Here is a 144,179-nt window from a genome sequence, read left to right on the forward strand (position 1 = left end):
TGTGGTCTGGGTCGGCATGTGCTCTCCAAATCAGTACACAAACAATCCGCTGTGGTGAGTAAGCTACAAGTCGTCGATTTTATTTAACTTTAAAGTTTAAATTCGAATAAACAACGTTAACAACTTTTGTATAAAATAGTTTGACATGTTAAGCGATAGAAGTAAGTTTGAAAACGTAACATAAACAGCCATTTTGCAAACATTTTCAATCTGTTTTTGACTCTAATCGAGGGGATATGAATGGAGCTGAATGTCTGACGGGTGGGTGCTCTCCAGGGAGAATTGTCACAAACAATTATTTTCCTAATTCTCTAACGTTGTGCAGAATAACTGACCAAAAGGATATGTCCTCTCCATCTATCTAGACCTGCTGAACGCTCTGGGGAAGATGTGGACATCATCCTGGCCAGGCTGAAATGTGTGAAGGCCTTTGAGCGGTTCCACCCTAGCCTTCTACAGCAGATATGCCTGTGTGGATTCTACGAATGTCTAGAGAAGGGTATCACATGTAAGTCTTGGCTTCATGTTCAAAAGACCTGTATGCTAAAACAAGGCTCTAGAATATGAGAATCTGTTCTCACCTCATGTATTTTCTTTTACAGTATACCGTCAAGGAGATATTGGTACCAGCTGGTATGCTGTCATCTCTGGCTCACTTGATGTCAAAGTGTCAGAGACAGCAAATCATCAGGTATATTGGGAGGGGGTTATGGTGGAGTTCAAACCAGATGGTGCATTACCTCCACCTGCTGGATTGGGGTATGGTGGAGACTGGAACTAGGTTCTTGTTGTTTATATTCTAGACTTTAAACCACAGGTGGTTAGGAATAATATTAAAGATGCACTACGCAGAAATCCCTGTGCCATTTCCTTGCAAAAAAATTGAATAGTTCACCCCATTTCTGTTTATTTGACAAAACAAGCATGTATAGCGTAGATAATCACTGTATCTAAACCGCCGTGACAAACAATATATTTTACATAACCCCAAATATGATATTTTCAGCTGTTTTAAGCTGGTGTACAAAACCAAAAATTAAAGACTCAAAAACAAAACTTATGAACGGGACCCATAGAAATAGTGCACATAGAACAGATCCAACGCACCTTAGACTTTCTTTCAATGAGAATGACAGATCTAGAACTCACATTTGTATGTGCATTTGGTCGGGTCGCCCAAAAAGTTACATATTACTGCTTTAAAGGTTTGAGGATATCCTCGTCAGACTGTTGGGAGGAGGGGTTGATAGAGTAGCACAGTATTAGTCATAACACCCTAGCGGTCAAACAGGGAAACTGTTCCAATCGTTTTTCCACCATACATTTTTCCCATTTTCCTCCCAAAATGAAATGCTAATTGGCTATCATAAAGAACTACAAATACCATGATTTTCTGGATAAGACTGCCGAATCAAGGCAAAGGCTTGAATCTTGGATTAACTGTCTAATGTAAGCTAAATGTAGTAACAAATAAATTGCCTACATTTATTTGTGAACTGTCTTGTGCAAGTTTTAAATTGACACAATACCGTTTAGCAAAGGGGTTAGCTAGCGATGACGTGCAAGAGCTTGCAGGGATTTGTAGTCTTGTATGATGTCTAAATTCATGCTAATTAGCATTTTCGAATCGGAGAGTAAATAGAGCCAAATATATTGATAAAAGTCAACTTGTTTGAGAGAGATTTACATGGTTATCAAATCTTTACCCCAGGGTTAGCCTACACGAAACACAGCCCTTATTGTTTGACCTGTATGTTTTATGGGTATTTTGACACTTCCAATATGGGGCTCTATTGCTCTTTGCCGAGGGGGTGACCACCGGGAGATTTTTTTTGTAGAACTACTGAGGTCACTTCTGGTCACTTTAAAAAAAAAAGATATTCTCCTCCAAAATGCATGAAACTGTAATTATGTTGACACCATCGGAAATATAACTGATGTGCGCCACAGCACTACAGCACTATCACTAATAGGTGGCTGTGCACTTGTGTCTCTCATTCGTGCCACTGCTCGCTCTGTTTGCTACAAATATAAGTTGTGATTTTCACTCTGATCTTAAAGGGACAGTGGGAGCAAATGAACAAGATTGCAAAATGAAACAGCAGATTGAAATGACCTCCCTTACTGTGAATTACTTTTCTGTGTAATATAAATCACTACCCTGTATTGTATTCAATCCATTCCTTGGTTCCAAAATAAATTGTACTATAGCAACAGTTAATATTTATGCATACAATCATTAAATACCAAATGAGATATATCAGAGGTGTGTCCACTTTCCTACAATAAATACATGATTAATATTCCTTATGGTTTGCCTGTAGTGTTGCAAAATTCCTTGAAGTTTCAATAAATTCTCAGGTTTTCCCTAATTCCCGGTTGGAGGATTCCCGGAATCAGAAGTTAAAAACCAGGAAATACGGAATCCTCCAACCAGGATTTCTGGGAAACCAGGGAATTTATTGAAAGTACCCAGAATTTTGCAACCCTAATTGCCTGACATGGGAGAAAATATTTTCAATACCTTCGATTCTATTAGTTAGTTGGTCTCCTCTCACGTCAAAGGATGAGCTGCACTGTAACATGTGCATGAGGAGATCAAGATGTACATTAACCCTGGAGCTCATCTGAAGAGCCAACTAGAAAGGGCACTCTACTTCACAGTGATTTGTATCTTCTGAGATTGGTAACCTTGGGGACACCAGGAGTCTTTTCCTATAATTACCAGCGCCCCATGTGCTCTAGTCTGCCTGGCGGCCCTCTGTTGATTGGAGTGATTTTAGAAGCCCTCTGTCTAATGCAAGTGTTCAGATCTGCTAGACTGCGTCCCACCTTTGGGAGTGATCTGATCACTGCCAAAGCCAGCATTTTGAGTCCCATTTCTTAAGGCAAGGCCCATTTTTAAGGGGATTAAAAACATTTGATTAGCATAGTCCCCCTACCTCCTCCCTGTCTCTTCCTCTTTTGAAAACAACGAGGAACCATCCAAGCAGAGATAATTTTCAGTGTATCTTGTAGGATGCTGTCACAATCTGCACTCTGGGTATTGGGACAGCATTTGGGGAGTCGATCCTGGATAACACCCCTCGGCACGCCACCATTGTCACCCGGGAATTCAGTGAACTCCTCCGCATCGACCAGAGGGAGTTCAAGTCTCTGTGGGAGGTAAGCACCTCAGCATTACGCCTTACCTTTGTGGATTCAGCTTTCAATACACTATCCAGTATGACTCACCTCAGATAGTGGCTGTAGCAAAGGAGGCTGCTGAGGGGAGGACAGCTCATAATAATGGCCGCAACGGAGCGAATGGAATGCCATCAAACACATGGTACCATTCCACTTATTCCACTACAGCCATTACCACGAGCCTGTCCTCCCCAATTACGGTGCCACCAACCTCCTGTGGGCTGTAACTATCTGGTAACTAACTATCTGTATCAGTGGACTGATGATACCCACACTGGAAATAATGAGGCTTTGTGGGAGTTCTTGGATTTTCTTTGATATCTGCAAAATGAACGTGCAGGCCTGGTGATTTAAGGCCATTTCCATTCTTTGAGGTGTGTCACTGAGGCAGTGGATTTTAAGTTGTGTTTATACAATGTGTTTACATCACGTGAGGAGGACATGAAAGTGCAAAGCAGGTTATTTACACCACAAGAAATATCCTTTTTGTAATATGTTAATTGGGATGGTATTTCTCTTCTCGAAACATCTGTTTGAAGTTCCAATGTGAGGCAGTATCATTTAGATATTTTGACCACTAGGGGGAAGTGCAGTGTTATAGACAATCGGTGCACTTCCTGTTGTGTGTGGGCTCACCGATCTCCATGATATGTTTTACAATTGTGGTTCGACCGCTGGCGTCATCACCATCATTTAAGCGGTCATCTAGAGCCATTCTTCCCTTGAATAATTAGTGTAGGAATAATAGTTTACCGCTGGGTAGATTTTTCTCCCCATATCTATGACAGATGGATCCTTGTGCTCAGGTCACAAGTATTTCCATGGGGATTTGTTTTGGAAGAGCAGTGTTGATGTTTGTATGTCTGTCAGTGTCACCCATGTTGGTTTAAGACTAAAGGAGTAGAGCTTGTCATTAGCAGGTTAGAAAATGATATCCCTTGCCAAATTGTCCCTTCCTGCTGCCCTGAGGAGCTCCCCTCTCCCCTATCCCTCCACCCCCTCAGCCGTACAGGAAGGCACGAGTGAGCGAGTTGGCCAGGATAGGAGGTGCCACGCTGTCCAAAGGCCCCTGTCTGTCCTGGTGGAGCCACTACACTGGCTTCCTTTCCTCTGAGAGCAGAGGGCAGGCAGGGGGGTTGTTAGTTTTAAAGCTATGGACTCTACGTCACTCACTGGTCCTTCACACTGGAACTGGAATCTGAGCCCAGTTTGAATGTATGCTATGCTGTGGACAACCACGTGGAAATACTACACATCTCTAGTCAGAGGATGAGCTCTTCTGAGAGGTCGGTCTGAGGTGAGCCGCTCTTGAGGGGGTGGGGGGGGGGGGGGGGGGGGGGGGGGTTGGGGTGAAAGGCTTTTAGCTGCCAGACAGGAGCACCATGACTGTACACTCATGCTTCATTGATGGAACATGTGTTTGGCCTGTCTTAAGATAATACTTTCTGCCCACGGTCGTGGTTAGCTTTTTAGAGCGGGGATAAGAGGAGTACTGAGTGATATAATGGCCTTCTATATTGGGGCTTTCCGTTGGATTTGTTGATGGGTTTCAGCTCAGAACCTTGGATGATTGTGTAGTTATGTCCAGCGACTCCTTTTCGAACGATGCAACAGCAACGATTCAACAATAACATACATTAGTGTCGAGAGAAGCGTCTGCATTTCCCTCACTATGAGGTAAATGTTTAGTGCCTCATTGACGTGCTCCTATTTCATTACTAACACAGCCAAATCATTGGAGAGACTGTAGCAACTCACAGCCCATTGCTTAATTGCTGTCAATAGTGCTCAGTGAAAGCAATCTCTCTTGCCCCTGCCACTCTAGCCAATGCCCATGACGGCCATTTGGTTCCGCGAAACATCACTCCATCGTGGCATTGTTGCTTGCCGTGCTGCGTTAGCTATGTCACACAAGCTGTGGGTGACTCAACTGCTATCAAAAGTGAACCCTGTGAACGTGCCCGTCGACAAGCTTTAAATGAATGATGGCGTTAGCGTGTCTCGATTGTGACTTTGGGTTGTATACTGGGCATGCCCGTCACTCAGTGTTTTGCTCATGATCACAGGATTACGTTGATCCCTTTCAATTATTTTGAGAATCTCCTCTTTGCTCAGCGTCAAGGTGCTAGACATGACCTGCGATAGGAATATTTAGCCATGCTGGTGCTCACCTGTGGAGCCTTGGTTTGAGACGGTCCAGGGGTGCCCATTTATTTCTGTCAGACATGCCGCAATGCAGAAAGTGCTCCTGATATCCTGTTACTAGCAGCAGAGGGCTTTCGAAATTCTTCATTTTCTCAAATGTTTATTCCCTGCCTGTTTACGATACATCACTTGTACTGTGCCGTAATTGATTGTAAATGCAGCCTAACTCCCTGCAGCATAGACAACTTCACCTTGTGTGTTTTTCTGATTGAGTCAAACACAAAGCTAATTAAAGGCAAATGATCTCCCTCAGGCCATGACTACAGTAGTATTCAACCATGTATGAGTTGTATATCATTATTTGTCTGAAGAATCAAAGAGTAGTAGTTGCCTTAGGAGCTCCTTTGGGAGTTGATTGAGCACAGACCGATCTGTGAGCGAGAGGTCACGTTGAGGTGATGCTGAACGGAGTCGTCCGAGCCCCAGGTACATCCCCTGAGGAAGAAGATTTTTAGGTTGAGGGAGACCTTGATACACGCGAGCGTGCGCACACACACGCTCACACACCACACACCACAGACCTCCACCCACACAGATCTGAGAAGTGAGCAGAAAGCCTTTGGCTCAACACTCCTACAGAGTGGTGGCAGACTGAGAACAGCTCAACACTCCTACAGAGTGGTGGCAGACTGAGAACAGCTCAACACTACTTCAGAGTGGTGGCAGACTGAGAACAGCTCAACACTCCTTCAGAGTGGTGGTAGACTGAGAACAGCTCAACATTCCTTCAGAGTGGTGGCAGACTGAGAACAGCTCAACACTCCTACAGAGTGGTGGCAGACTGAGAACAGCTCAACACTCCTACAGAGTGGTGGCAGACTGAGAACAGCTCAACACTCCTGCAGAGTGAGAACAGCTCAACACTCCTTCAGAGTGGTGGCAGATTGAGAACAGCTCAACATTCCTTCAGAGTGGTGGCAGACTGAGAACAGCTCAACACTCCTGCAGAGTGGTGGCAGACTGAGAACAGCTCAACACCTACAGAGTGGTGGCAGACTGAGAACAGCTCAACACTTCTGCAGAGTGGTGGCAGACTGAGCACAGCTCAACACCTACAGAGTGGTGGCAGACTGAGAACAGCTCAACACTCCTTCAGAGTGGTGGCAGATTGAGAACAGCTCAACATTCCTTCAGAGTGGTGGCAGACTGAGAACAGCTCAACACTCCTGCAGAGTGGTGGCAGACTGAGAACAGCTCAACACCTACAGAGTGGTGGCAGACTGAGAACAGCCCAACACTCCTTCAGAGTGGTGGCAGACTGAGAACAGCTCAACACTCCTTCAGAGTGGTGGCAGACTGAGAACAGCTCAACACCTACAGAGTGGTAGCAGACTGAGAACAGCTCAACACCTATAGAGTGGTGGCAGACTGAGAACAGCACTGCCTGTGTGAACTGGGAATTATTCTTTAGTCATGGCTGCCATGTTAAGTGTTCAGAACATATTCTTCATCCAGTCTCAGCCTTCTCACTACAAAGCATCATGAAAAAAACTAATGTCCAGACAGTACGTGTATATTCACTGATGGCCTTTGCTCCACGTTTGCTCCCAGTTTTGTGGCTTGCTGAAGTGAATGGGACACAAACTGTTTGTGATTATGGTGTGATATACTGTCGCACTCAGCTTGACATTGACTGTGGCGGAGTCACAGAAATATCTCTGGAACATGCCATGTTCATTGCTCTCTATTCCCCTGACCCCGCCTTCAACAACAATATCAACTGTCACGTCTACACTCTTAGAAAAATGTGTTCCAAAAGGGTTCTTCGGCTGTCCCAATAGGAGAACCCATTTTGGTTCTAGATGGAATGCTTTTTTGGTTCCAGGTAGAACTCTTTTTGGGTTCCATGTAGAATCCTCTGTGTAAAAGGTTCTACATGGAACTAAAAAGGGTTCCACTTGGAACCAAAAATGGTTCTTCAAAGGGTTCTCCTATGGAGACAGGTTGTAGATAGCACATTTTTTTCTAAGAGTGTATCAGGCATGGCTCCCGCTCTTCACATATCAGAGTCTGACTTATGTTATTGAGGCAGGCGTGTGCTTGTTTGTTTAACAGAGAAGACATGGGCTGGGCTCTTCACACACAGGAAAACTGGCTGTGGCTCCAATGACCTGATCATCAGTTTCCCATACACTTTTCTTGCTTCCACCGGCCATTGAGATTGGAACAACACAATTGTGATTTGTGCTTTGCTTTTCCCCACTCTTCTTCTTTTCTTGCACGACAGCACAATCTGCATCGGTAGCTTATAGCCAGTCTATCGCTGTCTGTTCCATGTCCTTGATGCACATAGGAATGATTTTCATACCCAGGATTTTATTTGTTGCCCAATTTTCTGTTATCTAACGTGTCCGTTAGACTGAGGCCTATACCTGGAAGTGGGGCTAACCGTGACCCCGAGCTTCTCCATGAAGGCCCTCCAGGGATATGAATTGGGAGCCACAGTCCGAGACGATGTCCTCCGGGAGGCCATAATACCAGAAGACCTGTTGGAACAGTGCCTCAGCGATCTGGAGAGCAGTGGGAAGACAGGAAGGCAGGAAGAGGGATTTATCGACATGTCTTGGATAATCTATCCATGATGAATGGTCAAACCATCAGAAGGGGGAAGATCAGTAACAATGTCAATGGATAGATGGGACCGAGGTCGCTGAGGTACGGGAAGCGGCAGGAGCTTCCCTGCTGGAGCATTCCCTGTGGGACTTGGTTTGAGTACACACAGAACAGGACTTGACATACCATGTAACATCCTGCACCAAGGTGGGCCACCAGTATTTCTCAGTGATGGAATGAATGGTGTGAGAAATACCTGGATGTCCTGCGACGACAGCTGTGTGTGCCCAGGTCAGCAGCCGATCACCTTATCCCTGTGGGAACGTAGATGTGCGCGGGAGGACAATTCCAGGGTGCAGGCTCCCTCTCTAGAGCTTGGAGGATGTCCACATCTACGTCCCAAACCCCTGGACCCATGACTCGGGAGTATGGGATTACGGGTGCCCTCTGGACAGGAGCCTCTCCCAAATTGTAGATATGGGACAGGGCATTGGCCTTGATGTTCTTAGAACCTGGGCGATAGTTGAACCTGGTGAAAAATAAAAAAGAACCTGGCTTGGAGCGGATTCAGTCTCCTCGCTGTCCGTGTGTATCATGGTTTCGATGGTCGGTGAGGATGATGAATGGTTCCTTGACACCCTCCAGCCAGTGTCTCCACTCCTCTAATGCCAACTTCACCGCCAAGAGCTCCCGATTGCCGACGTCGTAATTTCTCTCTGCGGTGGATATTTTTTTTGGACAAGAAAGCACAAGGATACAATTTTAGGGTGTCCCCCTGTCTTTGTGACAAAACTGCCCCCACATCCACCTCCGATGCGTCTACCTCAACCACAAAAGGTAGCGTGGAATCAGGGTGTTTTAGCGAGGGGGCTGGGGGGGGAAACGCCCCTTGAGAAGACAAAAGGCCTCGTCGGCTACTGGAGACCAAAACAACCTACGAGGCCCACCGTTGAGGAGGGAGGTGAGAGGGGTGGTGACGGCGCTTAAGTTCCTGATGAAGCGGCGGGGTAAAATTTGGCAAATCCCCAAAAACGTTGTAATCTCTTGATGGTGGTTGGGACTGGCCATGACCTTACCGCATCTACCTGTCCTCCATCCTCACTCCCCGATTTGGTAGTCCAAGAAGGAGACAGCCCTGTGGTGGAATTGGCACTTCTCCGCCTTGACGAACAGGTGGTTAGCCAAGAGGCGTTCCAGGACTGCTCGAACGTGAGTGATGTGATCTTCCAGGTTGGTCGAGAAGATCAGGATGTCATCGATGTACACAATCACCTGACGTCCGAGCATGTCCCTAAACACCTTGTTGACAAATGCCTGGAACCCTGACGGAGCATTGGCTAAGCCAAAGGGCATAACCAAATACTCATATTGACCAGACATCGTGCATAGTCACTTTAACTATACATTCATGAACATACTACCTCAATTGGGCCGACCAACCAGTGCTCCCGCGCATTGGCTAACCGGGCTATCTGCATTGTGTCCCACCACCCGCCAACCCCTCTTTTTATGCTACTGCTACTCTCTGTTCATCATATATGCATAGTCACTTTAACCATATCTACATGTACATACTACCTCAATCAGCCTGACTAACCGGTGTCTATATGTAGCCTCGCTACTTCTATAGCCTCACTACTGTATATAGCCTGTCTTTATACTGTTGTTTTATTTCTTTACCTACCTGTTGTTCACCTAATACCTTTTTTGCACTATTGGTTAGAGCCTGTAAGTAAGCATTTCACTGTAAGGTCTACACCTGTTGTATTCAGCGCACGCGACAAATAAACTTTGATTTGATTTGAACACCGCCTTCCCCTCATCCCCCTCCCAGAAGCAAATGAGATTGTAGGCACTCCGGGGGCGATGAGGAGGGAGCGCGGGTCTTGGAGAATACCTCCCTTAGATCCTGATATTCCTCCGGGATGTTGGGCTGGAGGGCAACCACAGGACTCTCAACCGACGTGGAACGACAGGGGACAGTAAAGAAGGTCTTCCGGAATTCAGGTGACCAGTCGGTGATTCTCATCCTCGACCATGAGATGGTAGGGTTATGGCGCTGAAGCCAAGGTAGGCCGAGGATGATCTTGTGAACTGGTGCACTGGTGATGAAGGCGATGTTTTCCTGGTGATTGGGCTCCACAGTGAGGATGGGTGGTTAGGTGATGTGTGTGATGGTTCCGGATCCTAGAGGCCAACAGTCGCGACCTTGAACCGTAAATGGAGAGGAGAACAGATAGGTAGTAATATTGAGAGAGGAGGCAAGGGTCTGATCCATAAAGTTCCCCGCGGCGCCAGAATCCACTAAAGCTGTAAACACAGGGCATGAGGGACAGTCAGCCAGAGTGATGGGTACTGAAAAGAGTCAGTAGATGGAATACTCACTCCTGGTCCAGGGGATGTAACATCACGCGACTGTCCCTCTGCTCTAGTGGATCACAGATTCTGAAGTAACAGACACCACTGGCGCTTGTGCCCTCCCTGGCCACAGTACAAACAGAGCCTCAGCTGTATCCGTCTGCGTCATTCCGCCGCAGGAAGGCGTGTGACCCCTACCTCCATGGGTTCAGGCTCTGATCCCGAACACTCACCGAAGGAGGGAGAGAAGCGATGGGGATGCCGACGGACCCAGAGGAGGTTATCCAGACGGATGGCCATAGCAATGAGGGAGGTTGTCATCTCGGCAGGCCAGTTCCGTCTGGACCTCCTCGCGCAGACCTCTTCTAAATAACGTGCTCAGTGCCGGCTCATTCCAGCCACTGGAAGCTGATATTGTCCAGAAGGTAAGCACATACTCAGCAGCCGTCTGATACCCCTGCTGGAGCTGAAGCAGACGCTTACCTCCCTCTCTGCCCTCTGCGGGAGGATTGAAAATACATTTAAACAGAGCCATGAACCCCTCATAAGACTCAAGCTCCTCCTCTCCTCTCTCCCAGACGGCCCATTCTAAGGCCCGCCCAGTCAGCAGAGAAATAACCTTGGCAACCTTAGTCCTCTCGGTGGTGGGGGCCTCCCATCTGACGTGTGAAATAGAGGGAGCACTGAAGGAGGAAGCTACGGCATTTGGATGGTGTCCTGTCATATTTCTCCGGGAGGGATAGACGGGCATCGCTGATCTGAGCGGGTTGCTGGATGGGCTGGTGTGCTGACTCGTTGGGTAGACTGGCTTTAGAATGTCCTCCGCTGTTGAGACGTTGTAGACTGCGGAGAACATCTTCCATAGCCGTCCCCAGTTGAGCCAGCTGATCATGGTGTTGACGAAGGTCACCTTGTTCATTGATCGTCTGGGAGATGTCCAGTTGTCCTGCTGCTTCCATATTTTGAGTTGGTATTCTGTAATGATGTGGCGGTGAGTCAGAAGCAGGTGAAACGTTTTAATAAAACAACAAAACCCAGAACACGACACTAACATAAGGCAGTACGCCGATAAACAAGAACAATACCAACCTGGTGAGTGAACATGTGAGAGGGACATATAAAGGGGAGGCATTTAGGAAGGTAATGGAGTCCAGGTGTGAATCATGATGATTCACAGGTGCACGTAATGGTGAGTGCCAGGTGTGCGTAATGATGAATCCCAGGACCCGTGGTTAGTATATTGGCGACGTCGTACGCTGGAGGGGAGGAGCAGGAGCAGACGTGACAGATTGTAAATATGTTACTACCTAACAATATTGTCAAAAACACTTATTGGATGCCGTGTGGCTGTTGGTTACAAGGCCAGAACAGAGATAAAAGCTGCATACCTGTGTGGCTGTAATCAGTAGGAAGGTCAAAGATAAGATTCCATCTGCCCACTGTCCTTGATGTAATGCAGAGAGGCTAAGTAATAGAACCAGGGGTACTGAATGTACGGAACGTTTCGGGGTCAGTTTAGTTTCAACTGGAGGTTTGAACATGCAATTTGGAATAATTAGTCAATTTCACGAATGCCCTGCGTGCGAAATGGCAAGTTGGGTGCTGTAAATGTAATATGCCTTCATTAACCATTGGTACGTTGGAATTTAGACGTGATGTGACGAGATGTACAGTTGTTGCATACAAAGTGGATGAACCACAGCATATACAACAACAATTCCAATGTCAATATGAAATAATGAAATCTTCAAGTTGAGCAGGTGTCAAATTGAAGGATAACTGCATGAAAAGGTACTATGATCAGTGTTCCAGTCTTATGTGTTCACATTTCAAGGTTAGATGGCACTTAGGGTACACATCTGTATTTTCTGTGTAAGTACGACTTTAATCGGTTAAATAATCGAGTAAAGCTCCCGTTTGTCCCTGCCTTTTGGGACCACGTGAGCAAGTTACAGTAGAACTGTGTCTGCGCTGCGTGTGCGTAGTGTACTGTAGCTGTGTGGCGCTGCGATGGACCAAGCGTCCACTCATGAGCGCATGATGATTGGAGGAGTAGAGTAATCGCCTAGCAACTGCTGCGTGGGGGAAGTAAGCTGGCAGGCAGGGAAGCAGGGAGGGAGGGAGGCACTCTGCTGGGCAAAGGGAGGCTGGGCTCAACTCACTCTGCTCTGCTTTGAGAGAGGGATGGAGGCTGGAGCACCAGGACTGGACCACACTAACAACCAGGGGATGTTGGGGGGGGTTTAGACCAGTTACTGACACAGGGACATTGAAAGGTGGAGTCTATTACTGGGACTGTGGAAGAAGTGTCTTATTAAGATAACTATACAGTAACAGTTGTCTGCACATGGGACAGTGTGAACACTTTTAGGTGAGTCTTGCTTTATCAAGCGTTTGTGTAATGCTAATGTGGGGCTTAAAAATGGGATGATCTTCTATACGTTAACACATTGTAATACATAATCTGACATTTTAATTATGTCTTATCATTTGTACAGAAACGTATCACAAGGATAATGTGCATAACTATAATGTTTTGGATACTTGAAATGTCTCTGTTTGGTGAGAACCTAAAGCTGAAGAACTGAACTGAAACTCTTGGGAGGGGCTTCCCCGAATTCTTTTCCAAGCAGCCTGAAGTCTGCCAGTCAGTAGAAGGTATGTACTAGTTTATAAAACGTCTTGAGAGCAGGCAGCAGTTTGTATTATGCATGTTATGTAATCTGACGTGAATTATTCAACATACAAGTGTGCATCCATGCATAATGATGCGCAGAGTGCCAAATGTACTCATGACCTGTGAATTTAGTAATGTGACATGTTATATTTTTGTGTTTCTGGACTTTGATTTTAAGATCCACTATTGGATCCCATAGCGTTCATTTAGAAATTATTCTGTATAATTTGAACAAATGCATAGTCATTTTTGAAGCATTATAGTATTTTAACGCATGTATTTATAGAAAAATGAACATAGACAAGCCATAAGGGTTGGAGAGGTGAAGTGGATCATGTGTGTGTGTTTGTGAACAACAGTGCGCATCAGTTTGCCAGAGTGGATGTGGCAGATCAGATAGTAGTTGCCCAGACCTCCCACTTCTCCCCCCAGAGGGAAAGCACATGAGAATGGGCACATCTGTCATTGCAGACTCCATTGATAAAGCCTTTGTTTGTATGGAGGGTTAAGTGATGGTTATGGCGAGTCACAGAGTTATAGTTTCACTCCTCTTATGAGTGTATTATCACATAGATATGGAGCTTTTTGGGTCTGTGTTTATACTTGACATGTCACTATTTAATTGCGTATAATAGTTTTTGCACATATGATACGATAGTCTGGGTTTGTGGGTTGGATTCACTCCTCCACAGTAATTTGCGTTCCCTTCTCCCGGACTCAAATCCCAGGTAACTAACTAACTTGATCTAGTTCGATCATGTCCTCCTATTCAGAGAACAGCTGTGTTGTTTCCTGTGTATTCCTTTAATTCCTTTCATTAACTCAAAGTAAATCCACTCGAACAATGTTTCTAATCATAACCGCCTAAGCCTACTGCTCTGATGGGATCACAAACGGTTTCATTATTTGGAGGAAGACTAAGATTAGTTTTTCTGAGTTAAATCAGGCAAAGAGCATTTTGACGATTAAACCTTGGTTTTGGCTGTTGCCTTGTCGTAAAACGGTCTTTAAGGATTTCTGGACAGGGATTGCCCCCAAAGACTGCATTTACTTTGAATGGTGACCGCTAATCCTGTTGACTGCTTTGTTGGAGGTTAAACTGGATTCTGGATCAGTGACTGACCCTTCTATAGTTCGACTACAGGATTATCTGAACGAACAGCGGAGACGGAAAGCAATATGGAGTTTTATTAAATAGTTTGGGGTATGGCCTCGTTTCCAATGAATGCTCCTCGGAGCCAGATGCTGATGACAGGTAGCCCTTTGCTGGGCAGCTGGCATCAAAACCCCCCGCTGGGGGAAAGGAGTTCCAATGACGGGGCTTAAGGTTGTTATAGCCGGTGGTGGAGGGGAGGAAGATGGTCGTCAACAACTGTTGCTAAAAAAACAGCAAGAGAGAGAACAAGGGTATGTTGACATATAAATATACCCCAAGATATATGCCCATTGGTTGAGAGGAAGGTGATAATTGCAAGAGTGAGCCCATGCAGTAGATTGAACAGCAATGATCGTGCCGTGCTTAGAGGTCTATTGGGAAAATAGGTGAATGACCTTCCACAAATGGCTAATAGGAAAGAAGAGAAGAAACAAGATGCTATGCTGATGTATTCATTCCCACTATGCCCATATAATAGGAAAATAAGTGATTGAGGTTGTGCTTACTTGATGAAGTTAAACGAGCGTTCAGAGCAGCCTTCCTGATTGAGCTTTCGTAAACGACATTACTCCAACATGACAGTCCTATTTGCATCTGACGAAAGTCATATTTAACGTGAAAACCATTTAGCATCTTGAAATTCTTATCATCTTCTGAACGATCATCTGCTGAACCTTGCACCTCGTGTCTGACACTGTGGGAGGTGGGATGGATAAGTTTTTGCATGTGATTCATGCAAACCTTTGACCCCTATCTCCTCAATCTGATCTAGCCTAAATACAGTAGTGCTCCTAATGTACAGCAGAAAGCCTCTTTCAGTGAAGTGATACAGTAGGGCTGGCTAGGTAATCTGACACAGTGATTAGGACACTTCCTTTGATGCCGTGGTAGGTGTGTCAGCCAGGCTGTCAATGAAGCTCTGTTGGCCTGTCATGTCCTGTTGCATCAAATCTTTGATGGTTGGCTTGTTGTGTAGTGGCACACACTTTCATATGGATAATGTGGTTTATCTATCTGGTGTGAACAAGGCTTGCGGTTTTGACCGGCATGATGTAATGTTGAAAGGTGCACAACTTTACCAGTAGTTCAGTTGTTTTGAACTGGAATGGTCTCGTTTAAATGGACCAACCATTTGTTGAAACCCTTACCCGCAACAGACAGAGCTGATCATAGTGTCTTTCCAACCCTGATCATTCTGCAGTAGTTGGTATGTGAAAAATGAATTGATACTGTCCATGTAATCCTCTGTGAGTTGAAGTAATGGAGGCTAATTTGAGAGATCATTCTAATGGATATTGCAGTTGTGAAGAGCTCTTTGTAATTACAGAGCTGGATCTCTGTTGATGGAATTTGGGCTATCTAATAAAATGAAGGGGTTAGAGTGACAAGAAAATAGGGAAATGAGCGAGAGTCAATTGCATTGTCGGGAACAGTCTATTTTTCAGTTGGTCCACAACTCCTACTGTGTTACTTACTGTAAGATGAGCTGGAGATAGTGTCTAAAGGCTTCCTTCCATACGCGTCGGTTCGGCTGGCGCCTAGCCAAACTCGGCTATGGCAACAGATAGAGCGTGCTCGCAGACTCCCTTAAAAGACATTCGCTTGAAAAATGAGAACAAAAACAGCAACAATAGTTTTGCTTATCCACGATAGCCACTTCCTCACAATAGTCAGAACCAATCTAAGATAACTCAAGAAAGTTATCATTACTTTTTAGCCGCAAAAGTGTACACCTAAGTATTTGGATGCAGTATTTCTCAAGTGAATAAATGTGCATGAAAATGAGTCGCTGAATGACAACAAACACTTTATTGAAGAATCACTACTGTTGACCAATGACCGATGTAGGGGTGTAGACTTCGGCTACCGAAATTCGGCCTGCCTCGAAAACAATGTGTGTGCACGTACAGCTGGAAAAAAACCTTGCCGAAGACTAAAACGATCAAAATGTTGTCATTATACAGTATATGCTGAAACTGTAACGAACTGTTTCGGATGGGAAGCATGCTTTAGTGAGCTGATGAATACACTTTCTACCCACTGTTTTCACAGATGAAGAACAATCAAATATACCGTACATTATATTTGATGTTGTATCTATATTCCTTTTGTCAGGAGAGCATATTTTAAGGCTAACTTGGCAAAATAAATCATTGATCATGTATTTGATTGTTCCTCATCAGCATTGCTAAAAGCTTTCTATAGAAGCAAGTGCAGTAGGTCACATTGGGAGAGTGTCGCTTTGTGTAAATGTAGTGTTTTCTGACACGCCTCCCACATAACAAAATACTACAGTTTACTATAGAATACTACAGTTCTTCCATTCCCCTCCTCCATATCCCAATTTGTGCCACCCGTAAGTGAGAAACCTATGTGTGGAGTATAGACCATATATTGTGTTCCCTATGGTTATAGAAAATAGCAGAAGCTCTGAACTCTCCGTCAGAACCCAGTCCTACCTACAGTAGCTACAGGTTATGGAACATTTGCTCTTTTAGTATTTCTCCAGTAGGTTTCCTCACAGAGAAAGCCCCCCACTTCTATGTCAAAGACAATAAAACAAAAAACACTTGAATAAATACTACAGTAATGTCCTCAAAAACACTACAGTAAATACTACATTGTAAATTGGGTGGTTCGAGCCCAGAATGCTGGTTGGCTGAAAGCCGTGGTATATCAAGGGTAAGTAATACAAACTTATTTATTTTTACTGCTCTAATAAAGTTGGTAACCAGTTTATAATAGCAATAAGGTACTTCTCTGGTTTGGGGTATATGGTCAATATACCATGGCTAAGGGCTGCATCTGTCGCGCATAAGAACAGCCCTTAGCCATGGTATATTGACCATATACCACATGCCCTCGTGCCTTATAAGTATACCGCACTACAGTTGGCAAGAACACTATAGTAAATACTACAGTATAATACAGTCCGCAAAAACACTGCAGTAATTAAGATAGTATATACTATTTTTTTTACTACAGTATTTATACTAGAGTAAACTGTAAATACTACAGTATACTAAAGTATATTATAGTAAATTATTCAGTATTCACTGTAATGTTTTTTGAGAAATACCTACCATAGTATACACTATAGTATTTTTTAAATGTGGGCACTAATCCCCATCTAAAATAACACCCTCACCCACCCTCCAACACCCCGCACTTTCTCCATCAGCCAGTACCTCTGGGGAGAGACTTATTGGTCCAGTAGGGTCATTTAAGTGTTGAAGGCATCTCATGTGCACTGAATGCTTATTTGTTGCTCAGTTTAAGTGCTCCTCTCAAGCCCAAGCCCTTTCATTTTCAACAAAGAAAGATGGGCATGTTTACAGTAACTGATCCTGGAGGCTTTTTTTCTATTTACATTGAATAATTGATCAAAAAAGCATGCTGTTATATGCTTTTGCAGACAAATGTGATGATTAGGTTAGTTCTAAGATTGAATACATGCTGACATACAATGTAAGTCTCATAGTTTATGATACAATTTTTGCTCATATCTTGGTAACTCTCAAAGAGCATAGAGTTTTGGATTACAGTAAGGGAAATGCTTTTAAAATCGGAAGTCATTGAGACATTTTCAAAAGGCTTCTTAATTGGGGGCAAAAGCTGTTTGCATCTGAGGGGGTCTTGAAGTGATTAGCTCTGGGTAGAATTGAATTTAGAATTGGACCTCTGGGAGCAAACTGACATCTGGTAACAAATGACTCTGTCGGTTTGGCTTTCATTTGGTCTGTAATGACCAAAAATACAAAGGATGGCAGGCAGCATTAATATGTTGCTAAATGCTCCTTAACCAGCTTCTACGGAGCCCCACCGTTCATTTAGGCGCTTAGCCCTTTGTATTATGCTAATGTCCATTGACCTGTTGTTGAAAGCCATTTGCTACATGTTGTTATAGGGTATTGATTTAACAGTGATCCATTCCAGGAATGCTAATGCCCCCACAATAGTATATGCATTGGTTGAAGCTCAATGTAAAATTCAAAATCTCCCTACTATCATACTGTATCTAAGCCAATATGACACCAATGATGATGATCATTTGCAAATCAATTTGATTGGAGGTACATAACACACTCCCCTCCTCTCGACATGAGCTGCCCGGGCGTTACTGAGAACCACATACCAAATTTTTAACAGGGTCATTAGCATTAGTAAAAAAAAAAAGAAGCAATTTCTTGCCCGACCTAGCTCGATATATTCGGTTAAGAACAAGACTATAGCGTATATAAAGTGACCATTAGACTTGCCACCTTTCGGAATCAATAAGTTTGTAGGGGCAACAGGTTTGTTTACATTTTTAATTTGTCACTCCCATGTGCTCATTTCTGTCCATTAAGAACCAGAGATGTGCTACCCTTTTGTAGCATTTCTGACAATGCTAACGTCTTTTCAGCCAAATCTCAGAGTTCTAAAACCGGACCAAAACAATTGGGTTGCACAGCAACAGTGCTAGTAGCTACTTAACACCAGTCGGATGAGGCAAGCTACAAGCAAAGGAAGCTAGCTATATTTTGCTTTGGAAGGTTTTCACATGGCTGAAGTCACCTGTGTAAACTGTTGGCCTTGACAGTTGTGTATAATCAGAGCACAAACAAATAAGATAGCAAACATCCTTGGCTGCTAGCCAGTAACGTTAGCTAGCTAGCTACAAGCCAACAAGGCTGTAACATTAGCCGTATGGACAGATCGCAATGCACCAGCACAACTTAATCTTAAAAATAAAATAAAAAGTATTTAGTTAACCTTTATTTAACTAGGCAAGTCAGTTAAATAAACTTTCTTCCACAAAGCACAGCTAGTAAGTAAAGTTATTCAACACCATACTTTGGGAAATTGCCATGCTGCTAATGTATAATAGAAGCAATGGGCATTGCTCATCTAACGCTAACGTTACTCCATACACTAGTCAATCTGGCTTGCCTAGCAATGTAGCGAGCTAACATTACAGCCCTTACTTTATGCATTTATTCAGTACTCTCACTCCTCTGTCAGTGCAATTGTCTTATTGTTATTATAATCCAGATTTGCGCTGACTGATTGACACAGTGTCAAGTTGATTTTCAATGTATTCCTGAAAACCTGAAGTCGCCATCCAAGTAAAAATAGCCAAGGGGGTGCGGGTGCACCCAGGTTAAACAACACAAACATAATTGTTTGCTTGCGTTACCTTTGCACAATCAAAAGAAAAAGCCATTTTGCTTACTTTGTTAGCTATGTGACTGTTTTCAACACATCAACTTTTTTAGGATAGGGGGCAGCATTCGGAATTTTGGATGAAAAGCATTCCCAAAGTAAACTGCCTGCTACTCAGGCCCAGAAGCTAGGATATGCATGTAATTGGTAGATTTGGATAGAAAACACTCTAAAGTTTCCAAAACTGTTAAAACTGTTAATGTCGGTGAGTATAACAGATCTGAAATGGCAGGCGAAAACCTGAGGAAAATCCATCCAGGAAGTGCTATTATTTTGAAATGGGTGTTTTTCTATTGAAAGTCTATCCACCATATAAATGGTTATGACCCAGATTGCGTTCCCTATGGCTTCCACTAGCTGTGAACAGTCTTTAGACATTGTTTCAGGCCTTTCTTCTGAAAAATGAGGGCGAATGAGCAGTTTCTTTGAGAGGCCAGTGGAAAGTCCCCAACCTGTTTGGTGCGCAATCCCGAGAGCGCGCCTTTCGTTGTTTTTCTTTTATAATGACGACGCTATTGTCCGGTTGAAATATTATCGATTACTTAGGCTAAAAACAACCTGAGAATTGATTATAAACATCGTTTGACATGTTTCTATGAACTTTACGGATACTATTTGGAATTTTCGTCTGCCTCTTGTGACCGCATTTGAGCCATTGGATTACTGAACAAAACGCGCCAACAAAATGGAGGTTTTTGGATATAAAGAGGGACTTTATCGAACAAAACAAACATTTATTGTGTAACTGGGAGTCTTCTGAGGGCAACCATACGAAGATCATCAAAGGTAAGTGATTCATTTTATTGCTATTTCTGACTTTCGTGACTAGTCTACTTGGCTGGTAACTGTATGTAATGTTTTGTCTGCTGAGCGCTGTCCTCAGATAATCGCATGGTTTGCTTTCGCCGTAAAGCATTTGTGAAATCTGACACAGCGACTGGATTAACAACAAGTTAAGCTTTATTTTGATGTATTGCACTTGTGATTTCATGTAAGTTAAATATTTATAGTAATTTAATTTGAATTTGGCGCTCTGTAATTTCACCAGAAGTTGTAGAGGTGGGACGCTAGCGTCCTGATACATAAGAAGTTTTAACCAAGCAAGAAAACATTTAATTAGTACTGAGTGAATGAACAACATCAAACGCTTCCTGTCATCACCAGACTGTCCATTTAAATAGTGTCAAGATAATGCGTTCATGGCAGGGTTTGTAGCGTAAGCGTTAACGTCTTAAGGTCTTGGGTTCGCCTCTGCAAGGAGACATTTTGACCATTTTCTTTCATGTATAGTTTTGGCACCCCCCTCTCCCGATACACACACACTAGCCCGCACGTTGTGTGCTTATTTTCAATTATTAGGTGGCTCTTAAAAGAGCATAGTTGAGTGGCAATGGACAAGGACTGTGGTGTGCGTACTACTGCGCGTTTCTTGCCAATAGTGTGGGACTGCGGCCCGCAATTTGGGGTGTTTCTGATGCCCCCCCACCATCGTCAGCATAACTCCGGGAAAGCAGTGGCCGACAGGCGGGGGCAAAGAACACTGTCTATTGATTTCTTGCTATCGTTAGCTAGCTAGCTAGCTACTTATCCCACCTTCTGTGTACTGGAGTACTAGTTAGCTAGCTAACTAGCTAGCACCCAGTGTCTTTCACTGATGCCTGCCGAACACCTGCCCTTGCCGTCGTTAACTTCTTGAGAATACTTGACACGCAGACGTCCCAAGTATGCCCCTGGAAATGCAAATGCGCTACGCTAAATGCTAAATGTACTCGTTACAACTCAATCTTTGATCAAAATTCACAAGCAGGGTATTGAATTAAAGCTACACTCGTTGTGAACCTAGCCAGCAAGTCAGATTTTTAAAATGCTTTTCGGCGAAAGCATCAGAAGCTATTATCTGATAGCATGCACCCCCCAAAATGCCAGCACGACACGTAAACAACAGATTTTGCGGTAGCCGGCGCTACCCAAAACGCAGAAATAAAATATAAAACATTCATTACCTTTGACGAGCTTCTTTCTTGGCACTCCTATATGCCCCATAAACATCACTATTGGGTCTTTTTTTCGTTTAAATCGGTCCATATATACCCAAAATAGCTTTGTATGGGATCTGTGTCATTCAGAAAAAATCATCGTTTTTAAACGCTGCGTAATTTTTTTAAATTAAAAAAGTCGACGATAAACTTTCACAAAACACTTCGAAATCCTTTTGTAATCCAACTTTAGGTATTAGTAAACGTTTATAATCTATCAAAATGATTACAGGGCGATGTCTTTTCAATAGGTCTTCACTTGCAAAAACAATGCCATCTGATATCTCCCTCAACTGCGTCCGGGTGAAGACTGGGAAAATGGAGGTCAGACAGAAGGATTTTCCAACAATAAATTCAATTGAAAATTAGGACAATGGCGCCATCGTGCGGAATTTGTATGAATTGCAGGCAGATTGCCATTAAATTCTGTTCTCTTTTAATAACTGGTGGAAGTGACTTATGGAAATTATTTTTAGCTTTCAGAGAGCAGTTTTTCTTGCGTTTTTCAATGAAACACACGATCTGTTATAGTCACAGCCGTGATTTAACCAGTTTTATAAACTTCAGAGTGTTTTCTATCCACACATACTAATCATATGCATATACTATATTCCTGGCATGAGTAGCAGGACGCTGAAAAGTTGCGCGATTTTTAACAGAATTTTCAAAAAAGGAGGGGGTAGAAGTAAGAGGTTTTAACAGAACTACGGGAAAAGTGCTCTACAGGCGGGGGCCAAGGACACTGTCTACCATTGTCCCTAGCTAGCTACCAGGTTTGTCCCCCCCGCCTCTTCTTCTCTTGGGTCTGTCTGCGGTTCGAATATTAAGCAACCTGCATACACATTGTTTGAAGTACAATAGACCAACATACAGTACCTTCAGGAAGTATTCATACCCCTTTACTTTTTCCACATTTATTAGGTTACAGCCTTATTGGAAAATGTATTACATTTTCCCCCTCATCAATCTACACACAATACAGGGTTTTAGACATTTTTGCTAACTTATTAAATTTTTTTTTTTTTAAATATCAAATTTACATAAGTATTCAGACCCTTTACTCAGTACTTTGTTGTTCTTCTCTGCAGATCCTCTCAAGCTCTGCCAGGTTGGATGGGGAGCATTGCTGCACAGCTATTTTCAGGTCTCTCCAGAGATGTTCTTTCGGGTTCAAGTCTGGGCTCTGGCTGGACCACTCAAGGACATTCAGAGACATGTCCTGAAGCCACACCTGTGTTGTCTTGGCTGGGTGCTTAGGGTCGTTGTCCTGTTGGAAGGTGAACCTTCACCCCAGTCTGAGGTCCTGAGCGCTCTGGAGCAGGTTTTCATAAATTATCTCTCTGCACTTTGCTCCGTTCATCTTTGTCTCGATCTGGACTAGTCTCCCCGTCCCTTTCGTTTAAAAACACCCCCACAGCATGATGCTTCCACCACCATGCTTTACCATAGGAATGGTGCCAAATTTCCTCCAGATGTGATGCTTGTCATTTAGGCCAAAGAGTTGAATCTTGGTTTTATCAGACCACATAATCTTGTTTCTCATGGTCTGAGAGTCTTTAGGTGCCTTTTGGCAAACTCCAAGTGGACTGTCATGTGCCTTTTACTGAGGAGTGGCTTCCATCTGGCCACTCTACCATAAAGGCCTGATTGGTGGAGTGCTGCAGAGATGGTTGTCTTTCTGGAAGGTTCTCCCATCTCCACAGAGGAACTATAGAGCCCTTCAGAGTGACCATCGGGTTCTTGGTCACCTCCCTGACCAAGGCCCTTCTCCCCCGATTGCTCATTTTGGCCGGGCGGCCAGCTCTAGGAAGAATCTTGGTGGTTCCAAACTTCTTCCATTTAAGAATGATGGGGTCCTCTGTGTTCTTTAGGGACCCTTCCCCAGATCTGTGCCTCGACACAATCCTGTCTCGGAGCTCTACAGACAATTCATTCGACCTCATGGCATTGTTTTTGCTCTGACATGCACTGTCAACTGTGGAACCTTATATAGACAGGTGTGTGCCTTTCCAAATCATGTCCAGTCAATTGAATTGACCACAGGTTGACTCTAATCAAGTTGTAGAAACATCTCAAGTATGATCAATGGAAACAGGATGCACCTGAGCTCAATTTCGAGTCTCATAGCGAAGGGTCTGAATAGTTATGTATATAAGCTATTTCTGTTATTTACTTTGAATAAATGTACACAACTTTCTTCAAAACTGTTTTTGCTTTGTCACTCTGGGCTATTGTATGTAGATTGCTGAGGATATTTTTGTATTTAATCCATTTTAGAATAAGGCTGTAATGTAACCAAGTGTGGAAAAAGTCAAGGGGTCTGAATACTTTCCGAAGTCACTGCAGCTACTGTAGTAGGTAAAAGCTGTGTGCTGGAAAACCTTGGTAGAGCATGGGTGGGGTAGGCATTGTGGTGTTCATGTGAATTCTCTTTCTTTTTAGGCTTCAGACCAATGCCTAGTTTTCACTTAAAACATTGTTTTTTTTGTTTTTAATTTAGATTATGGTTGTTTGATGATTAATGTTCTAGTTTCTTATTGTGTCAATAATTCAAGACAATTGATTCGGAGACAAAGTACTGCTCTAAATGACCCTTAATTTCGTGAATTGTATTTTGTATCTGAGGGTCTAGTAGTAGGGAGACAGTGTTAGCCTATAAAAGCTTAGCAGAAAATTCATATTCTGACAGAGAAGCAGAGCTCTACTACACTGTCCTTGATATGGAAGCTCTTCACATATAATTAAACATGCAAATGGTTTCATGCATTTTTTAAAATTATTTAAGTGATATACACTGAGTGTACAAAACATTAGCTATGATCCCTTATTGATGTCACTTGTTAAATCCACTTCAATCAGTGTAAATGAAGGGAAGGAGATAGGTTGAAGAAGCATTTTTAAGCCTTGAGACAATTGAGACATGGGTTGTTGTACAGTATGTGTGCCATTCAGAGGATGCAACTCAATATTAGGCCTATACTGCATTGTTTGTTACATAATAGTCATGCTGCATGGCACAGCTACACTATAAGCCACTTATAGCCTTATAGTCATACGCTGATTCCTCCGAGCAGGTATTCCCAAACTGGCGTATGAGTACCCCCAGGGATACGCGCAATGCAGTTGGGGGTACCCCAAATAAAAATGTAATTCACATTTTTAAACAGTCCATTTATATTTTCCAACGGGGCTATACATTTGGGTAAGGTCAAGGTTTTTTCTCGCCTGAGTAGCCTCGTTTCACTGCCAAAAATAAAATGAAACCATCTAGTTTTCAGTGAAATAACAACACAATGTCAAATACAGGTAGCCAAAAATAGCTGCTGCTCATTCTGTTTGCTCGGAAATTGATAAATGGTAAAAAAATGTAAGTCCATAGAGACACATACCAGCTCTACTGGTAGTACTGCTACTACCAGCAGTACGACACCTGCACCTGTCGACAACACAAGTTGTTCTGCTTCCACGAGCACATCCAATGCTAGCATCAGTAATTCTACATTTGTTGTTAGCCCAGCTAGCATGGACACTGACAGTTGTGAATCTGATGCAGCCAAAGAGCTACTGCCGCCTTTACCTGGGAACACACCGAACAACAGACAGGGAGGGACATTGGACCATCGAAGAGGTGCAAATATGATGAGAACTATATTGATTTGTGGTTCACTTATATTGGAAGTAGTGCCTTTCCTCAGCCACGGTGTGTTATATGTGCAAAAATATTATCTCACAAGTCTATGAAACCTTCACTCTTTTACAGACATTTAGAAACAAACGATGCCAATTTGGAAAATAAGCCACAGGAGTTTTTTGAGCGAGAATTAAGACAACTTTTGAGTAGTAAGACATGTATAAAAGCAACAGATACCATTAAGAAGAATGGGCTAGAAGCGTCTTATATGGTGAGCTACCAAGTGGCTAGGACAGGCAAGTCCCATATTATTGTGGAGGACTTAATTCTTCCTGCTACTGCGGATATGGCTGGGACAATGCTGGGGGTAAAGGCCAAAAAAACTATACAGACAATGCCTTCATCAAACAACACTGTTTCACAATACATCAATCACTTGGCAGGAGATGCTTTGAAACAATTACTGCTTCGTATACAAGCCAGTGAATTATATGCGTTACAGCCCTCTTTACGGCGGCGTGGCGGGACGGAGACTCCGCTCCACCTCCGGCTTGGCCCACTTAGGTGGTGCCTCTGGAGAGGGGACCCTCGCAGCGGGCCCCGGACAGGAGGGCGACTCTGGCAGCTCCGGACAGGAGGGCGACTCTGGCAGCTCCGGACAGGAGGGCGACTCTGGCAGCTCCGGACAGGAGGGCGACTCTGGCAGCTCCGGACAGGAGGGCGACTCTGGCAGCTCCGGACAGGAGGGCGACTCTGGCAGCTCCGGACAGGAGGGCGACTCTGGCAGCTCCGGACAGGAGGGCGACTCTGGCAGCTCCGGACAGGAGGGCGACTCTGGCAGCTCCGGACAGGAGGGCGACTCTGGCAGCTCCGGACAGGAGGGCGACTCTGGCAGCTCCGGACAGGAGGGCGACTCTGGCAGCTCCGGACAGGAGGGCGACTCGGGCAGCTCCGGACAGGAGGGCGACTCTGGCAGCTCCGGACAGGAGGGCGACTCTGGCAGCTCCGGACAGGAGGGCGACTCTGGCAGCTCCGGACAGGACACAGGCACAGGACTCACCAGGCTGGGGAGACCTACTGGAGGCCTGGTCCGTGGAGGAGGCACAGGATAGACCGGGCTGTGGGGGAGCACTGGAGATCTGGTGCGTAGCCTTGACATCACTCTTCCAGGCTGAATGCCCACTCTAGCCTGGCACGTGCGCGGAGCTGGAACAGGCCGCACTGGGATCTCCTGGCGAACTGGGGAAACCGTGCCTAGAGCCGGAGCGGGATATCCTGGCCTGAGGAGACGCACTGGAGGTCTGGAAAGCAGGGCTGGCACCATCCGTCCTGGCTGGATCCTCACCCTAGCCCGGCAGATGCGGGGAGCTGGAATGTAGCGCACCGGGCTAAGAACGCGTACTGGAGATCTGTAGCGCCAAGCTGGCACAAGACGTGCAGGGCTGGGGAGGCGCACAGGAGGCCTGGTGCGTGGGGCTGGCACAGTCTTCACCAGACGGCTAACATGCACCTCAGGACGAGTATGGAGAGCTGACTCAGGTGACATCAAATCGAGGACACGCTCCGTCGGGCGGATGTCGTGCCTCATGCACCAACACAGCAACTCTCTCATTACTCTCTCCTCCAATCTCCCCATCAACTCCTTCACTGTCTCTGCTTTGCTTCCTTCGCTCACCTCCAATTTCACCCCGACTGGCTCTGGTTCCACCCTCGGCTCCGCCAACCATCCCGTGTGCCCCCCCCAAAATGTTTTTTATGGGGGCTGCCTCTTCTGGCCACGTAGCTTGGTCTTTTGGTGGTGGGTAGTTCTGTAACGATCCTCTTCCTGTGAATGACTGGACCAAGGCGCAGCGTGAGATGTGTTCATGATATTTATTTAAAACCAGAACACTAGAACAAAAAACAACAAAGAGGAAAACGAATAATAAAACGAAACTAATAATACAGAAAACAACTACCCACAAAACCCATGTGGGTAGTTAGACAGCCGGTAGACAGCCGGTCCCTGATTGAGAACCATACCCGGCCAAAAACAAAGAAATACAAAAACATAGAAAAAAGAACATAGAATGCCCACCCTAGTCACACCTTGGCCTAACCAAAATAGAGAATAAAAGCCTCTCTATGGCCAGGGCGTGACACACGACTGGTCTATCTGGGTGATGTTTTTTCTTTCCTGAATGATCTGAATCTAGGATTACTATATTCAATGTGCGGGACAAAATTGAGGCTATGATTAAGAAGTTGGAGCTCTTCTCTGTCTGCATTAACAAGGACAACACACAGGTCTTTCCATCATTGCATGATTTTTTAGTGTGATAATGAACTCAAGCTTATGGACAATGTCAAATGTGATATAGCGAAGCACCTAAATGAGTTGGGTTCGCAATTACGCAGGTGCTTTCCCAAAACGGATGACACAAACAACTGGATTCGTTATCCCTTTCATGCCCTGCCTCCAGTCCACTTACCTATATTTGAACAAGAGAGCCTCATTGAAATTGCAACAAGCGGTTCTGTGAAAATCGAATTTAATCAGAAGCCACTGCCAGATTTCTGGATTAGGCTGCGCTCAGAGTATCCTGCCTTGGCAAATCGTGCTGCTAAGACACTGATGCCCTTTGCAACCACATACCTATGTGAGAGTGGATTCTCGGCCCTCACTAGCTAAATAAAGGCACAGAGTGTGGAAAATGATTTAAGACTGAGACTCTCTCCAATACAACCCAATTGCAGAGTTTTGTGCATCCTTTCAAGCACACCCTTCTAATTAACCTGTGGTGAGTTATCAACAATTTTCGATAAACAAATAAGGTTTTATATGAATAATGGTTAAATAAAGAGCAACATTATGGATTATTATTATATTATTATTTGTGGCCTGTGCCATTAAAGGTCTTTGTCACTTCCCACACCCCGGGTTGTGACAGAAACTCACACTCATTCTTATGTTTAATAAATGTATCGTATAGTGTGTGTGTGGCAGGCTTACAATGATGTAAAAAAAAATCTACATTTGCGAGTGTGCTGACCTTGGCGCTAGAGGATTACAGCAGCTGGAGGTTGAGTGTTTGAAGGGGTGCGGGACTATAAAAAGTTTGGGACCACTGAGGATCTCTCCACAGGTAGGATGAATGCGCTAATGCTTACAGACAGATATGGGTTGAGGCTAAAGCCAAGTAGTAGGAGTCTGTGGAGCGTACATAGATAGGCCTAATCTACAGTACAGACAGAAACCACTTGATCCTAGCTGTGTGTGCCTGTGCTCTGGTGGGAGGGACTACACACTAGAATATCAATGCAGTGTAAAGAGACTTATTTTCAGAGCTTAGGACGCTTCCCTCTTGTGTGTGTGCATGTGTGAGTGTCTGTGTATGCGTTTTGTGTGTGGCGTGTTAAATCTTGGTGTAATCTGTTTGTAATGCCTTCTTATCTGTAAAGACCACAGATTGAGGCGATTTGATCAACTCGTAAGTCAACTACTCTCTACCACAATCTGCTCATCCCCCAGTAATGCCATCATTAGTCAAATATGGCATGGGAAAGCAAGCGTAGATAGTTGAACATTTGCCCATGTCTCACCATTGATTCCTTACTGTGGTTTTGTAGCCTGTTGTCCTGTATACACGTTAGGCTATTGTGGCCTACAGCGATAGGCTTTTACTTCAAATGAAGCGACATGAAACGTGTATTTTGCTCTGTCCTTTGAAATGCAGTGGGACACTGTGGAGCTTTTTGTGAGATGAAGGCTCATTTAAATGAGGCTGCAGCAGTTGTAAAGCTTCTGAATGCTCATAACTGCCAGCTGGAGGTCTCAGCTGTGTATTTACATAGTCCTCAATGGCCCATGTTGATACAGAGAGTACAGGGCCGAGCAGGAGCGGTGCGTGGGTAAAATCACCGGGGAAGCCAAGACAGAAAAAAAAGATGGCGCTGTTTGCGCTGTAACCTGTTAGTTCATTATGCCTTGCCACCGTGATATATACGCCTAAGGCAGAGGCAATAAGAAGACAGTGGCAGAATAAATTCAACCACACTTTTGTTTCATCACAGCAACCTCTGTCCGGTGAAGTCCACTAAGCATATTGCATGTAACAAACAGCACTGCCAAGCAAGTTAATGTTTCCGACATTTTCGGACTACTAAACAACTATTGATTTAGAACCACGGAGACTTACCGCAAGTCGAAAGAACAGGAGCTGCCTCCGCTATTCCAGCACCATTTCAACTTCAACATTTCAACATCATCTAATCACCTCTGCTTAGTCTAATACAGTGGCAACTAAAATATACCAAAAACGATTTAGTCCAGTCAACGTCAGCTAAATATTATGTGGCTGTCCATGGTTCTGATTTCTCTGTGTGTTTGTGTATGTGCGTGCAGTGCAAGTAGAAAAAACACGTTGATTCATCCTACATGCAGAGAAACGCCAATGTCATCCACCTATTTTTCAAGTTTACGAAACGGTCTTTGACTCTGTCATACAGTACACACTTTTAGTTTTTGTTAGGCCTTTTTGTTTTCCTAGGTTACCTGGCTAAAATGCTTGCTCGCTAGCCTAAATACCTTTCGTCTGCAACGATTAGCCAGCTGGTAAACATTAGCCTACGATATCTAGCTACATATTGAACTTCCATCAGGGGCACAATATATGAATTCATAGTTGGATCAGAATCTCAGTTTATAATCATTGGCTAGTACAGAGAGTTAAGTACAACCACAAGTCCAAATACCTATCTCCATCCATGGCTAATTTAGGAAAGGGATAATTTTAGCTAGCTAGCCACCAGAGGACAACAACACAACGAGATGCAAAAATTCAAGTTTTGTCTGACAATTATGTTTCGTCTTTGATGTGCTGTGATTTGGTGTGAAGCCAAATCCAGCCTGGCATCGCTTGACACTTTTTTTTGGTCACAGATAAGCTCAGTTTCACTCAGGCCAAATGCTCGATGGCTTTCCTTGCAACAATGTCATGCTCTTTTTGACCAGACAGCGTCAGATCAATGGGCTAGACATACAGAGACAGAGGGACGTTGTTTCGTTCATTCGGATGCTTTTTCCGGTGAAACACATTCAGCCTCTTGCGAATTGAAGGAAAATTATGAAACACAGAGAGAGGAAAGATAGATTATTTTATGTTTTTTGTTTTTTTCTTGGTAAATTATTTGGGGAAGACTGGCTTCCTTTGGCAGCCATGAATTCACACCAAGAGGGGGAGAGGGTCAAACACAGACACATAACACTACAATCCAAATTATTCTATTGACATCAACAGGTGACAGTAGTTGACAATGAACTGCATCTTGAATTGAATTGCATCGACACACTAAAATGAACCTTGAAGTGTTTAGGATTTGGCTTTTGTAGCTGGTTTCACCATGTCTAGTTATAAGACCGTTCTTCTGTCTTCTGTGTCTCTGTAGAAATATCGTCAGTGCATGGCTGGACTGCTTGCCCCACCCTATGGAGTTATGGAAAGTGGTGGACGTAGCACTGACAGTGAGTACAAGAACTACAGTGACATCCGTAATGTTCACCTACCGTACAATGCTCCGTACTGGCCTACCTCTCGCCTTTAATATGAAATAAGCAAAATCAGCAGTCTTAAAGTCAAGTCTAAGAACAGCCAGGTATCTTCCCCTCAGATAAGGTTTTGAAGTGAAATGACTAATGATGTTTTTCCTGAAGGCTAAAACACACACACACACACTTCTGACTGCACAAATCTCCCTTGGGGACTGTCCGATGATATTATGTAACTCACTCCTCAAGGAGATTCTAGTCGACACATACTGTATCTACATTCAACGTAGCATCGAGGTTATGTATTGACATCTGTCTAAGTATATTTGTGAACATGCACCAATTGTTGCAGATGAACAAGAGCTGATGTAGAGTATGTGAATGACAACAAGTGTCATTTTTCTATTTTCTTGTTCAGGAATGTCTGACAAAGAGAACATAAGCAACAACTCTTTTGGATCCATCTCTAAACATCTGAATAAGGTACGGTCGTCTCTCCTGAACACAAAACGGAGACTTCATCATCATATATCATAATGATTTAGTTTCACCATCAAACATTGTCCACTATCATCATCATCCAAAAGGCACTGTATGATGTGGCAATAAGCATGTAATCTTGGCAGCCCAGAGACAATATCTAGCGTAAACAACCAGCTACTCATCCGTGTATGAGAGATTAGTGACCACTTTATGTCAAGTGAGTATCATCCAGATTGAACACTGTTGTGAATGGCAGAGTGACAGTAGGTGGTAAAGTGTTGGTGGTTTACTCATATGTGCTTGCTGCTGACGTGGATCCTGATCGAACAACATCCTCTGCAGTTGCCAGAAGCTCGAAATAAGTCTGGAATGTGGAGTTTGTTTTAAACTGACTAAATATAAACAGGGCTGCTGCTAAGACCTCGCTTCCGTTGGTGTGCATCACGTCCTTCATAGTTCCCGTTCCACCTTCTTAACCCCGTTGGGACTTCCTTATCTCCATGCATATAACATGGTGCTACTCTGGAGGGGATTTCACTATTTATTGCGGCTTGGACTTTGTTCTTTTCAGACCAGCCAAAACATGTGCACTATAAATAACTACAAGGACAGTATAATTGAGTGTCTTTTTATTATTTTTTTGCAAACTCCCCTTGGGTTGTATTGTCTGCAAATTGTTGGCAAAACTTGAAGGCTCTACATATTCCAGTCACAGAAGAAAAAATAAATGCGGCGACGCTGTTTTTGTTGTGTAATTCATACCTTCAGTTAAAGCTGAGTGCATCCATCTACAGTAATCGTAGACCAGTGAACCCAAACCCTACAGGCACAGAATGCACACATTCCCACAGTAATACATGATTTAAGGGAACCCAGAGTCCTCACTGACGTGTACGGTACGTGCTTATGCATTCTTCACGAGTCCAAATGATCAGTGATGCATATTAGAAAGATCTTGAAACGTCACCTACAGTATATGGACTTCCTTTGAACGGCATCCTTGTGTTCGTCCTCGCTGGTGTCATTTCATGGCCGCCATAAGACGCTGCGGCGAGAAAAGAGCAGCGCTCAGCAACATTTGAATCAAGATGTTAAAGCGGGCTGTGGCGTTAGTGCATTTCACCCTCATTGTAGGGTGAAAGAGTTGATGATGAATTTGTAGGGTGGTTAAGCATCTATGTAACTGTTGGTCATGGCTGTGAGAGTAATGATGTTCGAAAAGAGGTTATGTAGAGGTTGAATAGCAGTCATTATGTCCGCTCTGTGGTGGGTGCATGGTGTGCTGGTTTAGTGCCTAGTCTCTGTTTGATCATTCTCTGCTCTTGATATTTTTACCTCATGAATACTACATCCCATACAGGACTAGTTCAAGGTGGTTTCTGTGCTGTGGATCCAAGGGTTCGGGATGTAAGCACCAACACCTGCTTGTGAATCTCGTAAATAACTGCCCATTTAAACTTCTTCAGGATTGGTGGGTCCCCTGCGGGACGTTGAGCTAACGTAGGCTAATGCGATTAGCATGAGGTTGTAAGTAACACGAACATTTCCCAGGACATAGACATATCTGAAATTGGCAGAAAGCTTCAATTCTTGTTAATCTAACTACAATGTCCAATTTACAGTAACTATTACAGTGAAAGAATACCATGCTATTGTTTGAGGAGAGTGCACAGTTTTGAACATGAAAAGTTATTAATAAACTATTTAAGCACATTTGGGCAAACTTTTGAACAGAAATATTATGGTTCATTGGATCAGTCTAAAACTTTGCACATACACTGCTGCCATCTGGTGGCCAGAATCTAAATTGCAGCTGGGCTGAAATAATACATGATGGCCTTTCTCTTGCATTTCAAAGATGATGGTACAAAACAAATACAAAAGAACGGGTGTTTTTTTCTTTGTATTATCTTTTACTACACTCCTTTCACATTTCCATAAACTTCAAAGTGTTTCCTTTCAAATGGTACCAAGAATATGTATATCCTTGCTTCAGGGTCTGAGTTACAGGCAGTTAGATTTGGGTATGTCATTTTAGGCGAAAATTGAAAAAAAGGGTCCAATCCTGAGGTTGTTAGGGGTAAAGGATACCTCTACAAAACACCTAATATCTGTCATCATTGAAACACATATGAAGGGAACTTTGACCATTCACTACAGTCTGTATCATGTCATAACATAACTCATTTCCATATCATGCCTGTACTTTATTTTGTGCTTTTGTTTTCCAATCCATGATGTTCCCTTGTGTGTTTTTTTCAGTCATTGTCATGTCATTTATTTTTCAGAAGTCATTAATTGAAAGCCCAGCCAAACTCCGTCCTAAACCCATTTCTCAGGTAGTAAAGACCATCACATCAGTAAAGGCCAACTCCTCTGTTTCTATTGTAAAGCTCTGCCTCTACTCCATCCTTCTATTCTCTCCCAACAGGTCCCATCTGAGAAGATCTTGCGAGCAGGGAAGGTTCTCCGTGATGCCATCCTCTCCAGAGCTCCCCACATGATCCGAGACAGGAAGTACCACCTGAAGACATACAGGTGGGTTGTAGTATCTCATGTACAGTACCATGTACATGCTACTCTCATGTCAAAGAATTTGTACATCTGTGTGTGCGTGTATTTTTTATGTCTGATTTTTTGCTGTATCAAAACAAATGTTATTTGCCGAATACAACAGGTGTAGTAGACCTTACAGTGAAATGCTTACTTACAAGCCCTTCACCAACAATGCAGTTTTAAGAAAAATATGTGTTAAAGTATTTACTCAAATAAACTGAAGTAAAAAAACATTTTTTTAAACACAAGAAAATAGAAAAATAGCAAATAATTAAATAGCAACAATAAAATAACAGTAATGAGGCTATATACTGGGGTACCGGTACAGAGTCAATGTGTGGGGGCACAGGTTAGTCGAGGTAATTGCAAACAGTCCGGGTAGCCATTTGATTGGCTGTTCAGGAGTTTTATGGCTTCGGGGTAGAAGCTGTTAAGAAGCCTTTTGGACATAGACTTGGCGCTCTGGTACTGCTTGCCGTGCGGTAGCAGAGATAACAGTTTATGACTAGGGTGGCTGGAGTCTTTGTCAATTTTCAGGGCCTTCCGCTGACACCGCCTGGTATAGAGGTCCTGGATGGCAGGAAGCTTGGCCCCAGTGATGTACTGGGCCGTACGCACTACCCTCTGTAGTGCCTTGCGGTCGGAGGCCGAGCAGTTGCCATACCAGGCGGTGATGCAACCAGTGATGCTCTCGATGGTGTAGATGTCGAACTTTTTGAGGGTCTGAGGACCCATTCCAAATCTTTTCAGTCTACCGAGGTGGAATAGGCATTGTCGCGCCCTCTTCAACTACTGTCTTGGTGTGTTTGGACCATGATAGTTCGATGGTGATGTGGACACCAAGGAACTTGAAGCTCTCAACTGGCTCCCATACAGCCCCATCAATGAGAATGGGGGCGTGCTCGGCCCTCCTTTTCCTGTAGTCCACGATCATCTTCGTGGTCTTGATCACGTTGAGGGAGAGGTTGTTATCCTGGCACCACACTGCCAGGTCTCTGACCTCCTCCCTATAGGCTGCCTCATCGTTGTCGGTGATCAGGCCTACCACTGTTGTGTTGTCGGCAAACTTAATGATGGTGTTGGAGTCATGCTTGGCCATGCAGTCATGAGTGAACAGGGAGTACAGGAGGGGACTGACCACGCACCCCTGAGGGGCCCCCTGTGTTGAGGATCAGTGTGGCAGATGGGTTGTTTCCTACCCTAACAACTGGGGGCGGCCTGTCAGGAAGTCCAAGATCCAGTTGCAGAGGGAGGAGTTTGTCCCAGGGTCCTTAGCTTGGTGATGAGCTTAGAGGGCACTATTGTATTGAACGCTGAGCTGTTGTCAATGAATAGCATTCTCACGTAGGTGTTCCTTTTGTCCAGGTGGGAGAGGGCAGTGTGGACTGCAATAAAGATTGCATCATCTGTGGATCTGCTGGGGCGATATGCGAATTGGAGTGAGTCTAGGGTTTCTGGGATAATGGTGTTGATGTGAGCCATGACCAGCCTTTCAAAGCACTTAATGGCTACGGATGTGAGTGCTACGGTAGTCATTTAGGCAGGTTACTTTGATGTTCTTGGGCACAGGGACTATGGTGGTCTGCTTGAAAAAGGGACAGGTTGAAAATGTCAGTGAAGACACTTGCCAGTTGGACAGTGCATGCTTGGAGTACACATCCTGGTAATCTGTCTGGCACTACGGCCTTATGAATGTTGACCTGTTTAAAGGTCACACTCACATCGGCTACGGAGAGCATGATCACACAGTCGTCCGGAACAGCTGGTGCTCTCATGCATGCTTCAGGGTTGCTTGCCTCAAAGCGCACATAGAACTAATTTAGTTCATCTGGTGTCACTGAGCAGCTCGCAGCTGTGCTTCCCTTTGTAATCCGTAATAGTTTGCAAGCCCTGCCACATCCGACGAGCATCGCAGACAGTGTAGTAGGATTCATGTATTTATTTCCTGATGTGTATCTCCTACAGGCAATGCTGTGTGGGAACAGAGCTGGTTGACTGGCAGATGCAGCAGAGCTCCTCTGTTTACTCTCGCATTCAAGCAGTGGGCATGTGGCAGGTGCTGTTAGAGGAAGGTGTTCTCAACCACGGTGAGCCACAACAGTACAATAGACAGTAGCTAAGGATACCCTCTGTGTGTGTGTGTGTGTGTGTGTGTGTGTGTGTGTGTGTGTGTGTGTGTGTGTGTGTGTGTGTGTGTGTGTGTGTGTGTGTGTGTGTGTGTGTGTGTGTGTGTGTGTGTGTGTGTGTGTGTGTGTGTGTGTGTGTGTGTGTGTGTGTGTGGGGGGGGGGCCTTTAGTGCCTTTTGCGACATTTCTCCAAGTTTCACCATCATTGTTAAGCCCTAGATATCTTGTTGCTTTGACAAAGTCTTCTCTGATCATTGATATCATGTGATGAGTGATTCATTTATGTCTTTCCCCCATTTTAAGGTCAACAATTAAACATGTTTTGTGAAGCTTGCATTCAATTGCCACTCTCTGTTGCACGCAACAAGCTTCCATTCCCTCTGTCTCAAGGGGATTTATGGCTGATTTAAGAAGAAATCGTCAAACCTGTTTATGGTCAACTCTGATACTTTATTTGGCACTTAAAATTTCACCTCTTGAGAAAACAACATGTTTTTTATGAAGTTGACAGAATGTTAAAATTAGATGAAAACAAACGTTTTTTCCCCCCCACCACCAAGTTCTACTTCTCAAAAGGCACCGAATTGGTGGAATGACCTGTGTGTGTGCCTGTGTGTGAGTGCATGTAAAAGAGGCTCCATTTCTAAACGTCTAAACCTGTGGGATCTGTGTTGGTATTGTGCTGCAGTGGACCAGGAGCTGACCTTCCAGGACAAGTATCTTTTCTACCGTTTCCTGGAGGATGAACAGGAAGACGCTCCCCTGCCCACCGAGGAGGAGACCAGGGAGAGCGATGAGGAGCTGCAGGACACCCTCCTCCTCCTCTCCCAGGTCGGCCCTGATGCCCACATGCGCATGGTCCTGAGGAAACAGTAAGGACCAATCACAGAGATCGACACCTGCTGGTATGATAGATATACAGTACCTGCAGGTTTGGCAGGGTTAGCAAAGCTGATGCTAGCAAAGCTGATGCTAAAATCCTGTTCAAAGTGAATCGATTAGATTGTAGTCGAGGTCAAATAATTTTTTAATTGGTGCATATTTCCCCTTCCCCAGTCCAGGACAGAGGGCAGCGGATGATTTGGAGATCATTTATGAGGAGCTGCTTCATATAAAGGCCTTATCGCACCTCTCCACCACTGTGAGTGCAGATTTGGTTACAATAATAACCAATTGTAGGCCTATATCAGGTGTCGGCAATAGGTTTTGGATGTTTTTTTTGTTGTTTTTTTTGGTCATCAATGATTTTAGTTTAAAAAATTGTGGGGGTAAAAAAAAACAAAAAAATCACCAGGAATTCAGCAAAAATAAAAATGTATTCAGTAAATCTGTTCCCAAGGATTCCTACAAGTAAAAAGAGAGAAGTATGTGATCGTGTCTCAATCTAATGAGGTGTGAAATTATTGATATTTTCAAATACAATCAAAAATTGTGATTTACTTGTGGTCAATTTGCAGTGTACAGATGGTTATAATTATGCTCCGAAACCCCTGACCCTCCGCTTGGGCAAAAATCGGACCACGGCTGAATCTAGTTGCCTACCCGTGGCCTATATGACGTCACCTCTAACCTTTTCCTCTGCTTCTACAGGTAAAGAAAGAACTAGCCGGCGTCCTGATCTTTGAGTCCCATGCCAAAGCAGGAACAGTCTGTAAGTAGTACAACACTGTCTCCATGACCGGAACTCAATCGATTTAACTTAATCAACGTTGCACGCAAGACGTCATTTTATAAATGCATTATCTACATGGAGGCAGAAAGAAAATCCCATATTATATACTAAATCCTTTGTTTTGTCTATTTCAGTGGAATTCTTTGAAATGTTTTGGTGGAAAACCTTTTTTTGACCTCTTTACATATCATTTTTGTTGTTGTAATCTTTCACCTTGTTCAGTGTTCAATCAAGGGGAGGAAGGCACATCGTGGTACATCATTCTAAAGGGCTCTGTAAACGTTGTCATTTATGGAAAGGTAAAATTATATTATTTGAATTTTTCATCTCATACAATTGATCCCCATTTGATCAGTACAGCTCATCACCATAGCTTATTATAGAATATATGAGTGTGTAAGAGTTATATCGTTTAAAAGATGCTGCACATGCTCTCACTCATCTCATTTGCCCTGCTTCACACATACATTCTTTGTTTGCTTGTTTCACCAAGGGGGTTGTTTGCACGCTGCATGAGGGAGACGACTTTGGGAAGCTTGCTCTGGTCAACGATGCCCCCCGTGCCGCCTCCATTGTTCTACGAGAGGATAACTGCCACTTCCTACGTGTGGACAAGGAGGACTTCAACCGGATCCTCAGAGTGAGTTATCTGGGGAAGTTAACATAGCCCTCCTCCACCTCTGCTCAGTGAAGTCCCACTATCCTTTTTCAATGGTATAGTCTCCCTCTATTGGTTGAGGTTCAGCATTGCACAATGATGCCAACATTAAAGGGTATTCTACTATCAACTTTGTGGTTCAATGTCGACAGATGTCTGTAGAAAAGGTACAGTATAAACCCAAAGGCCAAGCTATCAGCTGCTAGTCTCTTGTCTCTCTACGTTCTCCCTCCACTGCCTATTGTTAGCCTGGCCCACGTGCAGCCTGCATCAGACTTTGATAGGGCATCAGGGTCTTGATTGTGTCTATTGAAAAGCGGATGGATGGATGATGGTTATCTGTGTGATCCACAGAGGCAGGCTCTCTGTAATAGGCTCACTCAATCCTCTGTAAATCTCCCGTTGGCTCTGGCCTGATGGGCTGCTAGGCCAGACACGGGCTGTGTCCCAAATGGCACCCTATTCCCTATATAGTGCCCTACTTTTGAATGGAGCCCTATGGGCCCTGGTCAAAAGTAGCGCACTACATAGGAAATAGGGTGCCATTTGGGATGATACCTCAGTCAAACTGCTGACCTCCCAGTCTCTCTGTCAGTACTAGCATACTAATCCACCAGGCATGCAGTACCATAGTCCTGATGGGATGATGTAGTCTGGCCTCAGACCAGGGGTCATATTTAAGTCAGGTAAATATATCAACTACCCCCCCCCCCCTCCCCCATATTATTTTGGCTGCATGATGTGTGTACTGTAGGCCTATTCTACAGGATTTCCTTGTACTATATTACTGATATATATATTATTATAATATAGAGTATATATAAACACTGTATATACACACCAGTTTATTAGGTACACCCATTTAGGTCCAGGTCGGACCCCTTTTTTGCCTCCAGAACAGCGTTCCGAGATGCCGTTCTGATCACCACTGTTGTAGTCCACAGTTATTTGCCTGTTTGTGGCCCGCCTGTTACCTTGACATTCTCCTTCGACCACTCAACAATGGGCTGTTTTCTCCGCCGTCTGGATTTATTTAGTTTGTCACACCATTCTCGGGAAACCCTGTAGTGCGTGAACAGCCCAGGAGGCTGGCCGTTTCTGAGATACTATAACCGGCGCTCATGGCACTGACGATCACACCGCGAAGTCGCTTAGGTCACTCGTTTTGCCCATTATAACGTTTAATCGAACAATAACTGAATGCCTCGATGACTGTCTGGGTGGTGTCCCTAATAAACAGAATGGTGTACCTAATAAACTTTCCAATGTGTGTGCATATGTATATATACTGTATATATATATATATACATACATACATACATACATACATCTACAAAAGTATATGGACGCCACTTCAAATTAGTGGATTCAGCTTTTTCAGCCACACCTGTTGCTGACAGGTGTTAAAAATCAAGCACAAAGCCATGCAATCCCCATAGACAAACATTGGCAGTAGAATGGCCTTACTGAAGAACTCAGTGACTTTCAACATAGCACCGTCCTAGGATGCCACCTTTCCATCAAGTCAGCTTGTCAAATTTCTGCCCTGCTAGAGCTTCCCCGGTAAGTGCTGTTATTGTGAAGTGGAAACGTCTAGGAGCAACAAGCTTCTTGAAACGGATCACATTTCTGATGATATAATGATGAATTTGTGCCTGTGTGTGTGTGTGTGTGTGTCCAGGATGTGGAGGCCAACACGGTGCGTCTGAAGGAACATGATCAGGATGTTCTGGTCCTGGAGAAGAGCCCCAGCAGCATCCAGACCTCTACCCACGGCACCACCACCACCCCCTCCCACTACAAGTAGCCTACTGAGCTAACTCTGTCTGAATCACCTTTTCATCTAAACCACTTACTCTAGCAGCCCTGTTCAATAGAGTTAGATTTATATAGGAAGTTAAAGGGGGCTGTAGGTGTGTAAGATACACTAACCTCACTCCCTTCAGAAAAGAGGAGGAGAAACTCTCCTGCAGGCACAGTTAGGGGGGTGTGGATTGTGAATTATATACTCTCTTGAAGAGATTTGTGAGTGGAAGAAGTGGGTGAGTTTGTGAGTTACTCTCTGCTAAAGGGCGTGGACCTAGAGACTGGGCATCAGTTCTAGGGTAAGCCAAGGCTGTGTCTGCGAGGCTGCAGACGTGTGTTATCTAGTAGACTAGACTTAATGGAGGTTGCTGCCAGTGACCGCGGCTGCAGTAATGGAGAGAGACACATTAATGGTAATGACTGAGAGATGTGCTCCCGGGGAGAAGGCAGGCCGCGCGGGTTACAATCACTCTGCCAGGGTTGGCCTCTAATCAACTACAGCGCCAGTCACATATGAAGAGTGTGAGGGTGTCAAGCACCTCTCCTTCCCCCATGGAGTGCCTGCCACACATTCTGTCCCAAATTCCACCCTATTCCCTATATAGTGCACTATTTTGTTTTCTACCAGGGCCCTATGGAAGAATAGGGTGCTATTTGGGGAACACACACCTTGTTATCTGTCTCCCCTTAACTAACCAATCACAACAGGCCTGGCTGTGCACTGTGTTGATTCTTAAGGTCAAGTGGTGGTCTCTCCTTCTGTTTACCTATGGAGAGGCTTCCACACCCTCTCTCCCCCAGCCAGCCCCTTATAATCTTAAGCAGGGGTCAGGACCTCTTTTGACTGTAGTTTGGATTATTATCTAATGTAGTAATCACAGGCAGGTATTCAGATCACACAGCTCAGTGAAGTGTGGATGGAATAGGAACAGTAGTGAGAACTAGCAAGAACCTGTCTTGTTTAATTTATTAGGTGATTGATTGACACTGCCATTCCAGATACACTGTGATGTCAGGGGCACCAGAGAAGATTCTGGAGCACTTCCTGGAAATGATGCGACTGGACTCTCACCTCAACGAATCAGGTACGGTAGTGCACTCTGTCCCTCCAATAACATCTCTGGTCACTGTGTACCGTTGTATTTCAGTGTAGGGACCGAATTAACATTATTTCAACCCTATGTGATATTGACTAATGTACTGTAGATGGATGTGTTGTGTTCGTCATGGCTGTCGTGTTTAGATTGTCTCCTCTGTACCCTCAGAGAGAGAGCATCCATCCTCCGTGCTGCTGCTGACCTGTTTGTTCATGTCTATAATTAGCAGCGCACAACAGTGCTTATCTAATTACGCTTGGTTGTGTGGACTCTCCTGGCTGCTTTCATGCCTCAGCCGTCCACGGTGACAGAGCCATGTGTGATCAGGCCTATAATACTGTCAGCATGCTGGCCTGGCGTCGTTTCATCTGACATCACAGGTGCCTCATTCTCTCTCGCTCTCTCGCTCTGGCTCTTTCTCGCACTCTCGCTCTGCACAGACCCAGCTCTGGACGACTTTGTGCTCATGCACTGCGTCTTCATCCCTAACAGCCAGTTGTGCCCGGTGCTCATGGCCCAATATCCTTTCAGTCACTGAAAATAGCATATGAGCGTATATGTTTTTGTGTGGATTTCTACTAATGTGTATCAGTATCCCTTATGTATCTTGTATGTATTAGGCATCCAAGAGTAGGATCCGAATCAGGATCTAGGATCAGGTCCCCCATGTCCAAATAATCATATTAGTTGTGACTTAAATGGCTAAACTGATCCTGAATCAACCCTGGAGTAAATGGGAGTCAAGCTGTAGCTCCTATGTGTTTCTGTCCTTAACGTCACTGCACCTACCACGCTGGGGCGTCCCAGGGCTCAGAACAGGAGCGTCTGGACTACACTTTGAACAACAAGAGGAGGGTGATCAGGCTGGTGCTCCAGTGGGCCTCAGTACATGGAGATCACCTTCAGGAGGAGGATGCCTCACTAGCCTTCCTAGAGGTTAGTGTATGCGTCCCAAATGGCACTCTATTCCCTATGTCGTGAACTACTTTTGACCAGAGCCCTAGCCCAAAGGGAATAGGGCGCCATTTTGGCCCTGTCTTCCTCACCCTTTTTTCTTGCGTACTGAATTCAGCTTGTTGTTTAAAAAGATACGGCTTGCTGTGAATTGTAGAGTATTAGTGATCGTCATCTGATAATCCAAATGAGTTTGGGCACATTCTGAACCTCTCCTCATTCTGAGTGTGTCATGTGTTACAGGAGTTCTTTGTGTCTGTATCTGAGGATGCCAGTGTGATTCCTGCTCTGAAAGATCAACTCCCAGAGTTAGAGAAGCTAGTTAAAAACAGGTAAGTGTGTGTAAATGTATTGTTACTGCGTGCACTTGTCTTTAGTGTCCCGGGCTTAAGAATGGTGTAATCTCACTTTCTTTACCCTTTCAGCTCTGACGGTGCCAGATCCTCTCCACAAAAGGTATGTAACCCAGCTGTGACCCCGAGCACTGTAGTCGTATTCTGTGCTTTTGTTTTCATTGTCAACCCGTGCTATACATACATTTCTGTCTGTCCTGTTTCAGCACAAAGTCCTGTTGCGGCAGTTCAGCATGGGGGATGAGAAGCTGCAGAAACGACAGGCCATCAAGAGTAATGATGAGAGTAAGTGGGGCGTAGTGTATGTGTGAAATCATGCAGGATATGAGGTAGAAGAGAGCTATACATCTATAGAAAAGCACAGTGTAGTAGTATGAGCCTTTTGGCCTTGCAGCCAGCAGTCACACACAGTGTTTTGAACATCTACAATGGCCTGGACTCTAGTTTGTCTTCCCATCCCCCATTCCTTAATGTTAATGACCCTGAGTTGTGCTCTGTCCCCATGCAGTCCTGTTCAAAGTGTACTGCAGCGACCACACCTACACCACCATCCGGGTCACCGTGGCCGCCTCAGTCAGAGAGGTCATCAGCGCAGTGGCCGACAAGCTGGGGTCAGCGGAGGACCTCCTCCTGGTCAACCTCAGTTCGGCCGGAGGTGAGAAGGGCCACAGCCACATGCTAATCAAACGACGGTGGACGCCACACAGTCTTTCCACGCATAGATATTTGCAGATGCTATGATGCTCATTAATCAAGGGCTGATTTACTGGGAAATGATTGGCTTTTGGTGCTGGATTATTCTGTTTCAATTACCCAGTATATGCTCAAGATAGTACAGCAGTACCTGCAGGAGAGCTGCATGGAGAAAAGCTTGGGGCAATATTGCTGTTCTTGCTTCAACTCATAAGATTCTACACCCGCTTGTTACTGCCATTGTCTGGTACTTGCTGGATGGATGTTCCAGTGTCTCTGCCAGGGCGTACTTATCCACCTCTCTCTCTGGCCCATGTTTGATCTGCTCTTTCCCCGTACCAAGTAAGGCCAGAGGCACAGCTGCTCCATGGTCTCTGAGACCCTAATCATATTGCCCATTAATCTAGTTATTTACTGGCATTTGTTTTCGCTGCTAAGAATCTGGGCACAATTCTCTGCTGAGGATTCAGAGGAGTAAGGATGCCCCGTTCTGTCATATTCAATGCATGATTGCCAGTTCTAATGCAAACATAATGCAACCTCTTCAGAGTCTTCTTGACCACTTTCTTTCAAGAAAGTGAAAGTTCAAGGATGACTGAACTCCATGGCAACAGTAGCAAGTTAAACCCTGTAGCAGTGTAACCGTATCTACTCCTGGGATTAGGGATAAGTCAAATACCGGGGGGCAATACCGGGGGGCATCTTTAGCACCTTGCCCTTGTTGTGTGACTTTTGAACATAGCATAATAATATGTTTATGTTTTGATATGATAATAATAATAATTTATTGAACTTCTATAGCGCTTTTCATAACAGAAAGAAATCTGAAAGCGCTTCAAAAGTAAAAAAACAAACAAACAAGCAATACATCATCCTGAGTAGCCTATAAAAAATCTAGCTAGGTCAACCAATAGAGGCCATAGATGGAGTGGGACAGTTCATGGTGTGATCAGAGGAAGTTGGTCAGAGAGATGGTTGATGAAGAAGTCTGGTGACGATCTTATAGAGGGCTACTCTGGGAACAAGCTTGAGTTGTGACGCCACTGGAACTTTTCCTCCTTCAGTCTGCGTAGCCTCAGGAGCTCTGGGCACCAGGAAGCTCAACACACACAGTTCAGAGTAGTAGCCGGCCGTCCTCCTTACGAACCCGCAGCACTGCATTCCTCTACTGCATCTCCCGTTCTCCTCAAATTATGTTTTCAAAAGATCAGGAACCAGCAGCCAGGTGAAACAAAAGAAGCTGGTAGCTGTGTCCAGATGAATAAACAAAACAAAAAATGAATCATCAAAAACATTAGCCAACTAACTTGCTAGCTACAGTAGCAAAGCCAAAAAGAGTTGACCTGCCTGTCAATCTGCAAATTTGTGGGTGAAAACTGCCAGATATATGTGACAAAGACTCAATGTTATCAAAAACATTGAGTAATAATTAAATATGTACACATTTACAGGAGCTCTTGGTCTCATGCCGTCTCTTGTTTGTTGTTTTCCTTCAGATAAAGTGGTGCTGAAGCCCAACGATATTTCAGTCTTCTCTACACTCAGCATCAACGGCCGTCTGTTTGTCTGCCCCAGGGATCAACTGGATTCATTGGTGTGTAAATGCCTCTCAGGAAAAAAAACGCATTCAGACTGACCCGACTGATTCCCAGAGGTTCCCCTACAAGCTGTACATCTCTTGCAGCTGTTACTTCTCATGTATTTCGCTCACGTAATATTTTGTTTTAAATCAACAGACATATGTTCATTGGCCCGAGGCTACTGTTGAATTTCGACTTGTTATAGTTGTAGAACTGCCATTGTATCCATCAAAACGGTCCTGTATTTCACATGAGTGTTAAATGTATGATGATATACAGACACATGTAAATTATACTGTATATTAAGTGTGAGCTATATTTCAGACACCCTTGCCAGAGCAGGAAGGGCCCTCCACTGGCTCCATGGGCAGCTTTGAGTTAATGAGCTCAAAAGACCTGGCCTACCAGATGACTGTCTACGACTGGGAACTCTTCCACTGTGTACACGAGGTGTGTCAGACCACTGAGGGAATGAGGAATTACTTGATTCTACGGTTGCGTCCTAAATGGCACCCTATTCCCGATATAGTGCACTACTTTCAGCCAGAGCCCTATGGGGAATATGGAGCAATTTGGGGCTCCTAGCGATGAACTCTTCGACCAGGGACACGGTTAATGACCTCCTCTCTTGCCCTGTTCTACAGCATGAGCTGATCTACCATACGTTTGGGAGGCAGAACTTCAAGAAGACCACAGCCAACATGGACCTGTTCCTCAGGAGGTTCAATGAGATCCAGCTGTGGGTGATCACAGAGATCTGTCTGTGTGCTCAGCTCAGCAAGCGCGTTCAGATGCTCAAGAAGTTCATCAAGATCGCTGCCCAGTAAGTGGCCCTTGCCTTGTCCCAGTGGTCCTGTCGCCCTCTCTCTCTCTCTCATGCAAGCACACATGCACGAATGCACGTTGGTGCACACATACATACACACACGTGGCCCTGCTATTCTACAGCCATTGGGGGCGTCAGCCATTGAGGAAATGATTCCTCTGAAAAGAAATGAAAGCTGCTCTACTGCCCTTGTTGTGCTTGCGTTGCGTCACGTCCAATGGCAGCGTCCAAGCTCAAGAAGGGCTGAGTTTCAATTCTTGATGGCTGACGCGCACGTTCATTATATCTTGTGAATTGAAATCATGAGAAATAGTCAGTTAAATAGTCAGTTAAATATAATATTTTGATTTAAACGTTCACATGCTTTGCAAGAAGAACGATGTCCCTAATAATCCTGTTTACACGGACACATCTGAAAACAGGCTACCTGATGGGACTTTGATAAATGCAGAAAATTGCAAATCAAAATAAATGTTCTATTACGAGTTCTACCACAGCCACCGTGTTATTTTTGGGATTTCGGACATATAAAAGTTGTACAGGAAAACTATTTTTGAGATGCATACTTTTCATTTTTCCCGAAATCACTTCACTCGCGCAGAAGAAGGAAACACCCGCTGCTAGTGTTACGACAGTCGCAGATCTAATACACCGCTGTAACTCGGATTAAGGCCTTCATATGTCCTAATAATTCAAACGATTTCTCAGGAAACCAGTTGTTTTAATCGGCGCATGCAGAGTAAGGTGTTTACATGACTAATGCCATACTCGCCATATTGCCATAATCAGTTATAATCGACTCATTATTGTGCATGTAAATGTACTCACTGACTATGTTCACAATGTAAACAAAAAGCAACTAGTGCAATTAGAGGGTAATTTAGTCCAACCACTAGCGACAATTTAAGGAGTACTTGCGAAAAACTGGACCAAAGCGATTCTACTTCCGCATAATGGATGAATGTGGTACAATACAGTACAGTTGGGGAACAAAAAATACAGATGCTCTTCCCTCTGCCCCTCTCCACTCTCAAAACAACACGCTTTGTGTAGCAGGTAGAATTTCACATTGACCCGACAGCAACCCAACGTGTACAGTGGAGCTGAAATAACACACACACACACACACACACACACACACACACACACACACACACACACACACACACACACACACACACACACACACACACACATACACACACACACACTTAGCTGTAGGGTACAGTCCGGCAACCCTCCCAATCCATCCCTAAGGGGAAGGTCTATATGTCAAGACGAACAAATGTGTAAATGGCTGAACGTACGTGTACCATGTGTTTCCTCTCCAGACCGCTATGGTGACTTACATTAGTCACATGTAACATGATCCTGATTAATCATTGGACTATTTTCTCTCTGTGACAGCTGTAAGGAGTATAAGAACCTCAACTCCTTCTTCGCTATCATCATGGGCATGAGTAACCCAGCCGTGAGCAGACTGAGTCAGACCTGGGAGGTGGGTCTCTGTCTGTCTGTCTGTCTGTCTGTCTGTCTGTCTGTCTGTCTGTCTGTCTGTCTGTCTGTCTGTCTGTCTGTCTGTCTGTCTGTCGGTCGGTCGGTCGGTCGGTCGGTCGGTCGGTCGGTCGGTCGGTCTGTCCCTCACTGTCTGTCTGTCCAACAACACTCACCTGTGTTTAGCCCCTGCCCAAGAATATGGAGATTTCAACTGTCTGTTAACCTTCCCTGTTATTTGTGTTGACAGAAACTACCCAGCAAATTCAATAAATTTTACAGTGAATTTGAAAGCTTAATGGTGAGTAGCATGAACCATTTTAGCCCTTTCTTGCATGGTCATTTGTCATCGAGCAATGTATGGATTGAGCAGCACCACCTTTGGCTGTGACTGTGCTGTGCCCACTTAACATGGTTATGGCAGATCTCAGAACAGTGTGAGTGTTTCCACAGGACCCGTCCAGGAACCATCGGGCGTACCGGCTCACTGTGGCCAAGCTGGACCCACCCATCATTCCCTTCATGCCGCTGCTGATCAAAGGTCGGTGCAACACAACACAGCTCTCTCTCCACTGCCTTCATGACCCTCCATGTTGTTTACACATTATCTCACCTATTGAGAGGCTTATCTTCACTGCCTCTTTGTGTGAAGAAGTTATGATCGGCGACTTTTGACCTCTTGTTTTGGAGTGTCGACCTGCGACACAGTGTAACTACAGTAGCTTCTATATTGTTTGCTCTGTTCAATTCCACTCCTAGGAATTGGGAAAGGGGGGTACCTAGTCAGTTGTACAACTGAATACATTCAACTGAAATACGTCTTCTACATTTAATCCCTCTGAATCAGAGAGTTGCGGAGGGCTGCCTTAATCGACATCCACGGCGCCCGGGGAACAGGGGGTTAACGGCCTTGTCCAGGGGCGGAACATCAGATTTTTACCTTGTCAGCTCTGGGATTCGATCCAGCAACCTTTCGGTTACTGGCCCAATGCTCCTACCTGCCAGGCTAAATATGCTCTCTCTATGTGTGTAATCATATTGCAATTATCTTTTCAGACATGACATTCACTCATGATGGAAACAAGACGTTCATTGACAGTTTGGTCAATTTTGAGAAAATGGTAAGGCCCTCCAAGATGATATATATTTGTACATGATATTATTTTACATTGGGAGTCTACAGTCTTAATGGTACCCTGAAGAAGGCACAGTGATGCCGAAACGTTGGTGTTTCACCCAATCAATTACTGGGTGCTTACATATAGTGTGTGACTCTCTATTTGTGTAAATTCACAATGATAACAGTTTTTTTTCTTCCAGCGAATGATCGCTAATACAGTAAGGATTGTGAGATACTGCAGAAGTCTACCATTCGGTAAGTCAACATACGGTTCTTCTGTGTAGTCTTCACTTGACTGGCTTCCAACAGGACGGTGTTTTAATAAAAGTGGGTTTTCCTCGTCCTCTCTCAGGTGCAGAGCCGTCGCAGACCAGTAAGAACCACCCGGACGTGCGGAGCTACGTTCGCCAGCTGACTGTTATTGACAACCAGAGAACACTGTCTCAGCTCTCCCATAGACTGGAGCCTCGCAGAACCTGAATCCTCCCTGGACACTGGACAGACACATGTCACATGCGGCTGCTCTACTGCCAAAAAGAAGCTTGCTTTATACAGTATGTTATACCAGTACACACACATACCCACTCTGCTACATGGAACGTCACATTATTACATGTATAGTCAAGTATCATTTTAGATGCTACAGAGTTCATCAGCTCCACCTTCAACTGTATTTCAAATGTCAGTATCATCTATGCTTCTTTGTTCCCTTAAGTGTATTGTTTACATTTTTTTGTAAACAACGGGCAGGCAGCCTGGTTTAAATTTCACAGCATTTTCAAATTCATCTCATTCTTATGTCCCTGAAGGTCTATTTGATACTTTGAAGTCACCTGCCCCATGAAAAGGACACAATGTATAAAGCGAAGGATCTTTTGGAAATAATCATCCATTAGATTGTTGCACAAATCTATGTTGGGTTGATGTTAGTTAGGAAACTTTTTCCGAATGGAAACATTGGCTCTTATTTCACTCCCTGACCTCATCAATTGCAAATCCTGATATTCAGTTGTGGTTTCATATCTTTTTTGTAAATCAGATTATATTTATACATATTTTAGTGTGTGGCTTTTTATTACACGTTGTACAATGTATTCCTCTATTTATTATGACCTCAGCATGCAATGATTTGAGATGTTGGGCTGGATATCTGTGAGCACATTCCTCTATAACAATCTGTGAGGTAACTATTGTCAGCAAGATTTTTTCTCCATGTTTATTCTGTAAATATTAAAAACGAATTAGATGTATCTGCTGAAGATGCTGTCCATTTGATTGTCCATTGATTATTTTTTTTATAACAACTAATTATGAGCTGATGACATATTTAGAGTAGCCTGGATAATATTTCAAATGCCGTTTCATGCTGCCATAGTAGTCTTTTGAGGATAGGAAAACGAATTCAATTCCCTAAAACTGCAGGTTTTGGTTGTTATAAGATAGCTGCTACGACTGTGTGGTGCTAATATCGTTTGGGGTGTACAGATTTTGTCCATGGAGTGGAGCTGTTGTCATCAGAATTTGTGTGAAAGTACTCGAAATATGTTGGGACCTTCTCTCTTGTGTGTTACAGCGTTTGGTAGCCCGGGGCAAGGAAGTTGGGTAACTCTAGAATTCACCGTATGGGGAAATCATAGACGTCACGCTCGGGTTCCGAAAGTGGGGTCTTTACAGTACTGTATTTGGTTATATGTTTACCTACAGAAGTTACGCTACACCTTGGATCTGTCAGACTGTGATTGCCAGTTTTATTTGTTGGAAAAGTCAAAGGTAGGTAATATCGCATTAGGTTTCATTGTAGCCTAGCCTACGCGCCATGAGATGTTTTCAATTACATAATTTTTTTGAAAGCTGTAATAATCATTAATGCGTGATGTAAACATCACGTACAAGACCAATAACCTAAATCTTATGATTTCTATCTTTATTTTACAGTTGTCTGTTTTTGGCAAACGCTTGGTCTCGTGCGTAAAAGTGCTTCGTTATGCGCAACATGGGTGTCATCGAGGAAATGGGCTGTCTTGCCTCAAAAGCCTTATGTTAATCCTTAGCTGCTGAAGTGTCTTTATCTTGCTAAATTATATTTGACACAATTAAGGGCTCAATTCAATAAAACCCAGATTTGACTAGTCACACATTAGGGATGGTTCTAAATGTACATAATGGGGACCTGACAGAAAATGGGGGAGGGTCATGCTTTTTCATTTCAGTCAGGGCAACCTTTTAGTATTTTTTAACTCTAGTCCATGGTAGGGTCATTTAATTTGTCCGATACCACATCTCATCTCTGATTCTCTAATGGGTACACAATATCAAGCGCCTACAGGCTATTTAGTGTGGTCTCAATCAAATGATCCATAGCTATATAGGCTATACGAAGTGCTTGGAGAAGCTCAGAGCCAAGTCATATTTCTAAGAAAATGTACTTGCTTCCTGAGTCTTATGCTGCTGCAGAACACTTGTTCATTATGTATTTATTGGAGTTATTGACCTCACAATAAGCCAGATTCAATCAACTTGGTGCTGAAACTTGAAGTGGCAGCCGCTGCACAATCAATCTGAAATGGACAGCTCATGGTGCTGAAATTAGGCAAATTCGAGTAGGCATCATTCATTTAAACCATCTTTGTTTTAATTTTACTTTACTAACAACAAGAGGGGTTTATGTTGGAGCCTATTACTTCCTATTTAAGATATAAGAGATTAGCCTACCTGCTTGACAGACAGAATATGGCTATAGGCTGCTATCCATCGATTGTTCGACCAATTCCTCCAGCCACAATGCACTCTTTAAATAGCCTATCTTCGTGTCAGTGAAGGGTTGTTCAGTTAAAACCAGGACTCGAATTGAGAGGAATGAGAAGGTATGCCATAGGCCTTCCTTATATTAAAGAAAATGGCAAAAAGCATAGGTCTGCTTCCAACTCACACTCTCAAACACATAGATCTCCTGAACACAGCTCACTTTCCAGCCCACTTTCCAGCTCACACTCTCAAACACATAGAACACATCTCCAGCCCACTCCAGATCACACTCTCAAACACATAACACAGCTCACTTTCCAGCCCACTTTCCAGCTCACACTCTCAAACACATAGATCCCCTGAACACAGCTCACTTTCCAGCCCACTTTCCAGATCACACTCTCAAACACATAGATCCCCTAAACGCAGCTCACTTTCCAGCCCACTTTCCAGCTCACACTCTCAAACACATAGATCCCCTAAACGCAGCTCACTTTCCAGCCCACTTTCCAGCTCACTCTCAAACACATAGATCCCCTGAACACAGCTCACTTTCCAGCCCACTTTCCAGCTCACACTCTCAAACACATAGATCCCCTAAATGCAGCTCACTTTCCAGATCCCAATCACCTGAATTCTAATCACCAGTTCACACACCTGTATGTCATTATCACACACTATTTAGTTCAGTTAATTGCACCCCATCACTGTGAGGTATTGTTTGTTTTTGTACACATTCTATTCGGAGCTCTGTTTATTTCCATTTTAGTTCCCTTCGTGTATCATAGTTTTAGGCTATCCTCACGTCCTTGCCTTTACTTTTGCTTATCAGATTTCCTGTTATCTTCCTATTGCCTGATCTCCCGGACTACGTTATTAGCCTTTTTCCCTGCCTGTACTGTTCCCTTTTTGGATTCCCTGTGTATGACCTGCCTGTCCCTGGACCCTGCTACCTGCCTCCTCCTGTGGTCATTTACTAAATAAACACCTGCTGCACCCTGCGCTTGAAACCAGCAGTCTGTCTCTGATCATACTCATTACAATAGGCCTACCCCTTGTTAGCTTAATTTACTGCAGTAGGCTAAATCAGGGTCACACTCTTGGTCGTCTTAAACAAATCTACTTCGAAACAAAAGTATACACCTTACACACATGTTTATGGGCTTAAAAAAACATCTGTACCATGTCAGATATAAAGTTGAAATGTATTACATGTTTGAGTTTGCATCCCAATATTACACATTATATACACTACTGTTCAAAAGTTTGGGGTCACTTAGAAATGTCCTTGTTTTTGAAAGAAAAGCACATTTTTTGTCCGTTAAATGTCACGCCCTGATCTGTTTCACCTGTCCACCATCTGGCATACACGGTGAGATGCCTCCTGGGTGTTTCGACCACGGGGCAGGGGTTTCCAGTACCTGGTTGACTGGGAAGGTTACAGCCCGGAGGAGAGGTGCTGGGTTCCCGCTAGAGACATCCTGGATCCAGCCCTCATCACCGACTTCCACTGCCGACACCCCGGTCAACCAGGTATGCGCCCAGGTAGGATGCCAGGTGGTGCCCCTAGAGGGGGGGTACTGTCACACCCTGATCTGTTTCACCTGTCCTTGTGATTGTCTCCACCCCCTCCAGGTGTCGCTTATTTTCCCCGGTGTATTTATCCCTGTGTTTCCTGTCTCTCTATGCCAATTTGTCTTGTTTATTAAGTCATCCAGTGGTTTTGTTTCCCAGCTCCTGCTTTCCCAGTCTCTCATTTCTCGCGCTCCTGGTTTTGACCCTTGCCTGTCCTGACTCAGAGTCCACCTGCCTGACCACTCTACCTGCCCCTGACCTCGAGCCTGCCTTATCGTCTTGTACCGTTTGGACTCTGACCTGGTTTATGAACTCTCGCCTGTACCCGACCTGCCTTTTGCCTACCCATTTTGTCATAATAAATATCAGAGCTCAACCAGCTGCCTGCCTTCTGTGTCTGCATTTGGCTCTCACCTTGTGCCCTTATAATTAAAGTAACACCAAATTGATCAGAAATACAGCTGGAAGCTAATTAAAAGGCTAATTGATCATTGGAAAACCCTTTTTCAATTATGTTAGCACAGCTGAAAATGGTTGTTCTGATTAAAGAAGCAATACAACTGTCCTTCTTTAGACTAGTTGAGTATCTGGAGCATCCGCATTTGTGGGTTCGATTACAGGCTCAAAATGGCCAGAAACAAATAACTTTCTTCTGAAACTTGTCAGTCTATTCTTGTTTTGAGAAATGAAGGCGATTCCATGCGAGAAATTGCCAAGAAATTGATGATCCCGTACAACGCTGTGTACTACTCCCTTTACAGAACAGCGCAAACTGTCTCTAACCAGAATAGAAAGAGGAGTGGGAGGCCCCGGTGCACAACTGAGCAAGAGTACAAGTACATTAGAGTGTCTAATTTGAGAAACAGACACCTCACAAGCCCTCAACTGGAAGCTTCATTAAATAGTACCCGCAAAAGACCAGTCTCAACGTCAACAGCAAAGAGGCGACTCCGAGATGCTGGCCTTCTAGGCAGAGTTCCTCTGTCCAGTGTCTGTGTTATTTTGCCCATCTTAATCTTTTCTTTTTATTGGTCAGTCTGAGATGGCTTTTTCTTTGCAACTCTGGCTAAAAGGCCAGCGTCCCGGAGTCGCCTCTTCACTGTTGATGTTGAGACTGGTGTTTTGCGGGTAATGAATCTGCAAGTTGAGGACATGTGAGGCGTCTGTTTTCTCTACATCAGACAACTGAAATATAACAAAACCGTTTGATATAGAAACACCGGATTTTCAGTGTTGATTTTCTAAATTTATTTGCATCATGAAATGATTAAACATATTAATAACATTCCACCCATTAAACCACTAGAGGGTGCTAAGGTCATTCGACTGCAGGAAAGGGTTAGGTTTTGAAAAAAATAAAGCGGATCTGAATATAAAAAGTGAACCATAACAGCGCTTTGGTCCACGATGCTTCATGCTAGAAAGAAGTTGTGAAATACCTGGATACCATATTCATATTTATAATGATGCCTCAGATTTAATTATTTGCAAACAGGGACAATTTCCTTGCAAACAAAACACACTGATTTGACATTGGGTAAATATGGTAAGATGAACACAGCCTATTTCTCTGTCCATTCTCAGGCTGTAATGTGTGTGGTAATAAAACAGATTATACTAAGGTCTCCATGTAAAATGATGTAGAATTGTATGAAATGTTTATAAAAGGGTGGCGCAGTGGTCTAAGGCACTGCATCACAGTGCTAGCTGTGCCACCAGAGACCCTGGGTTTGAGCCCAGGCTCTGTCGCAGCCGGCCGCGACCTGGAGGCCCATGTGACGATGCACAATTGGCCTAGCGTCGTCCGGTTTAGGGAGGGTTTGGCCAGTAGGGATATCCTTGTCTCATCGCGCACTAGCAACTCCTGTGGCGGGCCGGGCGCAGTGCATGCTGACCAGGTCGCTAGGTGTTTCCTCTAACACATTGGTGCGGCTGCTTCCGGGATGGATCTTTCCACCTCTACTCTTGTCCATGCGAACCCACAACCTTCTATCTCGCAGCCTTGTGCGCTATCAAAATTCCTGTGTTTCAATGTACTGCTTGCAGGACGAAGAACAATTTCCAAAACTACATATCTAAGTCTCTGGTAAACGGTAGGCATGTTATCTGCTATTCACTTTATATTTTTATTTTGGGCATAGGGGAGAGTCCCTTTTTCAAGCATTTAGGGAGTATTTAGTTCAAATATGCTGAAGGGGGGGTCATCCATTTTCATTTCAGAGAGGTCCGATTTTCTCCAGGTAACCCTTATGAAATCAGCAAAAAAAGAAATGTCCTCTCACTGTGAACTGCATTTATTTTCAGCAAACTTAACATGTGTAAATATATGTATGAACATAACAAGATTCAACAACTGAGACATAAACTGAACAAGTTCCACAGACATGTGAATAACAGAAATTGAATAATGTGTCCATGAACAAAGGGGGGTCAAAATGAAAAGTAACAGTCAGTATCTGGTGTGGCCACCAGCTGCATTAAGTACCACAGTGCATCTCTTCCTCATGGACTGCACCAGATTTTCCAGTTCTTGCTGTGACATGTTGCCCCACTCTTCCACCAAGGCACTTGCAAGTTCCCAGATATTTCTTGGGAGAAATGGTCCTAGCCCTCACCCTCCGATTCAACAGGTCCCAGATGTGCTCAATGGGATTGAGATCCGGGCTCTTCGCTGGCCATGGCAGAACTGACATTCCTGTCTTGCAGGAAATCATGCACAGAACGAGCAGTATGGCTGGTGGCATTGTCATGCTGGAAGGTCATGTCAGGATGAGCCTGCAGGAAGGGTACCACATGAGGGAGGAGGATGTCTGTAACGCACAGCGTTGAGATTGCCTGCAATGACAACAAGCTCAGTCTGATGATGCTGTGACACACCGCCCCAGACCATGACTGACCCTCCACCTCCAAATCTAGCCCACTCCAGAGTACAGGCCTCGGTGTAACGCTCATTCCTTCGACTATAAACACAAATCCGACCATCACCCCTGGTGAGACAAAACCACAATTCGTCAGTGAAGAGCACTTTTTGCCGGTCCTGTCTGATCCAGCGACGGTGGGTTTGTGCCCATAGGCAACGTTGTTGCCGGTGATATCTGGTGAGGACCTGCCTTACAACAGGCCTACAAGCCCTCAGTCCAGCCTCTCTCAGCCTATTGCGGACAGTCTGAGCACTGATGGAGGAATTGTGCATTCCTGGTGTAACTCGGGCAGTTGTTGTTGCCATCCTGTACCTGTCCCGCAGGTGTGATGTTCGGATGTACCGATCTTGTGCAGGTGTTGTTACACGTGGTCTGCCACTGCAAGGACGATCAGCTGTCCGTCCTGTCTCCCTGTAGCACTGTCTTAGGCGTCTCACAGTACGAACATTGCAATTTATTGCCCTGGCCACATCTGCAGTCCTCATGCCTCCTTGCAGTGTCATGTTGTGTCTTGTCTCTGTCCTTTCCCTTCACCCTGTCTCCCTCTGCTGGTCGTTGTTAGGTTACCTTTTCTCCCCCGCTTTCTCCCAGCTGTTCCTTGTCTCCTCTAACTACCCATTCACCCTGTTTCCCACCTGTTCCCTTTTTCCCTCTGATTAGGTCCCTATATCTCTCTCTGTTTCTGTTCCTGTCCTTGTCGGATTCTTGTTTGTGTTTCATGCCTGAGCCAGACTATCGTCATGTTTGCTGTAACCTTGTCCTGTCCTGTCGGAATCTGCCGGTCTATCTGAGCCTACCTATGTTTGGTCATTAAAGAAGCTCTGTTTAAGTTAGTTCGCTTTTGGGTCCTCATTCACTCACCATAACAGAAGAATCCGACCAAGAATGGACCCAGCGACTTCGGATCCTCTCCACTCAGCCGTCGGGATCCAGGGAGCGATGCTAGGCAGACACGAGCAGGAAGTGTCTGCTGCTCGACATGCCGTTGAGACCCTGGCCACCCAAGTCTCCAACCTCACAGAACAGGTTCACCTTCTCCGCCTCGATCCACCGGCCACTTCCAGGGCTTTCGAATCTCCGGAGCCCAGAATCAATAACCCGCCGTGTTACTCTGGGGAGCCCACTGAATGCCGCTCGTTCCTCACCCAGTGTGATATTGTGTTTTCTCTCCAGCCCAACACTTACTCCAGGAGCACTGCTCGTGTCGCCTACGTCATATCTCTCCTTATTGGACGGGCTCGTGAGTGGGGCACGGCAATCTGGGAGGCAAGGGCTGAGTGTACTAACCAGTATCAGGACTTTAAGGAGGAGATGATACGGGTTTTTGATCGATCTGTTTTTGGGGAGGAGGCTTCCAGGGCCCTGTCTTCCCTATGTCAAGGTAATCGATCCATAACAGACTACTCTATTGAGTTTCGCACTCTTGCTGCCTCCAGTGGCTGGAACGAGCCGGCTTTGCTCGCTCGTTTTCTGGAGGGTCTCCGCGCAGAGGTAAAGGATGAGATTCTCTCCCGGGAGGTCCCTTCCAGCGTGGATTCCCTGATTGAACTCGCTATTCGCATTGAGCGACGGGTTGATCTGCGTCACCGAGCTCGTGGAAAGGAGCTCGCGTTCTCCGTTGCCCCCCTCTCCGCATCACTACCATCTTCCTCTGCCGGCTCGGGAGCTGAGCCTATGCAGCTGGGAGGTATCCGCATCTCGACTAAGGAGAGGGAACGGAGAATCACCAACCGCCTCTGTCTCTATTGCGGTTCTGCTGGTCATTTTGTCACTTCATGTCCAGTAAAAGCCAGAGCTCATCAGTAAGCGGAGGGCTACTGGTGAGCGCTACTACTCCTGTCTCTCCTTCAAGATCCTGCACTACCTTGTCGGTCCATCTACGCTGGACCGGTTCGTCAGCTTCCTGCAGTGCCTTAATAGACTCTGGGGCGGAGGGCTGTTTTATGGACGAGACCTGGGCTCGGGAACATGACATTCCTCTCAGACAGTTAAGGGAGTCCACGGCCTTGTTCGCCCTGGATGGTAGTCCTCTCCCCAGGATTCAGCGTGAGACGCTACCTTTAACCCTCACTGTTTCTGGTAATCATAGCGAAACCATTTCTTTTTTGATTTTTCGTTCACCTTTTACACCTGTTGTTTTGGGCCATCCCTGGCTAGTTTGTCATAATCCTTCCATTAATTGGTCTAGTAATTCTATCCTCTCCTGGAACGTCTCTTGTCATGTGAAATGTTTAATGTCTGCTATCCCTCCTGTTTCCTCTGTCTCTTCTTCACAGGAGGAGCCTGGTGATTTGACAGGGGTGCCGGAGGAATATCACGATCTGCGCACGGTGTTCAGTCGGTCCAGGGCCACCTCTCTTCCTCCACACCGGTCGTATGATTGTAGTATTGATCTCCTTCCGGGAACCACTCCCCCCCGGGGTAGACTATACTCTCTGTCGGCTCCCGAACGTAAGGCTCTCGAGGATTATTTGTCTGTAGCTCTTGACGCCGGTACCATAGTCCCCTCCTCCTCTCCCGCCGGAGCGGGGTTTTTTTTTGTCAAGAAGAAGGACGGGTCTCTGCGCCCCTGCATAGATTATCGAGGGCTGAATGACATAACAGTTAAGAATCGTTATCCGCTTCCTCTTATGTCTTCAGCCTTCGAGATCCTGCAGGGAGCCAGGTTTTTCACTAAGTTGGACCTTCGTAACGCTTACCATCTCGTGCGCATCAGGGAGGGGGACGAGTGGAAGACGGCGTTTAACACTCCGTTAGGGCACTTTGAATACCGGGTTCTTCCTTTCGGCCTCGCTAACGCTCCAGCTGTCTTTCAGGCATTAGTCAATGATGTCCTGAGAGACATGCTGAACATCTTTGTTTTCGTTTACCTTGACGATATCCTGATTTTTTCACCGTCACTCCAGATTCATGTTCAGCACGTTCGACGTGTCCTCCAGCGCCTTTTAGAGAATTGTCTTTTTGTGAAGGCTGAGAAGTGCACTTTTCATGCCTCCTCCGTCACATTTCTCGGTTCTGTTATTTCCGCTGAAGGCATTAAGATGGATCCCGCTAAAGTCCAAGCTGTCATTGATTGGCCCGTCCCTAAGTCACGCGTCGAGCTGCAGCGCTTTCTCGGCTTCGCGAACTTCTATCGTCGTTTCATCCGTAATTTCGGTCAGGTGGCCGCTCCTCTCACAGCCCTTACTTCTGTCAAGACGTGCTTTAAGTGGTCCGTTTCCGCCCAGGGAGCTTTTGATCTCCTCAAGAATCGTTTTACATCCGCTCCTATCCTTGTTACACCTGACGTCTCTAGACAGTTCGTTGTCGAGGTTGACGCGTCAGAGGTGGGCGTGGGAGCCATTCTTTCTCAGCGCTCCCTCTCTGACGACAAGGTCCACCCATGCGCGTATTTTTCTCATCGCCTGTCGCCGTCGGAACGTAACTATGATGTGGGTAACCGCGAACTGCTCGCCATCCGGTTAGCCTAGGCGAATGGCGACAGTGGTTGGAGGGGGCGACCGTTCCTTTTGTCGTTTGGACTGACCATAGGAACCTTGAGTACATCCGTTCTGCCAAACGACTTAATGCGCGTCAGGCGCGTTGGGCGCTGTTTTTCGCTCGTTTCGAGTTCGTGATTTCTTATCGTCCGGGCTCTAAGAACACCAAGCCTGATGCTTTGTCTCGTCTCTTCAGTTCTTCAGTAGCCTCCACTGACCCCGAGGGGATTCTCCCTGAGGGGCGTGTTGTCGGGTTGACTGTCTGGGGAATTGAGAGGCAGGTAAAACAAGCGCTCACTCACACTCCGTCGCCGCGCGCTTGTCCTAGGAACCTTCTTTTCGTTCCCGTTCCTACTCGTCTGGCCGTTCTTCAGTGGGCTCACTCTGCCAAGTTAGCCGGCCACCCTGGCGTTCGGGGTACGCTTGCTTCCATTCGCCAGCGTTTTTGGTGGCCCACCCGGGAGCATGACACGCGTCGTTTCGTGGCTGCTTGTTCGGTCTGCGCGCAGACTAAGTCCGGTAACTCTCCTCCTGCCGGCCGTCTCAGGCCGCTTCCTATTCCCTCTCGACCGTGGTCTCACATCGCCTTAGATTTTGTCACCGGACTGCCTTCGTCAGCGGGGAAGACTGTTATTCTTACGGTTGTCGATAGGTTCTCTAAGGCGGCTCATTTCATTCCCCTTGCTAAGCTTCCTTCTGCTAAAGAGACGGCACAAATCATCATCGAGAATGTTTTCAGAATTCATGGCCTTCCGTCAGACGTCGTTTCGGACAGAGGTCCGCAATTCACGTCTCAATTTTGGAGGGAGTTTTGCCGTTTGATTGGGGCTTCCGTCAGTCTCTCTTCCGGCTTTCACCCCCAGTCTAACGGTCAAGCAGAACGGGCCAATCAGACTATTGGTCGCATCTTACGCAGTCTTTCTTTTCGCAACCCTGCGTCTTGGTCAGAACAGCTCCCCTGGGCAGAATACGCCCACAACTCGCTTCCTTCGTCTGCGACCGGGCTATCTCCTTTTCAGAGTAGCCTCGGGTACCAGCCTCCGCTGTTCTCATCTCAGTTCGCCGAGTCCAGCGTCCCCTCCGCTCAGGCTTTTGTCCAACGTTGCGAGCGCACCTGGAAGAGGGTCAGGTCTGCACTTTGCCGTTATAGGGCGCAGACTGTGAGGGCTGCTAATAAGCGTAGAACTAAGAGTCCTAGATATTGTCGCGGTCAGAGAGTTTGGCTCTCCACTCAGAACCTTCCCCTTAAGACGGCTTCTCGCAAGTTGACCCCGCGGTTCATTGGTCCGTTCCGTATTTCTCGGGTCATCAATCCTGTCGCAGTTCGACTTCTTCTTCCGCGATACCTTCGTCGCGTCCACCCGGTCTTCCATGTCTCCTGTATTAAGCCCGTTCTTCGCGCCCCCGCACGTCTTGCCCCCCCCCCCCCCCCCATCCTTGTCGAGGGCGCACCCATCTACAGGGTCCGCAGGATTTTGGACATGCGTCCTCGGGGCCGTGGTCACCAGTACCTTGTCGATTGGGAGGGGTACGGTCCTGAGGAGAGGAGTTGGGTTCCCTCTCGGGACGTGCTGGACCGTGCGCTGATCGAGGATTTCCTCCGTTGCCGCCAGGTTTCCTCCTCGAGTGCGCCAGGAGGCGCTCGGTGAGTGGGGGGGTACTGTCATGTTGTGTCTTGTCTCTGTCCTTTCCCTTCACCCTGTCTCCCTCTGCTGGTCGTTGTTAGGTTACCTTTTCTCCCCCGCTTTCTCCCAGCTGTTCCTTGTCTCCTCTAACTACCCATTCACCCCGTTTCCCACCTGTTCCCTTTTTCCCTCTGATTAGGTCCCTATATCTCTCTCTGTTTCTGTTCCTGTCCTTGTCGGATTCTTGTTTGTGTTTCATGCCTGAGCCAGACTATCGTCATGTTTGCTGTAACCTTGTCCTGTCCTGTCGGAATCTGCCGGTCTATCTGAGCCTACCTATGTTTGGTCATTAAAGAAGCTCTGTTTAAGTTAGTTCGCTTTTGGGTCCTCATTCACTCACCATAACATGCAGCATGCCTAAGGCATGTTCACGCAGATGAGCAGGGACCCTGCGCATCTTTCTTTTGGTGTTTTTCAGAGTCAGTAGAAAGGACTCGTTAGTGTCCTAAGGTTTCATAACTGTGACCTTAATTGCCTACATCTGTAAGCTGTTAGTGTCTTAACGACCGTTCCACATGTGCATGTTCATTAAGTGTTTATGGTTCATTGAACAAGCATGGGAAACAGTGTTTAAACCCTTTACAATGAAGATCTGTGAAGTTATTTGGATTTTTACAAATTATCTTTGAAAGACAGGGTCCTGAAAAAGGGACGTTTCTTTTTAGGCTGAGTTTAAATAACCTACATTTCCTTAGGTCTTTTTTTCCCATGGTCAAATTAACTCAGACTGGTCTTGGGTACTGTATAAAAAACTACTACCAGGGCGACTCCCCTCGCAGGTTTGCTTTAGCTTTCAGAATTAGAGGTGTGTGGGGACAGGATGAGTATTGGAAAGACACTGCGTAAACATTGCTGTGGCAGGTTGGAATGAATCCCAGCCTTGCACTACGTACTGGCCACAAACGTCACTCCAACGACTAGTTTTGATTTACCTTTGGTTGAGTCGTCAACTGACGTGAATTCAACACGAAATCAATCAAACATGTCGCTATGTCACTGAAAAAAGTTACATTTCCCCGACGTCGATTACTTTTTGCAAATCCAATACATTTTCTTCTTGAACTGACGTGGAAACAACGTTTCAACCAGTTTTTGCTCAGTGGGTAGCTTATACATATTTTGGGTGTGGTGCGTGCAGCAGCATAAACACCAATGAGCAATGGTCCCTTCCCATACAGTAGCCCACCCACTGTTTCCCTTGATATGGTGATCTCTCCAAACAGAGCACAGTAGTTGTAACCAGTTCGGTCCTCTTGGGTGCACCAGTATCTATACTAGCATGAGCTAGTGATATTAGTAATTATAGCGGTTTATGCCACAAATTGCGTATTACATTTTTCTTGAATCAAATGCATTATCTTAGGTTGGTGGAGAATTTGAGGGGAGTGAAGAGGACAATCTTGACCCTCCAACATTTTGTCCCCAATACAATGTACTTGATACACGGTAGCCTATTCAGTGTAGTATCACTGTCCCGAACTTCAGCTGATCAAGTTTTGTTTCATCCTTAGTGCCGTTTTGCCCCGGCTGAATTATTGACTACACATCCCAGGAGTCATTTTGATTACGTACGTAATCAAGATGGTAGAGTTTAAACACTGCAGCTTCCCTGGAGCTGAAGTTAGGACTTCCTGATGGAACACTTACAGTGTTTGCTGATGTAGCTGAGTTAAACCTATATCAATATTTACAGTAATGACATCCAACACAGGGATGATATAGATGGGTAAAGCAGATGAGGTAACTCGATACATTTGATTATTTCCCCCAAAAATGTACTATCCGCAGAGTTTATTTCCACGTTCTGGACCAATAGTCCATTATTTCAATGTCTGCAGCAGAGTGTTTACGTTCCAGTGAGGACAGGCAGAAACGAGCCCTAAAGTAGAGTGTGTGTGCTCCAATAACATCCAGCAACCCTGGCGTCTTGAGTGGCCACAGCAAATGTCAGAGCTGCTCATGCACTGGGAAGATTGGTGTGAGGCTAAGTATAGCAGGAATAGCCATAAATTAGCAGAGAGCATTGACTCCCCTCTGTGACAATGGAGGCATTTTCTGCCCGGGTTGGATAGCAATCCTGATTCAGGTCCAAGTAAGAGCCTCTTAAAAGCCATAATTGCTGAGCAGTAAATGGGTAACTTATGAACAACAGCCGAGCTACAATTTCCTGTAATGTAGGGATTGTTTCTTTACAGGATGCATTTAGGTTATGTGCAAACAAAAGGTGCTCATTGTCTGTGGGCACAAGTTTGATGCTTTGGTCAGGTGTTCCCTCTCCCTAAACATTGCAATTGAAATGAATTAGGAAAACACAGTCACTGTTCTTTGAATATAGAATTAGAGGTGTGTTGCACCTTCTTTGAGCGTGATTTTTAAAACAAGCGTGTAGTGATTGTGTGTCGTTCCAAGTTTGCAGTGCTTCATGGGAGACTAGAGGGTGCGATCCCTTTATGAGCTCTGCTGTGTCTAACTCGCTGGCCTTACATGTCCAGACCACACTAGACTGTTCTGGAATAGTCTGTGGCTTTGGCCGCGTGTATTTTGTGCAAAGTGATCACAGCAGAGTGGAGAATGCATGCCAGGGATGCCGTAGTCCTTATTCAAGCTGACGGAGGATCCTGGGCCACTCATTCAGTGCTTACTGGTAGTGGTGACTGTGTGACGTAGGTCTAGGGCAGGCAGGCACGTTGAATGTCCCGTAAATCACTGGCTGAGATATCACGGTGCCACTCCGGGCAGGCATAGCCAATGGCACAGAGGCCTCCCTGGGGTACTGTTAGCAGCACATCCAGTCACACACTCTCTAATGGTGTGCTCTAGTGTACAGCTGTTCTTTTAGTGTGCCACCGGCGCAGGACTTTTACTTGAGGAATCAGAGGGGTCTTTTTTTGGGGAACAAACCTGAGACAGATTTGAGCGTTGGTTCTAAAAGAAAAAAACAGTTTTAGTGAACTGTGCCTCTTCTTCTTCCTCCTCCACTGTCTCCTTCCCTGTGGTCCTCCAGACAGACAGACGTCGAGTTGGGTCCGAGTGTCATTATGAGATGTCGTCTCTCAGCGCCTCCTTCGTGCAAATCAGGTTTGATGACATCCACTTCTACGAGAACTGCGGCGGCGGCAGCTTCGGGAGCGTGTACCGAGCCAGGTGGATCTCTCAGGACAAAGAGGTGGCGGTGAAAAAGCTACTCAAGATCGAAAATGAGGTAGGAGTCGTAATTGCCCAGGCTTTTCATATACTTTTTAATTGTCGGTGTAGCAATCATTGTAATTGCTCCCGTTTAGTGGGTTGTGGTGACTTTTGGGACGCATCAGTCATAGTCATTATGCTCCTCCTCGCCTTGGGCACAGAATTGGCACATACTGTATGCTTTAAAGAAAGATTATTGCCAAATGAGAGATCATATTAAGACCAATTAAAGCAAGTGTTTCTTAGTCTGGAGATTTTGTGTAAGTGATGGCCTCATTGTCTTAAGACAAAAAAAACACATCTGATATACCTATTCATGCATATTCTATTTGATCTCCAGGCCTATGGCGGGGTGTGCATAACTTTGAGCCTTTACTTTAAGAAAGAGTTCACTGATAGCCATTGATCTTCAGCGGCTTACCACAATGCATAGCCAAGCCAATTCATTTTGAACGGAAAACGCAACACAGTCCCGTTTTGCAACAACATTATGCCGTCTGTATCTTTTGCTTTCCGTCTTTTTTTTGTTCAGGCTGAAATCCTCAGTGTGCTCAGCCATCGCAACATCATTCAGTTCTATGGGGCGATCCTTGAAGCACCCAACTATGGAATCGTCACCGGTAAGTCCATGCAACCCTTATCGGGTTAGTTTGTCATCCAATAGTAACCACAGCTATTATCTCCACAGCAGCTTCACACCACGTTTACATCCGCCGCGTTAATGGGAAACCAGGAATCACCATCTGTTCATGCTTGTTTCACAGCTATTTTGTTTGCTTAGAACTGAATGGGGCTGTGGTCTATATTAACAGTATTGGTAGATGACTTTAGGGGTCAGTAAGATAGCATGCTGCTGGCTTTTTGTTCATGTTGAATGTTTCTGAAGTTCATGCCATGTGACAGTCCTCTCCCAGCTCATGCTCAGAATATCTTATCACATGGCAGTCATTGGCAGACTGAACGCTCCCATGATTAGGATGTTAGCTATGAACTTCTCTCAGCCAGTGAGTGGTGAATAACACTGCTGTTGATAGGAATAGGACAGTGCTCACTGCTTACTGCTCATTGCTCACTGCTCACTGCTCACTGCTCACTGCTCACTGCCTACTGCTCACTGCTCACTGATCACTGATCACTGCTCACTGCTCACTGCTTACTGCTCACTGCTCACTGCCCACTGCTCACTGCTCACTGCTCACTGCTCACTGCTCACTGCTCACTGCTCACTCTAGATATTTATTTTCTATTGACTTGAATTTTCTACCTTCTTTTACTACTTGGAGTTTACCTACTCCATTTCCTCCCTAATCTCTTCCTTAGGGGGTTTTAAGCATGCTCTACTCTCTCATTTTATGGCACTTTCTGGTATGCTTCAGACTTGATTCTATCTTTGTTCCCTATAACTCCTTGTTTGGGCAAGCTTAAGTCTTTGTCCTTTTGCCTGTGATCTCCTCTCACGTTCTGGCTTAACAGTGACCTAAGCAATCGGGTCATTTTGGAAGTGTTCGACCTCTGCTTTTAGAATGATTTAGACAAATGACATTTAACTATGACATGTAATTCCTTCCCAGTCTACCCACCCACACTCACATGCTTACTCTGCCGGCTCCTGCTCTACTTTCATAGATCATGGAAGGCTGTTGTATGGAAACTTCCTGTCCTAGTTGGGAAAAAGCGAAATCCCATTGCATAAATGTTGTGTGCTACTTCATGGATGAGGAATTGGAAAATACCCTCATATCTTTGCAATCAGGAGACGTTGCTAGATGGGAAAATATGCTCCTTTGATGTTTCTGCTTGCTTCCCTCTGTTTATGTCTTAAAATACAGTCTTATATTAGCCCTGTACTGTTATAGTCGGTTACAAGGCAGTAATGTTGAAATCTTTCACAGAGTTCTCAGACTTGACATTTCCCTCATCCGGCCAGTGTTGTGTGAGTGCGAGAGAAGGGGTTGGCTGGTTGTCAAGGAGCTGCTGTCTATATTTATCAAAGCAGAATCTAATTAGCAAGAGATAAAGGAAAAAATGTTAAAGACCATTCTGACCATGCCATATCCACATTCATCAGCTCTGTTATAAATGTCCCCTGTCTGCTCATATATCAGGGACTGTTGTCTCAGCAATCTAACAAACATTATAAACTGGGTGGTTTGAGCCCTGAATTCGGATTGGCTGAAGGTCTTGGTATATCAGACCGTATACCACGGGTATGACAAAACATTTGTTTTTCCTGATCTAATTATGTTGGTAACCAGTTTGTAATAGCAATAAGGGGGTTTGTGGTGTATGGCCTCTTTGCGTCGTGCCTAACAACAGCCCTTAGCCTTGGTATATTGGCCATATACCACACCCCCTTGGGCCTTATTGCTTAAATATCTATCATGTGAAGACATTTGTCTCTGCAGACCCACGTGGCAGAGAGTTTGTCAATAACTACCTAAATTTACTAGAGAAAAGCTAACTTTTTAATGTCATAGCAGGTTATATCATTCCTTTCAGTTAACTCATGCTTCAATACTCACTTTGAGAGGCTAATAGATAGAAAAACGTTGTATGATGAAAGCTATTCAGGGAGATGCATTATCTATGGAATTTGCCAGTCTTGTAAAAAAAAGTACAAAGTACAGAGCCAAATGATAAAAAGTGAGCCTATCTAAGAGATATTATATTGAGATGGTTCAGTATTTGTTTTCCAGTAGGCGGAACTAATCATGCAATAAATACCATTACAATGAACCACTTTCACAGAACTGTTTTTTGTAGTTACAGCCTTCATCGGTCATTACCATTTAGAAGGGGAACAATCCGTAGGAAGCCCTGGTGTTCGCTTCTAAAACACACACTGTAAATGACTAGTTCAATCACCGACGTCTTTCCTGGATTTATAATAGGGCATAACATGGTCAGGTCAATTCATATTATTAATGACAAGTATAGGCCTGGTTCCTTCCCTCGAGGTTGATTCTTGTTTGCACTATTTTATGAGGTGACGCAGACGTTTTGGTCGCGCGAACGTCCGACTCCCACCAGTCTAGCTGGTATCAGATAATATCAGTTTTAGCCATCTGTCTTTGCCAGGCCACTTTATAGTTCATGAAGCGACTGGAACGCCGTCTGTCTGTCTCTCTGTCTCCCCGGTACTGAAGTGTCTCAGTGATTTAACAATGTTTATTGGCAGACTTTTTTTTTTTTAGAAGGAGGTGGTGTTGCATTGAGTAGCAAAGCATTCAAGTCCACATAATGCTTCTATTGTTCGTGTGTTTCCCTTCACTACTGGTCTGGGGAAACTATTGCATTTGAGTAATACGATTGGCCTGATCCTTCTTGAACATTGTATCAACATTGTTTTACAGGGATGTTCTTAATTAACAGTGCCATGTACCTGTCTGTAATCATGTACGGTATATGGGGACTTTGTGTGGCCGTACACCTTGGCTTCATTTGGATATGGCAAGTTACAGCTGGAATCACAATGACAGGAGAACAGTGCACAAGAGCGTAGGCCGCAGGTGTTTGAACCGTGAGTGTGAGTGAGGTTGATAGAGTAGTACCCCTTTCCGGCAGTCCAATGTCCAAAGTGTGACCGGGATTTTAGACCGGGATTTTAGAATTTCATAATTAATCAACATGATTTATTTTTAAAAGCTGCATGCTTTTTGTTATATTTTAGTCTTCTGTGATGTATGTGAAGTGTAATATTGGGATGCAAACTGAAAATGGAATACGCTTTAAGTCTATCTCTGACATGGTACAGGCGTCTTCTTGTTTTTAAGCCCATAGCCATGTGTGTGAGGTGTATACTTTTGTTTAAGACTACCAGGAATCAGTCTGTGTGACCCTGATTTAGCCCACTGCAGTTGAATGTTAAAGAGTATGTGAGGAACAGAGGAACAGAGACACACAGGGTGCTAAGCTGGGTCAGTAGCGTTTCCACAATGCATTGTGATGAATGAGCTCATCTCTTCTGACAGGTCAATGACAGAACAGAGGACAGGACTGTAAAACCGGACTTCAACTGCTCTCTTAACTACTGTATAAAACCAAACGGTCTATTCACAAATAGAGGACATATTTTCTCACATATTTTTATTAACTCGTGATTTCTGAACGAGATACGGTTGAAATGATACAGATATATTTGATATTGCACACTCTTAGAAAAAAAGGTGCTATCTAGAACCTTGAAGGATTCTTTGGCTGTCCCCATAGGATAACCCTTTGAAGAACCCTTTTTGGTTGGAGGTAGAACCCTTTTGGTTTCAGGTAGAACTCTTTCGGGTTCCACCCTTTCTACAGAGGGTTCTACATGTAACCCAAAATGGTTCTACCTGGAACCAAACAGGGTTCTCCTATGGGGACACTTGAAGAACCCTTTTGGAACCCTTTTCTCTAAGGGTGCAGTGCAATGTAAGTGTAGATCTGGGAGTCTTAGGAATGTATGTGTTTCCCACAGAATATGCTGGTGGAGGGTCCCTGTATGACTACCTGTCCAGTGCAGAGAGTGAGGAGATGGACCTGGGACAGGTTATGACTTGGGCCATGGAGATTGCCAAAGGTACAGTCACGATTCATTGTAGGATCTACTTTAAACCAGGCAATGCTACATGTTGTTTCGGAATTTTTGCTTAGCCATTTGACTTAACTAAACCACCCACTGAGATTCCACATTTGTTTTAGCTCATTACCAACTTAACAATAGAATATATTTCAGATTTGTCCGCTTATGGTCTATTCCAACTCATTGTTATTCTAGGCATATTTGTTATAGAATTCGGGTCTCACTGAGAACAAGTGAAGTCAAAACATGTAGGCCTAAATGGGATTAATCTATGTCCTTAGTTTGCATAATAAATTAGCATTGAGAGGGAGGCATGGAGGAGAGCACAGACGAACACAGCCTTGTTTACCTCTGCTGGTTGCACATTGACCTCAGTCAGATGAAATGTGCTTTATTTCTCCATTAGGCATGCACTATTTACACTCAGAGGCCCCGGTCAAGGTTATCCACAGGGATCTGAAGTCCAGGAATGGTAAGGTTTCAGATCCATCTGCATGATCTCTGTGTCTGTTTCCGTCTGTACAAAATATATCTGGTCAAACTGATTATGTCTTTAGCCAGAGGCAAATATTACATAAGCTGAATTAGACGGAAACTAAAAATACACATTCTCCTGTTTTCTATTGCAGTGGTTGTGACGGCAGACAAAGTTCTTAAGGTACATTTGTTTGCACATGCAAGTGATCTGACATTTGCATACTGACTTCACCCAAACTGTTGAATCCCCAACCCTTGCTAAATCCCGGGACCACCTGTTTCCCCCCCTGTGTAGATCTGTGATTTTGGGGCATCCCGGTTCCACTCCCACACCACACACATGTCCCTGGTAGGCACGTTCCCCTGGATGGCCCCAGAAGTCATCCAGAGCCTGCCCGTGTCTGAGACCTGTGACACCTACTCCTACGGTGTGGTAAGTGACCAACACATAGGACACACACTGACCAGCTGTTGGATAGTCAGTACAATAGTTGTGTAACCTTTATTTAACTAAGCAAGTCAGTTAAGAACAAATTCTTATTTACGATGACGGCCTACCCCGGCCAAATCCGGATGACGCTGGGCCAATTGTGTGCCGCCCAATCATGGCCAGATGTGATACACCCTGGATTCGAACCAGGGACTAGTGTCGCCTCTTTCACCGAGATGCAGTGCCTTAGACAGCTACATCACTCGGGAGTCCATAGTTACTTACACTGGGCTATTTTTATTCTCAAACTGATGCTGCAAGACAATCTGCATGTGATGTCCATATGTACCAACTTATAGGTGGAATTTTATTTACAGTAGTATACTGTAATTTAACTACAGAAACCATCAGAGGAGATTTAGGGACTGAACCAGCTTGGGAAAGAAATAGCTCTAATGTCACTGTTGCAACTTCATGGTCGAGAGAGTAAACTGTCAATCAAACAGTACCTAGCACTTGAAAGAACAGACTTTTCAGAGATGACATTTTCATGCCTGCATTACATCCACTTGAAAAGTAGTCGTGAGTGGCATTATTGAGATTTGTAGAAGTACTAACAGCGATTCCATATGTTTTCTGCCTCATTCTTGTCATCATCAGAAAATGTAATCTGTCACCCCTGAGTAGAGAGAGAGTATGAAGCCTTGGTATATGTTAGTGTGTGTGTGGGTGTTGGTGTGTGTTTGTGTGTGTGCTACTGCGCATGGCTGTGCGCGCGTGTGTGTACAGAAAGTATTCATATCCCTTGACTCATAATTATTTTCTCACCCATCTACACATACCCCATAATGACAAAGTGCCGGCATGTTTTTAGAAATGTTGGCACGTGAAATACAGAAATATCTATTTCACACCTCTGAGTCAATACTTTGTAGAAGCACATTTGGCGGCGATTACAGCTGAGCTGAGTCTTTTGGGGTAAGTATCTTAAGAGATTTGCAACACCTGGATGGGACAATATTTGCCCATTATTCTTTTGAAAATTCTTCAGGTTCTGTCAAGTTGATTGTGGATCATTGCTAGACAGCCATTTTCAAGTCTTGCCATAGATTTTCAAGACGCTTTAAGTCAAAACTGTAACTAGGCCGCTCAAGACCAATCAATGTCATCTTGGTAAGCAACTCCAGTTTAGATTTTGCTGAAAGGTGAATTCGTGTCCCAGTGTCTGGTAGAAAGCAGACTGAACCAGATTTTCCTCTAGGATTTTGCCTGTTCTTTTAGCTGTATTCCGTTTGTTTTTATCACAACAAAACTCAGTAGTCCTTGCCGATGACAAGCATACCCATAACATGACGCGGGCACCACTATGCTTAAGAATATGGAGAGTGGTACTCAGTGATATAGTGTAGACATTTAAGGGAATTGTTGCAAACAGGATGCATGTTTTGGAATATTTTTATTCTGTACAGGCTTCCTTCTTTTCACTCTGTCATTTAGGTCAGTATTGTGGAGTAACTACAATGTTGTTGATCCATCCTCAGTTTTCTCATATCACAACCATTAGATTCTGTAACTGTCTTAATATCACCATTGGCCTCATAGTGCAATCCATGAACAGTGTCATTCCTCTCCGGCAACTGAGTTAGGAAGGACGCCTGTAACTTTGTAGTGACTGGGTGTACTGATACACCATCCAAAGCCTAATGAATAATTTCACCATGCTTAAAGGGATATTCAGCGTCTGATATTGGTGCCCTTCTTTGTGAGGCATTGAAAAACCTCCCTGGTCTTAGTGGTGGAATCTGTGCTTGAAATTCACTACTCGATTAAGTGACCTTACAGATAGATGTATGTGTGGGGTACAGAGATGACGTAGTCATTAAAAAATCATGTTAAACCCTTTTATTAAACATGGAATGAGTCCATGAACTTATTATAAGATTTGTTAAGCACATTTTTACCCCTTAGCTTATTTAGGCTTGCCACACAACAAAGGGGTTGAATACTTAGTGGCTCAAGATATTTCAGCTTTACATTTTTCATTAATTTCTAAAATTCCAAATAAAAATCCAGTTTGATATTATGGGGTGTTGTGTGTAGATCAGTGACACAAAATCTCAAATTAATACGTTCTAAATTCAGGCTGTAACACAGCAAAATGTGGAAAAAGTAAAGGGGTGTGAATAAATCAAATCAAATGTATTTATATAGCCCTTTTTACATCAGCTGATATATCAAAGTGCTGTACAGAAACCCAGCCTAAAACCCCAAACAGCAAGCAATGCAGGTGTAGAAGCACAGTGACTAGGAAAAACAATAGTGGTCCTAAAACAGAACCTTGGGGAACCCCGAAATTTACAGTTGATTTGCCAGAGGACAAACCATTCACAGAGACAAATTGATATCTTTCCGACAGATAAGATCTAAACCAAGCCAGAACTTGTCCGTGTAGACCAATTTGGGTTTCCAATCTCTCCAAAAGAATGTGGTGATCGATGGTATCAAAAGCAGCACTAAGGTCTAGGAGCACGAGGACAGATGCAGACCCTCGGTCTGACGTCATTAAAAGGTCATTTACCACCTTCACAAGTGCAGTCTCAGTGCTATGATGGGGTCTAAAACCAGACTGAAGCATTTCGTATACATTGTTTGCCTTCAGGAAGGCAGTGAGTTGCTGCGCAACAGATTTTTCAAATATTTTAGAGAGGAATGGAAGATTCGATATAGGCCGATAGTTTTTTATATTTTCTGGGTCCAGGTTTGGCTTTTTCAAGAGAGGCTTTATTACTGCCACTTTTAGTGAGTTTGGTACACATCCGGTGGATAGAGAGCCATTTATTATGATCAACATAGGAGGGCCAAGCACAGGAAGCAGCTCTTTCAGTAGTTTAGTTGGAATAGGGTCCAGTATGCAGCTTGAAGGTTTAGAGGCCATGATTATTTTCATAATTGTGTCAAGAGATAAAGTAATAAAACACTTGAGTGTCTCCCTTGATCCTAGGTCCTGGCAGAGTTGTGCAGACTCAGGACAACTGAGCTTTGGAGGAATACGCAGATTTAAAGAGGAGTCCGTAATTTGCTTTCTAATGATCATGATCTTTTCCTCAAAGAAGTTCATGATTTTATTACTGCTCAAGTGAAAGCCATCCTCTCTTGGGGAATGCTGCTTTTTAGTTAGCTTTGCGACAGTATCAAAAATAAATTTCGGATTGTTCTTGTTTTCCTCAATTAAGTTGGAAAAATAGGATGATCGAGCAGCAGTGGGGGCTCTTCGGTACTGCAAAGTACTGTCTTTCCAGTTAATCGGAAGACTTCCAGTTTGGTATGGCGCAATTTCCGTTCCAATTTTCTGTATACCAGGGAGCTAGTTTCTTATGACAAATGTTTTTAGTTTTTAGGGGTGCAACTGCATCTAGGGTATTGCGCAAGGTTAAATTGAGTTCCTCAGTTAGGTGATTGTTGTCCTCTGACGTCCTTGGGTAGGCAGAGGTAGTCTGGAAGATCATCAAGGAATCTTTGGGTTGTCTGAGAATTTATAGCACGACTTTTGATGCTCCTTGGTTGGCGTCTGAGCAGATTATTTGTTGCGATTGCAAACGTAATAAAATGGTGGTCTGATAGTCCAGGGTTATGAGGAAAAACATTAAGATGAACAACATTTATTCCATGGGACAAAACTAAGTCCAGAGTATGACTGGCAGTGAGTAGGTCCAGAGACATGTTGGACAAAACCCACTGAGTCGATGATGGCTCCGAAAGCCTTTTGGAGTGGGTCTGTGGACTTTTCCATGTGAATATTAAAGTCACCAAAAATTTGAATATTATCTGCTATGACTACAAGGTCCGATAGGAATTCAGGGAACTCAGTGAGGAACGCTGTATATGGCCCAGGAGGCCTGTAAACAGTAGCTATAAAAAGTGATTGGGTAGGCTGCATAGATTTCATGACAAGAAGCTCAAAAGACGAAAACGTCGGGTTTTTTTTGTAAATTGAAATTTGCTATCGTAAATGTTAGCAACACCTCTGCCTTTGCAGGAGGAACGGGGATATGGTCACTAGTGTAACCAGGAGGTGAGGCCTCATTTAACACAGTAAATTCATCAGGCTTAAGCCATGTTTCAGTCAGGCCAATCACATCAAGATTATGATCAGTGATTCGTTCATTGACTATAACTGCCTTTGAAGTGAGGGATCTAACATTAAGTAGCCCTATTTTGAGATGTGAGGTATCATGATCTCTTTCAATAATGGCAGGAATGGATGAGGTCTTTATTCTAGTGAGATTGCTAAGGTTTTGCCCAACCTAGGTCGAGGCACAGACATGGTCTCAATGGGGATAGCTGAGCTGACTACACTGACTGTGCTATTGGCAGACTCCACTAAGTATGCAGGCTGGCTAACAGCCTGCTCCCTGGCCGGCACCCTATTTCATTGTGGAGCTAGGGGAGTTAGAGCCCTGTCTATGCTCGTAGATAAGATGAGAGCACCCCTCCAGCTAGGATGGAGTCCGTCACTCCTCAACAGGCCAGGCTTGGTCCTGTTTTTGGGTGAGTCCCAGAAAGAGGGCCAATTATCTACAAATTCTATATTTTGGGAGGGACAGAAAACAGTTTTCAACCAGCGATTGAGTTGTGAGACTCTGCTGTAGAGCTCATCACTCCCCAGAATACTTTCTGAAGGCACTGTATCTGCCAGCCTGTGTATATGACTGCTTGGCCACATTCCTGCGTGGTGACAGAGAAGGTGTGAAGTGTGGAGTGACAGAGCATATGAGGCGCGTTCTGTGTCACCCAGCCAGCCAAGGGCTTGACTCCTGAGTGTCATAAACAGTCAGTGTACAAACAGAGCCGGACCTGGGTTCAGGCCAGGAAAGCGTCTGGGTCAACACTCTGTTCTATCACAATCACCTGGCTTTCACTTACACGAGGGTTTACTTACATAGTGAACAATGATATTTACTCGTCTTATAAATGATGTGATGTGTATAATAAAATGAGTCATGTGTATCAATTAGCATTTTCAAACAAGCACTCCATTTCATATCATGCAAGGTTTCCGTTCTCCTAATATGGTATCTGATATGTGAAGTCTGTATTGTGTCTCAGTTCAGTGGAAGACCCTGAGCAGACCATGCAGTCTGTGGGCTAGATGCGTTATGCTCATTGACTGACCACGACGTCTCTCCCTGTGTCAGGTTCTGTGGGAGATGCTCACCCGGGAGATTCCCTTTAAAGGCCTGGAGGGATTACAAGTCGCCTGGCTGGTGGTGGAGAAGAGTGAGGTAATGTACAGCTACGCTTGTTTTGTCCCTTTTACTCGTTATGCAGTTAGGAACAGCTGCTGCTTCCTTTATCTATGCTATTAGATTTTGTGAAGAGACACATACCTGACAGTCTTTTGTAATGAGCTAGTGCATCTGTACAGGATTCATGTCAGTCATCACAAACCAGCATAGCTAGTAGGGAGATCGTCATATGGGCCGAAGCCAATTGATCCCAATCGTGCACTGTCCGCATTCACAGTCTCCAGTCACATGAGTCATCAGTGTATTTGACCGGCCTCCTGACATGAATGCTCTACCAATATCCCGACCTCAGAACTGAAAGCTGAAACTACTGCAATCCTTTCAGGGAAACGGGAACAGTGAGTGTGTGTGTGACTGTGATCCTGTCTGTCTGTTCCAGAGATTAACCATTCCCAGTAGCTGCCCAACTAGTTTCGCTGAGCTGATGAGGAAGTGCTGGGTGACTGAGCCAAAGGTACGACATCCTCACACACACCAACATCCTCACACACACAGATCCTTTTAAATGACACACACCCATCCAAAGGTTTGGGGTCACTTGGAAATGTCCTTGTTTTTTAAAGAAAAGCACATTTTTTGTCCATTAAAATAACACCAAATTGATCAGAAATACAGTGTAGACATTGTTAATTTGTAAATGACTATTGTAGCTGGAAACGGCAGATTTTCTATGGAATATCTACATAGGCGTACAGAGGCCCGTTATCAGCAACCATCACTCCTGTGTTCCAATGGCACGTTATGTTAGCTAATCCAAGTTTATCATTTTAAAAGGCTAATTGATCATTAGAAAACCCTTTTGCAATTATGTTAGCACAGCTGAAAACTGTTGTTCTGATTAAAGAAGAAATAAAACTGTCCTTCTTTAGACTAGTGGAGTATCTGGAGCATCAGCATTTGTTGGTTTGATTACAGGCTCAAAAATGTCCAGAAACAAAGAACTTTATTCTGAAACTCGTCAGTCTATTCTTATTCTGAGAAATCAAGGCTATTCCATGTGAGAAATTGCTAAGAAACTGAAGATCTCGTACAACGCTGTGTACTACTCCCTTCACAGAACAGCGAAAACCGGCTCTAACCAGAATAGAAAGAGGAGTGGGAGGCCCCAGTGCACAACTGAGCAAGAGGACAAGTACATCAGAGTGTCTAGTTTTAAGAAACAAACGCCTCACAAATCTTCAACTGGCAGCTTCAATAAATAGTACCTGCAAAAGACCCGTCTCAACGTCAACAACGAAGAGGCGACTCCAAGATGCAGGCCTTCTAGGCAGAGTTCCTCTGTCCAGTGTCTGTGTTATTTTGCCCATCTTAATCTTTTCTTTTTATTGGCCAGTCTGAGATATGGCTTTTTCTTTGCAACTCTACCTAGAAGGCCAGCATCCTGGAGTCGCCTCTTCACTGTTGACGTTGAGACTGGTGCTTTGCGGGTACTTTTCTTTTAAAATGATAAACATGGATTAGCTAACACAACGTGCCATTGGAACACAGGAGTGATGGTTGCTGATAATGGGCCTCTGTACGCTGTCATGACGTTGGCCTCTTTGGGTATCCTCCTCTCCCTGCCTCCCCCTTGCCTCCTTCAACTAGGTTGCTGTGGTCAGAAAGACGTCGTAAATTCCTGAGGATCTCCTCATGGACACACAGTATAGAGAGAGTATATTTTCATGGAGAACAAAGGAATTCCTTCCACCTCACAGAACTTGAGGTACAAACAAATTTCGTGTTCCGGAGAAAGTATAAAAGATCGGTGAAGAATCCAGCTACGAACTGGTCCGTTTGTCACAACTTGGGGAAGCTCATGGGAGACGGTGTTGTATAAGATGAATGAATGAGTATGATGCTGTTTGTATAATTCCCTTTTGATTTGAACTAAATCAGAGGACCGCCCCTGAGCCCAGTTATGGTCAGACATCCTGGGACAGCCCTTTTCGGCCCTTCCGAATAAAACCCTAACTCGGGTTTTCGATCAGCAGACCGAGCTTACCTCAACTACGAGATGACTAAAGGTTGCAGACCATGTTTTTCTCCATTAGGGGAGACAAAGGTTGTAGACCATTGCTGAATCTTTTAACCATACCACGTGGTTAAACTCTTAGACTATCGATACCGACAGAATAAGAACAAGTCTTTGATATTAATTACTAGTCTGCAGCTAGGAATTCGGTATCATTGAACGCGAAGAACGACAACCGCCGGAACACCCATTCTATATGAAACGAATGAATGTCACTCTGAACTATCCCCTCTAACCGCAACCGAGAGAGAGAGAGGGAGAATTCTACTAACTTTTCACCAGCGATCAAGACGACACACTGAGCGTAAATATATATATTGAGTGCAATTGTTCCCGAACGAGTGAGCGTTCATGTGCAAAGGATTAGCATTTAAATTGTTATAATTATCACTAACCAACTGCTGTGACATTTGAAAATCCCTTGGTTAGTGACTTCTTAGTCGATCCCCACTTCCCCTTTTGTCTAACAAGCCTCCATGCCGGTTTAGCCCACTAGGGCACATTCTCCTATCATTTCTTGTAACCACATTTACCTTGTTTGTTTGTTTGTTTATGCATTTCTGTGAATTACTTAGTTAGTTAATAAATCAATTATTTAAGACAATTGATGTATGGATGACTCATATTGAAGACTGGGTTTGTGCAGATAACCAACAATTTACTACGTTTGGAATGAGACTAACATGAGGTAAAGTAAATAATTCATTAATCGGAAGACTTTTGATCAGATATGAAAATATCTGAAAGGTTATATTAGGAAATTATAACCTTGTAATCTGAATATTTTTCCTTGGTGCCCCGACTTCCTAGTTAATTACATTTACATGATTAATCAGTTGATCGCGTAATACTAATTACAGAGAATCTTTGATAAAAACTATGTCTTCAAATTAATAATAGTAAAGACACGACCACGCCTATGTAGATATTCCATTACAAATCTGCCGTTTCCAGCTACAATAGTCCTTTACAGCATTAACAATGTCTACACTGCATTTCTGATCTATTTGATGTTATTTTAATGGACAAGAAATGTGCTTTTCTTTCAAAAACAAGGACATTTCTAAGTGATCCCAAATTTTTGAATGGTAGTGTAGGTAATTCTATGCTCGCGCCTTACCTCCACACCCACACATATCCACTGTGCACAACAGACTCGGCACACAAGTCCGTACTACAATGGATAATACTAAACATTCATTTTATGTCACATACGGTCAAGAGACCAGTCAAATTGTCATGAATAGATACCCTACATGTCTGCTTACAGATTATCACACTATGTTTTTGCTTTTGTTTCCATGCAGGAAAGACCCATGTTCAAACATATCCTTACAACCCTGGAGTCCATGTCCAATGACAGCAAGCTTCCTGAACAGTGCAACTCCTTCCTACACAACAAGGCTGAATGGAGGTACTGGGATCATACTGTATCAGACTGCATCCTCCTATCTCTTCTCGGCCAACACACTGCTAGAGCCTAAGGAGATGCCGGACCTGTTTCAAATGCGCCTATCTACACTGGGTGAACAAAACATTAGGAACACCTTCCTAATATTGAGTTACACTCACTTTTGTAGGGGCGTGGACTCTACAAGTTGTCGAAAGCGTTCCACAGGGATGATGGCCCCATGTTGACTTCAATGCTTCCCACAGTTGTGTCATGTTGGCAGGATGTCCTTTCGGTGGTGGACCGTTCTTGATACACACTGGAAACTGTTGAGCGTGAAAAACCCAGCAGCGTTGCAGTTCTTGACACACTCAAACTGGTGCCCCTGGAACCTGCTACCATGCCCTGTTCAATGGCACTTCAATCTTTTGACTTGCCAATTCACCCTCTGAATGGCACACATACACGATCCACACATACACGATCCATTTAAAAATCCTCCTTTAACCCGTCTCCTCCCCTTCATCCACACTAATTGAGGTGGATTTAACAAGCAACATCAATAAGGTATCACAGCTTTCACCTGAATTCCCCTGGTCGGTCTATGTCATGGAAAGAGCAGGTGTTCCTAATGTTTTGTACACTCAGTGCTGCTTTTGTGGGCCGCTAAACGCTTGAAGGGACATTGCAGTGTGCATATAGATATTTATAATTGCACTGATAACGTAAAGGCATCAAATATCTAGAGAATCGCCCGTCTGTATATTCTTCCTCTCTATACCCATAAGGTCTATAAGATAATCAAGGTCTTTTTCAAGTCCAAGTGTTTAATTGGCCGGTGTGAGCAGCTGGAGGATTAGTGATGTTCAGCACAGCCTGGGTGTCAGCTGCTACTGCTTACTCTCTCTTTGGGCTTTTCTACGCTGACAACCCTTCATAAAGTCATGTCCAAGCCTGCACCTGCAGGTGTGCTGCTCGAGAGCGAGAGTCGATAAGAGAATGTGTGATAGAAAGAGGGATGTGTTGCACGTCAAGCACGGGGGTAGCTAGCTTTCCAAGGCTGTCTGTCATCCTTGTGAAGCAACAGGAGAAGAGTGGAGTAGTGCTTCAGAGGCAAACAGGTGTTGCAGGTGCATGGCGCTATGGTTTCTCATCACCCTGGTCAGGGGGGAGTCCCTGTGCAGACAGATGCTATGTGCTGATTGGGTTGGACCGCCACAGTTTGGGTTACACACAGACAGATCTCCTGGGTACTATGTAATAGTCTGCCAGGGCCAGCAGCTGTGTATTTATCCATGCTTCTACTACGAGGTAATATGTGTCGTGTCTTTGGCTAGGCCGGATTAAGTGGCATGACATGCTATTCTATAAAATCCTTTCGCTGCCATAATATTACCTGATTGAGCTAATCATGTAAATGTAATTAACTAGAAAGTTGGGGCACCACGAACGAATGTTTATAGAGATGTTATCTTCCCGAATAAACTCTTAAAGACCTAGTAATATTTTACATCATTTGAAAGTTGGAAATTCTTGGTTATCTTCACGAACGCTGGCTAACAAGTTCAATCAGCAATACAAAATTGGGTTTAATTATTTATTTACTAAATACCTAAATAATCACATAGAATCACATATACACAGAATGAATCATACCTTGATTACAAATTACGTCATAAAGGAAAACGTCCCTAGCGGACGGAACAGATATGACAGCTGGTTACACAAAAGAAAAGGGGTCTAGGTTTGAGTGAAAGAGCGGGAAGACTGAGGGACACAGGGAGAAGCCATGCTATCGTAAATACAGTATATTATGCATTCTAAATTACCGCCCATTTGGAAAAGGGAAATGCAATCAATATTTACTCTGAGCTGCGCTTTGGTAGGTTGGTGGTAGATGGAAGGCCGTGCCCAACAGAGTCCTTTGTCCTTTAAAAGAATGTCTCTGCTGGTAAATTGGATACGTTGTAGTAACGTCGTTGTGTGGTAGACGGGATTCTCTGTCTGTTCTTTCCTAGCCCACGTTTGCAGCTGCTGTTGCTAACTCAATGGCTAGGAGGTATCACTTCTGTAGTGAATAAGAGTTCAAAGTTCATACCATTTGCAACCAAAGGTCACGCTGAGGTTGGCTTCGTCCGTAGTTATTATCTGAACCCTTCTGACATCGGATCGTCATCCAAATGTACCCGGAACAAGAGGTTATATTTTCGTCAAGGGCTTATATAGTGGAGGGAGAAGGGTGTGTTTTCATAGTTTTATAACCCATGTCTCTTCACAGGGGCGGGCCACTGATTGAGCAGAGCCCTAACCTTATGAAAACCCAAATCTCTCATTTGGAAGCTAAAATTACATTTAATATTTTCACCAATAATTTTATATTCAAACATTTAAATTGAACAACGATTCCATGTGAATCCGATAACTACAATGTGCAGACCTTCCACTGTAGAGTTTATGTCATCCTATCATTGATGAGAATGTCTCAGATGACAACCGAACTGACATCATATTCATTAAATACCAAGGCATATGTTCAACTGGTCGGATTACCAAAATATAGTTCATTTCCCCCAAACTTCTGATGTTCTCAGAATCTCTCTGTTAACCAAGGGATTTTCAAATGTCACAGCAGTTGGTTAGAGAGAAGAAGGGGGGAGAGGTATTTATGACTGTCATAAACCTACCCCCAGGCCAACGTCATGACATATGCCACTGTCCCACTGATGAAGGCTCAATGGCTATATGAGAAAGTTTGACATTAATGTGGATGCTACCATGATTACGGATAGTCCTGAATGAATCGTGAATAATGATGAGTGAGAAAGCTACAGACACACAAATATCATACCCCCAAGACATACAAACCTCTCACCATTACCAGGGGGGGTATATGATTTCTGTGCATCTGTAACTTTCTCACTCATCATTATTTACGATTCATTCAGGACTCTTCGTAATCATGGTAGCATCCACAATAATGTAGTAGTGTTTAGAAACATATTCTATGCTTATTTAGAATAAAAGTGACTCCAAAATGACACAACACATTATTTACCATTCATTTCTATTGGGTAAAATAATTATCTAGAACACAACCAAAACAAACAGAAAGTGCATCCAACAAGTTTGTAGAGTCACAAGCTTGATGTAATCATTGCATGCTAGGAATATGGGACCACATCCTAGACTACTTTAATACACATATACAGTGGCAAAAAAAGTATGTGAACCCTTTGGAATTCTGCATAAATTGGTCATAAACCTTGATCTGATCTTCATCTACAGTTGAAGTCAGAAGTTTACATACACCTTAGCCAAATACATTTAAACTAATTTTCACAATTCCTGACATTTAATCCTAGTAAAAATTCCCTGTCTTAGGTCAGTTATGATCACCACTTTATTTTAAGAATGTGAAATGTCAGAATAATAGTAGCGAGTGATTTATTTCAGCTTTTATTTATTTCGTCACATACCCAGTGGGTCAGAAGTTTACATACACACAATTAGTATTTGGTAGCATTGCCTTTAAATTGCTTAACTTGGGTCAAACACTTCAGGTAGCCTTCCACAAGCTTCCCACAATAAGTTGGGTAAAATGTGGCCCATTCCTCCTGACAGAGTTGGTGTAACTGAGTCAGGTTTGTAGGCCTCCGTGCTCGCACATGCTTTTTCAGTTCTGCCCAAAAGTTTTCTATAGGATTGAAGTCAGGCTTTGTGATGGCCACTTTGTTGTTCTTAAGCCATTTTGGCACAACTTTGGAAGTATGCTTGGGGTCATTGTCCATTTTGAAGACCAATTTGCGACCAAGCTTTAACTTCCTGACTGATGTCTTGAGATGTTGCTTCAATATATCCACATAATTTTCCTACCTCATGATGCTATCTATTTTGTGACGTACACCAGTCCCTCCTGCAGCAAGCACCCCCACAACATGATGCTGCCACTCCCGTGCTTCACGGTTGAGATGGTGTTCTTCGGCTTGCAAGCATCCCCCTTTTTCCTCCAAACATAACAATGGTCATTATGGCCAAACAGTTCTATTTTTGTTTCATCAGACCAGAGGACATTTCTCCAAAAAGTATGATCTTTGTCCTCATGTGCAGTTGCAAACCGTAGTCTGGATTTTTTATGGCGGTTTTGGAGCAGTGGCTTCTTCCTTGCTGAGCCGCCTTTCAAGTTATGTCGATATAGGACTCCTTTTTCTGTGGATATAGATACTTTTGTACCTGTTTCCTCCAGCATCTTCACAAGGTCCTTTGCTGTTGTTCTGGGATTGATTAGCACTTTTCGCACCAATGTACGTTGATCTCTAGGAGACAGAACGGGTCTCCACCCTGAGCGCTATGACGGCTGTGTGGTCCCATGGTGTTTATACTTGCGTAATATTGTTTGTACAGATTAACGTGGTACCTTCAGGCGCTTGGAAATTACTCCCAAGGATGAACAGACTAGTGGAGGTCTACAATGTTTTTTCTGAGGTCTTGTCTGATTTCTTTTGATTTTCCCATGATGTCAAGCAAAGAGGCACTGAGTTTGAAGGTAGGCCTTGAAATACATCCTCAGGTACACCTCCAATTGACTCAAATGATGTCAATTAGCCTATCTGAACCTTCTAAAACCATGACATAATTTTCTGGAATTTTCCAAGCTGTTTAAAGGCACAGTCAACTTTGTGTACGTAAACTTCTGACACACTGGAATTGTGATACAGTGAATGATAAGTGAAATAATCTGTCTGTAAACAATTGTTGGAAAAATTACTTGTGTCATGCACAAAGTAGATGTCCTAACCGACTTGCCAAAACTATAGTTTGTTAACAAGAAATTTGTGGAGCGGTTGAAAAACGAGTTTTAGTGACAACAACCTAAGTGTATGTAAACTTCCGACTTCAACTGAAAGTCACAGCAAGAGACAAACACAGTCTGCTTAAACTAATAACACACAAATAATTATACAGTTTGTCTTTATTGAACACACAGTGTAAACATTCACAGTTTAGGGTGGAAAAAGTATGTGAACCCTTGGATTTAATAACTGGTTGACCCTCCTTTGTCAGCAATAACATCAACCAAACGTTTTCTGTGGTTGCGGATCAGACCTGCACAACGGTCAGGAGGAATTTTGGACCATTCCTCTTCACAAAACTGTTTCAGTTCAGCAATATTCTTAGGATGTCTGGTGTGAACCACTCTCTTGAGGTCATGCCACAGCATTTTGAATCGTTTTGGGGTCAGGACTGACTGGTCCACTCCAGAAGGTGTATTTTCTTCAGTTGATGCCATTCTGTTGTTGATTTATTTCTGTGTTTTGGGTCGTTGTCCTGTTGCTCTAACCAATGGTGCGGGAAAAAAAAGTGTGTGTGTGTGTGTGTAGGTAAGTAAAGAAATGAAACAACAGTAAAAAGGCATTTGAAAAAAGAGTAGCAAGGCTATATACAGACACCTGGTAGTATGTACATGTAGGTATCGTTAAAGTGACTATGCATATTTGATGAACAGAGAGTAGCAGTAGTGTAAAAGAAGGGTTGGCGGGTGGTGGGACACAATGCAGATAGCCCGGTTAGCCAATGCGCGGGAGCACTGGTTGGTCGGGCCAATTTAGGTAGTATGTACATGAATGTATAGTGAAAGTGAGTATGCATATATGATATACAGAGAGTAGCAGCAGTGTAAAAAGAGGGGTTGGGGGGGTCACACAATACAAATAGTCCAGGTAACCATTGGTTACCTGTTCAGAAGTCTTATGGCTTGGGGGTAAAAACTGTTGAGAAGCCTTTTTGTCCTATACTTGGCGCTCCAGTACCGCTTGCTATGCGGTAGTAGAGAGAACAGTCTATGACTGGGGTGGCTGGGGTCTTTGACAATTTTTAGGGCCTTCCTCTGACACCGCCTGGTGTAGAGGTCCTGGCTGGCAGGAAGCTTTGCCCCAGTGATGTACTGAGCCGTACGCACTACCCTCTGAAGTGCCTTGCGGTCGGAGGCTGAGCAATTGCCGTACCAGGCAGTGATGCAACCGGCCAGGATGCTCTCGATGTTGCAGCTGTAGAACCTTTTGAGGATCTCAGGACCCATGCCAAATCTTTTTAGTTTCCTGAGGGGGAATAGGCTTTGTCGTGCCCTCTTCACGACTGTCTTGGTGTGTTTGGACCAATCTAGTTTGTTGTTGATGTGGACACCAAGGAATTTTAAGCTCTCAACCTGCTCCACCATACTTTACAGTTGGGATGAGGTTTTGATGTTGGTGTGCTGGGCCTTTTTTTCTCCACACACAGTGTTGTGTGTTCCTTCCAAACAACTCAACTTTAGTTTAATCTGTCCACAAAATATTTTGCCAGAAGCGCTGTGGAACATTCAGGTGCTCTTTTGCAAACTTCAGATGTGCAGCAATGGTTTTTTTGGACAGCAGTGGCTTCTTCCGTGGTGTCTTCCCATGAACGCCATTCTTGTTTAGTGTTTTAAGTGTTGTAGACTCGTCAACAGAGACGTTAGCATGTTCCAGAGATTTCTGTATGTCTTTAGCTGACACTCTAGGATTCTTCTTAACCTCATTGAGCATTCTGCACTGTGCTCTTGCAGTCATCATTGCAGGATAGCCACTCATAGGGAGAGTAGCAACAGTGCTAAACTTTCTCCCTTCATAGACAATTTGTCTTACCGTGGACTGATGAACATCAAGGCTTTTAGAGATACTTTTGTAACTCTTTCCAGTTTTATGCAAGTCAACAATTCTTAATCTTAGGTCTTCTGAGATCTCTTTTGTTCGAGGCATGGTTCACATCAGGCAATGCTTCTTGTGAATAGCAAACTCACATTTTGTGAGTGTTTTTTATAGGGCAAGGCAGCTCTAACCAACATCTCCAATATCGTCTCATTGATTGGACTCCACACTGTGAATGTTTAAATGATGTATTCAATATAGACAAGAAAAATACAATAATTTGTGTGTTATTAGTTTAAGCACACTGTGTTTGTCTATTGTTGTGACTAAGATGAAGATCAGATCAAATGTTATGACTCATTTATGCAGAAATCCAGGTAATTACAAAGGGTTCACATGCTTTTTTACTTCACTACATTCCTAAATAAAAGAATGTACTTTTTACTCCATACATTTTCCCTGACACCCAAAAGTACTCGTTACGTTTTGAATGCTTAACAGGGCAGGAAAATGGTCCAATTCACACACTTATCAAGAAAACATCCCTGGTCATCCTTACTGCCTCTGATCTGGCGGACTCACTAAACATATGCTTCATTTGTAAATGATGTCTGAGTGTTGGAGAATGCCCCTGGCTATCCATAAATGTAAAAAAAAAAACAAGAAAACGATGCCATCTGGTTTGCTTAATATAAGGAATTTGAAAGGATTTATACTTTTACTTTTCTTACTTAAGTATATTTTAGCAATTACATTTACTTTTGATACTTAAGTATAATTTCAAACCAAATACTTTTAGACTTTTACTGAAGTAGTATTTTACTGGGTGAGTGTCACTTTTTTTTGTCATTTTCTATTAAGGTACCTTTACTTTTACTCAAGTATGACAATTAGGTACTTTTCCCACCACTGCAAAAAGTGCTGTAATTTATAAACGGTTCCCCCGATATGGATGAAAATACCCTGACAGACTCCTCATAGTCATTGTATTATTTCAAGTACAGAGCCAAAATAATTGTAAAATGTTTCTCTGTGATACCTGAGGCCGAGACAATAAGAAGACACAGTGCCAGAATAAATTCAACCACACTTTTGTTTCATCAGAAACTGGAGAGCAACCTCTCTCTGGTGAAGTCCACAAACCATATTGCATGTAACAAACAGATGCATGACCTACAGCATGGTCAAGTAAGTTAATGTTTCTGACATTTTCGGACGACTTAACAACTACTGATTTAGAACCACGGAGACTTACCGCAAGTCACAAAGAAAACAGGAGCTGCCTCCACTATTCCAGCACCATTTCAACTTAAAAAATTAAACATCATCAAATCACCTATACTTAGTCTAATACAGTGACAACTAAAAGATACCCAAAAATATTTTGTCCAATCAACTTAAGCTATATGATGTGGCTGTCTATAGTACTGATTTCTCTGTGTGTGTGTGTGTGTGTGTGTGTGTGTGTGTGTGTGTGTGTGTGTGTGTGTGTGTGTGTGTGTGTGTGTGTGTGTGTGTGTGTGTGTGTGTGTGTGTGTGTGTGTGTGTGTGTGTGTGCATGAGTGCAAGTAGAGAAAAAAAAACTCTTTCATATTGACGTAACGGCCTAAATAGTCTGTAAAGTTGATGAAAAGGTTTTTGGGAGTGATCCATGCTCAATCAAGCACAATCATTAGGTGAGACAAAAATGTTAAGCTGCCCCTTGTCTGTGATGAAAAAAATCCCAGACTGTGATGTCTTCATAGCAGCAGACAGGTGCAACAAACTCAAACTAACATTGAAAAACAACCTAGCGTGTATACAAAACGATATAACTGGCCAAGAAACATGAGGACAAAGTCACACTTTGGCAGCTTTTCTTGTCAATTCAACCAACTTCTACAGGTTGCGTTTGGATAAAAATGTAAAAAACAGTTCCCAAATGCTCTGTGTGACCCTTTTGTGTGTGACCACCCGCCAACGTGGCTGGTGAAACAGACATTCTTACCCTCCAATGACAAAATCTACCCGCATTTGGCGGGTGGTGGGTGTTCATTTCTAACCCTGTTTGCATAGCCCCTGTTGTCAGCTATATTAGATCTGGCATGGTGGTACAGTATGTTTCTTCTCTCTTAACGGACTGTTAGTCCAGTGAACAGTGTGTTTCTGTCTCATTAGGCTATCCATGCACTCATTTGTGTAAATGTGACAGTCAAAAGCTGCTCACAGTTCTGCAACGATGGCTCAGAGGGCAGTCTTGTTGCAGTCTATTAAGGCAGTTTGGACATAGTCCAGAGCAGCATGAAAATACTGTTTTCCCTGTTTCTCTGGCAGCTGTCTGGCTCAGAGAGGACGAGCAGACAGGGGGAATTTGTTGGTGAGGGAAAGAAAGGGTGAGTTGGAGTGCTGGGGTAGGAAATGTGAGAGGTATTTTTTTTTTTAATGATAGAACCCTTATTGAAAATACACATGATTTCACATTTTTTGGAGCACTTCACATGTGTTGGTACACTATATATACAAAAATGTGTGGACACGCCTTGAAATGAGTGGATTTGGCTATTTCAGCCACACCCGTTGCTGACAGGTGTATAAAATAGAGCACACAGCCATGCAATCTCCATAGACAAACATTGACGGTAAAATGTCATTACTGAAGCGCTCAGTGACTTTCAACGTGGCACCATCAGAGGATGCCACCTTTTCAACAAGTCAGTTCGTCAAATTTCTCCCCTGATAGAGCTGTTCTGGTCAACTGAAAGTGCTGTTATTGTGAAGTGGAAATGTCTAGGAGCAGCCAATGGCTCAGCCGTGAAGTGGTAGGCCACACAAGCTCACAGAATGGGACCGCTGAGTGCTGAAGCGTGTAGCACGTAAAAATTGTCTGTCCTCGGTTGCAACACTCATGACCGAGTCCCAAACTGCCTCTGGAAGCAACGTCAGCACAAGAACTGTTAGTCGGGAGCTTCATGAAATGGGTTTCCATGGCCGAGCATCCGCACCCAAGCCTAAGATTACCATGCGCAATGCCAAGCGTCGGATGGAGTAGTGTGAAGCTCGCCGCCATTGGGACTCTGGAGCAGTGGAAACACGTTCTTTGGAGTGATGAATCACGCTTCACCATCTGGAAGTCTGACGGACAAATCTGGGTTCGGCGGATGCCAGGAGAACGCTACCTGCCCAAATGCATGGTGCCAACTGTAAAGTTTGGTGGAGGAGGAATAATGGTCTGGGGCTGTTTTTCATGGTTCGGACTAAGTCTCTTAGTTCCAGTGAAGGGAAATCTTAACGCTACAGCATACAATGACATTCTAGATGATTCTGTGCTTCTAACTTTGTGGCAACAGTTTGGGGAAGGCCCTTCCCTGTTTCAGGATGACAATTCCCCCATGCACAAAGCAAGGTCGATACAGAAATTGTTTGTCGAGATCAGTGTGGAAGAACTTGACTGGCCTGCACAGACCCCTGACCTCAACCCCATTGGACCCATCAGGTGTCCGTATACTTTTGGTCATGTACTGTATTTCACATGGAGTTTCACATGTGGATTTACACGTGATCACATAACCTTTCACATAATGAAATCGTGTGAAACCATGTGGTTTTGGGACACTTCACATGTGGATTCACATTTTCACATGATGCCCTGCAAACAAAAGTGAGTTGTTAGGATGTCCCTGGAATAGCCACAGTGTTTTCAACTTACAAATTTGACATTGACATACAGTGCATTCAGAAAGTATTCAGACCCTTGATATTTTCCACATTTTGTTACTCTAAAATTGATTCAATAGTTTTTTTCTCATCACTCTACACACAATACCCCATAATGACAAAGCAAAAACAGGTTTTTAGAAATACAATAAACGGAAAACGGAAAAAATGAAATATCACCTTTACATAAATATTCTGACCCTTTACTCAGTACTTTGTTGATGCACCTTTGGCAGCGATGACAGCCTCGACTCTACTTGGGTTTGACGCTACAAGCTTGGCACACCTGTATTTGGGGAGTTTCTCCAATTCTTCTCTGCAGATCCTCTCAAGCTCTGTCAGGTTGGATGGGGAGCTGCACAGCTATTTTCAGGTCTCTCCAGAGATGTTCGATTGGATTCAAGTCCGGGCTCTGGCTGAGCCAATCAAGGACATTCACTCAAGGACAGAAGCCACTCCTGCGTTGTCTTGGCTGTGTGCTTAGGGTCGTTGTCCTGTGCGCTCAGTCTGTGCGCTCAGTCTGTGGTCCTGAGAGCTCTGGAGCAGGTTTTCATCAAGGATCTCTCTATACTTTGCTCCGTTAATCTTTCCCTCGATCCTAGTCTCCCAGTCCCTGCCGCTGAAATACATCCTCACAGCATGATGCTGCCACCACCATGCTTCACTGTAGAGATGGTGCCAGATTTCCTCCAGATGTGACGCTTGGCATTCAGGCCAAATAGTTCAATCTTGATTTCATCAGACCAGAGAATCTTGTTTTTCATGTCCTTTAAGTGCCTTTTGGCAAACTCCAAGCAGGCTGTCATGTGCCTTTTACAGAGGAGTGGCTTCTGTCTGGCCACTCTACCATAAAGGCCTGATTGGTGGTGTGCTGCAGAGATCGTTGTCGTTCTGGATTGTTCTCCCATCTCCACAGAGGAACTCTGGAGCTCTGTCAGAGTGACCAAGGCCCTTCAATGCTGCAGAAATGTTTTGGTACCCTTCCCCAGATCTGTGCCTCAACACAATCCTGTCTCTGAGATCTACAAACATTTCCTTCGACCTCATGGCTCATTTTGGTCTGACATGCACTGTCAACTGTGAGACCTTATATAGACAGGTGTGTGCCTTTCCATATCATGTCCAATGAATTGAATTTACCACAGGTGGACTCCAATCAAGTTGTAGAAACATCTCAAGGATGATCAATGGAAACAGGGTGCACCTGAACTCAATTTCGAGTCTCATAGAAAAAGGTCTGAATACTTATATAAATAAGGTATTTCTGTTTTTCTAAAAACCTTTTTTTGTTGTCAATTTTAGAATAAGGCTGTATGTCAAGAGGTCTGAATACTTTCCGAATGTGCTGTAGAGGATGTAATTATATTTATACAGTAATTAATTATTCAACATGCCCCCACAACCTCTTGGTTCCCAGCATTCCAATCTTCCTGCTACACTACCATATCTGTGTCAATTACTGATTTCACCTGTATTCCTACACTTTGGACTTCAAAGTAAATCTCAGCATTGTTAAAAATACACTCAAGAAAAACGATAATAGTTATCATAGTGATTCAGGTGTAAACAGAAAATCTTAACATTTGGAATTTGGACTTTCACGTGTAATAAAAGTTGTAGTTTCATGGTGTCACATTTATTTCACGAGATCATGTTTTTACATGCGTAGTTTGTTATCCCATGTTGGTTTTACATGTTGTCACATGTTATTACATTAAATTCACATAAGATCACTTGTGATCACATGAGATATCATTCTATTGCATGTGAAATACCTGTGATCACGTGTGAAATTCATGGGGTTTTTCCATAAGGGAAGAGCAGGGTAGGAAGACGAGAAATACCAAGAGTGTTGGTCAGGAAAGCGACAAGCAAGAGAATCAATTACGAGGAAAGTTTCGAGCATGAGTGGAAAGTCTTTGAGGTAGAGACGGGAGGAGGGACGGGAGGAGTGGGAGGGTGCAGGGACGGGCGGGAGTTTCTGTCTGCTTCACATGCCTGACATTGCCTGTTTATAAATAGTTTCTGTGGGAGCAGATTGTGTTGGCCCCTGACAGCATGGCTACCCGTGGTACGCCACACAGCCCCACCTGCTGGGCAAAGCAGACCAGACCACTCTCAGTGGCTGAACCCCATTAGCAAAGACAGTGGACTCTAAGTGTTCCTCTACTGTCTGAGGCCGTGGGGCTATCGCTAAAAAGGCAGAATCCAAACTTGAGAAATACATTCATAGCTCCAAACTTTTGTGTATAATGCATTGATGTCAAGGAGTTTAGCACAAGTGTCTCAAGTCAATGGTTTGACACCGATATTGTAAGTTGCGGAGTTGGATGTGATGAGGTGGATGATGCTTGATTCTAAACACATCTCTATGCTGTCTGTACTGTAGCTGTGAGATTGAGGCCACACTGGAGAGACTGAAGAAGTTGGAGCGGGATCTGAGCAGCAAAGAGCAGGAACTGAAGGAGAGAGAACGTCGCCTGAAGATGTGGGAGCGCAAGCTCATTGAGCAGTCCAACACCCCGGTAAGTTCCTCAGTAGCCTATACCCACTGCACAACCACAACCGCCACACACTGTGTCGAGTCACTGAACATGAACAGCACCCCAGCTTAGCTCCACCTTCCCCCGTGTTGGTCACTTAGCACCACCTTCACCATGTGTCACGGTCCACGTCCTGTCCACATTGTCACAAGGAGAAGCAAAGAATTCACGTTGCTTCAGACCCGGGGTCTGTCTGGAATGAAGGGGAACGGAATTAAATGCAATGGAATGGAGGGGAAATCTAAGGCTCTGGTTCACTGAGTCTCGCTGATGGGCGTTTGAGTTGAGTCGAGGTATTAGCTCATCGTGCTACTCTGTGCGTGACTGTCACTGAGCTCCTATTGGCGATCAGTTATAATTAGAGGCCAGCGTAATTGCAACGCTGGTAATGCCAATGGTGTCACGCTGATATGGGGTGAAATGGGAGTCTTTGCTGCTTGTGTGTCTGTGCCTGTACTGCCCTTTCCTTGTGCTGCTTCCAAAATGACACCTCGCTAGACCTTGGCCACATGTTTCTGTAGTTGCTTTTGCCTGATTTAATTGAATTTGATTTAACACATCTAACCAGCATATGACCTTTCTAGTTGGTTTTATTGGTTGGATTTGGTTTCCAAACGTCCCACATCACTAATACCTTCTATGCTAGATGCTTTGTTTTGTCCGTTGTGCTGTGTAAATTGCATGCTACAGCCATGCATTGGTATTGTCTAAACAGTGATTAGCCTGGGTATCAATTTGACATGAGTTGAAATTGATACACGCACTGTAGTGTCTGAGAACCAGCACCGTCATCCTGAGAGAGAGCCATGCTGGCTCTCCAATTGTCTAGCTCTCTTTATTCTTTGTTTTCTCCCTTAATCTGTCCTGTAGACCAATCATTTCAGTCCAACCTTCTCTGATAACCCAATTGACTGTATCTCTGAACTCTACTCTTCTAGTTTTATATTGGGTAAAAAAAAGATTTCACATTTCATCATTCCTCTTGGTGTATGCGGTCTAATTTCCCTCCCTCCTTTTCTTTCCCGTCCTCTTTTCCTCCCTCTTCTTCCCTTCCTATCCTCCCCCATCTTTCCCTCTCAGCTGTTCCTACCCGTGGCGGCTCAGATTAGCGCTGAGTCGTTCTATGAGTCTAAGACGGAGGAGTCGAACAGTTCGGAGATGACGTGTCAGATCACATCCTCCAGTAACGGGGAGGTGGAGGGGATGAGACTGCAGGCCATGATGAAGGGCTTTGGGGACATGTTTGCCTTGGACATGGGGGGCCCCGTCCTGCACTCTGGCATGCAGGTCAACATGCAGGCCAAGCAGAACTCTTCCAAGTCCAGCAGTGTCAGAGAGGGCCGCAAAATCCACACGGCCTTGGGGATGTCAGACTTCAACTGGTCAGACGACAGTGATTAGAGCGAACTGATTGGTCCAGCTATGTATGGGCCACTCAGTAGCGTCTGTCAATCAATCCTTTTGACCTGTGTCAAAACTGTGATCTTGCGGCAAGCTCCCATGCATATTCCTTCTCACGTCACTGGTGTTAGGGACACAAGCCACATTAGATAATTCATTACTAATAGTTTTTGTAGCGATCCATTTTCTTTTGCATACATACTTTTTTTAAACGCTGTATGAACATAATGTATTAGAAGCCTTTTGCCTACATGGCCCTTACGGGTGTCATTTATGCCTAATGTACTGGATGTATAGTGCCATGCTGTGAAGAAAGAGCCATGTGAGCAAGTTGCAAGGAGGAGGCAAAGCTTTTATGATGGAAGTGACATTTTGCTGACATTAAGAGGGGCCAATTTTGTTCTGTATGTGGTGGAGCGTAGTTGCTGTGATTAAGTGTCTCACCAGGATGAGAAAGAACATGTTTCCCTCAGCTGACCCAGACTGGTGTCAGCAGAGAGAGAGAGAGAGAGAGAGAGAGAGAGCGAGAGAGAGGAAGTTTCCTGATAGCACTGTTCAACTACGGACTTCCCGTTCCTTTTTCCTCTATACACTGTCAGGAATCTTTGGATTTTAGGCCCACATACTATGGCTTAGTGGTGTAAAGTGCACTGTAGGTGTCTGTGTCTATCTATGTGGGGCCCCAGTAAAGTCTTGGTTCATGTGCTGGTTGAAAGAAGCACGTTACAGATGCATATCATCAAGATGTTTATGAGGTGTGTCGTAGACCTTAGACTTCCACACCTTGACAGGACTAAGTTCTCACAGACAAGGGCAACTGTATACGACCTTCAGTCACTTAATTCAGTGGCAAAAGCCCTGCCGTGTGCTGGAATCATTTCGTTAAATCAAATGATATGTTAAGTAAAAAAAAAAAAGAATCAGTATTTCATTGGAGAGAGGATGTGAAATACTGTTTTTAGAGGGCTTCTCTAAGCTAAAGGTGATCTACCAGCTCAATATGTTTGCATCTGCACCAACAGTTTTGACCACAGGCCAACGTGTGTTTAACAACCCCCAAAGTGAGCCTATTAAAGCTCACTAAATGTGTCATCACTAAATGCCCTGTAAATTATGCTAGGAGCTCTTCTCTTCTAAACATAGCCAATATGAAGGATCTTTCTGTTTGACTCCCAAAAGCTTGGACCTAGGCCCTGCAGCTTGGACTTCTTTCTACTTAGTTGATGTATGTTTTTTATATACTGTTGTGTAGTTATTAAACCTAGACTGAAACATCATCCATTAACAGGCTATAACCAACCGATACACTACCTTGTGTGAAAGTCAACCACTTTGTAAGGTATTTTCTAGACATCTAATGCCCAGAGTTGCAATATGATCTATGCAAACTACATCACCTTGGATTAGTCAAATTTCTTGGATTAGTCAAATCACTTGGATTAGTTGAATAGTGTCTCTTTAATGGCATGCCATAACTCTATCAGACCGACCACTTTTTTGACGTGAACCTATTTTGCTGCAGAATTTCTCTACTGTTCCTTGTTTCTCAATAAACATTTTCTCATTAAACATTGAACTTCCTGCTTTGGTTCTTCACTCTTCCTGTTTTCTCAAATTTCCTCTTGGTTTTCCCAGTTTTTTTGTTTACCTCGAAGTAGGAAAGAGCCATGTGAGCAAGTTGCATTGAGGAGGCGAAGCTTTTGACGATGACGTGACATTTCGCTGACACAAGAGTGGCCAAAATCGAACAACTAATTCAATAATGTCACAGTAATGTCACAAATCAAAGGTTTGTCAACCTCAAAATTCCAAAAGTGGCCACAAAAAAAAATAAGAGTGAAAATATTTATGCCAGGAGAAGATTAATAAAATGTGACTGGTGTTTGAAATATAACTTCAGATGAAAAGGTTTTTTTATTTTTTACATGTAAAACCTGAAATCATCCTCGTATTATATTAATTGATTTGCATCAGACCCATGTTCACTGTAGTCCTCAAGGATTCAAATACACATATAATCAATGGCATAATTTCTATCATTAGCTAATTAACAATACATTTGTATTGTATATGTTACACTTGCTGACAATGCCTGCTTAATTGCCCCTGCGGGGAGTGAAAATCGTATTGGATTTGAGTTTGTGGTGTAGCCACTGGCATACTAGCCAATAGGTTTCCAATGCTTGTCCACCTCTATAGGATAATCAACTTGCTACAGTATACTCCCATTCCACATGGGGGCAGAGTGGTGTGAACTACTGAACTCTTCTTCCCTGTAAATGGAATTCCAATGGCTGAGCAATTTCTGCTGACTTCCCCCCCTTTCCCCTCCTCTCATCAATTAAGATCTGTTTCCCTTTGTCAACAATATGCTTTGGATTTTAATTAACGATGCAAGTCATTTGTGAAATACAATATGGCTGCTCGAAATGTGATATTATGTCACTTTAATTAGGCAATATCTGAAATGGAACTTTGGCAGTAGGGCAAGGGAGGGTTTTTGAATGTGTTTACTTCCGAACCGTACCACTGGAGTAGACGGAAAATGCAGCTGGGGGTGAGAGAGTTTAGGAGGCTGCAAAGAAATGTATCGCGCTGATTCTGAAATGGCCCGCTTTGAATGTGATCTGTTGAGATTGCCATTCAGCTCAGTCTCTGGGCTGTTATCAGATGCCGTGGGAAGCAAATATTCAATGCTCAGATTAGCCATTCATTTTGTCATCTATCCCCCGGTGCATTGATTTTATCCCCACATAGCAGCTTCATGATCATCATGATGAAATCTTTATTTTAGCTGGCTACTTTCTGCTCGATTACACTTAATAAACAGTAAATTATTTATCATTGGAATGCATCATGAAAGAGCAGTCAGATGGACATTGGACACATTTTGGTTTGAGTTAGACCATTAGGACGCAATCATCTTGATTGCAGACCACAATAGCTACAAACAGCATTGTTGTAATGCAGGGTAAACTTGACTTGGAATGAGGCATTTTGTATTTTGTCACGTATGCTGTATGTAAATGTACTGATTTTATACTTGCACACATGAATGCTAAACTCAAGATTTGTGTTAGACTCCAAACATCAAGAATAGGCAGCACACGTCTTTCTTTGAGCTGTACACGTCTGTATGATATGACCACTGGAGCAGTATTCCCTGGTACTATTTCGGTTCTCTCTTTTTTTTCCCACGCAGCTCCTTTCCAACCTTCAAATTCATTCCTGGACAGAGGAACATGTGGTCAGTATCAACAAATGTCAATCGACCACTTCCCTTTGTCTAATTAGCCATTAAGCAACCACCATGGCTCCGGATGAACGGCTCCATTTTAATACGAATGCTTTTCCAATTCCATCCCCGCAGTACTTTTGGATACAGCAGATATTTGGGGCGGGTATGTTCACCTTCTAGATTTCTCGTACTGTAGGTATGGTCAACTGAATGAACCCGTCATTTTGGCGTGTATGTCTTTGTGCTTTCATTTGCATTTGTTTTCCATGTTCTCAGGGGAGGGGGCAAGTGGCATGCAGCTGTATGGTGACCTGTTTAAGGAAAACCACATTACAGGCAAGAGGCTGCTGCTGCTCACGGAAACGGACATGCGAGACCTGGGGGTCAAGTCCAAAGGTCACATCATGCACCTCAAGGTACCATTCTACCTTTCAAACTAACGTGAACTAGCCAGTCATTTAACAAGGTGTCCAAATGGTATAATTATTTAAATTGAGCTATATGGTCAAATGTTTAAGACCTATGTATAAGACTATGTATAACTTGCTTTCTCCAACAGAGGGAAATTGAGAAGCTAACCAATGATTACATGGTGCTCTTCCACTTCCCTCCACTAATGAAGGTACTGCGTGTCCTTTCTCTTTGTTATGTAATGGTTGGCATTGTTTACTGTTGCAATATGCTTTCCTGAAAATCTCTGTTCCACAGGATGAGTGTGCAGAGGAGGAGGAGGAGAGGAGGAAGATTGTTCATCTGGAGCTGGTGTTTGGGTACCACTGGAAAGCGGGAACAGGTCACTCGGTAGGTTTTCAATGGACACTGAAAATAATTCTATGACAAATAACCAAGATGTCTTGGAGGGAATCGGTATGCGTTTTCATCCAAATACAGTCATTTTGTAAAATATTTTGTCAACTTTAGTCTCAGCTCTGGTCTGGTTCAAATGCATATAGGAATAGCTAACTAGCGGTATTTAAAAAAAAAATCAATCTTACTCTTTTAAATTTTGTCAGGGTTAATACCTGCCTGGCACCCAAACAAAATCTTTATCTTTACCCCTCTCTAACAATACCGCTACAACTGGTGTTGTCAGATCCGATTTAAAACTGGTATGTCAAGATGGAAATATTCCTTCAAGATGCTATTTCTCTAGGTAAAGATGCACATTATGGTCCCCATCAAACTCAATCAAACACTGACCACTGTTACACTGAGCATGCTTTGCCTTCAAGACATATCCTTGCAAGAGAAACAGATGAATAAATATTTCATCTAAAGCCATGCATCCCATCCACCCCCACTTGCTCACCGTCCTTTGTTAGAGTCTCCAACGGTGGAGAAAGGCTGCTTCTCCACTTGCTGTTTGAATTTAATCAAAAATAGCCAATTTAGTCAGAAGTCGTTTTCTTTTTAGAAAGGCAAATGTTATTTAATCTTTCAGCTGTTCATTGTCCCATCATAAATAGTCCCCTTTCAGTGCGTTCGGCGGGGCTGAAACGAGCCTGCTAATTGCCTCCCATTTCTTCTGACATGTGGTGGTTTAGTGTGTAGAAAACACAGCAGGGAGAAGGAAACAGGAGGCTGAGAAAATGAGAGCTAATTATTTTCCCCCTGCCTGGTGTCAGGTTCCATGTCAGCCTTGTTTTTACAAACTGGAAGGTTTTTGCACTAAATAAAACAAACCCGCACTGCGTTTTTTTTCCCGCCGCTCTTTGCTGGCGGTGTCATGGAAGCAGCTGCACTTCTCAAAGACAAAACGAGGGCCTGCGATTGTGCGGCCACCATCTGACAACCACTGAGGGTCCCCCACTAATGAGGATATCACCGCGCAGCCAAGAGAAAGGTGCTGAATTATGTATGAGTTGCCATTAGACCAGACGCACTCCGGTCTTGGGCATCATTACCAGACATTGTTTCTGCTGGAGTGATTAGACCAACAAGTGGACCTGGGGGCCCTGGTGCGACTGGCCGGGGCCGACAAGGGGCCGCTGCCTGGTGTGTCTTGGAACCCGAGCCTTCCTCACGCTAGCTCCCCCTTTGAGCCCCGGTACAGCCCCTGGGGACAGTGTAGGAGTGGGCTGAGACTCCTCAGATGAGTGTGTTAGTGGCCCTTCTTTGATGTCTTCTTCTGTGATCCCCACACAATAGATTGGCCCACACCGTGAACCGTGTGTGGTTAAGCAGTGACCTGTGGCTTCATATGGCTGGCTTTTGGGGATGGCAAAATCATTACTGCTTTGTCAGCATGCAATATTCAGCAGGAGTATGGGGTTTGTTCAGATTTGTATTGCCTGGTGGGGATTTGATCCCTTATGTGCCTTGTGCAACAGTGATCGAACTACCGAGTTTATTTTCACCTAACTGGAATAACATTAGCATTACTCAAATGTGTATTTCACCAACAATAGCACCAGGTGTTAAGGTACTGCAAATCATATCCCCTACAGGAAATAATACAAGCTATCCACCATAGCAACTTATATTTACCCCTGAAGTAAAACAAATGTCTCTGCAAAGATTGATGGGTTGTTCACATTCTCATTTACCACTTATGTCCTTCTTCATGCTATGATCATTCAAGAGACATGCTTTCCTTTCTGTGATTCTGAGAGCACATCAAAAAGAGTTTGGGGAAAGCAATCAATCGCCAAACAAAATGATATGATATATTTGTCTCAATTGAAGGCAACTCACAGTGGATACTAGGTGAAAGCAGGATTCAAATCTAAATGCACAACATAACTTGTGCTTCTGTCCCGTTTGATGATGATTTATTCATAGAAATTCATGTTTACATTCCCGGAAATGTTCAATTCCAAGGAACTACCTCTAGGCTGTGCTGTTGGTTTAGGAAAAAATGCAGTTAGGTTCTCAACTGGCAGCAGTTATTTAATGTTTTTAAGACCTACAATCTGTCATTTTTAGGACTGCAAATGGAAAATGTGCATTGAACTTGACGGAGATGAAGTTGCAACAACGTACATCAAGGATGTGACCTTTAATGCCAACAGACAGGATGTGGATGTCTTGAAGATGACCAAGGTGTGATCATAAGCATTACTCCAGGCCATGCACTGAAAGAGCATCAGGACTTAAAAACAGTCCCTTGTTCATTACATTTATTTGTTGAAGTTTTGTTTTAGGATCGTTGAAAGAGTGTACCTTTTTGCTAAATGTTATGACGTTAAAAATCCCTTTCTGTATCTTCAGATGAGTTGAATTATTCCTTACATGAATGTCATTGTCGTGTTGAAGAGGCCGTATTGAAGTAGCTAACATGTATGACGATTAATAACCAACATCAAACTATTTCCTTGCAGCCTCCATTTGTGATGGACAAATGGGTAGTTGGACTATGGGAGAATGAGGTTGTTGACTGCATTGTAAATTATGAGGTGAGTCAGCCCAAACACTGCTATAGGAGCAGGGCCCTAGGGCACCTACCTCCAGGGGGTCCACAAAAGGGGGAGAGGGAACTCTCTGGGAACTGTGGGGGGATCTTGGAGGGTTGGTGGCCTGGTGGTTGGGAGCTTGGGACAGTGGCCGATAGGTCGCTGGTTCGGGTCACCGTTGTGAGACCTGTCGACGTTGACCCTGGTTGCTCCTGTGTGTCACTCTGGATGGGAGTGTCTGCTAGATGACTGAATGTAATGTAAATGTTGAGTGGCTTCACTGCAGGTAGATTGTATGTTTTAATATTCAATAAACATTTTAATAAATAATACAAATACATAAAACATTTGCAGTTGTATAACTTCTTTCATGCTATTTTACACATTTTGCAATGATGTTGAGAGAAAAGTTTGATGTTTTAAAGCTAATTTCCTGCAATTCTACACATTTTGCCATGGGGCAGAGAGAAAAATGTGCAGCTTTAAAGCTAATCTCATGCTATCCTACACATTTGCCATGAGGCTGAGAGAACATTTTCTAATTTTTAAACAACATTTCTGCAATTCTACACATTTTGTCATGGCTTCATCTGTACTGTGTGGTGTGCCTTTAAAAATGTAATACATTGAAAATTCAATTTGACATGTAGCTAGATGTGTTCAATGTTTAAAATCCCCTACAGTGATCGTTGTATCCCTATACTAGAACGATGTGAGATCACCCAGGTGTACGAGACATAGCCATGCAGTGAGGTGGAACCCCACCGGTGGACGAGATGAGATCAAGACTGTGGAGCTGCTGATAGAAACAGCTCAGTTAAACATTGAAGGAAACCCCAGAAGCAGATCAAACTCAAAAGGTCACTTTTTATGGTGTTTTGGATGCAGATTTAATTGACAAATGATCCATTTAGAGCCGTCTTAAATACAGAATGCACAAAATGTATGCACACATCTATGTAGCCAACCCTACCAGTGGATGTTCTTTCTGCTTCCAGATGTGGATCCCAGATGGTTGTACAACCTGAGACAGAGGCAGCTGAAGAGCCAGTCAGCAGCACAGCAGCATGGTGCCCAGACCCCCACCGGAGGCTCAGAAACCCGCACCCTGTCTCAGTTCCTGTCTGCATATGGAGATCAGGCCTCTTCCTACGCTGCAGCAGTGCGGAGGTCTCCCAACAGCCCCCTCTCTCCCTGGTGCTCCCGCAGCTCGTCCCCTACCGCAGGCCTGTCCGCCATGCTCTCCCCCCTCTACCTGGGGTCAAAGGGCAGCAGCCCCTCCAGCACCACCTCAGAGAGTCCCTTGGAGCGCGAACGCCTGCTCAGTGCCGGGGAAGTGCAAGGTTACCACAGACACAGAAGCTACATTGACAACTCATTGAGTGCAACAAGGGGCCACAACAGAGACACGTGGTCCCATACAAGGGGCAACTTCACACAGAATAAGTCAAGCAGAACCTCACAGCAAATGGGGAGGCCCCGGACCAATAATTACAGTGTAGCAGGTCAGAACCGAGCCAGGGTGATACCGGGCATATCGGCGGTGGTGGAAAACCTCAGTACAGAGCAAGATGGGGCTAAAGTCAGTGAGGGGGGATGGATCAAAGTGGAGCGCCAAAAAAGGTTTCCTCGACAGGACAATAAACAGGCCAGAGGAAGACAGAGGAGAGGGTGTAGAGGTGGCCGTGGTGTTTGAAAGTGTTAACATCTCTTAACAGACTGGACATCAGGTTTCCTTTGAACATTAACCTTCACACAACTTCTATATATACACATTTTCTCTCTGGGGGGGATCTTTCTATGTTATTTGAGCTAGGGAGAATTGTGTTTTAGGGAATGCACCCAATTCAGTCTTTTAGGGCAGATTTCTGAAATGTACTGTATGCACTCAAATATTTTGGGGATTTAGCATCTACATATCATTTGTAGTTGTATATTGTGAACTATTGTACATAAGCCTATTGTAAATTGTATAGCCTACATTGTCCTAATCTTTTTATAAATGAGATATACTGTATAGCTAGATAATTATTTTACTACAATAAAAAAAAAGTTAATCTACCTATGGATTTATAAATGGAATAGATTTTTTTTTTTAAATAGTCTATAACTATATGTTGGGTAAGAAAAAAAGATAAACATTACATGAAAGTTCAAAGTATTATTTCATTAAACAAGGACGCGACGACAACACCAGATGGAAAGGACGCGGGAGTTTTTCTATAAACCCGCCCATTTAGGCAAATGTAGACCTTGGGATATCGCGCCACTGCTTAGTACTTGAAAGGTTAGATGTTGGTGGATCCGTATATGATATAATGTTTTAAGAAATGTGCACAAAAATAAAGGTGTCCACCAGCAGTATTTTCTAAATACTTTTTTCAAATTTTATGTGGCGTATATTTGTGGATTATATTTTTCTTTTAGACCGTCTTTTGAAACAAAAGTTTATACACCTTTCAGGACACTTTACTGGCGCGGGAAATTTCTCAGCCAACATCTGCTAGTCCGAATTTTGGTGGGGTTTCTCTGTATTCATAAAAGGACTGCAGAAACGTGTACTTGAGTTTTGACTGAATTTCTTTGTAGAAAAGTTTATAGAAAACAAAATGCGTCCATCTGGCTCTAAGGTAATGAATGTTTCTTAGAGTATAATATATTTATCTTAATATATCAAACAATAACAGGGTCATTTATTTATCTGATTTTATAGCTGCAGAGAATGTAATACTAAGTAGCTAGCACAAATTCTGCTGTGGTATACTTAACGTTTGGCTCTTATTTTCTTGCTCACATTTTAGTAAACCTGTTGCCTTCGTTACTTTAAGCAAAAGCTGCTACAGACTGCCTAGATCTTATTGGAGTTGCAATGCAATCATTGCTTTGCTTCAAATCCAGTATCCTAAGGCTTAACGTTACCTAGTTACCATGTAGTTGTCAATTGAATCTAGCCAGTTTGGATGTTATAACAATTTCAGTGGCTACTATCTAACAGTAGTTATACCACAGTTTTGGCTACACAGATTTTAGATTTTATCCTGGCAAAAGTTGCCATTTAAAATGTCGTTTTTGGCCACCATCACAGTAAGTAAATCGTACTTGTCTAATCACACTCCTTTGTATAGCCACCTAACGTTAACTAGCTAGCTTCAATGACCTTGTAAATTATACATTTGTATCAATGTAGCCTTGATATGGCTTAACTATGCTAGCTTCCATTGTTGAATCTTGCAGTCGCATCTCTATCACCGTAGGTATTGCTGCTTCTCTCCTTGTCCAGAAGGGCGGCAGTGTGCAGGCAGTTTCTAAAACTACTAGTACTCACATTGTTCACGTATCTATGGTCTGAGCTTCCAGTCGATCCATTAAATTTTCCCTGACTTGCTCATCTTGTCTCTCCAGCGTCAGCAGGCCCCCCAGCCTCCCTCCATCAGGATGGGTTTGCGGAGTTTCCGTAATGTACCTCTGGTGCCCATGGAGACATCCTCTTCTTCATCAGATGACAGTTGTGACAGCTTTGGCTCTGACGGTGGCTTTGCTAACACGGTAAGGCAAATACCACATTTCACCCCGATTACAATCAGTGTTTGACCATATTCACTCATCGAATTAGTTATTTGTTGATGAAGCTAACTGAAGGTTGTGCTTTCACTTTCCACAGAAAAGTAGCTTCAGAGAAGCTAAGGTGGCGGCGGAGAGAGCCAAGGTGTTTGAGGCCAGCTCGGAGGAAGAGTCTCTCAGTGGGTTTGAGAATGCCTTCAGCAGTGAAATGAGTGCCATGGTGTGTTTTTTTGTATTGATATTACGAGCTTAATGTAACTATGCAATGGTGGCTACTATACACACAAAAACACATTTCAGAATGTGTGCTCAGACAAATGCACTGTGTACTTCAGAGAGTGGACTCTGACTCTGAGGAGTCGGTGACGCCGCGGAAGAGGGGCCGCCGGTCACAAACTCTGAAAGTGGCCATGAAATTCCCCACCAGGAGGGCCAGCCAGAAGAAGGGTATTGCAGCAGAGCCCCCTAAACAGCCCAAAGTTGCTCCCAAACAGACCACTGGGGAGGGAGACAACTTCATGGACAAGAGAGCGCTTAACATCAGGGAGAACAAAGCCATGGTACGACACAATCATTCAGAGAAGTCGTTGTGGCTGTAGCTTGCCGAGGGACATTTGAGTGCTAATTACGTTATGTCCGTTTATTTTGTTTAGCTTGCAAAGCTGATGGCAGAACTCAACAAAATACCTGGCTTCCCTAGAAGAACGTCCCTGCCCATGATGAATGCGGTGAGTGAGACTAGATGGAGGATATGGCTGTCCTATAAAACACGTATTCGGGAAAGAATTTAGTAGTGATGAAATATGCTACAACGATTTACATTTTTGGGCTGTAGTTAATGCGTGCTTGTTTCTTCTGTAGCCCTGTCGCACCCCTCGCCGGTCTCAGGGAGCCCCTGGACCCCGCAGGAGGAACCCTGAGCGTACCTCTCGGCCCCACACTCGCTCCCGCTCCCTGGTGGACGGCCCCCCATCAGAGGAGGAGGAGGAGGAAGAGGACAAATTCAGCCTGGTGCGCAGGAGCTGCTACTACGAGGAGGTGAGTGACGCCCACACCCTTGTTGACCTCGGCGTTCGTTTGGTAACGTCAAATAAAGCGTCATTTTTTTTTGCTCCCACCGTTTCCTGATCTGTCCTTTCAGAAATGGTGAATACCGAACTCCGGGAATTGTCAGTTTGGTTTATACATTTGTGTGTTTACAGAAAGCGCCCCGTCGGCGCAGCTACAACGGGGTGCAGGCCTTTCCTCATGTGGTGCGGCCTGTGAAGGACATCTCCCAGAGGGAGCTGGATCTGATCGCAGACAACGTGCGGGAGAAGGTCTACAACAGCTCCACTGTAAGTTCCCGTTCTCCTACAGTGGTTCTCAAACGGCTGTCTTCAGAGTTAGATTTCTGTTAAGTCACGTTCATACAGCCACGTTCACCAAATTCACCCCTCTATTGTTCTTGCTGTAGGGGTCCACTTGCCATCAGTGCCGGCAGAAAACGGTCGACACCAAGACCAACTGCCGTAACCCAGAGTGTGTGGGGGTGAGGGGTCAATTCTGTGGCCCGTGTCTCCGTAACCGCTACGGTGAGGAGGTCCGAGATGCCCTGCTGGATCCTGTAAGTGCTGCACTCTTCCTATCCGAGCCCTCAAGACAGTCCATCTGATTATTTGAGTGTTTTGTCAAGAGAATGCCGCCTTGGTTGACATCGCCCTGATCTCTTGCAGGAGTGGGAGTGTCCGTCGTGCAGAGGGATCTGCAACTGCAGCTTCTGTAGAGCCAGAGAGGGTCGCTGTGCCACTGGAGTTCTGGTCTACCTGGCTAAATACCACGGCTACGACAACGTCCATTCTTATCTCAAGAGGTAAGGCTCTTTCTACTTATGAACTAACACTTTTGTCTTGCAGTCGTATTAGTACTTTGACTGCTACTGTGTTGGGAATTAAAAATGTCTGTCTCTCTGCAGTCTGAAGAAGGAAATGGAAGAGAGCCAGTAAACCGTGGAGAATGTAACCGGATTCTGAACCTGACTGACGATGTTGTGGTGTGGCTTTTATATTCCATAATGCAAAACAGTAGATTTTTCTATTGCTCCTGATTCTGAAAATGTTTACATTGTTTTAAATGTGTACAGTTTTGCTGTCAATTACGTGAGTGGTACGTTTATACTGTGATGTTTGCCTGTGACATTCACACTTTTAACCTGTAAGTTTGGATAAAAACTATATGTATAAATTGGTTGTCCTCTGTTAATTGTACTTGAGTCGTCCATTTCTTTGTATAAGAAAATTAGCTTTAAACTTCAAGGTTTATTTGCTGATTTTAATAAGTCTCAGCTAGCCTGGGAGTGTTCGTCTGTTTGTGCTAACATTCCACAATGTTTGGCATATGACACGGAGTACAAGGAGTGGAATGTTGGCGGCAAACAGGTCTGGATTTCAGGCTAACTAAGCTGTTGGGAGTATGTTCTCTCTTCCCAATGTCACGTGGTTACTTTTGACTCTGCTCAGTAGTCCACCATTGTACCCCTGAGGTGGTGAGGGCTATTTCTTCCTGAGCAGAGACAAACTGATATACTACAGGGCCTGGTTAAATCCTTCATTAGATAACTGTCACTAATGGTGTGGAAACAATTAGCAGTCTGTAATGGGAATCTCAAACCTGTAAATCATTTGTCCTGTTTTATCTCTTTGTTGCTCTGGTCTTTTTCTCTCTCCTTTCATTTCCCAACGATGTTTTACAGTGCAAATGGTCATGTTTTCAGGTGTCACTCGAGTGGCAATGGGGTTATTGCCGGTATTTTCTGTTCAGTGTGTGGTACTACACAGTAAATCTTGGGTGGTTCGTTGCTATTAAGCCTTTTGAGAATGTACTTAATTTGACCTGCACCATTTCCTGTGAACATGCTCTCATTGACACTGACACCTTTTGAGATTACAGTCCACATGCGTTTTTGCTAGTTTGGTAGGAGACGTTCTCTCTTATTACAAGAGTTGCTACTCTGATTCGGAGTGCACTGCTTTGTTCTCTTTTTGGAAATGTTGCCCTCTTGCCCAGCAGGGTTTAAAGAAAGATGCATGTTCGGTCACAACAGTTTGTAGTAAGTAGTCCATTGCGTTCTGTCATATGCAGTAGAAAATGGCTTTGGCATGCAGTGAGGCTGTAGAAAACATTTGGGAGACCTTTTCACACAAGCTGATCAAGCTTCCAATTTTGTCTGAACGGCATATTAGAAAAGTAGCGTTTTTTTTTTTTTTATCTGAAGATGAGCAAAGAAAAGAACAGAGTGCTCTAATTCTTAACTATTCTCCACAAAGCCATTCATTATACAGTGACACTGTTCTTAGGTCCTCATCTCCATTCCTTACAAATTTCCATCACATCAAATGTGTAAAATATGTGTAGAAATATTTTTCTCCCCCAGAAACACATTTTTCCAAAATCTATTATTAGCATAATAAAGATGCACTTGAAAATACTGGTATTAAATACCAATGATCATCCACTTTGGGGGTGATGAATATTTAGGGAAATAATTGTTTACGACGCTCAAGCATTGAGCTGATCTGGTAATCAGGCTATGAAATACAATATTTATTCATTAGAGCGGATTTAATGAGGCCTTGCGGCGCTAATTATGAAAACCAGTGTAGCAGTAAATGAGTAGCGCACGGTGGCGGGCTGTCGGGTACCTGTAAGGAGGGAAATGGGGGTTGAAGTGCCCTGAGTGCCATGCAACACTGAGCAACACAGAGCCACAGCCCTTCCCTGGGCCTGTCAGTCCAGCCCCCAGCACTACATCACTGGACCTGGAGACAGCACACAGATGGGCCCTCAGCCCACTATGCCTTGTTCTGCTTGGGCTGGAGGAATCAGAGCGGTAATGATGACAACCTTGTTACATTAATAGCGATAGTGATATGTGGTGGTTGAACTGTGAGCAGTGGTGCTGGGAGTAACTTTATAGAGAATCATCACGCAGCTTTTCAGATTACATAGAATGAGTTCGCATGCTGGGCTTTTTTCCGTTGTTTGATTGATTGATATTTTCATTATGGCTGCGGGGTTGCGAAATTGCTGTTAATTTCCTAGTGTCCTGTAGGTTTCTAGTGATTGTTGTGTAGTCAGAGGAAGAACAGCTGACGAAATGGAACACACGGGGCATTATCGCAATGGGATCTGTAGGTCAAAATCAACAGATTAATTACAATGTAGAATACATCTGTCAGGCCTCCGCAATAAACACCCCTTTTCAGCTCGGGGCCTAATAACTAGATTGACATGTCGTTCTATGTTAGGAGCTACAGTAAGGCCTGGGTCACACAAGCACAACAGTAAAGCCAGAAGAGTACATTAAGGGGGACAAAGATATCCTCAGTACTCTTTTCTGTGATTTCTTTAGCAGGCAGACGGGAGTTTCTAGACAATAATATTCCTTTCCCCCCCCTGACCACCGTGTCCTGTAAAGTGGAGCGAGAGTCTGCTGCTGTTGAGTCACAGCGGCGAATGACTCCGGGTGTCTGGAGGCTTATGACGTGTTTCTTACCTCCGGCTCCAGAATGTGCGCTGATAGAAAAAAACGTTTGGTCCAGGTGTCACAGGGAAATTATCAAAGAAAAAAAAGCTGCCTGCTCCATCTTGGAGGAAATTGCAAACACACCTTTAACAAAGGATGGCATAAGTGCATTCGCTGCCGCCTTCAAAGGGAGCGTGATAAGATGACATTATAAATAGACAATTCTTCACAGAGGGGGAAAAACACATCAGGCAGCTAAACAATTGTGTTATTTCTGCTTCCTTAAAGCTAACTTGTTGTTTACCCATGGAGCATTTAAAGCAAATGTTCAATGTCACGAATAGTGCCATTTGGATATGTCTGATATAAGCGATGCATCTATAAGGGAATTTCTGATGAGTGACAAGGTTGTCCATCTCACAGCTAGGCTATATTACTATATACTACACTCACCTTTGACCCTCTCCCCACCAAAGCCACCCTAGCAGCTCTATCTGTGATCGCACATGTAACACAAATGATCCTTGGATGTCATTGCTCCACATTCTTAACCCTACATACCTGCTTCTTTTTCAGTTTAGACAGACATAGCATGGCTTCTCACACCATCGCCGGGTTTCGACTGTTTGATTTCTATCGATTCACCTCATCTGATGGAAGTTACCCAATACATTGTTCCCTTCACTTCCTAAAGGAGGAGCTCTAATGCAGGCAACTCTGGAGACAGCCTGACATCGTCAGACGGCTTCAACTTTCAGTGACTCTTCCACAGAGTTGGTGGAGGAACAAGCATCTTACCATTGAGTTTGTGGTAATGATTTTACCTGCAAGTACAGACAAATTACAGATTCATTTGTCTTTAGTCAATGAAAGAAAACACTTTCACGGAGGTGTCGCCAATCCGTGTGTTGTCGGCCATGTACATAGCAAAGTGTATTCCATACTGATTCATTTAGACAACCGTTTAATTGCTATAGCTTATACCCTCAATACACAATGGAATAGAGCTGAGGAGGAGAATGACTAGTCTGGGGTGTTTGTCCCTCACGGTCTGTCATCCTGGTGAGGGCTTCATATAGACAAACGGGCTATAGCCAGGGCCCGAGAGAATGTGATGACATTGTCAGTGTTCCCATTAAATTCTTGAGGAGCAATAGGGCGATAATGGAAGTCCAGCCTGCCACTATGACCTGGCAGAGGGAGGGGCTAATTATGAAGCTGGGGAAGTGCAGGGCCGTAATGTGTAAATCTAATCTTACCTTAAGTGAGAACTGGTACATTTGATTGATTTTATTGAGATCATATAATATGAAGAGGAGCTTACAGCCATGAGTTTGTGGTGCTCATGTGCTTCATTAATTTTTACTTCATTAACTCTCTCCTCTAGAGCCGGCAACACAATTCATTGCTGGTCATGAATCCAGAGCACAGGCAAATGGACAGCAGCGTTAGACACAGACAACAGTGCAATGGATACACTGACTAACAGTGCATTTTCACATAACACGATAGGGGCGATGAAACAATGGAGCCCCGTTGATTTTCAATAGAAGGGAAGGGTGCGGGGGACGTTTCGGGCGATGGGAGCGTGAACAGGGCGGGACCAAAGTTGGGGAAAGTGCAACTTCATGTAAATACTCTGCGATATCGCAACGCTATTGACCAATCGAAGCTCACTATAGCTTCCAGACCGTACTGCATTGGCTGTTGATACCTAGAACTCCCTAGCCTGCTTGCTAGCATGCGAGCACCAACATGAGGGCGAAGCTAGAGCGGCTATCCGAATGATCGTGTTATGTGGAAATCCCCTCTAAGCGTGGATTCAATCCGTATTGCGGAAGTAATGCGGAGGATCCGCGTTAAAATGTAAAGGTCATTTCCAATCGAGTTGACATATATAGCTTTTACCCTGAACGCAGTCTCCGCAAACACGGGAACATTTCCTTTAAATTTCAACCCTGCTTTAACGTGGCTCTTCCACGATACAGATTAAAGAGTCCAATCAAAACACAAACACGTGTAAAATACAGAACCTCAGAGGCATTTTGTATTTCTGCCTTGCTTGCACTACAATTCATCCATGTCTTCGCATTCGGAAAACATGTCCGACAAACAAAGCCTTCTTTACTCTAGGTCGTCAAAGGAACCATTTTCTATTCAACTGTAGAAATGATATGATGCCTCTAGGTTATTTTGGAGGCTACTTGGAGGTTTTTGAATAACTTTCTTTAAACTTTCACTGAATGTCTCAAGACTTTTAATAACACTGCGAGGTTATTATGGGTTATTCATGCAAAAAAACATTGTTTTATTGTGACGCGGCATTAGTGAGAGTTGAACCTATAATCTTTTGTCCTCTACCCATTGAATTAGTCATTTTTGCCACCAGGATGCAGCCAACGTGCCATGTTTTTTTTTTTTACGCATACAAAGCTGTTCATTTTAGTCTATTTAAACAGACCCCATCGCAAAGGAAACAAGCACAAGATCACACCTGAACATACTTAACAAGATAAGAGGACAGAGTGCATTTTGTTGATGCTGAGAACAGAATGTATATGTTTTTTAAATAACATTCTAAAGCTGTGTTTTTTTAAAGAAAGTTTCCTTATTGTTGTCGGAACAATTTACAACCACGAGGAAACCTGTAGGAAACGTTTTGCTGAAGCACTGAAATTCCCACAGAAGAACCTTGTTTCTTAACGCTCTCTGAACGATTTGAGAACATTCCCAATGTCAAACCAGTTGGAGCACGTTCTCAGGATCCAAAATGGAAGTGAAATGTAGCCGCGTTTGAACTTTTAGGAAACGTTCTGTTAAAGTAATGAAATTCCAAGAAAATAAAGAATGTTCCAAAGCCAAGGAGCTATCCTGCACCATTCCCAGAAAGTTGTGGGAAGGTTGCATGACAAATAACCATAGGACAACCACTCTCTCACCAAGAGCTAAGAAACATATGGTTCTCAGGACATCATGTGCTAGCTGGATCTTGTCTTGCCCGAAGAAAAGCAGACCATAAATGAATGAATCACATATGAACCATCAATCATTCAAGGTTGTGGATGCACGGAGCTGAAAAGACAAAACAAAGTCACGTTTCTTATGAGTTCTCTTTGGTTTACTCAACATCTATTTGACATCCAGCTGTCCCTTTTCCCTGGGCAAGGATTTCAACCATTCTCATGGCATCCTCTCCTTTCAATGGACCGTTTGTTTAATATTATAGTCTTAAACCCAGCAATATAAATCAGTCACGAAAGCACCTGTGCACGCTTCTCTGCCCTGTCATATCCACTCTCTCTATTAACCCATGGCGGTTGACTATACTGGTTTACAGGGGAGAAGAAAGGAGAGAGGGTGTTAGAGAGTGACTTTTAGATCGGTCCATTGTGACCTTGTAGATCGACCAGCAAAGCACAACAGCTGGACATGCAAGTCTTTTGAGTCCTGGATCTGATACTTGACCTGGAATATGGTATAATTCAGGAGAACGGATGCCTTTTTCCCTGAAGAACTTGACACTGGAGAGAATAGTGGGGTGGAGTGGGGGTGGTAAGATGAGCAAATAGAGAGTATTGGCTGTGCCGGGCGTACGGTCGGATCACTTCTGCAGGGGCAATGCAGCTTCCAAAGTTTCTGCTTTTCAAATTAGCTCTAGAACTGCCGTCCGCCAAGGACGTCATGTGACGTGTTTGACCGCACGTGCCAAAATACTGTTTCTGTCATGGTTGTTAGCCGACTTTCAAGCAATGTTGCCACGATCAGTTGACAAAGTAAACAGTGAAAACGTTTGAGGTAGCCACTCTAAAGTAGAATTCATGGGAGAGAAATAAAAGAGCTCTTAAGACAATTAGCACCAGAGACCACTCTATAATCTAAAGATTGTTCTCACCATTTAAAAGCAGCACAGACGGTTTATATTATCGTTGCGAAACAGAATGAACAAACACTCGACTGGATATGATTTGGTTCCCTCAGTGTGCATTTCCTTTAACATGTCTTTCATTTGTTCCTACGTGTCAGTATTGTTCTGACCCAGCTGGCCTAACAAACCTCCTGTGTCATCATCCCACAGTACACATCCAAGGATTGTTCCCATGAACCAGCGTGAGAGATTTGGTGTCCATATAACAATGTTGTTACCAAGCTCTCGAAAACTCTTCTCCGTATGCAAGGGTTTTCAGCCATTACATTCTCCCACATTTGGCCAGTGGTGGAAAAAGTACCCCGTTTTCATACTTGAGTAAAAGTAAAGATGCCTTAAAAGGAAATTACTCAAGTAAAAGTCACCTAGTAAAATACTACTTGAAGTAGAAGTATTTGGTTTTAAATGTAGTTAAGTATCAAAAGTACAAGTAGAAGTAATTTAAAATGTCTTATATTAAGCAAACCAGATGACACAATTCTCTTGTTTTGTTCATTTACGGATAGCCAGGGGAACAGTTCAACACTCAGACATAATTAACAAACAATGTATTTGTTTAGTGAGTCTGCCAGATCAGAGGCAGTAAGGATGAGCAGGGATGTTCTCTTGATACCGTAAGAGTGTGAATTAGATCATTTTCCGGTCCTGCTAAGCATTCAAAATGTAATGAGTACTTTTGGGTGTCAGGCATAATGTATGGAGTAAAAAGTACATTATTTTCTTTAGGAATGTAGTGGAGTAAAAGTAAATGTTGTCACAAATATAAATAGTAAAGTACAGATACCCCAAAAAACTACTTAAGTAGTACTTTAAAGTATTTTTACGGAAGTACTTTACACCACTGCATTTGGCTCTGTGTAAACGACAATTCTGACGCGGTGTTTTAACATTTAGAAAACTCAATAATCATCGCTTTCAAAGCGGTTTTCTAAAAACATATGTTTGTTATGTTTCCGAAACAGTACCACACGCGATGCATGTTAACTTTCAGACCAAGCGTCAGGGCTCTTAACAAAAAGCCCTCGTAAAGGGAGATTCACCGGCACACATCCATTTGTTTTGTACCACATGCTGCAGCAACAACATAGGGTTTGGCACCATACCAAGGGGCTTTCTCCAACACAAACGTCTAAATAAATGAATAATTCAATTGACATGGTTATACATCCATTAGCCAGTAGCCTATGTCACGGATTCACATATTGACTGTTTAAGCTCCCTAATATAACTTCCTGGAAGCATGATCCCAGAAACATCCCAAAGCTATGATCATTTAAATAATGCATTACATAAAAAAATGAACCCTGTAATTGCAAAATCTGAAATTTAACCCTTGAGCTTGGTTGCTTAACCAAACATGCTTTGGCTGGTTAGGCTTCGTCGCTGAGGAAATGTCTGGCTCACAGATTACATTTGTTCTCTCCAGAGTCAAGAAAGGCAAAAAAAAACAAACAATTAAGTGTCTGCATCACATTTCACTGTATGCCACTTAACACAGTTTTCACATCATCGGGGCAATTGTCTGCAGAGGGCTATGAGACGACAGTCATTACTTCCCAATGTCTCAGAAAGATGGCATTGTCATTTTCCTGATTTCGAAACGTTTCAATTAAGCTGCAGATGGTGATAATACACATAGTGGTGTGAGACTTCTGGTGTTGTCTTTTGTCCTGTCCCTGTCAGGAATAAGGAGGGTAACTGCTGTTGGGCCAGAGGTGGGAGGAATCGCTGGCACCCAATGGGTTTCTCCTCCCAACCTTCCCTTTTCAAAACAAGGTGAGGTTCAAAGAAAGTTTCTCTACAGCAATGATCAAACAGAGTCACATCACTTATGGAGCTGGGTGACGGGGGCCAGTGAATACAGACCAGCTTTAATTGTAGCAGGTCTTACTGCCACTGTCTGTCAATCAAAGTCTTTTGAATTGGGGACAATTTGCTCTGTTCATTCTGTTAAATGATGTATCCAATTAGACGTGGTAGAATTCATGATCTTCAGTCAAGGTTAAATGAAAGCAGTTACTCCTGTCAGTAAGGTGATTAAATGCTGCCTTCATCAAGCACATTTTGTGCAAAATTTTAATTTGGGTCTAAAGCATGAAGCTTTATGAATCATCTTGCAGTCCTGCTATATAAATGCCAAGGCACATTTGCTCTTAATCACCATGTTCATTTTAAATCTTCGCTTTAGTCTCTTTATTAAAAGGAGGCTCAATCCCCAAATTACACATTCAGAGAGGAATTATGGCCAGGTCGACTGATGTTCAAAGACCTCTTTCAACAGCAAAAAGGAATCTTTGACTTGAAGTTTGCCTATAAGTTTACTTACTTGGTAGCAAAAAAGGTTTGATTTTCTTATAAGTCATACCTCAAGGATAATGATTTTCTGAGGTAGGAGCACAGAATATTGGGCAAAATCACAAAAAAGAGGGGGGGGGGGGGGGGGTTGTAGACTAGTGACAAAAATGAAGAATTACACAATGGGTGGAAATTAATTTTGCTTCTGTAAGATGAATTGTGTGTGGCGTTATTAATGTGCACATGCACGTTGCGAGTACGTTTTCTGCGTCCCTGTGATGAATGTGATGATGCTGGAGAGGAGCATGATGACTAATGACCAAAGTCATGGGGTCTAGTCTGGTGTCCTCTGGGGGAGAAGGGCCTTGCTCCGAGTTTGGGTGTTTCACACATCCCCATCTCAACATATACCGTGTGAGTATAGCTCTATCTATTCATTATAGTTAAGCAGGGAAAGTGTTACCAAACTGAAAAGGGTTAAACGTTGACAAAAATGGGATAGCATGGCTCACCAGATGATACTGATGACAGAGTCTGCGTTCTGTTGAGGTTTGTCTGAAACCACTGAGGTCAGCAGAGATGGATGGTGCTCACCCTTATCTTAGAGAGGGGAATACTATCAACAATATCGATCAACATAAAAAGAGGAAGAGGAGAACAATTCCCCTCCGTGTATTCGGGACAGAAGTTCCACACACTTACTTTGCAATTTCAAGGTAGAGCGGCTCAAACAGAGAAATTAAAAGGCCTAATGGATGCTTCAACACCTCATGCCAATTGGTACAGCAGCTTTATGGGACATTTGACAATGGCCTTACTATCTTTGAGTGATTGCCAAACGCTTGAGATAAGTCTTTCTCGGGGGTCTAACATGAATAAATAAGACTGGATTCCGCGGAGCCTGTGCTCTAGCCACTGCTACCTACCAATCCCAGTGTAGAGACCCTTTAGACTCTAGAAGGGACCAAACAGCAGCAGTTGGTCTCATTTAGACAAGTCTAAGAAAAGTAGAAAATAAATAAAGCCCCCGGCGCTCTCCTTTAATGTATTCAATTAACTGGGGTCCCTCTAGAGAACTCCAGCACACACTTGGATAAAGAGAGAGGATATCGCCTGGAGGTGAATACGGTGAATGCACTCATTCTGAAAACCATGATTGGAAATTTTCCTCAACAGGTTCTTACTTAATTAAACTTCCCTTCATCTGACTTTCTGTCGCTTTCAAAGGAAAATTGGGAGAGGTATATTCAACAGCGGTGAAAAACTTTTTATGCTATCGCATTTTGTTTACAGGGTCATTCAGGAATTGGTAGAGTCTGTAATAATTTCCACCGGTATTGTGTAAGGGAAAGTGAGCTTATATGAACTGTATATAACATTTCCCACCCACTCATAGTCAATTATCAGGTGGAATGAAAGGAATCCTACAGCTTTCACAACTGTGTGTGGGTGAGATAATTACCTGACAGTCATCAGCACATCCATAACAGCAGAATGATATATTCATATGGGAACCATCACTTGTTATGTCAAGACAAATATGTGCATTCAAAAATCACCAACCCATGGACATACTATGAAATTCAATATGTTGAAAAATAACACCTGAAAGCATAACACAGTCAATGTGCGCTCGGTTAAATGAGATATAATTTTCATTTTTTTGTAATTATCTCAAATATGTCTGGTAAGAATTAATTTAGCATCCCTTTGTACCTTACACTAATTTCCCCTCCAGTCCCATTGTGTTCCAAAGCCCTACAGAATTTGCTATCTATTAAAATGAATCTCTCATTACATCGCCTACATCCACCCTTTGCTACTTCATTTTTTCCATAACAAATCAACTTAATCAAGCTCATTAAGTGTCATTATTAGCCATTTATTGTTATCTTTCCCAATGCACTCCTGACAGGCATATCCCGCCCACCCGTGTCCTCCTGACACCGGGGCCCTCGCTTGTCCCCAGCACCTCACACACGCCGCCCGCCACTGCCATGACACCGGCTTTTAATTGGCCCTCATTGTGTTGGGCTCTCATCAGAGAAAATAAATATGACATCGCATAGCTCAGAAAGTTGCCTGTCTACTTCTCACCAAAAACTAAACACACTTGATCAAAAAAAAGCTACCCCTGGAATAAATACCAGGCCTTTACATCTGTCAACATCCTGTGGAATAAAAACTAACTACCAAACATCAACACCTTCTCTAATATTTTAAATGCTGGAGAATCCGTCGGCAAAACTCTTAAATAGGACACTTGCATAGTTGCCCCAAGGGCAGTTTGTTTTGTGCTTAAAGTGCTGTTGAACACAGCGGATGCTTTTAAATACTGCATGGAGAATGTATTTCCACAGCTGTCAGAATGATGGACAGAGAGGGCTGGGAATACCAGTAGCTGCACGCTCCTACCTGCACACAGTAACCCTGCGGGACACACCAGCGTGTGTGGAGCTGGCTGAGGGAGGAGGGAAGTGGGGAGGTGAAGTTAGTAGGAGGTGAGGTTTGCAGGAGTTCTTAAGTTTGTCTCTACTAGGACACACTTGGTTTCACCGGGATGCTCGTCCCTCATTCATAATAGATGCTAATCTGTTCAGGGCTAACAGATGACAGAGCTTCCTGCCCTTCACCGAATTAGTCCTCAGCTTTACCAAAGGACCCAAAATGCCTGCTAATCACACTAATTTCCCCCTCATTAATTATTTATTTCCATTGTAACTGAGCTTATATGGGTGATGGTAATTAACGCATCCTGCTGCTCCCAGGTTTCACAGAGATGCATGCACATGCTAACACAAGTTAATAAACTCTCGCTGCATGCCACAGAGTTCACTGTGCTACGGGATGCGAGAGGAGACCTGTGTTTTTCGAACTGAGTGCATTTTTTTTCTCATTGAGTATTCCCACTTACACAAAACACATAAATAGTTCATACAATAAGTGGTGTGTTTTGGTACCAACTAGTCTCTAGCGACAGCCTTAACATCGAATAGATGATTTGGTTCAGGGTGCTGAGATTAGGTCACAACACAATGTTAACGAAACAATAGAAAACAATGCAGTCCATGCTCTCACAAAATGACTCATCTTGGGCTTAACCAACCACTTAGAAATAGTGTACCATATATGCTGTGGTGCCTTTTGTGACAAGCCGTGAGTTTGACTCAACCATGGGAATTAACAGTTTAAGTAGACAACAGACAACCGAGTTCTCCCACATTAACTCAGGATCGCTCAAGCCTTCGCATAGCTGGTGAAAAACTCGGTTGACCATTTAAAAAATAGATACTTCTTCTACAAATCAACATTAGCATGGTGTCCATAACATTATGCATTAAAACTCCCATACACAATACACTGTTCCAGGAGTAAAGATTTCATGAAAACATGTCTATTTTCTAATGTGGGGATTCTACATTATAGAAATGTATGGCTATATTCTTTAAGTTCTGTTCCCCTCATCACTGCATGTACTCCCTAATTACATCTACTTAAGCAATTCAGTAGTGAGGAAAAAAAATGCTGTGCCTAATTGCATCACTATCTGGAAGGCAGAAATATGCAGAGCGAAACAACGTATAGCAACGTGAGGGAATTGCTAATTAGACTGATATTTCCTTGGCATTACTAAATAGCACAACCAGACCAAAACAGATAGCAGCATGCTGAAGAGTTTGGGCTCCATATATTATTTCCTGTCAACAAATGAAACTAAGACAAACACAGATGCACAGACAAACACCTCAGGTGGCTAATTGGCTTAGAATCCGGGTTATACTTGGAAGTCTAAAGTATATCCCATCATAATAAGAGTATCAGCGGCAGCTTTAAGCCTACCCAGAGTTCTTCTTCCTGCCAGACATATCAATATAGAATATATATAGATCCTTTGTAGGTCACTGTTGTTATCCTCAACGCCAAAGATGAAATATGCAAATAATCTACAGCTATCAAAGGATTACAATGTAACCATAAGATGCAAAACATTTAAATATTCAGGAGCTTGTACAGTACAATATTTCAAAAGCTTACAGTATTTGTCAAAAATCTGGAGACACCCACTTATTTTTACTATTTTCTACATTGTAGAATAATTGTGAAGACAAACTATGACATAACACACAAGGAATCATGTGGTAACCAAACAAAGTGTTAAACAAACCAAAATATATTTTATATTTGAGATTCTTTAAAGTAGCCACCATTTGCCTCGATGACAGCTTTGGCATTCTCTCAACCAGCTTCATGAGGTAATCACCTGGAATGCATTTCAGGTGAAAGCTAATTTGTGTTGAAAGCTCATTTGTGTCATTTCTTTCCTTCTTAATGTGTTTGAGCCAATCAGTTGTCTTGTGACAAGGTATACGAAGATAGCACTATTTGGTAAAAGACCAAGTCCATATTATGGCAAGCTCAAATAAGCAAAGAGAAATGACAGTCCATCATTACTTTAAGACATGAAGGTCAGTAAATGTGGAACATTTCAAGAACTTTGAAAGATTCTTCAAGTGCAGTTGCAAAAACCATCAAGCGCTATGATTAAACTGGCTCTTGTGAGGACCACCACAGGAAAGGAAGACCCAGAGTAACCTCTGCTGCAGAGGATAAGTTCATTGGAGTTACCAGCCTCAGAGATTGCAGCCCAAATAAATGCTTCACAGAGTTCAAGTAACAGACACATCAACATCAACTGTTCAGAGGATACTACGTGAATCAGGCCTTTGTGGTCGAATTGCTGCAAAGAAACAACTACTAAAGGACGCCAATAAGAAGAAGAGACTTGTTTGGGCCAAGAAACACGAGCAATGGACATTAGACCGGTGAAAATCTGTCCTTTGGTCTGATGAGTCCATGTCTTTGTGTAGACGCAGAGTAGGTGAACGGATGATCTCTGCATGTGTGGTTCCCACCGTGCAAGGCAAATTTAACCAGCATGGCTACCACAGCATTCTGCAGCGATACACCATCCCATCTGGTTTGCGCTTAGTAGGACTATCATTTGTTTTTCATCAGGACAATGAACACACACACCTCCAGGCTGTGTAAGGGCTATTTGACCAAGAAGGAGAGTGATGGAGTGCTGCATCAGATGACCTGGCCTCCACAATCACCTGACCTCAACCTAATTGAGATGGTTTGGGATGAGTTGAACCGAAGAGTGAAGAACTCCTTCAAGACTGTTGGAAAAGCATTCCAGGTGAAACTGGTTGAGAGAATGCCAAGAGTGTGCAAAGCTGTCAAGACAAACTGTGACTTTATGAAGAATATCAAATATATTTAGACTTCTTTAACACTTTTATTGGTTGCTACATGATTCCATATGTGTTATTTTATAGTTTTGATGTCTTCACTATTATTATACAATGTAGAAAGTAGTCAAAATAAAGAAAAACCCTTGAATGAGTGGGTCTGTCCAAACTTTTGACTGGTACCCTGTATTAACAAATCAGCCCAGTAGAAAAGGTGCACAAGAAGCCTGCCATTTTCTCTCTCAGCAAGGGTCAGTGCATAATTAGAATCAATTCCAGCTCACAATTTGAAAGTTTAATCACACTTTCAAAGCTGCAATGTTTCTTAATGACATTATTTTACTTTTAGACGTGTGGGTATTGTTGTGAATTGTTAGATATTACTGCACTGTTGGAGCTAGAAACACCAAGCATTTCACAGACATTTGATTTGATTTGTCTTAAACAGAGGCCCTGCTCTGCACAATGGCACTTAAAACTGTTCTTTTGTGTGGCTTTTTTACACGAACAATAGCAAATTATGTCAGGGTACAAAATCTTTTATAATGAATCCCACATTTGCTGATTGCAAATAATTGCATTTAGCGGCTTATTTTCCTTGGGTCGCTGAGGGTGACTCCAGTGTAACTAATATGAGGATCTGATCCCTCACCCTCGCTGATGAGGCCTATTCACAGCTCCACTGACCTGCGCCCCCCTTCCTGGCTCCCCACACTTCACTGTGATGAGGTGTGTTTGGTAAAGTTTTGAAGCGAGGTGCGATTATACCAGAGCCCCCCTTCTCCTTCTCAACCCTTCACTCTCACCTCACCCCCCTTAACTGAAGCTGGCTTTATAGTACCCTGGACTCAGGGGTAGACCTGACATAGTAAATTAAAATCTGGGACACTCAAATCATATGTTATGTTTGTTATGGTGTGTATTAATTTGTGGATGTCCATCACCCATTTTGTATGATATGTTACGAATTACGATTTGTATGAAATGTTATGAGCAAAACATTTTAGACATCCCTCTCGTGACAACAAATTGAACATTTTAAAGTTAATTTCCTGCAAATCTAGAGAGAACATTTAGCAATTGTATAACTCATTTCATGGAATTGTACTCATTTTGCCGTGGCACGGAGAGAATAATGTGCAGTTTTACAGCTAATTTCATGCAGTTTTACACATTTTGCCATAGGGTGGAAGCAAATGTTTAACATAACTGATGATCAATGGGCCCCACCCCAGTCGATAATTCGACCATGCTTACTACAAGTTTAGATAGCTGGGCGCTAGGCTAGCCAATCTATTATTATTGTTTTCTTTCTTTTGACTAACCAATTTATAATTATTTTTTTATTGTCCATGGGCCGCAAGTTTCCCATCCCTGACTTAGAATGTTAGCCAACCCTTCCCCTAACCTTTACCATTTAGCCTAATTCCTAACCTCAACCTAACCCCTCGATCATGTTAGCCAACTAGCTAACATTAGCGTTAGCCACAACAAATTGGTACAATACGAAACATAACATATTAGACTCAGTGTATGTAGGCTATTGTGCATTATTTTAGCCAGCTGTTATTATTTTGGATGTGGGTAAAAACCCATCCATCTATATGCCCATCATGGAATTCGAGATGAGAATCTGGTGACACTCGTATTTAGGAACATGTAAGTTATTTTCCTGTAACAATTGCTTGTTTTCCGTTTCGTTTGATTTTAAAAAAACAAGCCCTTAGTGGGCTAGCCTTACCCTACTATAACGAATGCTGGTTCAACTGCAATGCGTCTGTTGTCTTTCTTATCCTGGCTATACAGTAGCCAAGTAGCCGATCCATAGGTTTCTAAATGGTCTACTCGTGTGGCTTTAGCCTTCATGGTGTTGCATAGTTCACAATTCACATAGGCCTACCTGCAGTGCATACTCCATTTGGCTTGTATGCATCTTCATTTCCAACGATCACCCTTTGTCCGGTTACCAAAGATGCGTTCCTCCAAACATATTCCACATTTTTCAGTTGTTAAAAACACCATAACGACAGTAGGCCTAGGCTATATCTTGCTTATTGAGAACATGCACACATACAATACAATTTACGGGAGACTAGTATTTTTTTTAACTGAGGAGAAGTGCGATGTGCAAAGGCCTATACTCGTTGAAGCCAATTACAACAATGGTCTTCTTCTTCTATGATATAATGGATGTCCGCAAACACGTGTTTAAGGTGCATGACGCCACTTACACTGCTGGGGTGTGTGGTCAATCACAGCTCCACATTTCAAAATTCTCCCACCGAGCTCAATACTAAAGAAAAACAAGTAAATAAAAATACCCTACTCAGGCTCTGGTGTAAAATATTTTAATCCCAGAAAAAGTTCAGCTGCATAAACAATATCGATTTTCTTGACTTCCTTTCAACTTGTGCAGTTCTGTTTTTTATTTTTTTATACCATTGCTATAAATTACACGAAGTCCACTTTCTTCTTCGCAGGATTTTGGGGTCCTGCCATTGATTATCAGGCTGTGGTGAAGGCTCCGACGTAGGCACACCATCCTTCATTACCACTGGACCTCTGAAGATACTCACTCTTTCCACCCTTTTGACAACCTCAGTCTCTTTCACCCTACTCGGGCACTCCAAGGACTGCGCTTCATGCTCACCACCACAGTTGCAACGTTTTGCTCCTTGTCCATTCTCTTCTGCTAGACCTTTAAAATCTCCTTCATAGTGGTCTTTCCCATACATCCCACATCTCGGCTTCTCCCCCGTCTGCAGACACTACTTAAATGTCCAAACATTTGACAGAAAGAACATTGTAAATGCCTATTTACAAAGCTCAAACAGGATAGGACACATTTCCCAGCTGCACTCGAGTAGGGAGAGACTCCATATCAAAAAACACTTGAACAGACAAAGTCTTCCTGCCATTAACCATGCGATTCATTCCACATGCACTGACCACTCCTGGAATTTTCTTCAATAAAGCAATGTCAACATCCTCCGATACTCCAGAAATGAGTCATTTGACAGGTGCCCTGCTCCGTAGCTCAAAGCATGATACATCATATCCCATCAACTTGTTTGATATCCAACACACATTTTTTTCTGATCCTCAGAAACACAAGAAATCAGAACTAACCCACTTCTCGTGACCTTCCCTAATTTGACTTTGCCCATTGCTTTTTCCATCCTTTTGGATGTTTGGAACGAGTTCCACAAGTCAGGCACATCCCTTTCTTTAAAAAAACGTATTCCCACCAGATACAGTGGGTTATTATCAAAACTATAACAAGTCCCACAAGTTTGCTTCTTTTTCCATTCGTCTGGACCGAAATCTATTCATCCTTATTTCCATCGCCTGCTATCTCTAGCCGGCCTTACAACAATGCTGACTGTCAACACTCCAAACATATACTGAGTGTACAAAACATTAGGAACAACTGCTTTTTCCATGACATAGAGTGACAAGGGGAATCCAGGTGAAAGCTATGATCTCTTATTGATGTCACCTCTTAAATCCACTTCAATTAGTGTAGATAAAGGGGAGGAGACAGGTTAAAGAAGGATTGTTAAGCCTTAAGACAATTGAGACATGGATTGTGTATGTGTGCCATTCAGTGGGTAAATGGGCAAGACAAAAGATGGAAGTGCCTTTGAACAGGGTATAGTAGTGGGTGCCAGGTGGCGCCAGTTTGAGTGTGTCAAGAACTGCATCGCTGTTGGGTTTTTCACGCTCAACAGTTTCCTGTGTGTATCAAGAATGGTCCACCACCCAAAGGACATCCAGCCAACTTGACACAACTGTGGGAAGCTTTGAAGTCACCGTGGGTCAGGATCCCTGTGGAACGCTTTTGACACCTTGTAGAGTCCATGCCCCGATGAATTGATGCTGTTCTGAGAACAAAAGGGGGGTGCAACTCGATATTGGTGTTCCTTCATGTTTTGTACACACAGTGTATTGAGCATACACTAGATGTTTTTTTTTTGTTATCTTGCTATCACTCGTTACTGTAGCCTATGCTATTTAATAAACTGTAGTATCAATCCACAATGGACTAGGACTAGAATATTTAGTGCCTCCAGCTGCATTGGAGTTGATGATAACGCAAAGACTGTCAATAACCTACAGAACTTGAGACAAACGCTTGCCGTATCAATCCATGGAGAGCCTTGATTGTCCAGTGAGTGTCCAAGCCTTCCTCACACCTACAACTTGTTAATTCATCAAAACAAAGCCTTTTCACGCCACCGCCAGCTACAGTATTGCGCTCATAATTCCGGCTATGAAAATAGATAAACTGTTTCTGACCTATAGCACTACTGCCAGAAATTAGATCTACCATTGCGATAGGTTTGTTAAAATAGAGCCCTAAATTATTAATGTAACTAAATTGCCTTAATTAACATAAATGACCACGATGGGTTGAGTAACATCAGTAAAAACCGAAAACCACTTTGGAAAGGGTCTGTTCATCCTGCATTTATAATATACACTAATCTGCACATGATGCATTGATTGTTGTAGCTTCCATAACCACCATCAGTTTATCATTCTAGGCTATTTGCTAAATAAACGTGAACTGTTCGTTTGAAATGTTGACCTGGTCATTTGACTGTGTCCAGTTACAATTAACCATTCAGAAATGGGCACGTTTTTAAAAAAAACTGCATTCTGAATGATGATGGAAAAACAAACCAATAATTGTACACATTGTCCTGGATTTGAAAGGAAATACCGAGGGAAATCATCACAATAAACAAAAACATATTTCAGATGGATGCTACCATAATTAAATGAGGATACCCAATATTGTCTCATGGAATATCTGTGAGTCCGGCGTGTCTGGGGTCTGACCTGAATGTGCTGAGAAATCCACAGAAGAAACATGACAAAATAAACACCTTCTCTTGTGGGCTGACATATTGTCCCCTTGAGAGATGACTACCACACACAGACTCACCACTAAGTGTTCAACAGAGGTCTCCTACGTCCCCGGCAACCTATTGCCTATTCGGGATAATCACAGCTTTATAGACATGCCGTATGCAGGGGAGCGGGTGACCACTAAATGGTTAACGCTCTGAGAACACCTACTCAGAATCTAAAGCAATATGAAACACCTTATCTTTTCAAGTAACATGGCCATCTGCTAAATATATGTCATGAGGCACAGCATTTTACCTTGGATGTCTAACTTTAAACAAACACAAGTACAAAAAACAATTACACTGGAAATACATCTTTAGTCTTGTTATTCTTTTAAAACCATACATTTAAAAAAAAATAATTCCCCAGTTTGATTGCACATCCAGATTCATACATTTCCGAAAACTGAAATGAAGTCATTACTGATTATTTGTAAACCATTTAACATTACACTTAATGGAATCATTTATAAAGAAGGAACGATTTCATATTTCATTCTTATTTGTAAAGTTACACAAGACACACACATTTTCAGACGTGGGTTTAATTCAGAGAGCATCGTTTCTGAGGTGATTAAAATAATGAGCGGAACTGAGAGGAGTGAAAAAGAGGGAAAGTTTTACAGTTCATATACAGTTCATGCATAGTCTCCTCAGGAACCAGCGCTTATTAGTTACCCCATGGAGGACTGGCACCCACGGTACCATGCAATTAAGTGTCTCCATGCAGAATGAGCGCTCAGGTCAGGTTTAATGGGCACAGAGCTAATAAAGGTTGGCCAAGGCGAGAGAGGAGGTGAGTTGCCCATACAGTAGCACTGCAAAGGTGTTGTACAGGCAGAAAGGGACCATGGCCATCATGCAGTCCTTCTCACAGTTCAGGCACCTCATCATCTCCCATCGCGGTACCAGGTCTTTGGAGGAGAAGACCCCAGGTCCTCATACAGCTGCTCTGAAATTATAAAGCTCTTTCCATTGTGGAGGTCTGGAAATTACATGAGCAAAATCTATTAAAAAGGTCCATTACTAGCTAAACAACTGGAGGAAGCTGCATGATAGTGCCAGGTTTAACTTGTCATATTGGCTATCAACAATGCATCACCTAAGCATGCTACTCTTCTTACGACGTGCACTTAGAAATGGGATTTGTTTATGCACAAATAAATGGAGGTTGGTCTTGACGTGACCTACAGGACCATCACCAAGTACGCAGAGATATGGACTTGTGGGTGTATGATTAAAATTCTCTCAGTAAATCGACGGTAGGACACCGACGCACTGTTGACAACCTTTTGATCTCTTAGTCAATGTTATTTTACGAAGAGAAAAAATGAAAATAATCAACAGAAAGTTCTGCGTCAAATGACTTATTGCTAATTGAACATAAGAGAGTTGTTTCCATCTTGAACAACAGCCTGTATTCTAGGAGTCAGCAGGACTACTTCAAACCCTATTTCCGGAGAAAGCGTGAGGCAAGTAAGTAGAATAAATCCTCTGGTAAATGTTATTATAGAGAATAGGACTCGGCCATGAAAAATCAACACCACAAGAGCAATCTGCAAAAAGACCTCTCTGCAAACCGTTTATCAGTTTGAAATGCTATTTCATGCATTAATACTCCACAAACTGCCTTACCCCCAACGTTTGCAGAGCAAAAAGCCCCCTGACTTATGATTACCAGTCAACTAAACAATCCCCTCTCACCCCCGTCGACACCACTTCCACTACCCTCACCCCGAGCCTGTCGCCGGTGCCCCTGCAGGTTTGAGGACAGGGCTGTCAAGAGTAATGTGATGAAGGTGGACTCAGGCCGAGAGGAGCTAAATCGTAGGCGAAGGATGACGGTTCTTAGATTTTTAACCATTACAGAGTTTTCATAGAGCTGCAGTCAATTCATTTTATTTATTCTAATGAAGAGCATTAGGAGTGCCGTAGTGTGCCGCGGCGCACATTGATCGCCTCGTTAATCACACTTTGCAGACACTCGCAAATCAAGTTCTAACAGCAAGCACTGAATCAAGGGCAATGAAGCATAAGCTCCTTCACAATTTATGATCTTTCAAATTGCATCTTTTCAACCATTAAATTGCAAGATACCATGAATTTGAATCCTAGCTACTTCAGTCCTGGTATTGATTGTCCCGTGTGAAAAATAGAATAGTAGTAAATTCAGGTAGATCGACCAAATGTAAGACTTGTCTTCAAAAAAGAAACTGAATGGCACAAGGAAGGCTGTTAATTAGCCACTGAGAACAAATACCAGGAGTGATAAAATGTAAAAGCCCAACAGGGGTTTAAAAAGAGCCGGCTCGGATGGGCTGCAGTCCTCTGCAACCTTGACTTTTTTCTGTCTTACTTCAGTAGTTCTGAAATGCCAAAGCACCTTCGAGGTCTTTGACTTGCCAGTTTTAAAGATTAGGTACCTGATGTGCTGCAGAATTAGAATGAACTTCACATTCTGGAGATTATGGTGGATTGGATGGTGGTAGAGGAAGTGGTGTCAGTCAAGTAATGGCAGACTACGGAGTGGGTGATACAACGACATGACATCTGTCACGAGTGAGTCAACATGAGCCCGATCAGATCACTTGTTCACAGATTGGATCCATGGATACAAATTATCAATGATCCTAAAATATCAACAAGCTCCCCCACAGGACGGGTGAGGAAATATAGGAAATGGTCACACAGTAGCCATCAGTCTCCAGAACTGCAGTGACTAATGGATTCTATCCACTCCAAACCAATGTGAACAACTTGCTTGAAATTCACCAACTTTGAACAGGCACAACCCTTATTCGCAAACTAAGAAGTTCAACTCTTGTAGAGGGCTCGATTGAGGCCATTACATTTAACCTTAAGAAAGCTGAAAGGCTTCTTACCTGCCCCATACTGTTCTCAGGAACTGGCATAATTGTTTTTAGATTACATATCAGTCACTCCAAGCTGTAAGGAACACACTTGTCAAACAATATAGTTAGATTAGCTCTTTCTGATTGAGAGTGTTGAGTATCTATCCAGCTCCTTACATACCTAACAAAAGAAACAAAAGCACGGTTAAAGTGACTCAATTACTGGCATAAAGCAGGAGTTACAAAGCCAGCCTGTGGGTTCTAGGAGTGAAGTATTAACCCCGTCAAGTCTGTAAGGAGAACAACACTTATGCTATGATTTCAGAAGGACGCATGCTGGTACAGGTGTCGGGAACAAACACTGCCTAGAAGACATGCCAGTCTCTGCCTCTCGGTGATCAACTCAAGTCAAACTGTATAGTTAGACACCTGTAGGGTTCATATGTGAATAGGAAGGAGGACCGTATCTCATATCGAGGGAGGCTGTCTGTCTGTCTGTGAAACATCAGCCCACAGAGAGATCTGCACATCTGAATGGCAGATTCAGATTCTGCTGCAGTGTCCGCATAACATACACAAGACCATAGTCATAAAGGGATATCTGAGTACTCTGCACCATTCAATTCCTAACACAGGAGTTGGGGCTCCAAGCTAATCTGTGTCTCACAACATTTGCATCAGGGACGGTGCGCCTAACTTCCGAACAAAAAAAGTGACAGAAAAAAAAAAAACTTGCTGCTTCAGAGAGAGGGGACATTAGCCATATGCTGCTGGAGTTTGTTCTCCGCGGTGGGCATTAAAACTGCAGCAGCATGGAGGTCCAGTCAGAGAAAGCCAGAGCCAGCCCGGGGGGGGGGGGGGGGGGGGGGGGGGGGGCAGGTCACGGTCCAAGCCCTGGCAGAGGCATCGATGGCCGGGCAGATTAACTCTCTGGCCCTCCCCAGGGGCAGACAAATCACCAGAGGAAATTACACGTAAAGAAAACAAACCATAATAAAAGGCATAAAAGCCCACAAACATTGGATTGATCAAACGATTACAACCCATCTGGCTTGTTAAACTCAATCTGCTATCGTACCTGTGCACACAGTTTGTTTTTAGTGATTGCTATTGATGCTGAACACTTTTGCATCTGCAGGAAACTGACGACAAAGAGGACTAAAGAAATACTGAAGCTTGTGCGAGAGTTGCTGTCTTAACCAAGTGAATCAGCAGAGTCTCACCTGGTAACCTCGACCAAAAGATACCAAAAACTTCACCAAGTGAGCGACTGAATATAACCAAGCAAGACCTCATCCGGCAAATTCCAGTGCACTGACACCAATTCAGGAAAGTGCACTGACACCTTGCGTTGTGATTTACGGTGTACCTCACTATGGTTACTGTACTGCACACATCGTGTTCCTCAGAATGAATGAAATAGATAAGTGGTCACAGACACAGTAGCATAGGGCTTACTCCTGTCCTGGCTGTACAACCACATCAGAAAGCAACACAATAGCACACTCAAAAAACAAACATGTACACAGGGCCAACAAAAGGTGATGTTTCAAGGTTTGACAACTTCAAGCCAACAACAAAATGCAGCCTGACAAGCTTTCAGGTCCTGGTTGAGCTCCAGCAGATTACAGAGATCTTTATCGTTCCATGAAACGGAGTGCAGCATTTAAGTGCCAATGACTGAGAATACAATCTGAATTGTAAAGCGTGTCACCGCCGTTGCATGGAGCTGTAGGGCAGTAATGGTGAGAGTAATTGTGTGATGACAGTTTCAATGCACAGTGGCGTTCTCTGGGGCATTGTGATCATCCCTGACAGGTGATACAGCACCGTTGGGAATAGGTATATCTTACAGCAGGAATCTTCCCTTCATAAACACACTCCCTAACATATCTGCAGCTCTGTCAACTCCCCTCCACACATGCTATGGCTTTTCAATACAGCACGTCTGTATAAGTTAATTAGGTATACTTCTCCACAGCAGCTATGTGAAATACGGGAGCATCGGGGGGCAGATACATAGGGAGAAAGACTGAGACAGACAAAGACAGGACGTCTCTCTGAGTGAAAGGCACAATTGCTAAAAATCTAAACATGCTGTCAGTGGCTCACCTAAGCAGCAGAAAATGCCCCGACTGTAGAATACATTAGTCAGGTAATTGCTCTGACAAAATTACCTTCTGTGTGATGAGCTTGGCCACACGTCTCTGAAGCGTGGACGTCGATAGTCTCAATGTCGTGATCCTCTGCTGGGCTCAAATCAAGGGCTCTGCATTCAGAGAATAATATGATGTTAATGGGGGAAATCGACAATAAACATGACATGCCAGACAGTGGTGTCTCAAAACATATCCCTGGTAAGACACAAGTCCAGTGGTTTATCTATCTGGCTGCCTAATCACTATACCCCTACCTGTACGTACCATACAGAGGTAAAATATGTTTTATACTGGATATTCAGTGGATAGTCGGTTCTCTCATCTATAGCTCTTACACAAAGCGTGCCATGACTATGAAAATTATATATTCTGAATCAGGGGAAGATAATAAAAAAAGTTGTGTATTTTTCTCTAACATAAAAAAAATGGCATTTCAATCTTCAACAGCTTTACACAAAGCGTGCCATGACACTAACCACGTTTCCAACCACAGTTTTTATGCGAGTAAAGTCACAGCAAATAAAAAATAATCAGGACAGCTGTGATGGAAACAAGACATTTCGGTACAATTTTAGGATTACTGACAGACAATTTATTCATTCGACATGGTGGGATTGTTTTATGTCTGTTAAATGAATTATGCGAGAAATGGCAGAGGAAACCTCTTTATGTGCAAATATTGATATAAAAACCATAATATCGAAGTAAACTTGGAGTCACGCGATGGTATGTTGTGTGGTCCTCCCATTACGACTCGGGAAACCATGCAGTTTATTAGGCTACAGATGAAATAACTTCACAGGGTGGTGAAATATTCTCGCTACCTACACAGCCTTCCTGCACTGTATCAGCAAACTGTTGCCTAGAGCAGACGTGGCAAGACCAGAATTGCAATATTTTCTATTTAACACAACAGTTTTTTTGACAGAACTATCAGTAGAGTTGAAAATGCAATGGAAACACATTGAACTTTAGATTTTTTATTTGGTAGGCCTACATTAAAACTTAAGTGAAAAAAGTACATTGTGTGTGCACTACTTTATCATGCACAAGTCAGTTTGGTGGAAACACACCACGTGGGGAAATGTACATATTTTCTCTGCCAGACTGTGGTGTCTCTAAACATATCCCTGGTAAGACATACAGTGCCTTGCGAAAGTATTCGCCCCCCTTGAACTTTGCGACCTTTTGCCACATTTCAGGCTTCAAACATAAAGATATAAAACTGTATTTTTTTGTGAAGAATCAACAACAAGTGGGACACAATCATGAAGTGGAACGACATTTATTGGATATTTCAAACTTTTTTAACAAATCAAAAACTGAAAAATTGGGCGTGCAAAATTATTCAGCCCCTTTACTTTCAGTGCAGCAAACTCTCTCCAGAAGTTCAGTGAGGATCTCTGAATGATCCAATGTTGACCTAAATGACTAATGATGATAAATACAATCCACCTGTGTGTAATCAAGTCTCCGTATAAATGCACCTGCACTGTGATAGTCTCAGAGTCAAAAGCGCAGAGAGCATCATGAAGAACAAGGAACACACCAGGCAGGTCCGAGATACTGTTGTGAAGAAGTTTAAAGCCGGATTTGGATACAAAAATATTTCCCAAGCTTTAAACATTCCAAGGAGCACTGTGCAAGCGATAATATTGATGAAACAACAGTGGTAGGCCTGATCACCGACAACGATGAGAAAGCCAAAAGGGAGAAGGTCAGAGACCTGGCAGTGTGGTGTGAGGACAACAACCTCTTCCTCAATTTGAGCAAGACAAAGGAGCTGATCGTGCACCTTGGTGTCCACATCACCAACAAACTATCATGGTCCAAACACACCAAGACAGTCGCGAAGAGGGCACAACACCTTTCCCCCTCAGGAGACTGAAAAGATTTGGCATGGGTCTCCAGATCCTCAAAAGGTTCTACAGTTGCACCATCGAGAGCATCCTGACTGGTTACATCACCACCTGGTATGGCAACTGCTTGGCATCCGACCGAATGGCGCTACATAGGGTAGTGCGTACAGCCCAATATATCACTGGGGCCAAGCTTCCTGCCATCCATGACTCACAGTACCAGTCAAAAGTTTGAACACACCTACTCATTGAAGGGTGTTTCTTTATTTGGACTATTTTCTACATTGTAGAATAATACTGAAGACATCACAACTATGAAATAACACATATGGAATCATCTAGTAACCAGAAAAGTGTTAAACAAATCAAAATATATTTTAGATTCTTCAAAATTGCCACCCTTTGCCTTGATGACAGCTTTGCACACACCTTGGCATTCTCTCAACCAGCTTCACCTGGAATGCTTTTCCAACAGTCTTCAAGGAGTTCCCACATATGCTGAGCACTTGTTGGCTGCTTTTCCTTCGCTCTGCAGTCCCACTCATCCCAAACCATCTCAATTGGGTTGAGGTCAGGTGATTGTGGAGGCCAGGTCATCTGATGCAGTACTCCATCACTCTCCTTGGTGAAATAGCCCTTACACAGCCTGTGGTGGTGTGTTTTGGGTCATTGTGCTGATGAAAACCAAATGATAGTCCCACTATGCGCAAACCAGATGGGATGGTAGCGCCCTGCAGAATGCTGCAGTAGCTATGCTGGTTAAGTGTACCTTGAATTCTAAATAAATCAATGCCAGTGTCACCAGGAAAGCACCCCCACACATCACACCTCCTCCCCCATTCTTCACGGTGAGAACCACACATGCAGTGCACATCCGTTCACCTACTCTGTGTCTCCAGAAATCTCAAATTTGGACTCATCAGACCAAAGGACAGATTTCCACCGGTCTAATGTCTATTGCTCGTGTTTTTTGACCCAAGCAAGTCTCTTCCTCTTATTGGTGTATTTTGGTAGTGGTTTCTTTGCAGCAATTCGACCTTGAAGGCCTGATTCACGCAGTCTCCTCTGAACAGTTGACTGTCTGTTACTTGAACTCTGTGAATAATTTATTTGGGCTGTAATCTGAGGTGCAGTTACCTCTAATGAACTTATCCTCTGCAGCAGAGGTAACTCTGAGTCTTCCTTTCCTGTGGCGGTCCTCATGAGAGCCAGTTTCATCATAGCGCTTCATGATTTTTAGCAACTGCACTTGAAGAAACTTTAAAAGTTATTGAAATGTTCCATATTGACTGACCTTCATGTCTTAAAGTAATTATGGACTGTTATTTCTCTTTGCTTATTTGAGCTGTTCTTGCTATAATATGGACTTGGTCTTTTACAAAATAGGGCTATCTTCTGTATACCGTCCCTAACCTGTCACAACACAACTGATTGGCTCAAATGCATTAAGAAAGAAAGAATTTCCACAAATTAACTTTCAACAAGGCACACCTGTTAATTGAAATGCATTGTGACTACCTCGGGAAGCTGTTTGAGAGAATGCCAAGAATGTGCAAAGCTGTCATCAAGGCAAAGGGTGGCTACTTTGAAGAATCTCAAATATAAAATATATTTTGATTTGTTTAACATGTTTTTGGTTACTATATGATTCCATATGTGTTCTTTCATAGTTTTGATGGCTTCACTATTATTCTACAATGTAGAAAATAGTAAAAATAAAGAAAAACCCTTGAACGAGTAGGTGTGTCCACACTTTTGACTAGTACCTTATATACTTGGTGGTGTCAGAGGAAGGCCCAAAAGACTCCAGTCACCCAAGTCATAGAATGCTCTCTCTGCTACCGCATGGCAAGCGGCACCGGAGTGCCAAGTCTAGGTCCAGAAGGCTCCTTAACAATTTATGATTCCACAATTTATATCCCCAAGCCATAAGACTGCTAACAATGAATCAAATGGCCACCTAGACTTTTTACATTGAACCCCCCCCCCTTTTTGTTTTTACACTGCTGCTATTCACTGTTAATTATCTATGCACAGTCACTTTACCCCTACCTTCATTATTGTGTTACTTTTTATTTTATTTTTTACTTTACTTGATTTAGTAAATACTTTCTTAAACTCTATTTCTTAAACTGCATTGTTGGTTACGGGCTTGTAAGTAAGCATTTCACGTTAAGGTCTACGTACACCTGTTGTATTTGGCGACGGTTACAATTAAAATTGGGTTTGATTTGATGATTTGAAAAGGCACAGACCTGTCTATATAAATGCCCCAAAAACCAAGCCATGAGGTTGAAGGAAGTGTCTGTAAAGCTCCAAGACAGAATTGTGTCGAGGCACAGATCTGAGAAAGGGTAGCAAAAAATGTCTGCAGCACCGAAGGTTCCCAAGAACACAGTGACCTCCATCATTCTTAATTGGAAGAAGTTTGGAACCACCAACTGGGGAGAAGGGCCTTGGTCAGGGAGGTGACCAGGATCCCCGTTGGTCACTCTGACAGAGCACCAGAGTTCCTCTGTGGAGATGGGAGAACCTTCCAGAAGGACAACCATCTCTGCAGCACTCCAACAATCATGCCAGACAGAAGCCACTCCTTTTCCAAAAGGCACCTAAAGGACACTCAGACCATGAGAAACAAGATTCTCTGGTCTGAATAAACCAAGGCAGCAGCTACTCTTCCTGAGGTCCAAACATATTAAAGCACTTACATTACATATAAAACAAAGGATAAAACAGTACATCATATAACATTATTACACCACTACATACAGTTGAAGTCGGAAGTTTACATACACGCCAAATACATTTAAACTCAGGTTTTCACAATTACTGACATTTAATCCTTTTAAAAATTCCCTGTCTTAAGTCAGTTAGGGTCACCACTTTATTTTAAGAATGTGAAATGTCAGAATAATAGTAGAGAGAATGAATAATTTCAGCTTTTATTTCTTTCATCACATTTCCAGTGGGTCAGAAGTTTACATACACTCATTTAGTATTTGGTAGCTTTGCCTTTCAATTGTTTAACTTCGGTCAAAAGTTTCGGGTAGCCTTCCACAAGCTTCCCACAATAAGTTGAGTGAATTTTGGCCAATTCCTCCTGACAGAGCTGGTGTAACTGAGTCATGTTGGTAGGCCTCCTTGCTCGCACACACTTTTTCAGTTCTGCCCACAGATTTTCTATAGGATTGAGGTCAGGGCTTTGTGATGGCCACTCCAATACCTTGTTGTCCTTACGCCATTTTGCCACAACTTTGGAAGTATGCTTGGGGTCATTGACTATTTCGAAGACCCATATGCGACCAAGCTTTAACTTCCTGACTGATGTCTTGAGATGTTATTTCAATATATCCACATAATTTTCCTACCTCATGATGCCATCTATTTTGTGAAGTGCACCAGTCCCTCCTGGAGCAATGCACCCCCACAACATGATGCTGCCACCCCCGTGCTTAACGGTTGAGATGGTATTCTTTGGCTTGCAAGCCTCCCCCCTTTTCCTCCAAACATAACGATGGTCATTATGGCCAAACTGTTCTATTTTTGTTTCATCAGACCAGAGGACAAAGTACGATCTTTGTCCCCATGTGCAGTTGCAAACCGTAGTCTGGCTTTTCTATGGCGGTTTTGGAGCAGTGGCTTCTTCCTTGCTGAGTGGCCTTTCAGGTTATGTTGATATAGGACTCGTTTTGCTGTGGATATAGATACTTTGTACCCATTTCCTCCAGCATCTTCACAAGGTCCTTTGCTGCTGTTCTGGGATTGATTTGCACTTTTCGCACCAAAGTACGTACATCTCTAGGAGACAGAACGCGTCTCCTTCCTGAGCGGTATGACGGCTGCGTGGTGTTTATACTTGCGTACTATTGTTTGTACAGATGAAGTTGGTACCTTCAGGCGTTTCGAAATTGCTCCAAAGGATGAACCAGACTTGTGGAGGTCTACAATTTATTTTCTGAGTTCTTGTCTGATTTCTTTTGATTTTCCCATGATGTCAAGCAAAGAGGCACTGAGTTTGAAGGTATGCCTTGAAATACATCCACAGGTACACTTCTAATTGATTCAAATTATGTCAATTAGCCTATCAGAAGCTTCTAAAGCCATGACATCATTTTCTGGAATTTTCCAAGCTGTTTAAAGGCACAGTCAACTTAGTGTATGTAAACTTCTTGACCACTGGAATTGTGATAGATTATTTCAATTATAATTCACTCTGTCTGTAAACAATTGTTGGAAAAATGACTTGTGTAATGCACAACGTAGATGTCCTAACCGACTTGCCAAAACTATAGTTTGTTAACAAGAAATTTGTGGCGTGTATGTACAAACAAGTGTATGTAAACTTCCAACTTCAACTGTATCTGCAATGCAAATTGTTTAATACCACCATACAACAATATCACAATGTGTGCGTATGCATGTGTCTGTACCTTTGTGTTTGTCTCTTCACAGTCCCTGTTGTTCCATAAGGTTTATTTTTACCATTTATTTATCTGATTCTACTGCTAGCATCAGTTTCCTGATGTGGAATGGAGTTCCATGTAATCATGGCTCTATGTAGTACTGTGCGCCTCCCATAGTCTGTTCTGGACTTGGGGACTGTGAAGAGCTCTGATGTCATGTCTTGTGGGGTATGCATGGGTGCATACTGTGTGCTAGTATTTTAAACAGACAGCTCGGTACATTCAGCTTGTCAACACCTATTACAAAAACAAGTTGTGATGAAGTCAATCTCTCTTTCATTTTTAGCCATTAGAGATTGGCAGGCATGTCATTAATGTTAGCTTTCCGTGTACTTTTAAGGTCCAGTCGTGCTGCCCTGTTCTGAGCCAACTGCTGAACAGTAGTCTAGGTGTGACAAAACAAGAGCCTGTAGGACCTGTCTTGTTGATAGTGTTGATAAGAAGGCAGAGCAGCGCTTTATTATGGACAAACTTCTCCCCATCTTAGCTACTGTTGTATCATTATGTTTTCACCATTACAGTTTACAATCCAGGGTTACTCCAAAAAGTTTAGTCACCAGCTTGTCACAATTTCCACATCATTCATTGCAAGATGTGGTTGAGGTTTAGGGTTTAGTGAATGATTTGTCCCAAATACAATGCTTTTAGTTTTAGAAATATTTAGGACTAACTTATTCCTTGCTGCCTATTCTGTAACTGACTGCAGCTCTTTGTTAAGTGTTAAAGTCATTTCAATTGCTGTAGTAGCTGAAAGCTAGTGGCATGTCGTTAGTAAAGATTGAAAAAAGTAAGGGGCCTAAGCAGCTACCCTGGGGAATTCCTGATTTTACCTGGTATATGTTTTAGAGACTTCCATTAAAGAACACCATCTGTGTTCTCTTAGACAAGGGACTCTTTATCCACATTATAGCAGGGGGTGTAAAGCTATAACACACAAGTTTTTCCAGCAGCAGACTATTATCAATAATGTCAAAAGCTGCACTGAAGTTTAACAAGATAGCCCCCACATTCATTTTATCATCAATTTCACTCAGCCAATCATCAGTCATTTGTGTAAGTGCTGTGCTTGTTGAGTGTCCTTCCCTATAAGCATGCTGAAAGTCTGTTGTCAATTTGTTTACTGTGAAATGTATGTGGTCAAACATAACTTTTTCCAGAAGTTTACTAAGGGTTGGTAACAGGCTGATTGGTCGGCTATTTGAGCCAGTAAAGGGGGCTTTACTATTCTTGGTTAGAGGAATGACTTTTGCTTCCCTCCAGGCATGAGGGCAAACACTTTCTAATACTGTAAGCTTAAATAGAAGATGTGGCAAATAGAAGTGGTAATATTGTCCGCTATTATCCTCAGTAATTTTCCATCCAAATTGTCAGACCATGGTGGCTTGTCATTGTTGATAGACAACAATCATTTTTTCACCTCTTCCACACTGACTTTACGTAATTCAAAAGTACGATTCTTGTCTTTCATAATTTGGTCAGATATACTTGGATGTGTGTTGTCAACGTTTGTTGCTGGCATGTCATACCTACGTTTGCTTACCTTGCCAATTAAAAAGTTATTAAAATAGTTGCCATTATCAGTGGGTTTTGATTCAATGAATGAATGGAGCTTGCGTTTTTTCCCAAATTTTCATTTAAGGTGTTCCAAAGCTTTTTACTATCAATCTTTATATAATGTATTTTTGTTTCATAGTATAGTTTATTTTTATTTCGTTTAGTCACATGATTTCTTAATTTGCAGTATGTTTGCCAATCAGTTGAGCTGTCATACTTATTTGCCATACCTTTTGCCTCGTCCCTATCAACCATACAATTTTGCAATTCTTCATCAATCCAAGGGGATTTAACAGTTTTTATAGGCATTTTCTTAATCGGTGCGTGCTTGTTCGTTTCTGGAATAAGCAATTTCATAAATGTGTCAAGTGCAGCGTCTGGTTGCTCCTCATTACACACCACAGACCAGCAAATATTCTTTACATCATCAACCTTTTAATCACTACAAAACGTATTGTATGACCTCTTATACACTCTATTAGGCCTAGCCTTTGGAACTACGTTTTTCCTAGAAATGGCTACTATATTGGGATCACTACATCTTATGGATTTGGATGCTGCTTTAAAGAACATTTCTGCAGCATTAGTAAAGACGGGCGGCAGACTAGTGATTAGAGCGTTGGGCTGGTAACCGAAAGGTTGCAAGATCAAATCCTCATTCTGTCCCTGAACAAGGCAGTTAACCCACTGTTCCTAGGCTGTCATTGAAAAAAATAATTTGTTCTTAACTGACTTGCCTAGTTAAATAAAGGTAAAAAATAAAATAAAAAGATGTGATCAACAGATCAAAATAAACTTTATTTGCCACATGGGCCAAATACAACAAGTGTAGACTTTACCATGAAATGCTTACTTACAAGCCCTTAGCCAACAGTGAAGTTCAAGAAGGAGAAAATATTTACCAAGTAGCCTAAAATAAAAAGTAATAATAAAAAGTAACACAATAAGAATTACAATAACTAGGCTGGTTGAAGCCAGTTTGCGCTGTTCTGTGAAGGGAGTAGTACACAGCATTGTAGAAGATCATCAGTTTCTTTGCAATTTCTCACATTGAGTAGCCTTCATTTCTCAGAACAAGAATAGACTGACAAGTTTCAGAAGAAAGTTATTTGTTTCTGGACATTTTGTGCCTGTTATCGAACCCACAAATGCTGATGCTCCAAATATTCAACTAGACTAAAGACGGACAGTTTTATTGCTTCTTTAACTAGAACAACAGTTTTCTGCTGTGCTAACATAATTGCAAAAGGGTTTTCTAATGATCAATTAGCCTTTTAAAATGGATTAGCTAATACAACGTGCCATTGGGACACAGGAGTGATGGTTGCTGAAAGTAGGCCTCTGTACGCCTATGTAGATTTTTCATAAAAAAAATCTGTCGTTTCCAGCTCCAATAGTCATTTACAACATTAACAATGTCTACACTGTATTTCTGATCAATTGGATGTTATTTTAATGGACAAAAAATTTTCTTTCTAAAACAAGGACATTTCTAAGTGACCCCAGCTGGCCATGTTTTCCACCAAGCTACCCCTAACCCGGTCAACTGCCCGGCACCTCCCACAGAAACTCGCCCAAGCCTCCACCATTTCTCCTTCACCCAAATCCGGATAGCTGATGTTCTGAAAGAGCTGCAAAATCTGTACCCCTACAAATCAGCCGGGCTAGACAATCTGGACCCTCTCTTTCTAAAATGATCTGCCGAAATTGTTGCAACCCCGATTACTAGCCTGTTCAACCTCTCTTTCATATCGTCTGAGATTCCCAAAGATTGGAAAGCTGCCACGATCATCCCCCTCTTCAAAGGGGGAGACACTCTAGACCCAAACTGCTACATACCTATATCTATCCTACCATGCCTTTCTAAGGTCTTCGAAAGCCAAGTTAACAAACAGATTACCGACCATTTCGAATCCCACCATACCTTCTCCGCTATGCAATCTGGTTTCCGAGCTGGTCATGGGTGCACCTCAGCCACGCTCACGGTCCTAAACGATATCATAACCGCCATCGATAAAAGAATACTGTGCAGCCGTATTCATCGACCTGGCCAAGGCTTTTGACTCTGTCAATCACCACATTCTTATCGGCAGACTAGCCTTGATTTCTCAAATGACTGCCTCGCCTGGTTCACCAACTACTTCTCTAATAGAGTTCAGTGTGTCAAATCGGAGGGCCTGTTGTCCGGACCTCTGGCAATCTCTATAGGGATATCACAGGGTTCGATTCTCGGGCCGACTCTCTTCTCTGTATACATCAATGATGTCGCTCTTGCTGCTGGTGATTCTCTGATCCACCTCTACGCAGACAAAACCATTCTGTATACTTCTGGCCCTTCTTTGGACACTGTGTTAACTAACCTCCAGACGAGCTTCAATGCCATACAACTCTCCTTCCGAGGCCTCCTACTACTCTTAAATTCAAGTAAAACTAAATGCATGTGTTGCCCGCACCTGCCCGCCCGTCCAGCATCACTACTCTGGATGGTTCTGACTTAGAATAGACTTGAGGTTATTTTTTTATACGAGCTTCAATGCCAGTGAACTACAGTATTAAATCATACAATCAATATAAACTCTCCTTCCGAGGTCTGTTCTTATCATAATTTCTCTTCTGCTTGAGTCGAGCCTGGGTCATGTTCTTTACTCCTAGCAAGCAGCGTCTGGAGTAATCTGCTGGGGCTGTAGCACTGAGGGGACGATAGGTTCAGCTCTGCAGGTGTGACTCCAGTGGACTCTTGCACAGCAGAATTCAGGGCAAATCGAAACTCGTGAAGGTGCTTGTCCCAGTGTTTGTGCTGGGTCCCTACATAGGAAGCAATCATTGTCTTCAAGGTTCGATTTACTCTCTCAGTGAGATTGGTCTGTGGGTGATAGGCCGTGGTCAACTTCTGTCTCAGGTTAGGCTTTCTACCTTCTGGTTTGTACATTTGACAAACCTGACAGTTTCGGATGTGTGACTTCACATCCATGCTCAGATGTGGCCAGTACAGTAACGCTTGCAACCGCTTGTAGGTTTTGAACCTGCCCCTAATGGGTCTTCATGGAAATGTTGAAGCAGTTGTAGGCGTAGAGTTTCAGGTATGTACAATTGGTAGAGGGTTCTGTGTGGTAGTTGTACAACACGGTAATAATCCAAAAGGCATCACCTTAAAGGAAAACAAGCCCTCAGCACAGACAAAAGCAGTCTTGTCCTTGCTTTCCTGGTCCATCTCAACTTGCCAATAACCACTATTGAGGTCAAGGGTAGTGAACACAACAGCGCCAGACAATGACTCCAGGATCTCGTGGATGGTAGGAAAAGGATAGGCATCAGTCTGGGAAACATTGTTGGTCTTCCTATAGTCCACACAAAATCTAAGACCACCAGTCTTTTTTGGGATGAGGACAACAGGAGCAGCCCAAGGAGAGGAGGAACGTTCTATTATATCTTGTGTTAACATATCATTAATGAGTCCCTTTTGGATGATTAGCTTCGCTGGGGACAAACGATATGGCTTTTGCTTGATCGGCATTTCCTGTGTAAGGAATATTTTGTGCTTCAGGAGCCCGGTGCGTCCTAGCCTTGAAGTACATACATCAGCATTATTCTGCAGCTGTTCAAGTGGTCGTTTAGCCTCACCATCAGCCAGATAGAGTGGACCTTCTGTCCACGGCTTCAAGTTGTATTGCGGACCTTTAACCTCCTTCCACAGTTTCTCATTGAGCAGTGTGTAGGATGACCCGGTGTCCAGGATGGCTCTTCCTGTCCATGGGCCTATGGACAGGGGTAACACCAGTTGGTGCGGTATGAACTGAAAGGAAGGGGATGTCGATGGGGGGGCGTAGGCAGTGACTCTTGGGATTTCAGCTCTGGTTAAAGCACCCAGAGAAGGATGGTCATTCCTGCGAAGAGAGTTAGGTGTGTTGGCCTGTTGTGATTTGTGGTTTCTGGAAGGGTTTTCTTGATACGGTCTTGGACATGTAGCTGAAGAATGTCCCTTTTGGCTACATCTCCAACAGAACATGAGAGGGGTCATGGCTTGAGACTCTGGCTGTTGTTGATGGTCTGTCTTGGGTAACGGTTTGGGTGTCTGTTTCTTTCTTTGGTCATATTGCTGTTGGCATTCTCTGTCCTTCTCAAACTGCTGTCCCAAGCGAACCAGTCCATCGACAGTGGTGACTCGTTCTCGGAGTTGACTGGCTAGTAGTGGGTTGATGTTCTTCAAAATCAATTTAATGACCTCTTCCTCCTCAATGCCAGGTTTCCACCTTCTGCACAGGGAGTGGTAACCGTATGCAAAGTCACGGATACTCTCTTTCTCTCTTTGTACTCGATTCCTGACTCTGTCTGCCAACTCATCTGTGTAGTCCTCAGACAGAAATGCAGAGGAAAACTTGGCCTCAAAGTCAGCCCAGGAGGTAGTGGTGAGACGTGCCACATCCCACCAGTCTCGAGCTGTCCCATGCAACACATTCCTCAATGTGGCAAGGAGTTCTTCGTCAGCCAGGGGATTGAGGGCAAGAAAGTCACGACATCTTTCTAGGTACATTAGCGGATCAGGACTGTCATCTTTTTTCCCAAAGGTGGGAAATTGCAATTTAATGGGCATCGCCCCCACATGACGTCTATTCAAATCACCATGAACAAACGAGCTAGGAGGGATTGAGGAAGTAGAGGGGGAGGGCGTTATCGGACAATGAAAATGAACACCAGGATGCATGGTGGATTGCATCCTGCAAGGGGTGGCTGTAGCATGGCCTTGTCTTGGCTCTTCAGAGGTGCCAGCTTGGCCCTCAGTGGTCTGAACAGAAGTGGACACCAGAGAAACTCTGTGTAAGGACTTGTGCCTAATGGAGGCCAGGTCCACAGACACGTCATCCAACATTTTAACACAATTAGAGAGCTCTGTTTGCAAGTGGTCTACAGTGTTAACCATGGGAGAAAAAACTGAATTAACGTCCTTGAGGACCTCAGTGTGATGATGTTGCAGGCGCCATTGGAGAGTGGCAGTGAGTTGGTTTCGTTGGTAGTCAAACTGCCTGTCCATGGCACCAGTAATTTCCCGTCTTCCACTCTCACTGAGCTCTGTCAGTGTGTGGGTTAGAGTGCTCAGTGAGTTTCTGAATTCCATGGCACTCTGTTGTTGCTCTTCCCTCAGACATTTAAATTTATCGTGGATAAGAGTTTGGAGATGTTGTTGAGTCCGACGAATATCAAGGATGTCACCTTGAAGTTGTAAGACTCCCACCTCTGGAGATAAACCAGACAATGGAAGAAGGTTGGGTGTCAGAGGGAGGGCTAGCTCAGTACTTCCACACAGATCCATGTCAATAAGTGAGTAACTGGTTAGACCTCCTGTGGCCTGTGGTTCAGACCGAGCATTCAGATTCCCAGGGCTCTGGCCCAAATCAACTCCATTATCTCCATTCACATTATGATTTGTATTGTCAGCTTGATGGTCAGAATGGCCCTGTATATTCCCATTGACAGGTATGACATGGATGAGCACATTATCTTGGGGTGAATCCATTGTTTTAATTCCACACAAAAGATTTGCTTTGGTTAGTTCTCAATGTTGTGCTGTCCCATCTGGGGTGCCATTTTTTATGTAACGGTTTTGACTTGAGGTTATTTTTTTATAGGGGTGCCAGGTAGGTTGTGCCTACCAGAGAAAACATTGGTTTCTCCTTTTGTTGTTTGGGAGGGAATGAGTCCCATCTGGTCCGTCAAGTCTACACCATACAAAGGACTTATGTAAACGTCAGAAGGGAAATCAACTTTTCATAAACCCTTAAAACATTGAAAGAACTTCAAAAACAACTATTCTTTTGCGTGGGTTGTATTAGCAACATCAATGGATTACACACACATAATAATATAACACAATGAGTTCTGGTTCCTCCAGAAATGTCCTGTACCTCGGGCCGATGTCATCACCGTAAAACAAAAAAGGTGGTAGTCAATGCATGCTCTTCAACCGGTCGCTGCCCGCACCTGCCCGCCCGTCCAGCATCACTACTCTGGATGGTTCTGACTTAGAATATGTGGACAACTACAAATACCTAGGCGTCTGGTTAGACTGTAAACTCTCCTTCCAGACTCACATTAAGCATCTCCAATCCCAAATTAAATCTAGAATCAGCTTCCTATTTCGCAACAAAGCATCCTTCACTCATGCTGCCAAACATACCCTCGTAAAACTGACCATCCTACCAATCCTCAACTTCGGCGATGTCATTTACAAAATAGCCTCCAACACTCTACTTAACAAATTGGATGCAGTCTATCACAGTGCCATCCGTTTTGTCACCAAAGCTCCATATACTACCCACCACTGCAACCTGAACGCTCTCGTTGGCTGGCCCTCGCTACAAGTCTCTGCTAGGTAAAGCCCCACCTTATCTCAGCTCACTGGTCACCATAGCAGCACCCACCCGTAGCAAAGCGCTCCAGAAGGTATATCTCACTGGTCACCCCCAAAGCCAATTACTTCTTTGGCCGCCTTTCCTTCCAGTTCTCTGCTGCCAATGACTAGAACGAACTGCAAAAATCACTGAAGCTGGAGACTCATATCTCCCTCACTAGCTTTAAGCACCAGCTGTCAGAGCAGCTCACAGATCACTGCACCTGTACATAGCCCATCTGCAAATAGCCTATCCAACTACCTCATCCCCATACTGTATTTATTTATTTATCTTGCTCCTTTGCACCCCAGTACCTCTACTTGCACATTCATCTTCTGCAAATCAATCACTCCAGTGTCTAATTGGTATATTGTAATTACTTCGCCACCATGGCCTATTTATTGCCTTACCTCCCTTATCTTACCTTATTTGCACACACTGTATGTAGATTTTCTTCAACTGTATTATTGACTGTATGTTTTGTTTATTCCATGTGTAACTCTGTGTTGTTGTATGTGTCGAACTGCTTTGCTTTATTCTTGGCCAGGTCGCAGTTGTAAATGAGAACTTGTTCTCAACTAGCCTACCTGGTTAAATAAAGGTGAAATAAAATAAAAAATAAAACACTTTTGAACGGTAGTGTACATTTTCTGCTTTGTCATTATGGGGTATTGTGTGTAGATTGATCAGTGGAAAAAACTGTTTCATCCATTTTAGAATAAGGCTGTAACGTAACAAAATGTGTAAAAAGTCAAGGGGTCTGAATACTTTCCAAATGCACTGTATGTACCATGCCAAGGTAACGTGTTTTATATTGGATATTCGGTGGATATTCATCTCTCTTTCGTCTATAGCTCTTACACAAAGTGTGCTATGACTAGGAAAATTATATATTCTGAATCAGGGGAGGATGAAGAAAAATGCACAACTTTTGAAAATATATTTTTTTACAACAAAACAATTATTCCGGCTTTCAATCTTCAATAGCTCTTACACAAAGCGTGCCATGACTATGAAAATTATATATTCTTAATCAGGGGAGGATGGGCATGAATCCATGTTTATTTTCACGTTGTATATTTTAAGATTTTTTTTTTTCTGCTTTCAATATTCAATAGCACTCTATTGGCAGAGAGGTTTGGAACTGTCTTTGTTATTTGTCTATTAACTAATTTACCGCCTGGTGATGACACCAGGCAAGCCGAAACTCTACAAAAAACCTCCATAAAAATAAATAAAAACCTGTGGATTTTTGTCCATCCTCCCTTGATTCAAAATATACTATTTTCATAAGCTAGGTTTCCATCCAATTGGCCGACAGATTTCCAACGTAAATATAAAAAAATCTGCGCAAAGAAAATATGTACATTTCCCCACGTGGTGTGTTTCCACCAAACTGACTTGTGCATGATAAAGTAGTGCACACACAATGTACTTTTTTCACTTAAGTTTTAATGTAGGCCTACCAAATAAAAAATCTAAAGTTCAATGTGTTTCCATTGCATTTTCAACTCTACTGATAGTTCTGTCAAAAAAACTGTTGTGTTAAATAGAAAATATTGCAATTCTGGTCTTGTCACGTCTGCTCTAGGCAACAGTTTGCTGATACAGTGCAGGAAGGCTGTGTAGGTAGCAAGAATATATGTTTATTTGTCACACGGCAGTCAAGCATCGGTCATCATGTCACCGGAATCAGACCCTCGATATTTATTAATAAACTGCATGGTTTCCCGAGTCGTAGTGGGAGGACCACACACCATACCATCGCGTGACTCCAAGTTTACTTCGATATTATGGTTTTTATAT

The 144,179-nt window shown here is 43.4% G+C and overlaps 3 protein-coding genes and 1 non-coding gene across 7 annotated transcripts; all 4 read left to right on the plus strand.

Moving 5' to 3' along the window:
• The first annotated feature begins 2,112 nt into the window (after positions 1 to 2,112).
• LOC139380450 (rap guanine nucleotide exchange factor 4-like) lies at positions 2,113 to 49,211 on the plus strand. 2 transcript variants are annotated; one of them, XM_071123131.1, is made up of 28 exons: positions 2,113 to 3,165; positions 30,435 to 30,510; positions 30,953 to 31,017; positions 33,306 to 33,356; positions 33,449 to 33,555; positions 35,539 to 35,660; positions 36,388 to 36,571; positions 36,756 to 36,840; positions 37,290 to 37,350; positions 37,594 to 37,670; positions 37,865 to 38,011; positions 39,711 to 39,832; positions 40,835 to 40,920; positions 41,373 to 41,451; positions 41,718 to 41,868; positions 42,130 to 42,218; positions 42,312 to 42,342; positions 42,446 to 42,524; positions 42,748 to 42,894; positions 44,429 to 44,526; positions 44,837 to 44,962; positions 45,157 to 45,335; positions 46,746 to 46,836; positions 47,083 to 47,133; positions 47,286 to 47,373; positions 47,889 to 47,953; positions 48,153 to 48,207; positions 48,305 to 49,211. In XM_071123131.1, exons 2-28 carry the CDS (start codon positions 30,450 to 30,452, stop codon positions 48,430 to 48,432), a joined length of 2,625 nt encoding a protein of 874 aa, XP_070979232.1. In that variant the 5' UTR covers positions 2,113 to 3,165; positions 30,435 to 30,449; the 3' UTR covers positions 48,433 to 49,211. The 2 variants fall into 2 exon arrangements, with proteins under 2 accessions (XP_070979232.1, XP_070979233.1); XM_071123132.1 differs by lacking the exon at positions 33,306 to 33,356 and having other exon boundaries at positions 3,035 to 3,165.
• Positions 16,616 to 16,670, plus strand: LOC139381031 (U7 small nuclear RNA). Its single transcript, XR_011628500.1, has one exon. It is a non-coding gene; the product is annotated as a U7 small nuclear RNA (small nuclear RNA).
• Positions 49,212 to 49,584: 373 nt separating the features above from the next.
• Positions 49,585 to 101,020, plus strand: LOC139380458 (mitogen-activated protein kinase kinase kinase 20-like). 3 transcript variants are annotated; one of them, XM_071123139.1, is made up of 20 exons: positions 49,585 to 49,722; positions 63,362 to 63,559; positions 64,076 to 64,163; positions 67,997 to 68,098; positions 68,508 to 68,573; positions 68,731 to 68,759; positions 68,874 to 69,011; positions 74,204 to 74,290; positions 74,694 to 74,768; positions 77,636 to 77,742; positions 90,463 to 90,598; positions 95,220 to 95,264; positions 95,388 to 95,418; positions 95,532 to 95,671; positions 95,815 to 95,877; positions 95,964 to 96,056; positions 98,181 to 98,297; positions 98,576 to 98,650; positions 99,354 to 99,507; positions 99,646 to 101,020. In XM_071123139.1, the coding sequence occupies exons 2-20, from the start codon at positions 63,401 to 63,403 to the stop codon at positions 100,341 to 100,343; spliced, it is 2,403 nt and encodes an 800-aa protein (XP_070979240.1). In that variant the 5' UTR covers positions 49,585 to 49,722; positions 63,362 to 63,400; the 3' UTR covers positions 100,344 to 101,020. The 3 variants fall into 3 exon arrangements, with proteins under 3 accessions (XP_070979240.1, XP_070979239.1, XP_070979241.1); XM_071123138.1 differs by lacking the exon at positions 49,585 to 49,722 and adding an exon at positions 51,752 to 52,230; XM_071123140.1 differs by lacking the exons at positions 49,585 to 49,722; positions 95,220 to 95,264; positions 95,388 to 95,418; ... (5 more) ...; positions 99,354 to 99,507; positions 99,646 to 101,020 and adding exons at positions 51,752 to 52,230; positions 91,697 to 93,593.
• Positions 101,021 to 101,180: 160 nt separating this feature from the next.
• On the plus strand, positions 101,181 to 104,431 carry LOC139380459 (cell division cycle-associated protein 7-like). The gene is made up of 10 exons (XM_071123141.1): positions 101,181 to 101,277; positions 102,050 to 102,193; positions 102,309 to 102,428; positions 102,544 to 102,768; positions 102,862 to 102,936; positions 103,070 to 103,246; positions 103,411 to 103,545; positions 103,665 to 103,814; positions 103,924 to 104,060; positions 104,163 to 104,431. The coding sequence occupies exons 1-10, from the start codon at positions 101,257 to 101,259 to the stop codon at positions 104,191 to 104,193; spliced, it is 1,215 nt and encodes a 404-aa protein (XP_070979242.1). The 5' UTR covers positions 101,181 to 101,256; the 3' UTR covers positions 104,194 to 104,431.
• Positions 104,432 to 144,179: the final 39,748 nt, after the last annotated feature.

The sequence above is a fragment of the Oncorhynchus clarkii genome, chromosome 22, assembly GCF_045791955.1.
Source record: "Oncorhynchus clarkii lewisi isolate Uvic-CL-2024 chromosome 22, UVic_Ocla_1.0, whole genome shotgun sequence".
Lineage (NCBI taxonomy): Eukaryota > Metazoa > Chordata > Actinopteri > Salmoniformes > Salmonidae > Oncorhynchus > Oncorhynchus clarkii.

What these genes read in the sequence shown, in the direction of transcription:
- LOC139380450 (XM_071123131.1), top strand. Translation starts at nt 30,450, where the DNA reads ATGGCTGGACTGCTTGCCCCACCCTATGGAGTTATGGAAAGTGGTGGA. An exon ending in TGGTGGACGTAGCACTGACA is followed by an intron (nt 30,511 to 30,952) that starts GTGAGTACAAGA and finishes TTTCTTGTTCAG; the next exon opens with GAATGTCTGACAAAGAGAAC. An exon ending in TGCCCGGTGCTCATGGCCCA is followed by an intron (nt 41,452 to 41,717) that starts ATATCCTTTCAG and finishes ACGTCACTGCAC; the next exon opens with CTACCACGCTGGGGCGTCCC.
- LOC139380458 (XM_071123138.1), top strand. Translation starts at nt 51,850, where the DNA reads ATGTTTATGGGCTTAAAAAAACATCTGTACCATGTCAGATATAAAGTT. An exon ending in GCTGGGTGACTGAGCCAAAG is followed by an intron (nt 74,769 to 77,635) that starts GTACGACATCCT and finishes GTTTCCATGCAG; the next exon opens with GAAAGACCCATGTTCAAACA. An exon ending in AAGCGGGAACAGGTCACTCG is followed by an intron (nt 96,057 to 98,180) that starts GTAGGTTTTCAA and finishes TGTCATTTTTAG; the next exon opens with GACTGCAAATGGAAAATGTG.
- LOC139380459 (XM_071123141.1), top strand. Translation starts at nt 101,257, where the DNA reads ATGCGTCCATCTGGCTCTAAG. An exon ending in TCAGGGAGAACAAAGCCATG is followed by an intron (nt 102,769 to 102,861) that starts GTACGACACAAT and finishes TATTTTGTTTAG; the next exon opens with CTTGCAAAGCTGATGGCAGA. An exon ending in CCCTGCCCATGATGAATGCG is followed by an intron (nt 102,937 to 103,069) that starts GTGAGTGAGACT and finishes TTTCTTCTGTAG; the next exon opens with CCCTGTCGCACCCCTCGCCG.